General features: G+C 48.9%; 1 protein-coding gene and 1 long non-coding RNA gene across 4 annotated transcripts; both read left to right on the top strand.

Moving 5' to 3' along the window:
* Positions 1 to 37,094: 37,094 nt before the first annotated feature.
* EPHB3 (EPH receptor B3) lies at positions 37,095 to 122,205 on the top strand. 3 transcript variants are annotated; one of them, XM_081190081.1, is made up of 16 exons: positions 37,095 to 38,030; positions 73,911 to 73,975; positions 78,511 to 79,183; positions 107,134 to 107,289; positions 108,165 to 108,500; positions 110,805 to 110,929; positions 112,214 to 112,382; positions 112,501 to 112,606; positions 114,111 to 114,163; positions 114,858 to 114,980; positions 115,108 to 115,355; positions 116,713 to 116,928; positions 117,395 to 117,544; positions 117,640 to 117,833; positions 118,162 to 118,317; positions 120,859 to 122,205. In XM_081190081.1, the coding sequence occupies exons 1-16, from the start codon at positions 37,943 to 37,945 to the stop codon at positions 120,965 to 120,967; spliced, it is 2,967 nt and encodes a 988-aa protein (XP_081046207.1). In that variant the 5' UTR covers positions 37,095 to 37,942; the 3' UTR covers positions 120,968 to 122,205. The 3 variants fall into 3 exon arrangements, with proteins under 3 accessions (XP_081046207.1, XP_081046206.1, XP_081046208.1); XM_081190080.1 differs by having other exon boundaries at positions 117,380 to 117,544; XM_081190082.1 differs by lacking the exon at positions 37,095 to 38,030 and adding an exon at positions 38,850 to 38,880 and having other exon boundaries at positions 117,380 to 117,544.
* Positions 122,206 to 122,908: 703 nt separating this feature from the next.
* On the top strand, positions 122,909 to 127,858 carry LOC308584575. The gene is made up of 2 exons (XR_014006932.1): positions 122,909 to 126,593; positions 127,333 to 127,858. It is a non-coding gene; the product is annotated as an uncharacterized lncRNA (long non-coding RNA).
* Positions 127,859 to 134,438: the final 6,580 nt, after the last annotated feature.

Raw genomic sequence — 134,438 nt, 5'->3', positions numbered from 1 at the left:
CGTCTCCACCATGAATTTGTTTAATCCTCTTTTAAAGCCATCTAGGTTGGTGGCCTTGGTTGCCTCCTGTGGCAGTGAGTTCCATAGTTCAACTATGCACTGCATGAAGGATAGATAGATAGATAGATAGATAGATAGATGATAGATAGATATGTTGCTTAGTCGTTTAGTCGTGTCCGACTCTTTGTGACCCATGGACCAGAGCACGCCAGGCACTCCTGTCCTCCACCGCCTCCCGCAATCTGGTCAAACCCATGCTGGTAGCCTCGAGAACACCATCCAACCATCTGGTCCTCTGTCGTCCCATTCTCCTTGCGCCCTCCATCTTTCCCAACATCAGGGTCTTTTCCAGGGAGTCTTCTCTTCTCATGAGGTGGCCAAAGTATTGGAGTCTCAGCTTCAGGATCTGTCCTTCCAGTGAGCACTCAGGCTGATTTCCTTCAGAATGAATACGTTTGATCTTCTTGCAGTCCATGGGACTCTCAAGAGTCTCCTCCAGCACCATAATTCAAAAGCATCAATTCTTTGGCGATCAGACTTCCTTACGGTCCAGCTCTCACTTCGAAACATCACTACTGGGAAAACCATAGCTTTAACTATACAGGCCTTTGTTGGCAAAGTGATGTTTCTGCTTTTTAAGATGCTGTCTAGCTTTGTCATTGCTTTTCTCCCAAGAAGCAGGCGTCTTTTAATTTTGTGACTTTCATGATTTATATATATATATAAATTTTTAACGTATCATTTTTAGCAGTCACTTAACACAATTTCATATCTTATACAATTTTTTTACTTCCATCAATCACATCTGAAAATTTTCCAATCTTTTTCACTTAATTTACATTTCTTAATTTCACTATTACTTTTAATTATCTTAACTAAGAACTCTCTTCATAATCTTCCTTGCAATATTTCATATATTCCTCCTTACAAAAATTATTGTAATCCTACTAGCGTAATCTGTTGATTACAATTGCTTTTCAAATAGTTCACATATTTATTCCAGTCCTCTGAGAATCTCTGGTCCCGCAGGTTTCAAATCCTTCCTGTCATCTTATCTAATTCTGCATAGTCCATTAATTTCATCTGCCATTCTTCTTTCATCAGTAATTCTTCTTGTTTCCATTTCTGTGCCAATAATACTCTTGCTGCTGTTATTGCATTTAAGAACAGTTTGTTATCCTATTAATATCCTCTCTTACAATACCGAGTAAAAATGCTTCTGGTTTTTTTAAAAAAAATGTATATTTCAACTTCTTTTTCATCTCGTTATATATCATTTCCCAGAAGTTTTTCACTTTCTTACATTCCCACCACATATGATAAAAAGTGCATGAAAGACTTCCTTTTATGTGCCCTGAATCTTCCAACATTCAGCCCCATGTGCTTTCAGATGCTGGGACAAGTTGGTGAAAGTGCTCAGCCCCTGTTTTCATTGAGCACAGCTGCTGGATGCATAATATGCAACGACTTCTTTTACTAACTGTTGATATACAGTATTGCTCTAGTTCCATATTAGCTGAATCAGTGTCCCTGGCAGTGGCGTAGCGTGGGTTGTCAGCACCCGGGGGCAAGGCAAGTAATTTGCGCCCCCTAACCCGTGGATTTGCGCCCCCTAACCCTAACCCCCAGATGTTGCGCCTGGTGCGGCCGGCCCCCCCTGCACCCCCCACGCTACGCCACTGGTCCCTGGCTCACATCACGCACTCGATCTATGTCGCTAAGGTTGCCATGTTTTAAACAGTGTAAATCCACTGGCAGAAAAAGTTGTTGAGGTGTTTGTTTCCCCAAAAAGCTGTTTTTGAGCTATTTTTTAAAAGAAAATCAATACTTCCAACATGAGTTGCCCGGATTTTCCCAGACTGTTTTTTTTGTGATTTCTGCCCAAATGCAGTATTTTGGATATGTACCGGAAATTCCGGACGTAAGACAACCTTATATGTAAGCTTTCCAAACCAGCTGATAAAAGAAAACAAACCGATAAAATTATCAGTAAAAATAAATCAATTACAACCTTAATTTTAAACGCACAGAAAGTTAAAAGCATAATAGAATGGACCTAAATAAAAGCCATTAAACTTTCTCAACCTAGGCTTCTCTAAATAAGAACATCCTTTGCAGGCACCAAATCGAATACAGCAAAGGCACTTGGCTAATATCAATAGGCAGGGAGTTCCGAAGAGTCCTGGCTGCCACATTAAGCCAGTGTTTCCCAACCACTGTTCAGCGGCACACTAGTGTGCCGCGAGATGTTGCCTGGTGTGCCGCGAGATGTTGCCTGGAGGGAGGCGGGCGAGTCGGGTGGCGAGAGGCGGGGCGGCGGCGGCAAGGAGAGGCCGCCCAGCGCGGGGCTCTCGCCGTCTGCCTGCCTGGCTGCCTGCGAGCTCGGCGGGCAGCGCCTCCGTCCGCAGCGCCCGCCTCGCGGCTCTCATTCCCTGCCCCTGCCAAAGCTCACCCAGCCAAGCCGCACTCTCCTTCCTGCCTTGCTTTGCTGCCTCCTCCCCCCCCACCCCCAAAGCTTGGAGGTTCCCCGGCAAGGGGGAGGGGGAAAAATTGAAACTTACACTTTCGTGTGTCCCTCCCGGTGTGACGCTGCGCGCTGACGTCACGGGGCTGTAATGGTGGTGTGCCTCGAGATTTTTTTCATCAAACAAGTGTGCCTTTGCCCAAAAAAGGTTGGGAAACACTGCATTAAGCCATCAAGCTCTCACAGATGAAGAACAGGTTATTATGTGGCCCCTGTAAAAGTGCCAGTTCTGCTGATTGAATTGCGTGCATCTGTGTTATTGCGACTTGAGTTCTTTCCAGCGGCATAATAATAACAGTAATGCTAATTTTATTATTTGTACCCCGCCCATCTAACTGCGTTTCCCCAGCCACTCTGGACAGCAATAAAGTATGGATGCTTTATTGTTGTCAACTGCCTTTCGGGACTCTTTGTGGCACAGAAATGTTTTATAACTTCTTTGGGGGGAAAAGAATCTCAGAACAAACCCAACCCCACCTTGCCTTGATCCTAAAGGGTGGAGCAAAAACCTCCCTCCAACTGAAAAAACAAACAAACTTGCGTCAGCTGAGTTACTGGTCTTCCATTGATACTTCAGAATTGTTAGTTTAATTGCCTTTATTGTTTCATTATTGTTCTTGGCTTCCATTCTGGGAGCGGAAGGGCGGGGTAGATTTTCTTCAGTTAAAAAAAATGTAAACGGGCAACACCGCAATCCTAAGGGAAGGGCAGTGACTCAGTGGCAGACCAACTGCTTGGCATGCGGAAGGTGGCAGGATCAATCCCCAGCATCTCCAGGCAAGTGTCCAAACCTGGTCCAAACCTGGAGAGATTCTGCCAGTCAGTGCAGACAACACTGAGATAGATGTGTTATGTGCTGAAGTTCTCACCCTGGGCCAGCAGGGGATACTGTAGATAGTTCAGGTCCACATATGCAAATAAGGGATCGAAAGTGACGTTCAGTGATTGGATAGTTACAGAAAATGGTTACTGTTGCGTTCTAGTGGAGCTCTATATAAGCAGGCTGGCTGAACCCTTCAGTTCAGTTCTGTTCTGGCCTGTGAATAAACAAGAGCTGTTTGAAGAATCGCTGTGTTGTCTGATAAGTTCACCCACTACTTAACAAGTTGGGTCAACGGTCTGGTGTAAGGCCCTTTGCATGGTGTCTGTCTCTCTGTGTTTTTGTACCAAATCTACCAAAGAATAAAATAAAATCAACCAAAGCATAAAATAAAACAAGATTGGGATTAAGTGGGTTTTTTCAGGACGGTGGAGGACGTGTGTGTTGTGTCCAGTTGGTATACTAGTGGAGGTCTTCTAGTAGGAAATGCTCTGCGGGGGGAGGGAGAAAAAAATGGGGAGGGGTCGATAAGGGTCAGCTGGATTGGGGAGTAGGAAATGTACCTATTTTTCTAATAATAATAATAATAAATTTTATTTATACCCCACCCTCCCCGGCCAGAGCCAGGCTCAGGGTGGCTAACAACAGTAAAAAATACAGTAAAAACACAATGGGGGGACAGTTTAAAATACAAGTTAAAATGTGATTTAAAATGGAGCCTCATTTTAAAAGTAGCCCATAGATCAAAACCATAAGGGGAGGGAAACATAAGGGTCAGACTGAGTCCAAACCAAAGGCCAGGCGGAACAGCTCCATCTTGCAGGCCCTGCGGAAAGATGTCAAGTCCCGCAGGGCCCTAGTCTCTTGTGACAGAGCATTCCACCAAGTCAGGGCCAGTACTGAAAAGGCCCTGGCCCTAGTTGAGACCAATCTAACCACCTTGCAACTTGGGACCTCCAAAATGTTCTCATTTGTGGACCTTAAGGTCCTCCGCGGGGCATACCAGGAGAGGCAGTCCTGTAGGTACGTGGGTCCTAGGCCACGTATGAGGGATGTTGGAGGGTATGGATTAGCCGCCTCTGCTAACAAGAAAAACTTGTGGGTGTTAATTAAGTTGAAGCTTTCTCTGGAAAGGTGGGTCGTATATGGAAGGCTTTTCCCATCTAAGAAAGAAAGAAAGAAAGAAAGAAAGAAAGAAAGAAAGAAAGAAAGAAAGAAAGAAAGAAGCCGAAGGCATTTTCACCTGCTGAAATTCCCATTACTCAGCTCCTGAAAGAGCAGCAGGTAGCTTTGTTCTGGGGGGGGGGGGGAATACACTTGCACAAGGGGGGGGGGGAGGAAAGACACAACTGGGGATAATTCTGAAAGGAAATTTTCTGGCCAGCCATGTTTGGTGAAACATCAGAAGTCGGCAGGGCTGGGGCGGGAATTTGCCTGCAAACAGAAAGGCTCCTTCTCCAATTGTCAAAACGTGTAGCAAGTAACCCGCCTGCAGCAGCAGCAGCAGCGATAAAATCACTGCTCATAATTCCTGAAAGTAACAGATTTCAAGCTTGGGCAGTCAGCGAAGTGCCTCCTCTAATCCTCTCGTGCACCACAAAACGCAACACGCCAGGCCGCACCACAACAAGGCCGGTGATATATTTCGCTATACACACAAGGCTGGTAACCAGATCCCTTCAGATTAGCTGGATGGGAAAATGTCATGAAGATGTTAAACCACCTCGGAGGAAAGGAGAACCGGGAAGGAGGGGGAGGGTGGCACACGCAGCGTTTGCGCAAAGTGTTGACTGGAATGGACTCCGAGGCCGGGACGGGAGGGTCTTGCGTTCCCTTGCTGAGCGATAATGAAAATCTCTTTTCCTTCAAGTGATATTTTTCCACCGGGGCTCAAAGTGAGGACCATAAGCGACACTAGATGTGGGATAGGCAGGTTGAGGATGGAGAGAAGGTGTCAGGGCTGGCTGTTTCTGTTGAACCTGCAGAAAACAAGATTACTGTCCAGTCCTGTTCTCTGGGATTTCTTTGGTCATCTTTGGACTCCCACATGCACCCAGAGGGCACTGAACGAACATGCATGGACCCTTTCCCTGGAAAGAGGCCCCTTCTATCTCAGGATAGTGAGATGGATTACCTCTGTGCTGGTCCCGTGGGTTACCCGAGAGGCGAGGTCCAAGTCCGGTCCATGGTCAAAGGTGCAACATGGAGGCAGTCCGTAGTAGCTGGAGCTGGGTGCAGGGCAGGGAGTCACGTGAAGTCAGGAACAGGCATGCAAGCAGGGAGCCAGGTCAGGTCAGGAACTAGCAACCAACAATGTTGCTCCCGCAACTTGGGACGGGGGCTGGCCGGCTTTTATCTGCCCCGAGGCATAGGGCAGCCCCGATCCTCTAGTGACTCGCCTCTCCTGGCCTGGAGGCGAGCACTCCTCCTGCGGGAACTTAGTTCCCTCCGCCTCTCTGCCCTGAGCCTCTGCAGCTCAGGAGTGCTGGAGGGTTATCGGACCCAGAGGCAACCTCAGCTTCCTCTGACGGGGCTGGGAGAGGAGCACCTGCAGGCAATGGGTCATCCATCACCTCAGGAGCCAGAGCACAGGTGAGGACCCTTCAGGCTCATGCCCCAGCCCCGGCTCAGCTGGTCCTGGGGGCAGGGAATCCTGTGCAGGCTGGGATCCCTCAGGTTCAGCATCCGAGTCCAAATCCCAGGCCATCACAACCTCCAGGAACGGACGCAGCAAGTCTCTGACCACCAGCCACAGGGGAACAAAAGCAAGAGAAAGCTGTTACCCTCAAGTGTCATGGACTGGCTGGGTGCAGAGGAGTGGTGGGGAATCCCCACAGGGAAACCCCAGAGGAAGAAGACTCAGAGCCAGGGGGTTGGTGGTGGGATGATGGTGCACGGTCGGAGGGAGGAAAGGGAGGGAGCAGACTGGTTGCTGGAGGTGTCGGAAGCTGAAGAGGTGACAGGGTTTAGTGAGCAAGAGGAGGCTGTGGCAGAGGGCAGTTGAGACTCAGTGGCAGGAGAGGAGGAAAGAGAAGAATCCAGGGAGTCTCCCCCTCCTGCTGCCACCGGCTCCCCTCTCCCCTGGTCTCCCAGAACACGCAGAGAAATGAAGAGGGCAGAGGAAGGAGAGATGAGACAACATAGTCTTAGACTGCCGGTGAAGGAAATCAGGGAGGAACCTTAGAGAGCGGTGGGAAGGCAGGGAGCTTCAGTCCTCGCAACTGCTTCATTCGGACCAGAACTGCTGGGAAGGGTTGCTGTGACCACTAGAACTGAGCTGAAGAAGAAGAAGAAGAGGAGGAGGAGGAGGAGGAGGAGGAGGAGTTTGGATTTGATATCCCGCTTTATCACTACCCTAAGGAGTCTCAAGAGGGACGCGGATGGCGCTGTGGGTTAAACCACAGATCAGAAGGTCGGCGGTTTGAATCCCTGCGATGGGGTTAGCTCCCGTTGCTTGGTCCCTGCTCCTGCCAACCTAGCAGTTCGAAAGCACGTCAAAGTGCAAGTAGATAAATAGGTACCGTTTCCGTGTAAAGTAAACGGCGTTTCCGTGTGCTGCTCTAGTTCACCAGAAGCATCTTAGTCATGCTGGCCACATGACCCGGAAGCTGTACGCCGGCTCCTTCGGCCAATAAAGCGACATGAGAGCTGCACCCCCAGAGTTGGTCACAACTGGACCTAATGGTCAGGGATCCCTTTACCTTTACCTTTAAGGAGTCTCAAAGCAGCTAACAATCTCCTTTTCCCTTCCTCCCCCACAACAAACACTCTGTAAGGCGAGTGGGGCTGAGAGACTTCAGAGAAGTGTGACTGGCCCAAGGTCACCCAGCAGCTGCATGTGGAGGAGCAGAGACGCGAACCTGGTTCACCAGATTACGAGTCCACCGCTCTTAACCACTACACCACACTGGCTCTGAGTTAACTGACATCAGGTGCTCTGTTGTTTTTCTGCTGACTCCGGCTCCCGACATCAAGTCCTGCTTGTATACTTTCCAGGGGCATCCACTGTGGGAACAGGATGCTGGGTGAGAGACACACAGGGCTTTGGCTCTCCTTACATTCTTATGGAATTCTGCTGCCACAAGCTACTGAGACAGTCATCAAACTGGATGGCTCTAAAGGGGGAGCGGACATGTTTGTGGAGCACAAGGCTATCTCTGGCTTGGCTATGACCCATGGGTCTAGCTGCTACCTCCACTGTCAAGAGGCAACATGCCTCTATATACTATTTCCTGGGAATCACAGGTGTGGGGAGTGTTGTCATGCTCAGATCCTGCTTGCAAGCTTCCCATCTACCTGGCTACAACGAGAGCAGGATACTCGACCAGACGGGCCCTCTAGCCTGTTCCAGCAGCCAGACCCATCTCCTCTTCTTATGAATGGCCCCTCTGCATGGGAAGCTGTAGGTCAGGAAAGCTCTGAGCTATGTTTCCTATCGGGAGGAAGTGCCCGTCCTGTCTTTCGTCTGCCCCACAAGCAACTGGCACTTCCTAAGTCTGATTTATTGCTTTGCTTGCCTCCCCCACCCCTTGCAAATGGGCCGTTTTGCTTTCCATTGCCAGCAGAGCATCGCTGAGGCCTCCAGTGCTGAGAGACGCAGATGCCTTTCAGCTTTGCAGCAGAGTTCATCAAAGGCCCCGAGACTCCGTTTCCACAAGCAGTAAAAGTGTCAGGGAGACAGGCGTGTGAGGAAGCCCCAGTGACAGCAAAGCCCTTAATTAGCGCTAATGCAGAGTTTAGGAGCCAGTGCCTTCCTTCCCCTCCCCAAACCCGCTTTCTGGGAATAGTGCAAAGCACACAGAGAGGCTGGCTCTTCTGTACTGTGACCCCTGACACCCTCTGGCTACGGCTTAGCTTTGGGGTGGAGCTGCAGTTGGGGCAGAAGCACTCCCGGGGGGTTGACGTCATGTGGGGCTGGAGACAATGGTTGAAGAGCACCGAAAGTTGTGCAAAAGTGTCATTCCACCACTGCCTGCCCCCCTTCTCCATTGTGCGTGTGTGCGCACACCTCTCTTTGTGGTCTCGCTGTCAGACAGGTTTGGGAGGTTCTGGAAACAATGCAAAGGGCTGCCAATGAACCTGTTTGTCACAGGGGAAAGTGAGATGGGGTGCGGGGGACACTCTTTCATGCAGTGCTCCCAACGCTTGGGGGGTGGGCAAGGAATACACACACGATGGTCTGTGAGCAGTTCCCCCAGGGCAGTTTCTTGTGGGATGCAAGGCTGCAAACGCACAGCTCCCACCAAAGAATCATGGAAATTGCACTTTGCCGTTCATAGAGCTACAATTCCTAGCAGTCTTAACAAATGGCTGTTCCCGTGATGATGATGCTCATGATGATGATGATGATTAAAACAACCTTTTGTAGAATAGCTAAAGAACTATTATAATTGCATGAAAACACAAGCGGGATTGGAAATACGAGCAACCAGTAGAAAGACAGACGAATAATTATAAGGCTAATCATGTAGGATGTGCATATAGAGTATTATAAGTTACAAAATGCAGCATTAAAGGATAAACGTGGGGGTGGGGAATCAATGGATAAATTAAAGGTATTGTTAATTGTAAAGTATGTAAACTTTTGAAAACTGAATTTTACACACACACACACACACACACACACACACACACATATATATATATATATATATATATATATATATATATATATATATATATATATAATTATCATTATTATTATTATTATTATTTATTGAATTTATATACAGTGGTACCTCTGGTTGCAAACAGGATCCATTCCTGAGGCCCATTTGCAACATGAAAAGCCCGCCGTATCTGTGCAGGTGCGCAGTGCGATTTGGCGTCTGTGCACATGCGCGAAGCACGATTTAGCACTTCTGCACATGTGCGAGCGGCGAAACCCGGAAGTAACCCTTTCCGGTACTTCCAGGTCGCCATGGGACACAACCTGAAAAAACGTAACATGAAGCAAACGTAACATGAGGTATGACTGTCCTGCCCCCCATTCCCCCCATCCCAGCTATTTCTCCCTTCTCCTGCATCAGACCCTGCCAACCCAATCCTGCCAACCCAAGCACTGTAAGGCTCACGGCATTAGGTCCTTTAAATGTATGGTGTGTACACTGCCCAGGTTCTGCACAGAATAATGCCACCCACATCGAAATGCCGTCCCATATCCCCCCCCCCCCCATTTAATCTGGACTTTAGGTGGAAAACCTGAAAAGGAAAACAAGGCATGGGAAGAGTAAGTCTGTGGTAAATGGGGTGGGGGCAAAAGGGGATGGCATTTGGCAGAGGACAAGATCCCGTGGCTGCACCATGTCTACACTAAATTGCCCCCTCTATCTGCAGCCACAGGGACTCGGGTGGCGCTGTGGGTTAAACCACAGAGCCTAGGGCTTGCCGATCAGAAGGTTGGCAGTTCGAATCCCCACGAAGGAGTGAGCTCCCATTGCTCGGTCCCTGCTCCTGCCAACCTAGCAGTTCGAAAGCACGATAAAGGGCAAGTAGATAAATAGGTACTGCTCCGGCGGAAAGGTAAACGGCGTTTCCGTGCGCTATTCTGGTTCGCCAGAAGCGGCTTAGTCATGCTGGCCACATGACCTGGAAGCTGTACACCGGCTCCCTCGGCCAATAAAGGGAGATGGGCGCCGCAACCCCAGAGTCGGCCATGACCGGACCTAATGTTCAGGGGTCCCTTTACCGTTTATCTGCAGCCATGCAAATACTTACAAGAGCCAGAAGTAATTAGAAAGGCACTTTGGTTCTTGTAATGTACGCAGCTTAGCTCTGTGGCGAATTTGTGTGCTTGGGGAGGGAGTTAACATTGTTCTTGTTTGGAATATGCTTTAATGCATTTCTCTGTTGTTGCAGGTGGATGCCCCCCAGCCCCACCCAGCCCCACACTTTGTGCATCTGGGGCACACCCGGTGTCTACACCTTCGTGCTTTAATATTAACCTTTGCTGTAAGTGTTCGCTGGCGGAATGGATATAATATTTGTGAGTCTGCCTTTGCGTCGATGGTATGTTTACAGCTTTGAGAATGAAATCATGTACGCGTTCCTTTCTTGTGTGCTCACACGTCCTTCACATTTAAGGGGGAAATACCACATTTGGAATTCAAGTCTGAATTTGTTTCTCGCATTCGGGATCTACACTGTTTGCCGCACGAGTCCTGAGAAGTTGAACTGTTTGTGAACATTCCAGGCCACTGCAGCATCTCAGCCAAGGGCCTGGAGAAAGCTCAATGAGGTGTGTGTGTGTGTGTGTGTGTGTGTGTGTGTGTTTTGTGTGCTTGTGCGTTTCACCAGATTGGGTAGAGGGTTCATCTTAAAGCCTTCCTCTGAAAATGAGCCAAGAATGGGAACGCAACATATTTTCTGGCACAACATTCCTCCTCCTCAGACCTGCAAGAGAACAACTGACCAAGGGGAATGCCTTTTAATTTAGGTTGGGCTTGAGCCTAGGAAATTTATTTGCATCCAGGGAATGCCCAGGGGGTTCCTGTTTGGGCTGCAGAAATTGCCCTTTCTCCCAGTTGTTCTAGGAAGAGGGGCGGTGGCTGATGCTGAACCAGAGGTTCTCCCCACCTGGCTCCCTTTCTGTGCTTTGCCTCTGCTCGTCTCAGGTTTCCTGCTTGCTCACGCTGCTCCCCCCGCCCCACCACCACCACCCTCCCCACCTCAGCTCCAGCTCTGCCGGGCCTTTCCAGCTCGAACCAGGAAACTATAAAACTTTACAGAGTGCGGCTGGAGAGAAACAGCCATCGCTGGCGCAGATGCCAGAGTGGGGCCAAGGCTCGGCTCACAAGATTTTTCCAGGGTTGGGGCTCACCAAGAAGGGATTTATCCATCTAGGAGGAGCTGTAAAAACTAAAATTAAATTCTTCATCTCGGAATAATAATAATAATATTTCTTTTTTTTATAAAAAAAAACCTGTCTGCACCGAGCCAGGTCCCAGGACACTTTGGGAGAGACCCGATATAAATGCACCTGCTCAGGCATCAGTTTGATGGTCAAAGCTGCTCTTGTTTGCTGTATCCTATATGAAGGCAGGTCATTGGTCCATTTAACTCACTACTGCCTACACTGGCTGGCAGCAGCTCTCCGTTTTTTCAGACCAATCAAGCTGATTTACTTAACTTAAGGCTCTTCCACTCCTTCCTTGAAGTACCAGACCTTCCAAGTGTCCTTATTTTTCAGGGAAAGCCCCGGTCTCTGATTTGAGCCCAGAATTTTCCACTTATCCTTGGGATGTCCCTAGTTTCATCAGAGAAATGTTGGAGGGTATGGAGTTTTGTGACCGCTCAGCCAGGGAGATAAATAGCTATACAAACGTCAGATAATAATGGAATAGGACATCCCTATATTCATCGGAGAAATGTTGGAGGGTATGCAATAAGTCAAGCAGATCCAGAACTCCTTGTTTCAGCCCTGCTTGGTTCAAACCTGGCAGTAGCCTGTGGCATCCCTGGGCAACTGCCAGGGCCCCAATGCCCTGGTACCCAGCATGCCTCTTCCATGCCACCCCGATCGTGTAGCCTGGACACTGGGGTCTGGCTCTGCAGGCCTTCTGGTGGTTCCCTCACTGAGAGTAGTAAAGTTACAAGGAACCAGGCACAGGGCCTTCTTGGTAGTGGGGCCCACCCTTTAGAACTTCCTCCCAACCACTTCCAATCCAACGGGTCTGGAAAAACTAAAATGCTGACTCAGAATTGATACGAATTCCAAAGTCAGCCTGGTGCTGTAACTTGGCCATCGGCAGCCCCTCAAAAGATTCCATCTACGGTGTCCCCGAAAAAATGTAACATATCACTTGGGAAGACAGGCAAACTAATACCAGTGTAACTAAAAGAAGCAAAGATCCCCAGTGTTGAAGCAATGATCTTCAACATCCACTTCGTTTGACGTAGTGTCTTGTGGCAAAGCATTCCACCAAGTCGGGGCCAGTACTGAAAAGGCCCTGGCCCTAGTTGAGACCAATCTAACCACCTTGTGACCTGGGACCTCCAAAGTGTTGTAATTTGTGGACCTTCAGGTCTTCCGTGGGGTATACCAGGGGCATACCATCCCTTGCCTTTTATTAACCACTAGTCGTGGATGATGTGCCTCTCCCAGAACAACATTTGCATATATCCACCCCTGCCTCCTCCCTTTTTCTTCCCTTGCTCCCTTTTCTGAAATTTAGATTGGAAGCTCCTTGGGGCAGAGACCTGCCCCTTTTGCTTATGTCACTTTTCCAAAGTGCCGGCTGCATGGATGGCGCTTTGTCAATGAGTTTCAACTGACCTGTGCCAGTGCTAAGCATGAAAGGCCTCCCTGCCCCCCCCCAACTGTGCAAAAATTCCTGCCACGGTCATGATACTCAGCCGCTAATGGATTTGAGCTTGTATTTCACCAAGCAGGACGGGAATAAATTAGCCTTTGGCATCTTCGCCTTCCGAATGGTGTGGATGGGATGTGTTTATGGCGAGCCCTTCCTGCAGAGCAAGGTCGTGACCCGGTTTGGCCGGGGCTAGTCTGGGAATTAACCCTTTCCGTGACACTTCCTGGCTTTGTTTCTCTTCCCACCATCTAATTCATTGGGATTCTGCTTTTTCCCGGCTGATTCATCTCTCAGTTCTCTTATTGATTTTATTTCTCTGTGTTTGTGTGTGCATGTTGCCAATGGTTATTCTAGAAGCGGCACGATGGTGCGGATGGGAAATGATGTCAGCCAAACAACTGCAGCACTGAAGCTGGATATTGTTAAGAAATGCCAGTGTTTCACTTGGAAAGGTTGGAAGATGTTCGAAAGCAGGGTTGCCATGTGTCCTCTTTTTCCAGGACACGTCCTCTTTTCCAGAGGTAAAATTTCTGTCCGGGTGGATTTTTTAAATTTGCCAAAATGCCTCTGACTATATGAAATATACTCGGAGTTGAGAGTGGATTTCATGCTCTTTATTCAGCTCATAGTGGGAGGAGGAATGAAAGTTCCCCCAAAGTATCTGCTTTATATACATTATTTACACAATGGGCCCCACGTGATTGGCTAATTCGGGAATTCTCCTGTAGGCCAATCAGATTGTGGATTCACTTCCATCTGGAGCTGGATTGGGTGGCTCCTGCAGACCAATCATACTGCTGCATTGTTCTAGGACCAATCAGACTGCTGCATTCTGAATCCTATTGTTCTAGGACCAATCAGACTGCTGCATTTTGGATCCTATTCAACTCAGTACATAACTCTATACTTTCTGGATGAGACATAGATATAACTGGTGGTTGGAGATTTGCTTTCCTCTTCTCTTCTCCTGCCCCCTCATCATTATATCACAGCTTCTGTAGCCTGCATATAGTAGGGGTATTTAAAACAAGAGTCGTCATAGCCTCCTCTTTTTTGCTTTTCAAAATATGGGAGCCCTAACCCCACTGGGGTTCAGTGTTGCCGGCTTCCTCTGAGTCAGGGAGAGGAGACAGTGTAGTGTAGTGGTTAGAGCATCAGACTAAGAGATGGGAGACTGGGGTTCAAATCCCTCATGTGGCCATGAAACTCACTGGGTGACCCTGGGCCAGTTCCTGCCTCTCAGCCTAACCTACCTCACAGGGCTGTTGTGAGGATAAAATAGGGAGGGAGGAGAACCATGTACGCTGCCTTATGCTCCTTGGAGAAAAGGTTGGGATAAAAATGTTGGGTTGGACTAGATGACCCTTGGGGGTCCCTTCCAACTCTACAATTCTATGAAATGCAGAAAATAAATATCTAGATATGCCAACTCACAACAAGGACACATCCAAGATGGCACTGAGGCAGGGCTGAGGGACATCCTTGGCCTTCCAGATGCAGTTTGTTTATTTGGCTGGTTGGTTCCAAGTCCCTTTGGGCTGCCTTGGGCAAGATAAAGTGACTAACAGATTTAATAAGTACCCTATTTTTTGCTCTATAAGACACACTTTTTCCCCCTCCTAAAAAGTAAGGGGAAATGCGTGTGCGTTTTATGAAGCGAATGCAGGCTGCGCAGCTATCCCAGAAGCCAGAACAGCAAGAGGGATCGCTGTGCAGCGAAAGCAGCGATCCCTCTTGCTGTTCTGGCTTCTGGGACAGCAACGCAAAGCCTCTTCAGGGCAGCAGGAAGAATGCTCCTCCTGCCCTGAAGAGGCTTCGTGCGGCTATCCCAGAAACCAGAACAGCAAGCGGGATCGCTGTGCAGCGATCCCTCTTGCTGTTCTGGCTTCTGGGATTCAGAATATTTTTTTTTCTTGTTTTCCTCCTCCAAAAACTAGGTGCGTCTTATGGACTGGTGCGTCTTATAGAGCGAAAAATATGGCGAATTGATTATTTTCATCAGCCCCAAGCCAGCATGACTAATGTCCAGAGCTGGAGCTGTAGTCCAGAACTGCTTCTGAATAAATATGGTGAGGATTGTACTGTAAATGTGAAGTATCCAGAGGATTTGTTATAGGATGGCATTGTAAACCAAGTATTTTGAGGTGAGTGTTGTTCCCCCCAACACCATTGCCTCATTACCTTGATTTGACAGACTCCGCCAACTAACAGAAACCAAATTCATTCGTCGATATCCTTTCTAATAAAAAATAAAAAAATCAAGAGTATCCACTGGCATCATTTTATTTGAATTATTAAATAAGAAGCTGGAGAATAGATCACTAACTCCTAAATGCAAACCCCTTATTATCCTGCACAACCCTGCATTTTTCCAAGGGGAGGCCGTGAGTCATGTTTATTTGAGCAGACAAGACAATGTGCGCAGTGCTATTAGAGTAATGATGGGAAGAGCATTCGTATTATGGCGAGAGCTCTTGAAATATGAGCAATCCATAAAAATTATGAATGCCTGTAAGCAGCGGTACTACAATCTCCTTCCTTCCAGCCTTTGCCCCAGGCCTTCCTTGCAGGAACGTTGTCTGGTTTGTGGAGTTATTTCAGCCATTCCTAAGCCCTGTGCTGCAAGAGAAATTTGGTCCCTCCAGACCGATGTGTGTGTGCTTGTTTTGCAGGTGTGTTTTTGCGACACGTTGTTGATACAGTAATAGCACATCAGTGGTGGATTTATTTTGTGCCGTCCACACATCGTTCCTCTTTATGGGTTGTTCTCTGATGCTTCCCCCAACCTTGTGACATTATTGCTGTCTTGAGGGGCTCTCTTACGCTATAGAGCAATAAAAGCAGGACTGCAAAATAAACCAAACATCTGTGGTGTAAAAGGTTGCTCAATTTCAGCACGTGGGTTGTCCAGCAGGGTTTTAGCAGGGTTTTCCCCCTGTCCCTTGCTTTCTAGGTAAAAGAGCAAAAGGATCATGACGACCAAAAACTTAACAGAGAGTGGGACAAATATAGACAATACCTAAAAGATCACTGTAAACACCTGGAATCTTTGGCAGGCCTTGAATGACACCTGTAATGTGACATAACTTATGGAAATAATGAGCAGAAACATTTTTACTGGGCAGGAGGACATTAACAGACAGGACTGTAAATTGGTTTTATATGCAACAATGGCAGCAAGAAAACTACTGCCACAAAAATGGAAGCAAGAAGAATTACCGACGAAAAAAGAGTGGCAAATGGAATTAATGGACTATGCAGAATTAGACAAATTAACAGGAAGGATTCGAAACCTGCAGGACCAGAGCTTCTTAGAGGACTGGAGTAAATATTTGAATTCTTTAAAAAGCAACTGTAATAAACAGATTACGCTAGTAGGACTGCAAGAAGTTCTGTAAGGAGGATTATGTGAAATATTGCAAGGAAGACTATGAAAAGAACTATTCGTTAATGATAATTAAAAGTAATAGAGAAATTAAGAAATGCAGAATAAGTGATAAAGAACGGAAAATCTTCAGAGGTTGTTGATGGACGTCTAAAATATTGTATAAGATAAGAATTTATGGTAAATGATTGTTGGAAATGAGATGTTAAAAAACCAATAAAAATGTATTTTAAAAAAGGAAATAATGGATAAATATCAACTAGATACTATTTAATATGCAGTTAACTTAGAAAAGTAGAGGACCCATGTTGGGGTTGAGGGAAGTCTCAGTACTTCATGATATATCTTTACTTTAGTTCCAACATTTCGGTATATTCTCTTGTTTTTGATGGAGAAGGTTAACTGTGATGTATTCCAAAAACCAATAAAGATTAAAACGCAAAAAAGAGAGAGAGCAAAAGAGTCCAGATGGCTGCTTGGCTAGCCCTTTTGTAGGGTCTGCTAGGGTCACGCCCATCTACCTGGTCACACACAGGGGGAGGAGGCTCCAGAGCAGGTATGACAGGAAGTCCTCCTTGTCTAGAGCAACATTCCCCTGTGTGTCCACTCTAGGCAACAGGAAATGTTGTGTTTGACGGCTTCAGGGATGAAACATCCCACACTTCTGTGGTTTCCCTCTTGGGTTTCCCTCTTGCTTTATGGCAGGGATAGGCGATGCGGTGACTTCCAGATGCTGTGGGCATCATCTCTCACCCTTGGTCATGGCGGCTGAGGCTGATGGGAGTTGTAGTTCACAACACAAGGAGGGAGCCACATTGGCTACTGCTGCTTTACGGAATGAGGAGCCATCTCCCTCTCCTTCCACTCACGGCCTGCTGGTTCTTGCGCTCTCTGTGGCATCGTCCCCTCTGCGAGCGCAACCGAGCCAAGATGCCACAGCTATCTCTTCAGGCCGGCACACAATATAGGAAATGGCAGGTGCTAACAGAGACGGGCTGGAAATGGGACAATCACATCTGACAGACGGAAGCTTGACATCTTGGCTCTGAAATGTGTCTGGAGCTTTTTCTCCCAGATATCCGAGTTGCCTCTAAACAGCATGAAAGAGATGCCCGTGAGGCCTTATTACAACTCAGCAGGAGAGCGGTGCTTTGCATCTCCGCGAGGTTCCAGGTTCAATCCTGGCATCTCCTGCTAATAGGGTCTTGGGGTCAAACTGAATATGATGTAAGTAAGGACGGTGGGGAGATTTGATTTGATTCGCATTTAAAGGCGAACGTACCCGATTCCCAGGAACATAACGTGATCTTGCATCTCTGTGCAGGAGGACGGAGGAGGGAAATGATGGAAGGGGGTGGTACCCACAGAACGCAGGGATAAATCCAGATGTGCCCGTAGGCCTAAAAGATTGGCAAGCCCTGTGAAATTCTCCCTTTATCCCCCCAATGCATGGATTAAAAACCTGTGCGGCTTGTCAGGACAACAAAGTATCGCTGAACTGAGCTGAATTTGCTGGCTTGACAGCTCCCAAGTGTGTTCTCCCCTCACCCCCCCCCACCCCCCGCACTCCCTTCGGGCTTTTGATTTCCCTCTTTGGAAATCGACACGGCAAAAGGAAAAAATATGTCACAACAACGGGGCCAGAGAGAAGGTTGGGGAGGTTGTGACAAGAGAGAAATGCACACAAAGAAAATTGGCTGGCATTTGATCCGCGTGTATTGACATCCCTTGAAATCAAACAGCATCGCCTTGGATCGCAAGCACACCCTCACTGGCAGGGCACTCTGCAACCTTTGGAAAGCAGACTGCGCCTTGGGAGGGGGAGGTCAAAGGAATGGCTTTGAAAAAGTACATTTTTTATTTTAAAAATTCAAGGAAAAAGTAGCACTAAGCAATTGGTTTTCTCCCTTTAATTTTGAATATTTTGTCGGTCATAAAAAATCATATGGACTAGAGGTATGAAACTCGGATTGCTATTATTATTATTATTTATATGAGGACGAGGAAGATTGCTTAAGAATAAGGATGCTTGCCATTCCCCACCCCGCAGCACTCTCTAATCCTGGCATCATTAATCTTCACAAAATCACAGTATGGTAGATAAAACAGGGTACTGCTGTTGGACCCATTTCACAGATGGAAAAGTAGGAGTCAAGCTATCCCAGCAGTTCTGGATGTGCAAAGAACAACCCAGCTCTACGGGAAAGAAGCAGTGCTTCACACTAGGCTCCTACTTCTACTGTAAATGCAGTGCTATTTATCACCTTTTCTCTAGAACCATGGCCCTTTCGGAAAAGGGAAAAGGAATATGAAATCATGGCAAGCTGGGGAGTGGGCTGGAACTGCATGATCCGACACAGACTGTACTTTGTTGTGGCAGGACTGTGCCTCCGCTAGGTAGAAATTCAACATATGAAGTAATTGTTCTCACTATGTCTCCCTGCCTGAAAAGCGCAACCTGCTTATCTACCCCATTCTGCCTTTTTTAATATAGTGCTATGAGTTTGTGGGTGCTGGGCACCCTAAATTTCTGGATTCTGTAAGTGTTAGAATTCAGTTGCTGCTTGGAATGCTGAAACTGGGTGTCAGACACTGGGTTTAACACAAATTAAAATATAAGCCAGTCCAGCTTTCCATGACAGGAAATCGTCTTGGAGATGAGCCATTAAAAAAGATAACGGGAGGGTAATGAGCCATTGGGAAAGCCAAAGAGAGGGGATTCTGTGCCAGACAGCAAATGGGAGGGAAGGCCGCTCCCTCAACTCAGAGTTTAGTTTGGAAGACAAAGCAGAGTTTAAAAGTAGAGTTTCAGAGTTGGCTGTGAGGTGACCTGGAGGAGAAAGGTTGCAGTCTGTAAAAGTCAGCAGAGAGTCAGAACCATGGCTGGGTTCTGTTTGAATCCAAGGCTGTAGCAATGGGAGGAGCCCCTCAATCGTAGGCTAAGGCTGTATACAGGTGAAAATAAACCATATGCCATAAAGACACCACAGACTCCGCTGTGTCTCATGCCCAAAAGGAAACACGAACCCTGTGTAAATGCCTGAAAACCCTGGAATCTCGCACTGCTCATAGATTGGGGTGGCATGCAACAATATGCAGCAACTGTGCCTGCTCTGAAGTATCATATACATGCGAAATGTTGTTATATCTTTGCCAAACATTTGCCCATTTCAGGGTGGAAGTAGGGGGCGCCCTGAAATCAATGAGAATGGGGGATACACCACTGTTTTGCTCATTGGCTGCTGATTCAGTGCCTGCCACCTATAATAAGGAATTCTGTCCCCTTCACAACATGAATAGTCCCAACTAATCAGGGATCCCAGAATAATGTTGTCACAGGGCTGGATGGACAATCAGCGATAGCCAAGAAAGGTCACTGAGCCAATGTGCCCACTGTGTATTCAAAGCACACTCCTCGCTCCAAAGACCACTGGGAACTGTAGTTTTCCCGCACGCAGAGCTACAGTTCCCAGCACCCTGAACAAACAACAGTTGCCAGGGTTATTTGTGGGATGCCGTGTGCTTTAAATGTGTGGTGAGGGAGATGGCAGCAACGATGCCAGTTCCGCCTCGTCCCGCCACAATCCCAAATAATCAGTGGCGCTGTCACAGCTCTGAGTATCCAATCACTGAAGGCAAACAAAGACGACAGAGAGAGCTGGCAATGCTCTGCGAACGGATGGCTGGAAGCACCGGCACGCATGGGTTCACCAATCGCCCTTACTCTTGAGTGAACAGACAGACATTCGTAGTCCCCTAACAATTGCTGAAAATAGAGGTGCTTTTCAGAGCTGCTGAAAACATTTTCGGAAGCACTTTCCGCTGAGTCCTTATGTACTCCCTAGACCTCGGCTGCCTTTGCCAGGCTCCACCTGCTTGCTGAGGGGTGGAGAACGCCAGGCTTCGGGTCAGAGAACTACCCATTCATCAGTCCACTGTTTCTCTCTAGGGCAGTGTTTCCCAAACGTTTTTGGGCAACGGCACACCTGTTTACCGGAAAAAAATCTCGCGGCACACCACCATTAAAGCCCCGCCCCGTGACGTCAGCGCGCAGCGTCACGCTGGGAGGGACGCACAAAAGTGAAAGTTTTTTCCCTCCCCCTTGCCGGGGTGGGAGGAGGCAGCAGAGCGAGGGACTGAGGGACGGCGGCAGCTGAGGCGGCGGCGGCTGTTGTGGTGGTGGCGGCGATAGCGGGCGGAGGAGGGGGCGGCGGCGGGAGTTGCTGCTGCTGCTGTTGCTGCTGCTGCCCGGACATGCCGGCCTCCTCCTCCTCCGCTGTCTTGCGCTCCTCCCTTTTGCGCGCGCTGCCCCGCCGCTCGGCACCACCACCGCGGAGCCGCCCCCGGCTCGACGCGGATCCTCGCCGCCGCCGCCTCTCGCCGCCCGACTCACCCGCCTCCCTCCCACGGCACACCAGCCGATGTCTCACGGCACAGTAGTGTGCCGCGGAACACCGGTTGGGAAACACTGCTCTAGGGATGTGTCCTGCCTTGGCAAGTGGAGCCTGAGGCCATGGGTGAGGATGCTGCCCCCTTGGGGGAGTCTGGGAGGGTTGCAGCCTTTGGGGATCTCACCCTGGAGTGTAGGGTTCTCTGTCTCCGTGGGCTTCTGGTGGCTGGGATTGGGCGCGGGATCACCGCCTATGTCACTGGCTCTTCCTTGCACCAGGACTAGACTACTGAAATGAGATCTGCATGGAGCTGCCTTTTATGATGACCTGGAAGCCTCAGGTGGGATGGTGTGGAGCTGCTTGTGTGCTCAGGATGCTGAGAACACATTGACACCAGTTGCATGGGTTACTGGCGCATTTTGGGGCACAAACTGAAGCAGGGGCCCAACTTGAATAAAATACAGAGGGGGCAGGTAAGCCCTGTGCCACCTACAGTTGCAACCTCCTAAGGGCCACATGCGAATGAAGTGTTATCTGAGTTTGAGGACACATGCCAGCCAGGCAAAAGCACCTGAAGGTGTGAGGAGGTGTGGCTTGAGAAAAGAGGGTGTGGCCTGGGAGGGGGCGTGGTCTGGGGAGAGTCCCACAGGACAGATAGAGATGCCTGAGCTTCCCCACCCCTAGACCCAGTGGACAAACAGGCAGATTCATATATCCAATCTATTGGGCACCCAAATAGCTCTGGGCCAGATCCAAACATCCCAATGTAGGGTGCACACACGGATTCCTGTGGATGTTAGGGGCACTGTTTCCCAGAGTACGCAAAGCAAAGCAGCCAGACTCCCAAATCCCAGGATGGCTCCCTGCTCTTCTCAAACCTACCTGTCCTTTCCCATGACTTGGCCAAGTCAATTTAACCTATTTAGCTCCGCTGCTGGCGTGATTGTAATAAGCAGGCGAAATTCAATAGAGGCAGCTCAATCAAAGGGCAAACAAACCCTTAAGAAATAGAGGGAGGGGGAGTGGGGCTTGTTAGCTTTATAAATGCACTTCATACACAAGGCGCTGTGCAGAGCAAACCGACACGGAATAAGACTGGAGTTGAGTCATGCAGGCAGGAAAGTTCTTTGCAGATCAGGGCCGAGAAGTAACCCAACATTTGGACTGGAGTCTGGCTGACCCCAGTTCCCTCCCGCTGTTGTGAATTGCAGTGGTTTCAAATGCTGATCACCAGGCTTCCCTCTGTGTTCGTGCATCGAGTGGGCTAGAAGGTAAAGGGACCCCTGACCATTAGGTCCAGTCGCAGACGACTCTGGGGTTGTGGCGCTCATCTCGCTTTATTGGCCGAGGGAGCCGGTGTACAGCTTCCGGGTCATGTGGCCAGCATGACTAAGCCGCTTCTGGTGAACCAGAGCAGCGCACGGAAACGCTGTTTACCTACCCGCCGGAGTGGTGCCTATTTCTCTACTTGCACTTTGATGTGCCTTCGAACTACTAGGTTGGCAGGAGCTGGGACCGAACAACAGGGACTCACTCCGTCGCAGGGATTCAAACCGCCGACCTTCTGATCGGCAAGCTCTAGGCTCTCTGGTTTAACCCACAGCGCCTGCTCCTTAACCGTTGAATGCACTCGTGGATGTTTATCTATTGAACTCTTCATTTGCCACCTTGCTGTTTATTTGATTTAAAAAGCCCTAATGATTAAAATTTCCTCACACAACTTGCTCTGGAAGAGAAGGGGGAAGGCGGGTTGGCAATTTCACAGGCACCAGCCAATCAGAGCTGTGCATGGAAGCTCTGCGGAACAAGTTGCCCCTGGAGGGGAAAGGGCTTGTTTGAACAGAATGTGCTTCCAGAGTGGCTCTGCTGCTTGGATCATGTTTTGTTTGTACTCAGCCTAGAATTCATTTTGCACCAACTTTTCCCGCTGGGCTATGTCCCAGGAAAAGCTAGTCCAGCCCTGGTGGAGTTAGCGCTTCTCTTGCAGATCTGTTGGAGAGGAAGTGAGCTGCTCTTCCAAGAGGGAAAGATCATCACTTTCTTGCAATGTTCCCACTACTGTCATTTTGAACAGACACCAGATCAGATCTCCTTGTTTTGGGAAGGCCCTTTCCAGCTGACAGATCTCTTGCATGCAATTGCATCTTTGGACTGGGAAGGACTCGATTTCAAGTGGGAGGTTATGGAGTCTTATCTGCTAAAGGATCTACTCATGAGAAAGAAGCAAAGGAGGCCACTTGGTGCTTCTCCTCCTCCTCCTGGAGGCAAATTGTCTGGTGCACACAAGTATGTGAGCACACACACACCCTCAGCCCCACACCCAAACGCAATATTGTCATCAAACTTCACATTTCTTTCTTTGTTTACGAAATTAGATTCATGCGACAATTTAATTGAAGCAACCCATTAAAAAGAATTGAGACAGCATAAATAAGAAGACCGTACATTTTAAAAGCTCTTCAAATTAAATGTAACAAATCACTGGGGAGAAAAAACAACAACCTCTGCTTAGGTCTGTTCTGTTGTTCGGGGCAGGTTGCCAGAAGCAGTTCTTTTCAGACACCCTAGCCCATGGGTGGGCAACCTAAGGCCCGGGGGCCGGATTCAGCCCAATCACCTTCTAAATCCGGCCCATGGATGGTCCGGGAATCAGCATGTTTTTACATGAGTAGAATGTGTCCTTTTCTTTAAAATGCATCTCTGGGTTATTTGTGGGGCATAGGAATTTGTTCATCTCCCCCCCCAAAAAAAATAGTCTGGCCCCCCACAAGGATTGAGGGACAGCGGACCGGCCCCCTGCTGAAAAAGTTTACTGACCCCTGCTATAACCTCTCGGAATGCGACAGTTTCTGGGGAGAGGTTTGCAGGGCTTAAGGGGACTTCACTGGGGTGCCCCTGTGCCTTCCCACGGCATTTTGGCAGGTTTGGCTCATGACCCCATAGAGCTGCACGGGTGAGAACATCTGCAGCAGCTGGAAAGTTGCCTTCAACAGAGGATGTAACATGCCTTTGAATGCCCTTTGCAGAGAAGGCAGGGAGAGTGTTGCTGTGCTCAGGTCCTGTTTACAGTAGGGCTGGGCGATATCTGGTTTGTGATATATCACCAGCTAAACACCCCGATATACTGATATATCACGATATCTGAAATAAGGATGGAGCTATGTGGAGGCATTGGCTGGCTTCACGGTTTTCCCCACATCATGATTTCTGCATGGCGTGCAGACACAAACATATCATGATTCCTGATATATTGCCAGGTCAAAAATTAAGAAACCGATATTACGATATGGACTTCATACCGGTTTTGGACCATATATCTATGTATCACCCAGCCCTATTTTGCAGACAACCAAGGGGATTGGGTTGGCCATGGAAGCTCTGTATGGAAGCACCCTGAATTTTCTCAGTATGTGATAGAAGTTCATCTGCAAAACAGTCACTATCTGGAAGTGCTCTACAGGGTGCTGCTGGCTTCAGGCACTGAGCCTATTGGTAGACCAGCCCCGTGTTACAAAGATGTCTTCAAACGTGACATGAAGGCTGGCAACTGTCAACATGCAGAGGGCCGGGAGGCCAGCTGGCAAGCCCCAGCTCGGATGTCTGCTTCCATTGGCCTGTGTCCCAAGGTAAATCAGTGACCCAGGCTTCAAAGCCAGGGCACGCTATCAGCAGAGAGAACTGCGGACACAGAATAGGCGTGAGGCTTGTGGAAGCATACTATAACTACAGATTTATTAATCATAAATCAGGACAAAGAAACATGTCGCCTCTCTCTCTCATGTCGTCTCAGAGAGAAAACAGGGAAAAGCAAAAGCTATACACAACGGAAGTTCCCAGCATACTGTGCTGGAATGTAAACAGACATCTCAACAGCAACACCAACCCCGTTGTGTGGAAAACCCTTGCAGATGACTGCAGTGCCTGGAGACATTCAGTCAAGTTGTGTATCCACAATGGTGATCAGAGGAGAAATAACCGCTGGGAGGAATGCAGACAGAAGAAACGCCCTGGTGCATCTGCAGCAGCACAGGTGGACGCCTCCATCTGCCCCAGCTGCAACAAAACATGTCTCTCCTATATCGGTCTCTACAGACACAGCAGGCACTGTAACTCTGCGACGGTTTCACTTTACTCCCAAAGGCGCACTCTTCCATTCATTGTCTCCCCAGACAGACAGATGCCGACAACAACTGGAAGTAAGTGTCATTAGTGGCTGTTAGTTGCTGCAGTGGAAGTTTAATGTAGGCACTTGGTTGGATCCTGACAATGGGCCGAGACACCAAGAGATTCTCTGATCCAAGAGCCCCCTTTCCCAAAGAGTCTCTTGCACATGGAGACATACGTGGTGTGTCTCCCCCCCCATCAGAAGAAAAAAAATCCTTCTCCAGCAGCAATTATTCCTTATAATACGTTAAAGGTCACTTCCAGGAAGGCATTTATGCAGAAAGGAGCATCACCCAGCAGTCCAGTTGCAAAACCTTCAAGGGCCACATCCTGGAAGACTTCAATAACTTTTTTTTTTCCTGGCAGCACGGCCAAATGCTTTTCTCTTTATTTCCCATCCTTTTTTTAAATTAATTAAAGGGAGAATTGTATGAACCACAGGAATTTATTTTTGCTATAAGGCTTCCTTGATTATTTTGCCACTTCTCAAATTGTATTGGATTTCTCCTGCAGTCAAGAGATTTTTGCATCTGAATAGCCTGGGAGGGGCTCTTTTATCTCTGGCTAATTGCAGATTGCAAGCAAAGCTGTGCCTGTTCAGCATCCTCCTCTTCCTAATGATACCCGGTTTTGTCAGTTTTACATTCTTGCTGCCGTGAGATGGGTTTGCGTCTCACCGAAAATTGCCTTCATTTCTCTGTGGTTTCCCTCCCCCCCAAACTCTTTTTTTCTGTTTGGTGAGATCTAGTGCTTATTGTATTTACATCAGAATACGGGAAACGGCTGCAAATAAGGACATCTATACCTGGCATATTTATGGCACTTTGCAGCATACTGCAATCCAGCCTTTCCCAATCTTGGGTCCCTGGATCCTGCTGGACTACGACTCCCATCATCCATAACTCTTGGCGGCGGATGATGGGAATTGTAGTCCAACAACATTTGGGGCCTCAAGGCTGGGGGCAGGCTGCTTAAGATCCTTGCAGGAGCCCTGGGAAAAGGACCGTAGCTCCATGACAGAGCTGTAAAAAGGCACCAGGCCAGCATCTTTGGAGAAGGCATTCTACCCCTCCGTTTAAAGCAGTTCCCTATGTTTCCAGTGCATCTGCTCTTTATACAGAAAGTACCAGGTTCAAATCCTGGGAATCTACAGGCAGGACTAGGAATGTCCAGTCTGAAACCCTTGAGCATGGGTAGGCAAACTAAGACCCGGGGGCCAGATCCAGCCCAATTGCCTTCTAAATCCGACCCGCAGACGGTCTGGGAATCAGCGTGTTTTTACATGAGTAGAATGTGTCCTTTTATTTAAAATGCATCTCTGGATTATTTGTGGGGCATAGGAATTCATTCATTTTTTTCCTTCAAAATATAGTCCGGCCCCCCACAAAGTCTGAGGGACAGTGGACTGGCCCCCTGCTGAAAAAGTTTGCTGACCCCTGCCCTAGAAAACAGATTGAGCTACGTGTATCAGTGATCTCAGGAATGCAAGATTTTAATTAAAAGAATGAGATATAGAGAACTAATCTCTATATACTTTGGCCACCTCATGAGAAGAGAAGACTCCCTGGAAAAGACCCTGATGTTGGGAAAGATGGAGGGCACGAGGAGAAGGGGACGAGATGGTTGGACAGTGTTCTCAAAGCTACCAGCATGAGTCTGACCAAACTGTGGGAGGCAGTGGAAGACAGGAGTGCCTGGCATGCTCTGGTCCAGGGGGTCACGAAGAGTCGGACACGACTAAACGACTAAACAACAACAATCTAAATTTAAAAAGAGCTGCAAGAAATACAAATAGAATAAGTAGAATACAGAGTCCTCTCTTAAAGGTAGGTCTTAACTCTTACTGCCCAAAGAAAGCAGTAGCCCCTCCCAGCTCTCACCTGGGATCTTCAACAACAACAACAACTTAATTATACCTCGCCCATCTGGCTAGGTTTCTGCAGCCACTCTGAGTGGCTCCCAACAGAATACAGTGGTACCTCGGGTTAAGAACTTACCGTATTTTTTGCCCTATAGGACGCACTTTCCCCCCTCCAAAAATGAAGGGGAAATGTGTGTGCGTCCTATGGGGCGAATGCAGGCTTCACGCACCTCTCCGCAAGCAGCGGGAGCACAGCGCTGGGCTCCTGCTGCTTGCGGAGAGTTGCCTGCATGCTGAAGCCTGCGCGCGCTGAGCTCAGCGCGTCCAGGCTTCGCGGACCTCTCAGCAAGCAGCGGGAGCGCTCCCACGGCTTGCAGAGAGCTGCCTATTTGGGGGCTGGGGTCGGGGGAAGCTCGGGCTTCTCCCGCCCCAGCCCCGCACCTGGGGGGGAAATAATTTTTTCCCCTTTATTTCCCCCCAAAAAACTAGGTGCGCCTTATGGGACAGTGTGTCCTATAGGGAGAAAAATATGGTAATTCGTTCCGGAGGTCTGTTCTTAACCTGAAACTGTTCTTAACTTGAGGTACCACTTTAGCTAATGGGGCCTCCTGCTGCTGCTGCGCCGCCAGAGCACGATTTCTGTTCTCATCCTGAAGCAAAGTTCTTAACCCAAGGTACTATTTCTGGGTTAGCAGAGTCTGTAACCTGAAGCGTCTGTAACCTGAAGCGTAAGTAACCCGAGGTAAAAAGATAAAGGGACCCCTGACCATTAGGTCCAGTCGTGACCGACTCTAGGGTTGCGCACTCATCTATAGGCCAAGGGAGCCGGCGTTTGTCCGCAGACAGCTTCCGGGTCATGTGGCCAGCATGACTAAGCCGCTTCTGGCGAACCAGAGCAGCGCACGGAAACACCATTTACCTTCCCGCCAGAGCGGTACCTATTTATCTACTTTGACATGCTTTCGAACTGCTAGGTGGGCAGGAGCAGGGACTGAGCAACAGGAGCTAACCCAATCGCAGGGATTCAAACCGCCGACCTTCTGATCGGCAAGTCCTAGGCTCTGTGGTTTAACCCACAGCGCCACCCGCGTCCCTGTAACCTGAGGTACCACTGTATTAAAAACATTCCTCCCACCCTCTCACCCTGGGAGACCACCATTTCCCTGTCTCTCACCCAAGATCCTCCATCAAGCATCTACCACCGCCATGGGCATATAATCCCTGGACCTTACTAAAGGCCCAGAGCAGAGGAAGCCAAAGAAATAATAGGAGAAAATGAAGGAGACCAGAAAGAGACCAGAAAGAGACCAGAAAGAGAGAAAGAAAGAAAGAAAGAAAGAAAGAAAGAAAGAAAGAAAGAAAGAAAGAAAGAAAGACATTTTTCACCTGCTGGTTACATAAAAAAAGAGAAAGAAATCAAGACATTCAGTCCACAATAACATATATCTTTTCCACTTTCTGTTAAGCAATATTTCTTTTAAGTCAGGTAGGTGTGCCAGTGGTCTGACTCAGTCCAAGACAGTTTCCTACGTTCCCCTCGTAACCACCTGGGGCTTTTCCAATCCCAGGAAGGCATCCTTACAACCACACCACCCTGGCTGTCAAAATACCAGTGTTTGGCCATGCATATGAGGCCAGTCCAATAATAATAATAATAATAATAATAATAATAATAATTTATTTATACCCCTCCCATGTGGCTGGGCTTCCCCAGACACTCTGGGTGGCTTTCGACAAACAAAATGTTAAAATACAGTAAGGCATCAAACATTAAAAGCTTCCCTAAACAGTCCAAGTGCTGCCTGTAGAGAAAAGCTGCCATCTAAGGAGCCTGCAAGCCTCTCTCTCTCCCCCTCCTGCCTGCTCAGGAACACAAAACCTTCAGCCGGGCCTCTCCCCTTTGGAACGTGCTTGACACCTGTGGGCTGGAGGGGAAGGAAGTGTCAATAACTTCCTTCTCCCTGGGCTCCAAGAGCGGCAAGCCTCGTCTTGGGCACTTGGCAGACGGATGATGAGGGAGCGGCAGCAGGTCAGGTTTCCTTCTGCCCTCAAATACAGAAAGCCTTCCGGCCTCACTCTCCAGATTCACGGGCTGGAGCCTGCAAAGGGCAAGCTTTCCAGGAACATCAGCGGCCTGGGGGTCACTTCTCTTCAGCCCGAGGTCACGGCCAGAACACTCTCCTACTCTTCCGTCAGTCTGGGACAGGGGTCTGCAACCTTTAAGACAAAAAGAGCCACTTGGACCCATTTCCGAAGGAAAAAAAACTGGGAGCCGCAAAACCCGTCATTATAAAAATAACTTTTTTGTCACTTTTTTATTATTTCTTTGTTTGACCCCTCAGAATTACTCCTCCTCATAGAAATAAACGTTAAATTAACAAGTTACCTTTTGTTTGTGTGTGTTCTTCACTCCCCTTCAAAACAGTGACCAGCGTACATGCCCCTTACAATGTAGCGGGCGGGCGGGAAGGTGACGTCGGGACGGTGCGTGACTAACGCACGCACCGCCCCCATGCGGCGTCACAGCCAGTACAGCGCCCGCCACAGTGGGGAATGTCGGGGCGCACAATGCGCCTCCTCCCCTCGCTAGTATCTGCCCCGGAGCCACGGTAAAGGTGTAAAAGAGCCACATGCGGCTCCAGAGCCGCGGGTTGCAGACCCCTGGTCTGGGAGAAGCCAGAAGGGCCTCCTCACCACGAGTAAGCAGCTAAGCAGATTGCCGCGAGGGATCCGTGCACAATTCCCCAGAGTAGAAATGCACCACGATTTGACATTTGCCAGGGAAAAGCAGCCAGACCCGTCGTACCTTCAGGAAGGACTTTAGACCGGTTTCACCCATGCAGAACAAGGGGAGAAGGACTGTCACGAAGGCAAAACCCTGTAAATGGAACACACTACAAATAGCACAAACTTCACCAGCCTTAGCAAAGCCTCAGAAGGATTGTAGAATCACTGAGTTTGGAGGACATCGGAAGGCATGTAGCTCAACCCGTGTGCTTAAGGTGGCCTCTGCAATGGACAATTCAACTACAGTGGTACCTCTGGTTACGTACTTAATTCGTTCCAGAGGTCCGTTCTTAACCTGAAACTGTTCTTAACCTGAAACAGCACTTTAGCTAATGGGGCCTCCTGCTGCCGCTGCGCTGCTGCCACACGATTTCTGTTCTCATCCTGAAACAAAGTTCTTAACCCGAGGTACTATTTCTGAGTTAGCGGCGTCTGTAACCTGAAGCGTCTGTAACCTGAGGTACCACTGTACTGCAGCACCCCTGACAGTGTGACCATTCTGTTGAAATACCTCCAGCGAAGGAGAGACCGCCGCTTCCTGAGGCAGAGAGTTCCACAGTCAAACAACTCTTGCCACTAGGAAGCGTCTCCTAACGTTCGGCCAAAATCCACTTCCCTGCAATTTCCACCCCTTTGGTTCCAAGTCCTGCCCTCTGAAGCAACAGAGAGCAAGTCTCCTCTGTCTTCTGCACAACAGCTCTTCAGATATTTTGAAGGCCGCTATCTTGGTTACATTACAGACAACTACATGAGATGTACAAGGAAGACAACAAGAAAGGGTTTAGTTATACAACTTCTAGATTTCAAAAGGAAGTTATAGAAGAAAAAGTAAAGCTGTTGAAGAAAGCATATAGTATTTTGCTAGAATGGGAAACAAAAGATGAGGAGGTCAAATTGGTTATGATTAAATGGGCACAAGATACAGTATAGGACATAATATACAATTTGAGGATTGGGGAAAATTGTGGAAAGTAAATTTGAAATGTACAGATTGTTTTCTTTTGAAAGAAAATTATATGAAAATGATGTATATGGTATATTACACCAGTACAGATAGCAGAAATGTACAAAACTGAGTCAAACACATGTTGGAAATGTAAAGAAAAAGAAGGAACTTTTTATCATATATGGTGGGAATGTAGAGAAGTGAAAAAAATTGGGAAATGATATACAATGAACTGAAAAAAAAATGTTTAAAATGACATTTGTAAAAAAAATCCAGAAGCATTTCTATTAGGGATTCTAGGACAAGACCGGCCAAGAAAAATAAATAACTTATTTATGTATGCTACAACAGCAGCAAGAGTTTTGGTAGCACAAGGATGGAAGAATGAGGAAATCCCAACGAAATAATAGTGGCAAGAAAAATTGATGAGTTATGCAGAACTGGCTAAATTGACATACAAACTGTGGGACAAGGGTAACTGTGACTTTAAGGAAGAATGGGAGCTTTTTACAAATTATCTAAAAAGACAACACAATGAACTGGACTCCTTGGCAGGTTTTGAATAAACATACACAAATTTCTTGGTTGACAACATGATAGATAGATAAGGATATGTATAATTTTATAACATGCAGAGAACAATATGTGCTGAGAAATCAGAGAGAGGAGCTGAGGAAAGTCTCAGTGGGGGGGAGGGAGGGTTTGAAGGGGTGGGCAAAAAGGGGAAAATAATAATGAATATGATATGTTTTGACAGTTTGTATGTTGAAATTGTTAATAAAAATATTAAAGAAAAGATAAGAAGAAGGCCGCTATCCATTTTGCCCTGACCATCTCTTCTTTGGGCTACAAAACCCCACAGAGCTTTCGTAGGACTCGGCGTCTGGACTCCCCACCATGCTGGGTGTGACTGGAAGTTGGCTCATTTCATTTAGAGCGATGGCAGAGCATGTCCTCTGACAGCTGGCAATAGGCTGCATCAGGGATGGTTTGTGGACCAGATGATTCTCTAGGTCCCTTCCAACGCTACAACTCTATGTTGCAAAAGATCCACTGCTGCTATCCCTACCTGGCCAGTGAAGCAATAGGCAAATGCAGGTTCCTTGCAATGTTATTGTTGTTATTATTAAGGAGTTTCTGGAGGTAGAGTCATCAGCAGTGATTCGCTCAGGACCTACAGACACCTTTGGTGTCTGGGATCAGAAGAGAGCGAGATCTTATCCACCTGATCATCAGCTGTCAGGCTGCCCTGGCTGAATCAGAGAAACAGCCCTGTTTATCTTGCTGATGCACATGGCAAAATCCAACACTCAGATCATGCCAGCTCACACCGGTAGGGCGAGTCCGGCAGGTGTTGCCAAAGAAGGAAGAGAGGAGTGGATCCTGCCAGTATCTGCCGAGCTGGCAGGTGGAGCTGGGCCAGAAGAGAAGCAGATCACATCTTCAGATGGAGTTTCGTTTCCTCCACCCGCAGCCTCCTTATCACCCTGCCTGAGCGGCAACTTGCAACCCGGGTGTTTCCTGGGCTTGCTTTGAAACCTGCACCTCCGCTTGGTTGCGCTGAAAGAGCATCGTCAGCTGTGGGTGAGGAAACGACCAGTGCCTCTGAGCATGCCCAGCCTGCTTTCCTCCCACTATTGCAGAACTGCAGCCCACCTGAACTCAGAATTAAGCCAATGGGCCTCTCTGTCCCTAGTTGAGGACAAAAATGAACCCTCCTAAAGCCTGCCCCCCCACGTCCTGTTTATTGTGCATTCATGACTATTTGTGGTTGTGGTGGTATTGGGGCAGTTATATGTGATCCCACTTTCGAAGCTAGTTGCACCTGCAAAGGTTTGGGAGCAGAAACAACAGCAACAACAACTTCTTTTTTATTTAGAGAGCCAGTGTGGTGTCGTGGTTAAGAGCGGTAGACTCGTAATCTGGTGAACCGGGTTCGCGTCTCCGCTCCTCCACATGCAGCTGCTGGGTGACCTTGGGCCAGTCACACTTCTCTGAAGTCTCTCAGCCCCACTCACCTCACAGAGTGTTTCTTGTGGGGGAGGAAGGGAAAGGTGAATGTTAGCCGCTGTGAGACTCCTGAAGGGGAGTGAAAGGCGGGATATCAAATCCAAACTCCTCTTCTTCTTCTTCTTTATTTATACTCGGCCTATCTGGCTGGGTTTCTCCCCAGTGGCTTCTAGTACATATAAAAATTTAATAAAACGTGAAACATTACAACCTTCCCAATACAAGGCTGCCTTCAAATGTCTTCCAAAAGTTGTGTATTACCTGGTGGCATCTCCTGAAAACGCTTGGTAACCTTCTTACATCAGCCTAACATTTCCCTCTCATGGACCTCTCTGAATTCAGGTGATGGAGGGACATCGATGGAGATGACGCGACATCATGTACCAGCTTCTGTGAGGCTAGGGGTGGGGAAACCTTTTCAGGGCCAGGTTCCCTCACAGGCAACATTTGGGGGCCGCAAGCCTGCAGTGGGCAGGGCCAGAGGCAAGAAGTAGCTGGGTCAAAGTTGGATGTGCAGATGATGATGATGATGATGATGATGATGATGATATACCCCACCCATCTGGCTGGGTTTCCAGACGTTACCCGTATCTGTGTATATTTCAGGCACACACAAGCCAGGCTTTGTACACACCCTTTATTCAGGCAAGTGAGAGGCATCTTTACGGCTCAAGGGGAATCCTTTCTAGCTAGGGGAAAGCCCTTGAGAAGCAGGATCAAAGAGGGAGAATGTCCTGGGGTTGAGTGTCGTCTCATGAGAGTCCCAGGGGCCAGATGGAAAGGATTTGAGGGTCGCTCCTGCTCTGGCTTTCCCGACCACTGGATTAGGCATTCTGGATGAGATTTGTATGGTGAGTAGTTCTGCACAGAGTAACCACAGAGAAGTCCCATTCATGGTGGCATAGGGAGAAGGCCAAATTAAGCAGATGCAGCTTTCACCATTGGTGACTCCTCCCGCCGCAAGTGCAGGTTGAGCTTGAGGTCTTGAGGAAGCAGCTCCCATGTACTTCCTCATATTTGGAACACTGATACATGATGCCCCTCCTTCCCCCTCTCCGTACCACACTGCCGGTGACTTTCTCAGCTGTTTCAGTATCTTATTTGTCATGGTGATTGCTCAACGACTCCTCTGAGATGTACACAAATCCAGAGCATTGCTTTGTGGTCACTAGCTTGGAATCTGGGTAGGCTCGGGTGTGCTTGAAGAGGCTCACCTTTAGAAACCTGTGCATTCTGATTTAGTGAGGTCAGGGGGAAAGCACAGGCTCAGCAGCCCAGTTTCGTGCGGAATTGTGAGTCTCCCCGCACCCTGTGTGAAAATGGGGGTGTTTTGTCACCTTCTTCCCTTCACCTTGGTAGATCCTTGACTAACAGAGGAGCCCTGGATCTCAAATTCTCCATCCAGCTATTGTTAGAGCACCTGCATTTTGGGGGGTGTGGGGTGTTAGGGGAGGGGCAATACCTCTGGTGGGGACATGTCGTGTGCCTTCTGGACCTTTGGACCCCACCCTGCACTCACTCTCACCTGGGACTCCTAGAAGCTGCCAGAATGAGACAATGGCCACACCCTAGGAAACGGCTTCGACTGGCCAGCTAAACCATGTGAGAGTAGCCAATGGGTTTCAAACCCTCGGGGAGTTAGAGAGTTCCCCTGCATGTGAAGAAAGCCTTAGGTGGATTGAGCAGACCAGACCAATAGGGGGTCCAACGGTGAAGAAGGCAGTTTCTGCACTGTAGAGGAAAGGTGAAGGGCAGATAAGGCTCAGGGGCGTTCCGAGGCGGGGGCAGGGGGGCAGACTGCCCTGGGTGCCATTCCAAAGGGGGTTCAAAATACCAACTCCCGATCAGCAGCACCTCCCGGGGCGCGCGCTGCTCGTCGTTTTCCTCCCCCCGCCTCCCATGTCATCCCCGTCGTGCCATGCCCCTGGGATGTGCACCACGCCCTCGGGACGCATGCCACGCCCCCAAGGGTGGTGCGTCATGGCCCGCTCAGTTGCGTCCACATAGGAAGGGAGCCCATCTAGGGGCTGGTCCTAAACTTCCACTGCCTTGTGGGATGTCTTTAGGAGAAGAAATGGCTATGGAGTAGCCAAATCTGGAGTGGAGTTCCTAAGATGGTTCAGTGGCACCTTGTGAACCTCCTTCTGGCAACTCCTCCAACCCAGCTGGCTCCTGTGGACCCCATCAGTAATATAATAATAATATATTATTATATAATATATAATAATAATATAATAATAATATATCTGAAGAAGTGTGCATGCACACGAAAGCTCATACCAAGAACTAACTTAGTTGGTCTTTAAGGTGCTACTGGAAGGAATTTTTTTATAATAATAATAATAATAATAATAATAATAATAATAATAATAATAATAATTTATACCTTGCCCATCTGGCTGGGTTTTCCCAGCCACTCTGGGCGGCTTCCAACAGAATATTAATAATAATAATAATAATAATAAATTTTATTTATATCCCGCCCTCCCCAGCTGAGCCGGGCTCAGGGTGGCTAACAACAATCAAATAAACAATCAAATAATGACACATTCTAAAAAAATTTCATTATAAAAATTAGTTAAAATCACATTGGTGGCAACCGATTAAACAAAATTCTGTGCAGGTTGCCAGAGGAGGGGGTCAGGCTGCGCCCTGACTAAAGGCCTGGCGGAACAACTCTGTCTTGCAGGCCCTGCGGAAAGATGTCAAGTCCCGCAGGGCCCTGGTCTCTTGTGTCAGAGCATTCCACCAGGTTGGAGCTGCAGCCGAGAAGGCCCTGGCTCTAGTTGAGGCCAGCCTAACCTCTCTGAGGCCTGGGACCTTGAGGGTGTTATTATTTGTAGACCGTAGGTTTCTCTGTGGGGCATACCAGGAGAGGCGGTCCCGTAGGTACGAGGGTCCTAGGCCGTATAGGGCTTTAAAGGTTAAAACCAGCACCTTAAACCTGATCCTGTACTCCACCGGGAGCCAGTGCAGCTGGTATAGCACCGGATGAATGTGATCCCGCAGCGAAGACCCCGTAAGGAGTCTCGCTGCGGCATTCTGCACCCGCTGGAGTTTCTGGGTCAGTCTCAAGGGCAGCCCCACGTAGAGCGAGTTACAATAATCCAGTCTGGAGGTGACCGTCGCATGGATCACAGTGGCTAGGTCAGGGCGAGAGAGATAAGGGGCCAACTGCTTAGCTTGGCGGAGATGGAAAAATGCCGCCTTTGTTATAGCTGTAATCTGCGCCTCCATAGAGAGGGAGGTATCGAAGATTACACCCAAACTCTTAACAGACGGTGCTGGCACTAATTGCACCCCCGCAAGAGATGGGAGTTGCCCCCCCTATTAAAATACAATACAGTGGTACCTCGGGTTACATACGCTTCAGGTTACAGATGCTTCAGGTTACAGACTCCGCTAACCCAGAAATATTACCTCAGGTTAAGAACTTTGCTTCAGGATGAGAACAGAAATCGTGCTCCGGCGGTGCAGCGGCAGCAGCAGGCCCCATTAGCTAAAGTGATGCTTCAGGTTAAGAACAGTTTCAGGTTAAGAACGGACCTCCGGAACGAATTAAGTACTTAACCCGAGGTACCACTGTAATCTGTTAAACATTAAAAGCTTCCCTAAACGGGGCTGCCTTCAGATGTCTTCTAAAAGTCCGGTAGTTGTTTTTCTCTTTGACATCTGGTGGGAGGGCGTTCCACAGGGCGGGTGCCACTACTGAGAAGGCCCTCTGCCTGGTTCCCTGTAACTTGGCTTCTCTCAGGGGGGGAACTGCCAGAAGGCCCTCGGCACTGGACCTCAGTGTCCAGGCAGAATGAGGGGGGTGGAGATGCTCCTTCAGGTATCCATCAGTGAGGCTGAGAGGAGGGTCTTGTCGTCTGGGCAGCCCAGGAGCTCCATACATTGCCCAGGCTTGCAACCCGGGGAGATTACTCTGGTGCTGCTAAAGCAGCAGTTTGACTTCACCCCCGGAGGCGCACTCCATTGTCTCTCAAGACAGACGGAGGCCAACAACAAGGATGCCATGTGCCCATGAGTTGGTTATAAGTGCCAAGCACACTGCCTCCTTTTCAATTGGTGCAGGATCCATAACGTCCTGCTGAAAAACCGTAACTTTTTAAACCGCAAACGGACATCGTTGCTGTTGTCGCATGTTAAGAGCTGTAGCTCAAGAGTGTCTCTCCAGATGGCAATATTGTGGTGACATTGGGAGAAGCGTCACAGAACAACTAATGAAGTGAAATGTTGTGTGGGCAACACAGTGTGCTTCCCCCACTAAGGCAGTTCTAGTATCTCACTGGCTTGTTGCAGGACACATTTTGCAACATTATAAGTATAGGGTCTATACTTAGCAGAAGACTTTATGTCAGCACATGGCTCCTGTACCTCCTCGCATGAGTATCTGGGGAAATCCTGACCATGCCATATCTGCGAAATCTGCCGCTATCTCCATGCTGCTGCGGCTGCGGAGTTCTTTATTCCTATCTTTTGTTAACTCTCAGGCTTCCCCTCCCCCCGCCTCCCATGTCATCCTGCCCATTCATGAATGGGAGCCCCCCACCTCCCACCGCAGCACTTTAATAGCTGGCAATTCCCCACTCGGCCACTAGGTGGAGCACCCTCCTCGCCGTGCCTCCCGCCCGGCCAGTGAGCCTTGAGAGCTGGTCTCGGAGTGCCCGCCCTTTCCAATTCATCTTTCCCTCGGAGCCCCGCCTCCCCGCAACCCAGAGGACGCCGGCCGCCCAATCAGCGCGAGGCTTGGCGTTGCTAGGGGCGTTCCCGCCGCGCCTGGCCCGCGCTGAGAGGGTGCCTGGTTGCCGGGGGCGCGGCCCTCGGCGCGATTGGCAGCCGGGCTCCTCCCCCTGGGTCTGAGCCGCGGCGGCTTTGCAGGAGCGCCCAGAGCGAGAGCGTGAGCGGCCGAGAGAGGATCCCCCAGCGAGGGGCGGCGCTGGCTGCGTGCGGAGCTCGCGAGTCGCTTGCAGCCTGCCGCGCAACGAGCCTCCCGGGTCTCTCCAGCCGGGGAGGAGGACCCTCTGCGGATCCCCGACGCCGGGGAATCCCCAGCCCAGCGCGGACCCAAGAGAAAACCGAGAGTGGGGCGGGAGAGATCCTGGCACTCCAGCCCTGCCGCGCTTCAGCACCGGACCGTCCGCAAGGGCCTGGACGAGCCCGCTTGGGTTCCGACCCAGCAGCAGCGCAAGAGAAAGCGGAGCTTAGCAAGCCGAGCGGGGATCCGCTGTCCGCATCGCGGACCGGAGCGGTCGTCTGAAGAAGCCCCGGCCGGTTCTGACCCGCTCCAAGTCCCCCGGACCCGAGCAAGGGAGACCCCCTGTGCTGCCGGGGAGAGCGGCGTCCTTGGAGAGGCGCGCGGAACTCTGGTGCCGTCGGAAGACCCGCTCCGGCGAGAGGTTCCGGAGGGCGCCCGTCCAAAGCCACCTCCGCCCGGGCTGCGGGGTCGGGCGAGGAAGCGAGGGTAGGACTGTTGTCTCTCTTTGGCGGAGTACGAGGCGCCTTGGGCGGACAGCGCCTTTCAGGACCGCCCGGGACTACCGGATCGACCCGCTGGAGCCTGGAGGAGTTTAATTTCGGGAGGTTTTTTGGGTGCAAAGATCAGCCCGCCGGACGCCGAACCGACGCCGGGAGCGGACCGTGGGCTCCCTGCCGAGGAGCAGCGACAGCGACGCGCCGGAGGTCCGCGCCCGCCCCGGGGGCTCGGGATTGTGTAGCCGCCCCGCCGGGCTCCGGCCCCGCGATGGCCGCGGCCCGCCCGGGGGCGCCCCAGCCGCTGCTCCCGGTGGTGCTGCTGCTTCTGCTGCCGGGCGGCTGCCGCGCATTGGAAGGTGAGGCCCCGCGGATCCCTTGGGGGGCAGTAGGGGGGGATTTCCCGCGGGGATCGGCCTCTCCGTCGGGGGATCCCCATTCCGAGGGAGCGAAATGATGAAAACCTCAGCTTGGCACTCACCTTTGCATGTGCACATTGAATTCTGCGGATGCACACACTAAATATTTGCGTTTTGGGGGTACCGGGGGTGCTTAAGAACCCCACCCTTTTCCAGAGTCACGAACCCTTTCAACCTTTATCAATATATCGGACATCAGATGGAGAGGCAGCCTCCAGAGGTGTCTGCTGTCCTGAGTCCACATACACGCCCCAGAACGCCCGTCCATTGCCTTGGATGGGTGTCTGGAGAGAAGCCATTGTCCCTGTCTGTTTGGGATGGGCAATTGTTCCACCTCCGCCCTACCCCCCCCCATTCAAACACTTGGCCCCTTCTTCTGCCCTCCAGCCTCTGTTTCACAAATCTGTGGCAGCCTCCATGAAAATAATCAAGTCCGAAGCATGCCCACTTGGCTTGAGATCCAGTCTCTGGTCTTTCCAGGGTCTTCTAACTTAGATCCTCTGCCCCCCACTTTCTGAACCGTGGCGTTAGATAGGGCCACCACCATTGCTTAATGTTGAGGTCCTGTGTTATGACACCAGCAGCTTCAAAATTGGGGGGCAAGCGAAGGAAGCTGGTGGCCAACTGGCCTGCCTTGGCCTTGCTGCCCGTTGTGTGGCTTGCTGAGAGTTTGCTCAGCTAGATTTTGGAGGGCGATTGTGTTGTAAGTGGCAGAAGAGAGAGAAGAGATCCTCAGAGCTGTCAAGTGCTATCCATAAAGTTGCTAAGTTCGCCATGCTTTTGACTGCGGGTGAGTTTTAGACCATTGCAGCTCGGAATTTGGGTTTGCATTCTTTTCTCAGTTCTTTGGACTGCTTTCTTCTGGCTGTGGGAGCAGGATGTTGTTTTCTTCAGACTGGGAACCGGGGAGGCAGAGAGGGTACTTCTGTCACTTGGCCTGCATTAAACAGAAAAGCAAAGCTGTGAAATGAAGCAGTTCGTGGTAGACTTTAAAAATAAAAAAGCCAAGTTCAGAGTTTGTTTTAAAATTAGTTCCCTCTGTAAGAGAGCCTCACATGTAAGAGCAGTGGCTTACTTAGTTGTTGCATTTCACAGCATAGATGTCTCACTGAAAAGTTCCGATTCTGCAGAAATTGTTGGAGCCACCTGAAGATAGCCTGAGTATCCTATTCCTGCTTTAAGCCCAAATGATACTTCTGTTTAGTATAAAGCACAATTTTAGCAGAAAAGGAGAGGTTTGTATTCTAGTGGAATCTCCCCCCATATACTTCCCATCTTCAGCAAAAGAACAGTTGACATTAATGTTCCTTTTGGGTGTAGGCAGATTTCAAGTTTGCTTTTCCACAACCCCTCAGTCCTGAAGGCCAGAAATGGTGCTCTTTAGCCTCACCGAAAGGTTGAGCGTTCAAGAACCAGGACGAAAGGCTTGCAACTCAGTTGAATTGCGAGACCAGAGGAGAGAAAACTGGTTGTTTTCCAGTTCTGGTAGAAGTTTTAACTTTAGTCATTTTGCCAAATGCGTGGGAATCACAAGCTTTTGTCGCATCAGAGAAAAGGTGTTGGGCCTTTGAGCAAGCTCGGGGAAAAAATTGGTTCATCTTGCCCTTTGTGTTCTGAATCTTGTCAAAATGAGAGTGGGGGGGGGACATGTTTTCAGCATGCACAAGAAGAACATCACAGAAGCTGGAATGCAGACATATGTGACACATTCTCAAAAATCAGTGCTGGGGAATTTTCTTAATAGGCAGCCTCATTTCTCCAGCTACCTCCCAGCCTCCCTTCCACACAAATATGGAAGTTGTGTCTTTAAAAGTAGCTCCTGTGAATTTCCCCAAATACATCAGATCTTAAAACCCGCCAGCTTCAGCATCGCTTCCCTTGGATACATTCAAAAACATGCTTTTGACTTCCTTTCTTCTCCCCTGTTTGACGCTGGCTTCAAGTTTTCCTTCACAGGCACATTCTTTTGCTGGGATGGTAAAGGCGCTGGGTTTGTGGTGAAATGAGAGTGAGAGAGAAAGAGAAGGGTGGGAGGGTGTGTGTGTGTGTGTGTGTGTGTGTAAGGAACCCTTTTTGGCTCCTTCTGAGATTTTCAAGAAACATGCCTCCTTCCAAATTACCTTGGCTCCTTTTGTGCAGAACAAGGTTGGAGCTTTTACGCCTTTTTGGGAACTGCCTCAGCTGGAAGGTGAGGCATCAACACAGGCAGGCAGCCACTTCGTGGAATATCTCCCTTTCTCCAAGATAATTTAACTCCTGGAGAACAAGGGCCTTTTACACTGAATTGAAATTCCTGCAGAGGGATAGGATTTTTTCCTGTTCCATATATGCAGCTCCATTTGTCCAGATGGGGACAGCCCAGGCATGTCACCAAATTGTATCAGAAACCAGGGCAAACCCACAAAGATCTCGTGAAGGGGACACATCACAAGGCTTAAAACCAGTGTTGTGCGTTCTGCAAGTCTGCCTGCCTTCTCTTTGTCGTCTTGGTGTTCTGATTTCCCTGACCTGGCGTGCTTTATGGGTACAGTGTCTGCCACGCTTCACACTTCAGGTGTTTCCCTTAAGTTTCTTCCGTTCTCTGCCGCTGTGACTGCCAGGCCCGTGTAGATCAATGCGTCTTTGTCCTGTCCTGCTTTGAGAAAATGGGGTGGCAGCTTGTCATCGAGATCAGGTCCCCGCTAACCTCCTAAACGAAGAGCAAATCGGAGGCTATACAAAGGCTTGCTCAGGAATGGCAACCCTTTTTTCCTTTTCCTTTTTCAACTGTTTCCCTTATGTGTGTGTATTTAAAAAGAGCACCACCTTGCAGACGGAGGAGTTCGCGTCTCAGCTTCATGCCAGGCTCTCTCCGCGAGGCGCTCGCTTGGGGTCTGCGGGGCGTGTTCTTGGGTGGGTTCGAGAGTTGGCTTCTCAACCTGCACTTTTCCTGCTCTGCCTTTTGTTCCAGCTGGGCTGCGTGTAAACCGAGCAGTGGCGTGTGCGGCATATGTTGTGACTTAACTCTGCGAATCAGGGTCGCTTGACCCTTAAGATCACCAGGAATGCGCTCTTACATTCCCTTTTTGTGGGGCGGGGGGCTCTCACTTAAAAATAAAAATAATACGCGCATTGTGTTGTGGGTCCGCCCCCGCGCTGTTTAAAAAAGCTGCTTCCTGATCCAGACTGTGCCGTTTTTGAGCAGTTACTGTAAATCTAGTGTATGCATTACTTTAGTGCTAATAATAAATCCATAGCAGCAATAAATCCATATGCGCACACTCTATATAAACCGCAGCTGCTAGTAACCGGGGATTCTGCCACCTCGCGCTGCCCTGTCAGGTTTCGGTGCCAGAAATGTGTAACTCCCAGCTAGTTTTGTTACCTCTGCGTCCTGACCCGTGAGAGTTGGGATTTTGCGGTCGGCTGGGGTGTGAGCGTGCACATTTTTAGACTTGTGTCTGGGCTTTTTTTTAAAAAAAATGCAACACGACTCTGTTCAATTGTGCTCCTTCTCCCCTCTCCTCCCCGCTGCTCCTCTTGGCTTGACCTATCGGGAGCCTGGTGGAGAGTCCCGTTTCTTTGCAAGGGAGCGCAGAAGGGGAGACGTCGAGGGGCCGAGGAGGAGAGCGGTGGAAGGGTGTATGTGTGTGTGTGTGTGTGTGTGGAGAAGCCTGCTTTTCAGCAGCGAGTCACAGAGGGCTTTGTAAGGGCTGGGAAGAAAATGGTTCCTTCCCCCAGATTTCTGTGCAAGCGTGCTGGGTCTGTTTGAAGTTACAGTGTGTTTTTCTTCTCTGGTTCAGCAGCGCCTCAGCCTGCCGGAGCAGGAATGCTCTGGCCCAGAAGCAACGGCGGCGGCTTTCTCTGGCAAAGGCACTTGAACGCGATGAGAGGCGAGCTGGGCTGGGGAGCCGAGGCCCCACGGGAATAGGTTTCCCTTGCTCGGCCGAAGAGCGCAGGAGGGGAAGGAGGAGCGCTTTTGGAAAATGCAAGCTTTCTCTTCTTTCCCTTTTGCTCAGTTTTTGCTGCTTCCCTTGCTTGGGACCAATCCACCCCTGCTCTGCTGGAAAGAGAGAGAAAAACGATACGCCGTTAATTTAAACTGCATTAAATCACATTTTCTATACCTCTTAGTGCTTCTGATGCCCTGTGCTTCTTCCCCCCCAGGGTTGGGCGCAAGGGAAGGAATTAATAATACTGGTTTGGGAATAATGGCAAAGGACAGATTCTTTTTCTTCTTCCTGCCTGCTCACCTGCGCACAAAGAGGCACAAACTCTGTAGGGGCAAGACGGACAAGAGAAGCTCCTGTCTCTGCAAAACCTCGAGGGTTTCCTTTTCCTTTGTCCTGGCTAGCTTACACCCTGACACTGCACCGAGGGATTCGGGGCACAATTAACCTCTCCACTTTTGCAAAGGGCTCCTCTGCCCCCTGTATTCCCATGACTGGGTAAATGAATAACTCTTTGCTGAGACATTGGGAGGAGGAGGATATTGGGGACAAATGGAAAGCAGAGGGGACGCATTTCTGTTTACGCTCAACTCCCTGTGCTGCAGAGCAGCTACATAAGATCACTAAATGCCCAGAAGTTATCTCATAAGACCCTCTAACCGCTACCCTAGCGACTAAAGGTGCGGTTTAAAAAGTGGATTTTCCCACCATCACCACCTCTTTGTGGGTGAAGCCCATGCAGGTGAATGTAAATACAGAACTGGGTAGTGGGAGAGATTGTTTCACATTAGCTTAATGTGGAGCGCGGGGGTGCTTGTGGCATTAAATGGGTCAGGAGGGAAGCTTGTTCATCCTTTCCCAAGTTTTGCTTGAGTTGAGCGAAGATGGAGGCTTGTTTGGGAGGCGCATTTTAGCTCTATAAAGCCTGGCTGAATTCTATAGTGCATTTGTTTCTGTGGCAGTGGGCTCCCAGTCTAGTGTAGCACAATGCACGTATTTAGGCACATGTTTTGACGTAGCGCGATGTGCGTGGTGCGTCTGCGTGCAACGTCGCGTTTTCTCCCCTCCCGATTCTATAGATGCGCTGCCAGGTATTTCCCTGACGGAGCGAGATTTGCTTTCTTTTAATTACAGTTCACTGAACTGCCTCCTCTCTCGGCGGGGACACTCGGCCTGCTGTTTTGTTGATGCTTTAGGATAAGGCTGAGGGGAATCTGGTCACAGAACTCGGGAAGCTCTGGCCGAGCTCATTAAATCTCCCATTCCTTGCAAGCTGGCTCATCCGTCTGGGGGGAGAGAGAGGCTGTTCCTTTGTGCCCAGAAGAGCAGCCGGCTAATTGGCGACGAGGGCAAGCTTACAAGACGAGCTGCGTGGACTTCTGAGAGTCCCCCCTCCCGGGACGGTGTTCTCTGTACTTTCTATACTTTCCTTGCTCTCATCTTCTTATTTTCTCGGCGCCTAACTGAGCTTCACCTCAAGCTACACGGGCAAGTGCTAGGCTGATCATGATGCTGACTCTCTTGGGTTAAAATGATCTCTGTTCCCTCCATTTCCCTTAATGGTGGGGAATCCCTAGTACCGGACGATTCGCACCCAAGCACCCTTTGTGGTGGCATTTGGGGCTTTTCCCTCCTCCTCCTCCTTTTCAAAGTTCTTGTCAAGGCTGGCATCGTGCATGAAATATTCGGTTGCGTTTCCCCCCTTTCTTCCCGCAGGCTGGTTTTGGCAGTTGCTGGCGACTGGGTACTCGGCAGGTTTTAATTAAACATCCCAAGGAACCTGAATCACGGGCTCACGTGTTGTTTTCTGTGTTGTGTTTTTCTTCCAGGCCCGCTTTTACTTACCTGCGGTGCCGACTCAAACTGGTTTTTCCAGGTTCAGCTTTTCCTTGTGGTGCCAAGCATGAGGGAAGGGGGCAGGCAGGCATCAGCGCGCATGTGCAGGGAACCATGTTCTCTCCAGCTGGGAGCATGGAGTAGAGGGTTCTGGAGCCACAGCACATAGGCGCTTGTGTTGCTTTGCCCACCCCGGACCCCCATTTTGGGATTCTTCCCTCTTTGCCAAATAGACTGGCTGGTCAGATGTCCAGTTTTTTCCACTTAAGACCAAGCTGTCCCATCGGACAGGGTTTCCAGAACTTGAGGGATTCCCACCCGTAAAACCGGAATCCCCAAACCATATTGCCCCGTGTTACGGCGCATCATCTCGTGGGGGCATTTTCGTTTGTGTGTTTACATGCGTCTCTGCTTGCAAATATGGCGGCCCTCCCTCGCTTAAGCTTTCTTGTTTCCACAAAGCCACTATGTGGAGATGCAGCCTTAATGAGGGAGCAGGTTGTTGTGACTCCACAAAGATCGCATCCGGGGAACAAAAGATAGTGTAACGATTGGGCCTCTCATTAGAGGCTATTGGCAGGTGGAGGAGTCAAAATGGCGGCTAGATTGACTGCCATAATTAATACTGCACAGCGTGTGGCTGGAAAGCAGAATCTGTTCACCGTCCTCAAGGTCCTGCTCTCCTGCATCCTCTGGGGTGGGGCATGTCTTGCAACAGAAGGGGGCCTGCTGCACGGTTGTGGAACAGAGACAGACAGCAACTTTGGGTGAAAGGAGTAGTTTCTTGTAGCCTTGTGCCTGGCTGCCTTCTGAGGGAAGTTGCATGTCTCTGGCGGGTTTGAGAAGAAGTGTTGGCCATGGCAGCTGCATGTGCACATTTCAGATGGAATCTGGGTCTGTTCTTTTGTGGGCAGCACATTGGCACCATGGAAGAACGCTAGAGCTTCCTTCCTCAGCCTGCCACCCTCCCATCACCTGTGCCATGATGGCAGGGGATGATGGGAATTGTAGTCCAGAACATCTGGAGGGGGCACCAAGTTTGAGAAGGTGGAGCTAGTTCCATAGCTCCACAGCTTCTGTGAACTATCCTCCATTTCAGCATGTGAGATCTGCCAGCCATGGAGCTTGGCCTATGTAGATCCTTCTCAAACCCCTCTGCTAAATTCAGCTGGAATTTGTGTGTGCGTATTTGATGCCATGGCTTTGTTTGGGTGGTGCGTAAGATGAAAATGGGTCTTAAATCTGGGCCTGGCTGAGCAAGGCCCCTTTGAGCAATGTTTTTGGAGTGATATGAGCTCCCTGCACAGACATGCCGCTGAAATTTTGTAACTCGAGGGATTGTGTTGGATACGTCTTAGCAGCGAGCGCTGCCGTCTAGTAGGGTTTATCCTCTCCTTTGTTAAAAAAAGAGCTGCATTTCAGGCATGCAGTGGAGATACAAGAAAGAATGAGCAAATAATAATAATAATAATAATAATAATAATAATAATAATAATAATTTAAACATGTATGCTATCCTTCATTAAAAGATCCCAGAACGGTTCACAACAGAAAAATGTAAATGGCTATCGAAGACTGCTCACTTTTGCAAGGGAAAGAAAAGATGGAAAGGTTTGCAAGGAACTGGAAGTGTGATTCCGTGCAAGGGAAATAGCAGCAACAGCACAATATTTGGACCCTTTCCCCATTGCTGTGAAAGTCAGCCCAGGCCCCATGGCTCCCTTAAGGCCATTGTGTCGCCCGTTTCCCCAGCACATAGGAACCCTCTTGTTGCTCTGGTGTGTGTGATGGACTTCTTGTTTTTGTTTGTGTGTGTTTTTCCTCCTCTTGTGTCTCTAGGAGCCTGCAGCTTTCCCTTGCACCTGTTCCCCCCCACAAGCCCCCACCTTGGAATGTGAAATGTAGGAAACATGTAGGAACTTCGGCCGGGTTTATAATCGCCAGCATGCATGCCAGCTCTGGGGTTTTGGTGGTTTTTTGCGTGTGTTTGAGTGTGGGAAGGCTGCATTTAACACTGAAGTTGCATGGATTCGCCCGAGGACTCAGTGGGCTATCTTTATGATCCTGAGCAGCTTTTTCTGTCCTTCGCCCTTTCAAAAAGGGCTGGACAGAGGCCCTCCGGTCGCTGCTGAAGTCCCATCCCAAAGCCGCCTCTTTCTACAGCATTTGCTCTGGCTGAGACTTCTGGGGGAAGCCCTTGCCTCCTCTGGCAAGAGGGGAAGGGGCTTCGTTGCCTCTCAGACCCCCGGAGAACCAGAGAAAGGAAGAGACTCTGGTTCTGGAGTTGCTTGGCAGCGCAGGCAGAGGAGGTGTCGAAGGGGTGGCAGTGCCGTGCGTCTTCCGCACGCACCAACGGTGAGGAACCCGAGGCCCCCTCTTTACTTATTAACGAGAAAAACGTGTCGGCTTTGACCAATTGCCAGGGACAGATTTATCCTAGTCCCGCAGAAATTAAACTGAAAATGAAAAGTGGGGGAGAGAGGGAGAGAGAAAGCGCCATCGAGCCAGGCCCTGGCACTTTTCTCTCGTTGCCCCTTCTCCCTCTGCCTCTCTCTCTCTGCTTGTTTTAACTTCGGAGGAATCTAGAGTTTGGACTGGGGAGTTTATTGGGGGGGGGTGAGGATATTTAGGTTTAAACAGTTCCAGATGGGTTTAGCGTTCGCACGTTGGGAGGAAGTGAGTGGAGGGCCGTTCAGAGATTCGGGTAACTGCCCCAGGCGCAGGACTGGGAGGGAAATTTTGGCAAAGGGCCGTTTGGGGGGGGGGGCATGTGCTTGCCAGCTAAATTTGTTGACTTTCAGAGCTGCTCCGTCTGTGGGGCTAAGTCTTTCCGATAAAAGTCGTCTTCTTCTACCGGCACATCTCTCTCGCTTGCTCCCCCCCCCCCCGCTTGTTTTCTTCCTCCTCTCCCAGGAGAAGAACCTGCAAAAGGAACGGGAAAAGGTGGTTCTCCCGCCCGCAACTTCGGGCGCTGCTGCGAGGTTGGCAGGGCGGGAGAGAACTCCATTTTGCCCGGCTGTTTTGTGTGAACGCAGCCTAAATTAGTTCGTGAAGATGCTGGCAATTTTGGTGTTCATCAGGACCCTGGGTGCGTGTACATTTGAAGCACATCCTCGCTGCCCCCTGCCCCACAAAAATAACTGTGGGAACTGTAGTTTCCCATCATAGAGCTACAGCTCCCAGCACTCCTGGAAAATTACAGTTCCTGAGCTTCTTTGGGGGAAGCCAGGAGTTTTGAATGTGGCTTTGTAAGGAGTGACGTGTCTTTTAAAAATGTAGTTCTACTCGCTCAAAATTCATCTTATGAAGATCTTTATGCATTATAAATTCAGGTTTGGTGAAGAAGGAAAGTATTGCATGTTTCAACTTTACTTCAAATTTTCTGGTTTTCCTCCTTGGAAAGGCTAGGGGAAAGCGCTTCAAAATTTCCAGAATTTCCCCATCTCTTTTTGAGACTCCTCCTGCTATTAGGCCCCTAATCCCCTCATAGAACTGCGATTCCCAGAGTGGTTTCACAGTCAATTCCTCTTCACAGGGAACTGTGCAAACTGTAGCTCACTGAAGGGAATAGGGGTGGTCTAGCAACTCTCAGCACCCGTAGCAAACTACAGCTCCCAGAATTCTTTGGCAGGAGGGGGGCAGCCATGATGGCTTAAAGTGGCATAAAAGTGCTTTAAATGTTTGGTGTGAATGAGGACTATGTGCGAATGATTTGAGTGATGCCACTCGCAAAGAGCTCCGCTGGGTCAAGCCAAAGGTCCACTTAGTTTGGGATCCTGATTCCAACACTGACTGACCAGACATCACTGGGAATGCTACAAAAAGTCAATGCATTCTCCATACATGCTTGCCAGTATTTAGAAATATTCTCACTTTGCATCTGAAGATTCCACGTTAGCTACCATGGCCAAATAAACCTCCGATAGACGTATTTGTGAACGTGGGGCAGCGCTTTGCAAGACTTGCTTATGCATTTAAAATCTGTGCGCCTCACTCTTAACATAGCTCGGCCTTCTTAAAGCTGGTGTTCTCCATATGTTTTGGGCTGGGGCTGATGGGAATTGTAGCCCAAAACATCTGGAAGATACCAGGTTGAGGAAGACTGGTGAGGCTTACGGACTGTGCCAGCTCTCGGTTATTTTGCAGAGTTTCCTTCTTCCCGTCCTGGTTGCACTGGCAGATGTTATCTTTGGACAAAGTCTCCTTGAGGTGGAGGGTGATATGAGAGGGCATTTCTTTCTTCTCGTATTCTCTGCATCACCCTTTCAAATGTGCTGTGGAGGCGGGAGTTATTGGTTTTTTTCTGTTTTTATTATGGCAATGTGTTTTGTGGGTTTTTTATATTGTTATTTAAATATTGTGACCCGCCCTGAGATTTACAGATATAGGGGGGCATACAAATTTAATCAATCAGTCAATCAATAACTTTTTATGGTCCTCTGCCATGACTTCCCCCCCAACCTCCTTAGCTTAGGAGAGGAAAATCCCCACAAATCCTCTGTCTTTAGGTCACTTGGTTGCCATTATCTAGCTCCTTCTTGGGTAATGCTCATAGATCAGTGGTGACGAATCTTCAGCCTGGGCTCCCTCCCTCCTAAAACACAAACCCTCCTATAGGAATTTTTTTTTTTCATATCCTTCCACCCCCGCCAAATTGGGTTCTCAAGGTAACTCAAAAGAAAGCAGAAGAAATAAATATTTTACAAGAATTGGGAACAAAGGTAACAAAAACAAATCTAGACTTAACAATGAAAACCATTAATGAGGATAACTACTCCGTACAAAGACACGACTGCCGGCAAAGATTATAAAAAGCTAAAAATAGCTATAAATACTGCAAGCAGCTCACTTAAATGCCTTCCGATATTCTTTTCCGAAGCTTTGAAAAGAGGAGGCCACACATTTCTTCTAAAATGAGAGAGAGCAAGAAATCCCAGTCCAATGACCTGTGTGTTGCCACCAAATCAGAATGAGGCCCTTCTCCCCATTCCTTGCTGAGCTCTTGTCACTGTTTTGCAGAGGGAAGAAAAACGTGTTTGTTGTATGGGAAGAACAGGGGTGGTTTCTCATTGCCTCTGGAACAACCTTCCCCAATTGGCTGCCTTTCAGGGGTTTGGTTCCCAACAGATTCAGCCCTCTGGGCGATGGTTGAAGATGACGAGAGTTGTCTGGGAGACATCAGCTTCCCCCTTCTCTTGAGAAACAGACACAGGCTCTTGAACCCCCTCTCCAAAGCCATTGGCTGAACTGCTGTGGCGTCACAGCATGTTTGCTACCCTTGCCATTCAGAGAGTGGTGGAATGCAGGCTGCTGGTGCCGTCGCTGTGATTGAAACTGAAAGTTTGGTTTGGCTGGGACAAAATCCATGCGCCAGCCCAAAGGCAGCAGAGAGCCGAGAGTTGTTGGCAAGAACAGTGTGGGAGTTTGGGTCCAGGATCCACGCGGCAGGCGGGGAGGCCAAGAAACTGAGGGTGGGCCGCAAAATACCCTGCGCCGATTAAAATTGGCGAGGAAGACCCGTGGCTTGGAGTTGCCGAGCGCTGTGTTTTTGTTTGCTTTGCCGCAGACATTTTGCCAGACAGTTTCAGCAGATGGGGCAGGAGAGGAGGTGGCAGGGCTGGACGGATATTCCTGACATGAGGAGAACTGCAAGCCGCTCTGTTCCCTCGGCTTGCCTGCTGGAGCCCGGGAGGCCCTCCGCTGCTTGGCAAGGAGGGGAAACACCGGGAACCGAGGCAAATGTACATCTCCCCTCCCTCCTTCCCCGCTGAGCGGAGGGAAGTCTGTGATTGATGAGCCGGAGGTGGTGGGGAGGTCAAGCAGGGAGAGCCACGGGTCAGTAAGAAGGGAATGGCAGGGGAGACAGCGTCCCCTGGAACCCGACTCTCTCAAGTGTGCAGGCCCTGGCAGGCGAGCGAGAACTGGGCTTCATGTTTCCCTCAGCACTGAGGAGGATCTTGTGGGGAAGCGAGTGGCCACGAGGCAGGTGTGCCAGCGCCTGGACATTTTGTGCATGCAGAAAACATTCTTCATAAGGCTTTCTCGGTGTAGATTCTGGGGTCCATGCACGGCTAAGCCACCTGAAAGTTATTTGCCTTCAGGAAGCCGCCACAGAGCCGTGCATTTTGGGTCCTCTCGCTTTCTTCGAATTCTTGCCGGAGCTGTCGAAGGAGCCCAAAATGGCGGCTGCGGCGCTCCTTGAGCAAAATGGATAATGGCAGGCAGAGAGTGCCGCACCATGTCTGCGCAGGCGTGGCTCGCTGCTGTGGGGAGAGGAGTTGGACGGCTTCGAGTTGACGCATGCTGGGGTCTTGGATGTGCCGAGAACCAAATACTGTACCCAGCATCCTGCTAATTTGTGGTTTCCAAGGTACCAATTGGGGCCCTCCAAACAGACGTTGATTTTCCGGGAGCCTGCTGTGCTTGAAGCTTTCTGGCATTATTAACGCACAGTTTTCTGCTAGAAGTTATTTTTCACCCCAACCCCAAGAAAATCCTGACATGAGAAAGTGAGTTGGACCCCCTTTCTCTTTACTGGTTCTGCCATTGGCACAGCATCCAACCTGGGTCACTTCCCAGGAGGGCGGCACAATATTTTGGGCTTCAAAGCCCTGCAAGACCTTCTGGTTTCACGCTGGCTTTCTGGAGCTGGGAGTGTTCCCATGTTGGATTTCTTCTCAGGGTCATTTTTATCAGAAAACTACCCTAAAAGTCACATCATGACAGGCCTGTTCCCAGGGAGCAAGTTGGCTAAACAAATAAATGTTCCTTTCCCTCCTCTGTCCTAAGATAAGACCTATGTGGAACTTTCTTCATTGGTATTTCTTTCAAGTACCCACACCCCCCTGACATCTGCAGCGATCTACTCTTCCCTCAAATCCCTGCTGCTATCACTTTGCCTACTTTATATCCCCCATCTCTGAGCTGTGATGCCCCTCACATTTCATTGCCCTAGACCCCTTGTCGCTTGGGTTGCGCTCTGCTTTTCCCACCTTCTGGATACCAGCAATGTGTGCACACTCTGTTGCCATGCCCTATGTACGAGTCTCCCCACATCCGCCCACTATTTTTGCAGCATTTTTGAACAGCCCTTCCCACTCCGAAGTTAGACTGTTTGTGGATGTTCCATGACACGACACAGTTGGAGCTGATGGGAGCCGTGTTGGGGCCAGCTTTTAGCTGATACAAAACATATGAACCGTGCCCCTCTCAAACTTTCAAGGTGATGCACACTAGAGACCCTGTGCTTATGTGGCAGAAATTGCTTCTTTACAGCAGCAATTGTTTTTACCTTGACACTGACAGCAACAATAAAACTTCCTATGATACTACAATTTTCTCCCATAGCCCTTTCCCTTGCACCTCTCTTGTACCTGTGTTTTCCTGCAGAAAGCATCCCATTTCGTTAAAAAATGCAATGTCACAAAATTCATTAGTAGCACAAAGAATGGGGTTGCATCCAGTCGATTTGAGCCATGTCAATGTTGTGGTGTTGTATCCGCTAGTGGCTTTGTGCTTGTGAAAGTGCTTAGGTCTACGGAAGGTGGCTCATTTATTTGCCCTCCTACTATACTGCAGTCTTTTGTGGCACATTCTAAACTTTTCTAAATAGGTACTGGCTTTCAGAGGGTGTAGTGGGTTGCAAGTGGGTAAGGGGTACTGATGAACAAGGAAATACTGCTTTGCATAGGGCACTGTTAGATCCTGGAATTCCCTGTCACAAGACGTGAAGAAGGCCACCAATGTAGGTGACTTTAAAAGAGAGTTAAGCAAAATTATGGAGGCTAAAGCTATCAGTGATGTCACTGGCTGGACACAGAGGGATGGTGGGAGGAACCAGCTGGGGGAATCCCCAAGGGAAGACGGCTCAGAGCCTGGGAAGTGGTGGGATGATGATGAGTGGTCAGAGGAGGAAGTATTGGAAGCTGAAGAGGTAACAGGGTTTAGTGAGCGGGGGGACACTGTTGCAGACAGCAGTCCAGAAGCAGAATGGGAAGGAGGTCAAGAGACAGAGATGAGTCAGGCTGGTGAAGAACCCAGGGCGTCTCCTCATCTCCTGCAACCAGCTCCCCTTCCCCCTGGTCTCCCAGGACCAGGAGAGACATTAACGGGAGGAGCAAAGGCAGGCACACCAACGCAGTCTCAGATTGCTTGGGAAAGACCCGGGAGAGGAGGAGACTTTGGCAACTGTGGGTATGACCTACCGAAGAAGAAGAGTTGCTGGCTTCATTAGGCCCTTCCAAGCAGACCTTGTTCCTTCCAATACAGAGTTAACTTCATGTACTTTGTGTGATTTATTGCTGGCTCACTTCCGACAGGCAGCGGCTACTAGTCCCACGATGGCTGTACTCTTACCTTCAGGATCCAAAGGCTGCATGCCTCTGGAAACCAGCTGCTGGGGAGCAAATGAGGGAGACTGCTGTTGTGCTCAGGTCCTGCTTTCAAGCTTCTGCAGGGCACCATCAGCTCAGCCCTTGTAGAAAGCAGATGCTGGACTGTTCGGGCCTTCGGTAGGATGTGGCAAGGCTCTTATGTATGTGTGCTTGGTTTTATCTCGGAAATCAATACAGCAACCCTGAAAGGCAACCCACAATTATCCCTGTGTTACTGACAGGCAAGCAGCTCCTCTCTCTCTCTCTCTCTCTCCCTCCCTTCCCATGAGCGAGTGAATTTGGATCAGGATGTGTCCCGACTCATAGCTCATTCATTCTACCTAACAGCCGTGCTGCACCCTACAACCAGAGTAAAGGGCGAAGTTACATGTTATGCTGGAGTTTTGTGATAGGAACTTCTGATGTAATTTTCTTCTCCCAAAAGCAGCTGCAATCCTGAGTGTGGGTGAACTGGAGCAAGGCTTCCTTGCAAAGGAGAGGGAGGCAACCATTTCTTCTTCAAGCAAATGTACCTCTCCCATCCTGATGCCATTATATATTTCTGCCCATATATTTGGGTGGTCAGTTTGGGGAAGTCAGCAGGTAGGGCAGCTTTGGGAAACCTGTGGATCTCCAGGCATTGCTGGAACTACAGCTCCTATCATTATTGGCCTTGGAGCAACAAGCGGTGCAGCAATAAATCTGCCGGCACATTTGCAAAGCAAAGCAGTGTCCAGTATGGTTTCAGTTTGGATGGGGGGCTGCTTGTTGAGATTCCTGCAGTGCAGGCAGGGGTTGGACTAGATGTCCCTTGGGGTGCCTTCCAACTCTACAATTCTATGACTGATTTGAGTTTTAGTTCAGCAATGGCTGGGAGCCAAAGGTTGCCCCATACCTGATGTTGGTAAAGTGTTAAACTCCAGACTGGTGCTATAGCATGCATCCAAATTGAGTTGTTCTACTGGCTGCTTTTTGAAGAAAGGAGTGTTATATTGTGGGTGCCAGTCACATGATCCCAGGCGTAACGTATCATTTTGCCCTCTGTTTTATTTATTTATGTGATGGAATTTGTCGGATCATAAAAGCAGTTTACGTGAAATGAAAATATGCATTAGAATTCTCGGTAAAAGAGTCGAAATACAAGCTAGTGCAAATATATGTGCATGAGATATTGAACAGCAGGTAGACTTTACTTGACTGTGTATGCCTGTCTAAGCAAAAGGTGTATTGGTTGGTTGAACTTAAGCATAAATTAAGAACTGACCAACCTTCTCCAACCTGTTGCCTTCCAGATATTGGACCACAGTTCCCACCAAATGTTGGCTGGGGGATGATGAGCGTTGTAGTCTAAAACATCTGGGAAATGCCTGGGGAAGTGTGTGTGTGTGTCTGGCTGAAAAAGCCTCTGGTCCTGATGCTGAGGATCCAAGCGAAGAGGTGGTTCACTTGTTCATCTTTTTATTATGCTTGCTCTAGCAGCCAGCTCTTCCCATTTTGCTCCTAGCATGGCCTGGGACAAGTAACATAGTTCCTTTTTTTTTTTGGTCCCTCTCACAAAGCAGCTACTAATCCACCTTCCCTTTCTTCCCTCTGCCTATTGTCCTGTAATTAAAAGAGTTGGATGCAAGGACCAGCGCTCATTGTCTGCCTATAATGGGGCTCTGCCTGAGCTGGGGCCTTTAGGCGCTGCTGTAATATGAGAAGCAATGATGAGAGAGAGAGAGAGAGAGAGAGAGAGGCTGCTTTGAAACGCTGGCTTTGTTTGGGACTCTAAATGAAGCCGCAATCTTCCCATGCTGCAGGTGGAGCATTTGAGTCAGATGCGGGTCAGCAAAAATCTGAAAATGGGACAAGGATGCAACTTGCGTCAGGGACACGTGCCTGCTCTGCTTAGGTCAGGGGGCAGCTGATCTGTGGTGCTCCAGGTGTTGCTGGATTCTCAAGTCCCATCAGCCTTGCTTGAGTAATGGCCCTGCTGGCTGGAGCTGATGGGACATACAGTCGTACCTTGGAAGTCGAACGGAATCTGTTCCGGAAGTCGGTTCGACTTCCAGAATGTTTGGAAACCAAAGTATGGCTTTTGATTGGCTGCAGGAAGCTCCTGCAGCCAATCAAAAGCCGCGGAAGCCCCGTCAGACGTTCGGCTTACAAAAGAACGTTCGAAAACCGGAACACTCACTTCCGGGTTTCGATCATCTGGGAGCCAATTTGTTTGGGAGCCAAGGCGTTCAACCTCCAAGGTACGACTACATGGTATCCTAGATGGTAGAGTTGGAAGGGACCGTGAGGGTCATCTAGTCCAACCCCTGCAATCTTTTGCCCAATGTGGAGCTGGAACCCACAACCCTAAGATTAAGAGTCTCACGCTCTACCGACTGAGCTGCCTCGTCTCTGTTGGAAGCTGCCTTGAGCTGAATCAGACCATTGGCACAGCTAGCTGACTGCAGTGGCTGTTCAGGATTTCAGACAAGGGACATTCCCTATTTTACCTGAAGATGCTGTGGAAACGTCTAGTTCAGCAACACCTGAAGAGCTGAAGGTTCCTCACCCCTGACTTGCTTGCAGGTACGGCACCAGCCCTGCACAGATGTTGGAGTCTTCGTGCCATCCATGCCATCTGGGCACACATGTTGCTTTGAGAATGCACATGCATTTGTATCTGAAGTATGCGCACATGGGAGAACCTGAGTAAATCTGGGCTTGAGAAGGCACATCTGCTTGAGACTGAGAGGAGATCTGACAGCCATCTTCAAATATCTTGAGGGCTGCCACATGGAAGATGGAACAGGCTTGCTTTCTCTTGCTCTGGAGGGCTTTAGCTGAGATTCCTGCATTGCAAGGAGTTGAACTAGATTACGCTTCCAACTCTAAAATTCTAGGATTCTTTGTATGCATAGGGTTGTGCGAACAGTTGAGACTTGCTTACCCGTGTGCGAAATCATCCGGGTCAGAGGTATTGAAGCAACACAGAGTTGTGCCATTTGCCTACTCAGCAAATGTTGATCCATTTGCATTTTGCAGTGTGCGCTGACTGAATGCCTTCTGCCTGCCTCATCTCCGCTGTGGTACATGATTAGGAGGAACATGCACATGTCTCCAGCCAGGTGGGACATGCAAGCGAAACGATGGTTTGTGCACTGCGTCCCTGAGAATCCACCAGTTCCGTGCAGACAAATAGCACAGTGTGTGTAACTGAACATAAACGCCTGGGCAGCAATGCTGCTGGGAGCTAGCAAGGGCTTAATTTTAAGGATTTCATCTAATCTGTGGCTCCCATCATCCCAGAGCTAGCTGTGCTGGAAGAGAGTTGTGGCCTTTCCAGATTCCCCATCCTTGTCCTAGAGCGTTGGAACCACCAACCAGAGAAACTTGGGTTCTGATCTGCATTCAGATGTGTTGCGTACTGGGTGGCCTTGGGACAGTTGCTCACACTTGACCCAGCCTGCCCCACAGAGTAGCTGCATGGATAGAACAGGGACAACCCCACATAGACTGCCCCGAGCTCTCTGGTGGAAGAGCAGGATGGGCATGCGACGAACGGGGTGTGTGTGTGTTCTGGTTTGAAAACGAGATGGTGCAAATAAACGAGGAATGTTGTGCAGGCTCGGCTTGTTTTCTGCATGCACCTACTCTGCAAAGTTTGGGTTTCTGCAGAATCCTGATTTTGAGAAAAAATGCAGACAGGAACAAAGGACAGGGAGGAGACTAAAGGATAAGTGTTTACCAATGTGGGGCCCTTAAAAACACAAGGGTAGGAGGAGAAGGTACAACTGGTTCCCCTACAAATCAGTGCAGGCTTACATGGAGGCCTCTTGCTGGTTCTCAAGACCTGCCTTACTACTGGGGACTAGCAGCTTGTCCTTTTTAAGAAGCTTGGGCAGGTGGGGAGATAATCCATTGTGAAACCCCAATGAAGAAGATGACAGACACCCCTACTCTGGAGCTTTCTACGTCTCTTTTGTTTCCTGCAGTCGTCGCTCGGGCTAGCTGGTCACATTCTGGGGTTGGCAATAGGTTAGTCTGCCAGTTCTGACTGGCAGTATCACTTCAGGCCCCAGGTTTCAGAGAGGGGTCTTCCCTAGCCCTGCTGGAGGAGCCATGCTTATGAATCTCTGCCACTCCTTCTCTAAGAAATGCGGGAGGAGGTATTTTCTCTAGGCTCTCCCAACCAGCCCTGGCTCAGGTTGTCTGCCACAGTTAACAAGGTTTGCAAGCGAATGCTCTGAGAGAGGTGTCCTTCCTGCGCCTCCTCCCTCTCTAAGGAGTGGCTCAGGACTCCCAAGCAGCATGGATTCTCTCCCCCCCCCCCACTCCGGTTGTTTTTGCAAAAGTTGCTCTGCCGTATAACAAGTACCTGTCTGATGGTATGTGTTGTCGAGAAGGGAGGGAGGCCTCACGCCTTCCTTGCTGAGTGATGCTGCTCTGCAGTCTGGATAAACACCACCTACCCATGCGCTGAGGCTGTGAGTGCAAGTTGGGGCCTATTTTGCATGTGCTTGGCTCGGGACGTGAGCCAAGTTGGTGGTGAGGATGCAGCCTGGGACTTCCGCTTTCCCCTGGCGGTCCTGCATGGAGGGATACCCGAAATGCGGAGGGAGGAAGGAACTCACTCAGCAATGAAGCTGTGATAGGGATCGCTCAGAGTTTTATTTTGGAAACTGTGCTTTATATTACCAGAAGAGGAGAATATGGAGAGAGTGGACAATATCTTAAGGACCACCTCTCTCCATATGAACCAACCTCGACCCAGGGGTCATCCTCTGAGGTCCTTCTTTGTGTGCCTCCTCCACAAGAGGAACAGGCCTTTTCTGCAGTGGCCCCTCCTTTGTGGAGCGTTCAACTGGCGGTTTCATTACATACCTTTAGGCGCCAGGCAAAAACGTTCTTCTTCCACCAGGCCGTTGGCTGATTGCAGACCCTCCAAGTGTCCCTATTTTCCAGGGACGTCCCTGATTTAGGGAAGCCGTCCCGGTTTCTGATTTAATCCCAGAATGTTCCACTTTTCCTTAGGATGTCCCTATGTTCATTGGAGAAATGTTGGAGGGTATGGAGTTATCCGACCCCCAAGCCACCTGAAGGCAATCTTATATAGGGAATATTTTTAAAAAATCTTTTTATATATGTTGGAAGCTGCCCAGAGTGGCTGGGCAACCCAGTAAGATGTGTGGGGTATAAATAGTAAAATTATCATTATGGAATAGGATGCCGCTATTTTTATCGGATAAATGTTGGAGAGTACAGTATGTGATTGACATCCAATACCCTTTTGAAATGTGTTGTGGATTATTGTTTCTGTTCTTAATTTTATCATGCATTTTGTGTTTTTTGGATTGTAATTTTATGTTGTTTTATGTTGTGAACCGCCCTGACATCTACATAATAGTAAAAGAATAAAAGAATAACAAATAACTTAGGGGAGGCCAGCTGTCAAGAACATTTGGGGCCATAACTCAGCAGAGCTTGTGTTCTGCATATAAAAGGTCCCTTGTCTCCTGTCTGCAATTTTTTACCCCAGATTCTTCCTTATGGGTCAAATCTGTGCCCTACCTGGGCTCTGTGCATCCTCTAGCATTCTATGTTGGGGATAAGCAGACAGGAGACTAGCTCAGACTTGGTGTGGATGGGTTTAATTCTCAAGAGAGAAAAAGCCTGTTTTAACTGCTTGTTCCTTTTCCCACTTGTGCTTCCTACACAGTGGGGCAGAGTAATTGGTTAATCTGACCAGAAGAGAGCATGTTATGTCAAAACTTAATAGAGCATTTTGTTCCATGTAGGAGAGCATTGCTCTGTATAATTTTGTGTATAGAATCTGGAAGTTGTTGTTGTTGTTTTTTACCAACTTTTAGGATGCATCCAAAACACAGTACTTATTTATTGGATAACTGCTCACCCTTTTAAGCTGCTGAGCCTTATAAGGATGCTAACTGGAAGTGACTCCACACACACAATGCAGCACATCACCCTTTATTGATCAACCCAAACCTTTCACAATGTTATTTCTGGGTGGCTGTGTGCTGGGTTGTTTCTCACGTATTACATAACTCTCTGTGGCTCTCTCCACCCCAGCCACACAAATCGGCTAAGAGTCCAAAGGTTTCCCTTATTCTCATCCACTGGTCTTCAGCTGGTGGGCTGGGGCTGCCCCAAAGGTGGGTTGCAGCACAGGAGCAAATGCAGGCTCCGAGATTAAGCAATGGGTCCCCCCAACGCAGAGAAACTGGGTTCCTGGGTCTAAAAAGGTTGAAGATTACTATCTGTGCTTTTAGAGGCAATTCAAAAGGCCTAAAACCTTCCAGAAGGGATGGTACTAGGGATACAGGTGGAAAAAAAGAAAAGGAAAAGAAATGATCTTGTGTTTATATATTATTATTATTAGCTAATTAAATCTGTATACCATCCTTCATCTGCAGTTCTTAGGGAGGTTGGGAATTGTAGTCCAAAATGTCTGGAGGGCACCAGGTTGGGGAAGACTTCTGAACTCTGTAGGAGTGCAATACCATGCATGTCTGCTTGCAAAAGAAAGAAAGAAAGCTCACTTGGTAGAGCATGAAACTCTCGGTTTCAGGGTTGTGGGTCCAAGCCCCATTTTTGGCAAAAATGTATGTGGATAGATGACAGGATGCATGCAATATCAATATGGTGAAGGGCCTTATGGGTACATTTTCCTTTTCTCTCTCTTACTTTATACAGTGGTGCCTCGCAAGACGAAATTAATTCGTTCCGCAAGTTTTTTCTTCTTGCGAGTTTTTCTTCTTGCGAAGCACCGTTTCCCATAGGAATGCATTGAAAATCAATTAATGCGTTCCTATAGAAACCGCTTGCCAGGCTGGCGGTGCGGAGAAGGGCTTTTCTCCCCACCGCAAGCCTTCAGGACAGGTACAGGAACAGAGGGGAAGGGGCGCAGCGCTTCTCCTCTGTTCCCGGGGCTTGCGGTGGGAGGAGGGTTTTTCCTCCCCACCGCCAACATTCAGAACAGCATTCTGAATGTTGGCGGTGGGAAGGAAAACCCTCCTCCCACCGCAAGTCTTCAGGACAGCCATCCGAAGGCTGGCGGCGGGAGGAGGTCTCTCTGCCCCACTGCCAGCCTTCGGAGGAGGTCCGAGGACAGTGGGGAAGATGCGCTGCGCTTCCCCGCTGTCCCGGAGATTTCCCTATGGGCTTTCGTCTTGCGAAGGAAGCCCATAGGGAAATTCGTTTTGCGAAGCGCCTCCAAAACGGAAAACCCTTTCGTCTAGCGGATTTTCCGTCTTGCGAGGCGTTCCTCTTGCGGGGCACCACTGTATATTTTGGTCCTTTTAAATATTCCTGTATTGTAGACTACTTTGATCCTGATTGTATTTTATGTTGAAAGATTTCAGTAATTGTTGTTTTTTAAAAAAAAAGGAAAAGAAAGAACGAAAGTTCGGTTGGTAGAGCATGAAGCTCTCAGTTCCAGGGCTGTGGGTTTGAGCCCCCCATAGGGCAAAAAAAAAAAGGTTCCTGCATTGCAGGACATTGGTTGAGATTTCTACGATTCTTTGACTCGGTCCCAGCTGAGCGCATACAAATTAAGGAGGAGATAATTGCAGAGCTCAAGCAGAGAGGATGCAAACCTGAATATACAGGACCACCCAGGTGTGGCCTAGTGCAGTGTTTCCCAAACTTTTTTGGGCAACGGCACACCTGTTTACTGAAAAAAAATCTCGCGGCACACCACCATTAAAGCCCCGCCCCGTGACGTCAGCGCGCAGCGTCACGCCGGGAGGGACGCACGAAAGTGAAAGTTTTTTCCCTCCCCCCTCAGTCCCTCGCTCGGAATTCAGCTCGTTTGGGGCATCGCTCCGGCTGCTCCCTCTCCCGCCGCGCAGGAGCGATGCCTCTCTCTGGCTCTCCCTCCGCGCAGGCTGAGGGAGGGAGGGAGGTGCACGTGTGACCCGTCTCTGCTGGGAGACCAAACCCAGCGAGGCAGAGTCGCGCGGAGGCGCCCAGGCAGCGCTGCCGGCTGCGAGGAGGAGCGCCAGGCAGCAGCAGGAGGCGCGGCCTCTCCTCGCCGCCGCCGCCCCGCCTCTCGCCGCCCGACTCGCCCGCCTCCCTCCAGGCATCTCGCGGCACACCAGCCGATGTCTCACGGCACACTCGTGTGCCGCGGAACACCGGTTGGGAAACACTGGCCTAGTGGACATCCTTTTCCTCCTCATCTCCTGAAGGCAGCAGCTGGCTCCTACTCCCTGGCTTCCAGTGCCTGTGATGACTTGTCTGTCCTTAGCCCAAAATCTCCAGCCCATCATAATAATACAGCCACCTGCTTATTGTGTCACAGAGGCTTATGTGTCATAGCGCATAAGCAAGAGTTGTTGTGTTTCTGTATTTTATTTTCGTTCACGGCGGCGATGATCATTCAGCGCTGTACAAATCTAAGTGGCTGGTCTCAAAAAAGATGATTTTCCAGATCCTCCCTCCCCCCCAACCCCCCCCCCCAGTTTCTTATTTACATTAAAAGAGTTCCGTTGCAATGTTTTTGATAGAAAGTAATTAGTCCAGTGTTAAGAGATTGTGTAGCCTTAACAGGGCATTCAGATTTAATATTAACCAAAATGTGTTGTTGGTTGTTGTTTTTTTTTAAAAGTGAGAAATTACAATGGTGTGTGTGGGGGAATCAAAATTTTATCAGCTGCTTTAGCTAGGAATAGCCAAGCCCTCTTTTTAAAGTCTGGCTTGGGAGAAGGGTGTGTGTTAGCTCCACACCGCAATATTAAGTGAGGCGTATTAGCAGACAGGTTTTCTGTATTGACAAACGCATTGCTTTGACAAGCTACCTGTCTCCCTCCGACAGCTCACTTACGACCTTCAGCGCTGTTTCTTTCTGCAGAAGTATATTTTATACTGCAAAGAAACCAATAATCTTCTTTCTTTTCTCTTTCTTTTTTAAGGTGTGTTAACGGGAGGGTATGAGATGCTAGCTGCTGCTGTTTTTTTTTTAAAAGAAAATTATCCTGAGTGAGTTATGAAATTGAAGGCCAATTCCTTTTTTTGGGGGGGGGGGAGTGGGGAGAGAAGGGAGGAAGCCAAAAAAAAGAAGCATGGAACGAAACTGCCCACTTTGCAGCCTGACTTGCAGCCGCCTCTGATCTCCTGCAGGGGGAGCTGGCACATAGCTTCTGCCGGCGCATTAAAAGTGGCAAGCGCACGGGTTTCCCAGGACCCCTCTTTTCCGAAACGTTGCAGAGAGGCGGCGTTCATGGGTCACGGCCTTTCGTGGGCCTGGAATAGCTTTGCCCTGACAGCTCAGGTCCTCTGGGGAGTGCCAGGCGGGAGCGCATGAAGTGTGCACATCCTGAGCTCTCCGCGCTTTCTCTTGTCCCCTTCTTTTTCCACCCCGACATGCAGGGCTTTGCTTGCATCTTGCAACGGGTCCGATGGCTTGGTGCTCAGACCTCCTCTTTCGCTGCCTTTCTCTCTCCCCCCCACACCTCCTCTCAGACCTGTCATGGCCGCTTCCGCAGCGCACAGCCCTTCTGAATCTTTCATGAGATGTGCTTTGTCAGAGGCGAGGGGTTCTCCTATTAAGCTGAGAGGCGCAGGGGCTCATTCCTCTTGCCAGCGGTTGAGGTGGGGCAGGTGGCCAGCTGGAGGTGAGGGGGTGGGAGAGATGAAAAGTCCCATTTTCTCTGCTGCTTCGTTTCAAAGCTGCTTTTTGAGGCCATTATCAAGCAAGCGTGTTTGGGCTTTGAAGTGCACAAAGGTGGGGTTGACCTGGCCGTGAGTTTTCCTTTTGGCAGAACTGAAATGGTGATAATGAAGTATACACTCCCAAACTTTGGTCTCTGTCTGTCTCTCTCTCTCTTTTTAATTAGGGAGACTCTGTGATGTTTGTTTGGCGGCCTTGTAGATTTAAGGCACCAACTCGCCTCAGCCAGGTGAGGGGGAGACACACACCTGAGCTGTGTTTGCAGCCAAAAGCTGGTTGCACCCATCAGCGCAAACGCCATCTTTGTTCAGCTTTTCTTTTTCTTTTACAAAAGTAGGAAAACGGAGGGAGAACGGCTGGTTTCAAAGGCAGCGGGGGCCGTGTCCAGGCAGTCTTGGCCAAAATTTTGCTCTCCAGCTCTTCTGGATTGTATCTCCCATCAGTGGAGGATGTGGAAATTGTAATCCAAATCGGCTGTAATGCACCAGGTTGGCAGAGGCTGTGCCAGCCTCTGTGTAACTTCGTGAGAGGGTAAATGTCCCTTCCTTTTTCTTAAAAATAAAGTGGAGCTAGATGAGCACTCCAGCTCTGGAGAATGATCTTTTCTCTCTCTTACTCTTTTCAAAACCTTCTTAAAAGAGCTATTAGAACATAACTGGTGAAGGCTGGTTGGAGGAGACTTAGCGTATTTTTCGCTCTATAAGACGCACCAGACCATAAGACACATCTAGTTTTTGGAGGAGGAAAACAAGGAAAAAAATATTCTGAATCTCAGAAGCCAGAACAGCAAGAGGGATCACTGCGCAGCGAAAGCAGAAATCCCTCTTGCTGTTCTGGCTTCTGGGATAGCTGCACAGCCTGCATTCACTCCATAAGACGCACCACACATTTCCCCTTACTTTTTAGGAGGGAAAAAGTGAGTCTTATACAGCAAAAAATACGGTAATACTGGTGCTGTCATGGGCACTGTCCAATTGGTTCCTGCGACGCTTACACAACAAGTTTTTCTGCATAGCGCTGTCAGTAACTAGCAGTGACCGAGGAATCTCATTTTCACGACGACATTTTTGTGGTTCCGACTGCAGAGGCAAATGACACTCCTGGCCCCTGCTCTGCAACAGGAGAGTTATCTCAGGATAAATTGTCTAGATCCCCTGCAAAAAAGCGCAACAGATTGCAGTTTTGTGCATGAAACATCCTGGCAGTGTAGGGATCGGTGACGGGCCCTTCGTCAACAAACAGCGATAGCTTCTTACCAGGAAAGCTGCTTTCCCTGCCCCAGAGTGTGCAACTTTTTTGGAGACTGGGAACGATGAAGGTTCTTTCCAAAAGGCAAGAAGATTGGTGAGAATTTGGAAGTTTTGCAGGGCAGGGAAGCACACAGGGGCTGACCCCCCAAGTATGCTGTCACTCTGTGTGGCTGATGCTTTTGCATTTGCAAAAAAACCCCGCATGTCAGCGGGAAAAGTGCAACCTCATGTTCTCTGCCACAGGCGGTTTTTTGTCCCGGACAAAGGCGCTCTCTCCAGAGGCCTTTGTGATGCTGTTCAGAATGTCGCTGGGATTAATTGCGCCAATAGGTGCCTGAATGCAGGGAGCACAAGGTTGCTTGCTGTGGCCACAATTACCTCCTGAGCTGGACAGGGAGTCAAAGCTTGGGCAGGGGAGGTTCGCCCTCTCTGGGGTCAGCACTACCAGTTGGATTGCCGGCCTTGGGGCTCCCGCTGCTTGGGTGATGAAACGACTCTTAGGCTTACTTTCTTGTATGTGGGTAGAAGCACGACACAGTTTCAGGGGTCATGACTGCTGTTTGGATCACCTTTATAGCAGGAGGCATGGGTACAGAAATTCACAACCATACCTTGTGAAATGATGCTACAATGCTAGCATTATAGAGTTGGAAGGAATCCCGAGGGCCATCTACTCCAACCCCGGGCAATGCGGGAACAGTGGTCAAAATTAGCCAGATGTGTTTTGCAACTGGAGCAGGACCGATTGTGGCCAAATGGAGATCTCCATCTGTCTGGCCGCTCCATCTCTCTCCAGCAGCTAAGCAGAATAGCTTATTTATTGCAATTTATATCCCACCATTTTCTCCACGGAGTCCATGCTTCACCCACTTCCTCAGTTAATCTCTACAACGACCCTGTGAGGTAGCTTAGGGGGCTGTGATTCCAAGGTCACCCAGTGAGCTTCAGGACTGAGTGAGGATTTGAACCCCGATCTCCCAGGTCCCAGTCCGACACTGGCTTCCTACAGTACTTCTTCTCTATGGGGCAGCTATATAAATTGACTAGGTAAATATTGGGGAGAGCAAACTGTCACTGGGAGAAGGATCTGAAAAAATTCCTTGAAGCCTGAATTTGTTTTCTTCTGGATTGTTTTATTTGATGTTTTAATGTCTTGCAAGCTGCTTTGAGATTCCCCCCCCCTTTAATAATTATAATTTTAATAATAAACCACATGGGGGGGGGGGAGAAGGTGCCATTTGGCCAATAGCTTATATATCTATGAGTTTCTAATAATGGTCCTGCCCACATCTATCCCTGGCTGGGCTCGAACCACCAACCTTCTGGTTAACAGCCACGCGCATTAACCCATTGTGCCACCATTGAGTCGTTTTATGTGACAACTTAATACACTGCTGCTTGTCCCGGGAAGCCCCACGTAGGAAAGAGATGTGAGGAAAACGTCTCTGCGAGAGAACAAGCAAATAATTCCTTCCCTGTCCTGGTACTTGCTTCTGCCATTGAGTTCCTGTAGCCTCCGCGCCATTGCTCTTGAATATGCTTGCCAGTCTACTTCGGTCCTAGTCGCTGGCTGAAATCTATCCTCGCAATCGGATAGTTTCTTGGAAGGAGGAGTGCCGACCTGCTGGCAGAGGTGGCAGGCTGGAGCTTCTCTCCCCCCCCCGCCCCCCATAAAAGGCATTTCCCTGCGGGTACCATGCCCCAGCCTGCTCTTTCAGCAGCCAAGAACGTTGCAACGGCCTGTGATGTCGGTCCAAACAGTTAGTATCTCTTAATGAGGTTCTGACTTGCCCGCAGTAAAACTTGGAACCAGGAGTCTCAATGAGGAGCAGAGCACCTGAAACAAGCTGCAGATTGCATTTTGCCCCTTATTACTCGGCACGTATCCCGGGAGAATTGGTTGGCTCAGCCGCACCCTTTGTTCTATGATATCATCTGCCTCCCCCCTCCCGCTTTCTACTTTCTCCCTTTGCTGTGGTTAATCTTTCATTCCTCGGTACTCCTTTTCTGCCTGTCTTAAGGATATTCTGCAGCTGGCAAAGGATGCTTCCAGACATCCCTGACCTGGAGCTTTGGGCATGCCGGTTCAGAGCTTCCAAGCTTTGTGGTTCAGATGGGGATGATAGGAACCTTGGAAGCTCCATTGGCCCATCCAACTCACTATTGTGAATCTCCAGGACTGCAGGCAGGTTCCAGCCCCACCTTGAGATGTTCAGGATTGAACCTGGACCTTCTGCATGGAAAGCAAATCCTCTACCACTGACCTATGACCCTTCCCCATGGTGTCTTCAGTAGAGCTGGGCGTTATAGCGATATATATCATCCAAAACCATTTGGACGTGGTATCAGTTTCGTCATTGTTGACCTGGCAATATATAGCAAATGATAATGATGTGCTATGCAGAAATCACAAGGCGGGGAAAAACCATGAAGCCAGCCAATGCCCCAAATAGCTCCGTCCTTGTTTCAGACATTGTGATATATCAAAATCTTTCATTTATATCCTGTCTTCCTTCTGTCCAACATGGTTCCACTCAGGCATTGATTGACCAGACCCAGAGCTGCTTAGTTGCAGCGAGATGGTGGCCTCATGTCCTCGTATTGTGTTGTTAGACAGGCTAGAGATGGCAGAGTTTATGATACAGATAAAGTTGTTGTATCGTTTCTATAATATTGTTCTGACTGGAAGGCCAAAAACCCCTCTTAATGTTGAGGGTACAGTCTGTTTTGTCTGTATCGTGTTGCTTTTCCTTGGTGTCGAGGGAGGGGGTGTCTTCAAGCACTGCCCGTTTTCCTCCTGTGAAACCGGTATTTTGTTCTGGGGAGGGATCAGATAACGTCATTTGACGTTTGGATCTCAGACGCAACCTCTCCCTTGCACTCATTTTCTTTGGGAAGCCAGGCTTCTTGCAGCCGCCGTTTTATGACTTGCCACCTCTTGCCACGGCAGACATTTTGTGGTATAGCCATGGCAGCTTCTCAAATTCTGAAATGTGCCCACAGGCTCAAAAAGTCTAGGAATTCCTGCATCCATTCCCCCCCCCCCCAATATATTGGTCCAAATGCATGTGTGTACACACACCCACACACACCGACGTCTGCTTCCTTTGTGCATGTGTGTTTTCTCCACTGTTTTTTGAGACCATTGCGAAGGATGCGTTTTGCTAATTGCTTTGTAAAATGCAACTGCCTTCCAATTAAAAAATGCTTCACGTGGCGCACAAAAGATGCAACGGGAACGTGAAACTTGAAAAATTCATCAGTGTCTGCCTAAAACTTAGCCGGAGTCTGCTAGGAGGTGCAAATTACGTAGGCTTCCTATCTGAGGTGTGTGTGTATACAAAGTAAACTGTCTAATGTAATAATTAGTCACAGCAAAACAGACACTTGTGCCATCGTTCACATATAACAAGCATATACTGCTCTGCAAAGCAGTTAAATCACTGTTGGGAGAAGCAAGTTGTACTCTGCCCTCAGGGCTCGGCAGTATATTAGTTTCAGTAGGCCTAAGCTGACAGTGAATCAGAGGAGGATTTGGGAAATGAAGTTGCCCTCCCCCCCCCCCAAAAAAGCACCCCTCCTTTCCACACTGTTTTGGGGTGGGCGCTGAGAACAGGGTCAAAAGTCTTTGCCTCTGCAAGGTGTAACGGGGGTGATATTGTTGCTGCTTTGAATGGAGTTCTGTTTACTGCAGAGTGGCACCTTTGTACAATTTTGGGCAGGAAACCAAATGTCCTGAATTGGGGGGGGGCGCGCGTTCCATGTGTCTGCACCTCCTTCGAAGTAAAAGTAGGCACCTTTAAGCAAGATTCATTAAAACTGTAAGTAGCACCTTGTTTAGCTCAGGTATCTCTGCATTAGGAAAAGTCTGTATCCGTTGAATTTTAGCCTGCAGTGTCATAAACAGAGGAATTCTGGGAAGGGGCAAAGGGGCAGCCTCATGTCCATTTGCCTTGATGTCTCTCACAGCCCCATCCCTTTTCTTCCAGCTGCTGAAAAGATGCTTTCTGGCTTTTCCTTCTTTGTCTTCTTGAGCTCCCCACCCCCCTCTTCCCCGCTTTTTTGTGGTTGACTGCTTACCGAGATTTCTAATTACTGCAGGGATAGTTCTTTTTAAATTATTTTTAGCCTCTTCTTGTGCCTCCTTGTTCGGCGCCCGTCTTTCAGGTGAGCTCGTGGATCCTGACAAAATCAGGATGCAAATGGCACGTCTCCTGTCAGAACGCAGCATCTGTCATGGATCAGCACATTCTGGCAGAACATACCTCCAAGAAGGGCATTTCGTGAGGGTGTGTGTGTGTGTGTTGGCTTTACCTTTTGGACATGCGCTGAACAGGGAGGCAAGGATGATAGCAGGTCTAGAACTTTCCGCTGCTTTCTTCCGGCTCTTTCTTGGGCTGTCCCAGCGCAAGACACTCCTTGCTCCGGTCCCCCGAGAGCAGATGAAGCAAATAACCCCCCAAACTGCAGCCACAAATCTAGCCGTAGTCGCTTAACACTTCTGGCAGGATGAAGATGGGCAGGCACAGGCCTGCAAATACCACTGTTTGCGGTGGTGCGCGCATTACTTCAGCTTTGCAAATAAGTTCACCAGCGTTATTAGCCCAGGAAAACTTTTGCTAGCCTTCCCTGCCTCTGCGCTAGCGGTTTCTGGCACTGCAAGGGGGGGGGGATATTTCCCACTTAATAGAAGCTACCCTGCGTGGTTGCCTGGAAACGGTTCTGATTCGCCATAGGAGACCAGATGATTAGCTATTTACAAGCCTCCATTACAAATGTCCAGCTTTTTGTTTGCCTTGGCTAAATTGGTTCCCCAGGGGTTCTCCCAATTCTTTTGTCCTCCATGGGTTGCTGCTGCTGCTGCTGAGCTTTTTCAAAGGGGAAGGAGCGCCCCCAGCATCGGTCTCAGCACCATTTTGGGGGTGCTGGCTTCAGGAACACACCAGGCGCTGATATGCTTCTAACACACCTGTAATTTAAGCCTTACAGTTTGAACCAAGGTGTAAAATCATCCTTGTTTAAATTGATTTTTAAAATACACGTGCAAGTTCCTCCATAGCAAAGGGTGTTACATGGATTTCTGTGTGCCCAGGGTTCTTTGCATAAATACAGAATTGGGAGCCTGGTCATTTTGTGACACTCCTTCTTTAACACAGGGAAGCCAGTCCTTTAAAAGCCCACCATTTACCATGTCGCATGTGTAGTTTGTCATTGGTGCTTGGGCGCTTTGTGAGGGCCTGAATTGACTCTGAATCGTAGACTGTGCAAACAGCTGATTTGCAAAACTGTTCTTGGACTGTGTCGTTTCTGAGCATTGTGTGTTCGAATGCTTCCCTGCAAAAATAATACCTGCCGAAAGACAAGCTAGTCTAAGCTAGAAGCCACTTTGTTCCTGACATTTGGTTTTCTTGGGGGATTTCCCCCCTCATCTGGGGGAACATTTAGCCTTGCAGTCCCCCACTTTGCAGTCTGAACTGATATAGTCCAGGAACAGTTTTACGGCAAGATCTGCTTTCCGCACAAAACAGGTCTGAGTGGTGCCTTGGCATGAGATGGAAACCATCCATCTTCCAGTGCGATCCTTGAGCTTTGATCAGGCTCCAGTCTGCTTCCCCCCCCCCTTTTGGAGCAGCTGTTCCATCACAACCCCATCTCTGTTCCAGGGGGGTAGTACTTGGATTCCTAAAATCCCGGGATGCGGCGTAACCTCCTTGCAAGACCAAACTGGAAAACTAATTGCTATCTCACCGAGAGGGTGCTGAAGGGCAATAGGGTGGGAGTGGGAGATGGCAAAAAGGCAGCCCATATAGCATTGCCACTTGCGTTGGCGGCACATGGTTTTTTATTTTCTTTTTTGTTGCTCCAAAATTCCACTTCTACTTTGGTATCCTTACTTAGATTTGATAGTTCCATATTGCCACGGACCTGTACAAAAACAGTTTCAGCTAATCCAGTATTCTCATTTTGTTTATGCAGCACCATCAGTGTGCACAGGACTTTTTAGTTTAGAGAATGCCCATAAAAGGTAAAGGGACCCCTGACCATAAGGACCAGTCGTGACCGACTCTGGGGTTGCGGCGCTCATCTCGCTTTATTGACCGAGGGAGCCGGCGTACAGCTTCCGGGTCATGTGGCCAACATGACTAAGCTGCTTCTGGCGAACCAGAGCAGCGCACGGAAACGCCGTTTACCTTCCCGGCGGAGTGGTACCTATTTATCTATTTGCACTTTGATGTGCTTTCGAACTGCTAGGTGGGCAGGAGCAGGGACCGAGCAACAGGAGCTCACCCCGTCGTGGGGATTTGAACTGTCAACCTTCTGATCGGCAAGTCCTAGGCTCTGTGGTTTAACCCACAGCGCCACCCGCGTCCTAGAGAATGCCCATAGAACCAAAGAATTGTAGAGTCATTTAGTCCAACCCCCTGCAATGCAGAAATCTCAGCTAAAGCATCCCTGACAGAACCCAGATATGATACCTCTGATATAGTCAACAAGTCCTGCTTTCCATTTCTTTTATGTCACCTTCTATATCTTCACAAGGCAGGTCAGGCTGAGAAGTGAGTAAAAACAACGAGAAGTGAGTTTAAAATGTGAAACTGCACATAACCAGCTCCTTTCCTTTTTGTTCATTCAGGTTCCCAAAATGTTTTCTCTTTGGTTTTTCATAGAATCATAGAATACAATTCTATGGGACCCCAAGGGTCATCTAGTCCAACCCCCTGCAATGCAGGAATCTCAGCTAGAGCATCCATGACAGATGGCCACCCAACCTCTGCTTAAAAACCTCCAAGGAAGGAGAGTCTACAACCTCCTGAGGGAGTCTTTCCCACTGTCAAACAGCTCTTACTGTCAGAAAGTTCTTCCTGACGTTGAGTCAGAATCTCCTTTCTTGAATTCATTGATTCAGATCCGAGCCTCTGGAAGAGGTTTATGGTTTACTTGGAATCATGGTCAATAATCACCAGCTAAAAACAAAGAAAGAAAAGCCTGCAAACAAAACTTTTGCCCAAGAACAGGCAATGGAGGAAAGGAAGGACAATATAGAATCATAGTTGGAAGGGACCCCAAGAATCATCTAGTCTACGACCCTGTACGATGCAGAAATATTCCCTTATGTGGATCGAACCTACAACTTTGGCGTTATAATCAGAATACTCTAACCAGCTGAGCTATCCAGATGATGGCATAAATAAGCCCTGCTGGATCAGGCCAGTGGTCAATCTGGTACAGCATCCTGTTCTCACATTGGCCAACCAGATGATTGTGGGGAGCGTGCAAGGAGGACCTTGGGGGCACAACAGCCCTCTCCCCTCCTGCCGTTTCCAGCAAGAGGTATTTAGCGCAAGCGCACTGCCTCCCAGCAGCGGACAGTGACGTGTGGCTAAGACACTCGAATGTAATCCAAAGTGTGCCGTAGTTTGGGGCGAGGGGTTGGGATGGAGGCTAAAACCAAGACCGTGGAAGAGGTGGGCTTTGAGGAGGACTCTGAAGAAAGTTGACATCCCTTAAGAGTGTGTGTGTGTGTGTGTGTGTGTGTGTGTGTGTGTGTGTAACCTCTGTCTTTGCAGACTGCAACTCCCATTGTCCCTGACCATGTTTGCTGGTGCTGTTGGGTGTCCAAGAACTTTTAGTTTCCCACTCCTGGCTTAGGTGATCTGGCTGGGACTCCCAGGCAAGAGAGAGAGAGGGAGAGACGGGAACCATTTCTAGATTCAAGACAAGATTCAGCATTCTGGCGCACTGTGAGGAGTGTTTTGGACGTCCATGTGCTGCATTCCGCGGCACTTGTTTTCAGGGCAAAGCATGGGTGGTATGCAAACCACTTCCAGCACGCGCAAGTTTCCTTTCAATAAACGCGGAAGCCCATCAATCATGCCTTTTGATGGGAGATAGATCACTCGGTTGACAGGCCATAAATTCCTCACTTTTGAGAGCGGCGTGACGGTTTCCTGGCACGGCGCATATCTGGCCTCCCCTCCACAAGGCAGAGATGGTATCTCAGTGGCAGAGCGCATGTGCGAGGTGCTTTTTGGGGTTTGCTCCCGCCCACTCTTCATTGGGACTGCACGTGTCCAACCTGTTCTGTAAGGACCAGGAACAAAACACCCGCCACCATGTCCTCCTTTGTTTATCGTGGCTTGTTTGTTTTGTAAGGCAGGAGTTACTTTAAATCTCGACAAGTGAAAAATTTGTGCAAGCCTTTGCTTGTAGCAAGGGCGGGAAACCGGCAATTCTCCAGATGTTGTTGGACTACAATTCCCATCATCTGCAGCTAGCCACAGGGGTCAGAGATGATGGGAGATGTGATTCTGTGTTTTGGGTGTGATTCAGAAAAAAACTGGGCTGGTAGTACAATGAGTATTCCCAAAAACTACCACCAGTTAGATGGTGTTTTCTGACTGTATCTCTTTCTCTCTCTCTCTCTTTCTCAAATGTGCAAAAGTAATAAAATGATGCTAACTGCTACTCTGTGGGCCTTGGAGACAAGGTAATTAGGACAGGAGCTGCATAAAGTCACAATGTCTAGCTTTGACTCTTACATTGTGAGCAGGAAGGTCCCAGCCACTTTGGGTGACTGCGATGGAGAAGTTTTGTTCCACAGAAGGGTGCCAAAGGTGCAGCGACGACAAACAAATTTGTCCATTTCACTTCCCATCCAGTTCTCATTATTCCCAGCCTCAGGTTTGCCCCGTTTCTGCATCAGGTTACGATTTCATTTTTTAAGCGAAAAGTCCTCGAGAAAACTCAACGGTAGTTTAGCACACTTTACTGCTCATCTACTCATTTCCAAGGCAGTTTTGCCTCGTACACACATTTTTTTTTTGCAAGCAATTTCCCCTACTATAACACTTTTCTGTACATTGACAAAAAACAACAACAACCATGTGCGCTTTTATACGTGCATGTTCCCCTAATGCGTGTACGCATTTTGTATACGTTTTCAGGGCTGCAGAACTGCCTTGCAAAATTCAGAGAAATGGCAGGTTTTGAAGGGCAGCTGTGTCTCAGTTTGCACATTGTTTCAGGAAGTCCAAACTAGGGAGATTTGAGTCAAAATGTGAACCGAACCGAACTAACTGTGCCCTACTGTGGCTGGTTTTCTCGAGTCATTTCCCTGTACTGCCCGGTCTCTCATGAGACCTCTTTATAAGGACAGGTACTCAAAACCTTTTTAATAAAACAAGCAGTCGTGAACTGGGGTCTATTTTTGTGATGTGTGCTTGCTATGCTGCTGGAACTCAGCTGTGTTATAAACTCTTGCGGCCGCACAACTGTTTTTGCCACACATCTGATTTTGCCCTAGATCCTTCTCTTCTCTCTCTCTCTCTCTCTCTCTCTCTCTCTCTCTCTCTCTCAGCTGATGTTATCAACCTGCTAGTGTTTGGTCCTCCATGTCAAATGCCCACCTTTCTCTTGTCGTGGATGCCAGCAAGCTGCAGAACGGCTACTCAGGGTCAACCATCTTTGGTTACGGCCCCGACAAAAATCCCAAATGCGCTGTTGTTCATTCTCTCTCTCTCTGTCTCTCTGTTCACCCCCAAGGCTGAGGCTGGGACTTGGGAGGCTCTTTGGGGAATGCTGACAGGGAGGTTTTGGCTGTTAATCTGCTGCTGGAATGTTGGCCAGACGGTCAAATTCTTCCCCCCCCCCCTATTTTTTGAAACGGCACGAGTGAGCGGCGCATGAGAAGCTGCCTCCCTGCTCTTCTCTTGCTGGATAAACCTGCTTCAGCCTTCGCCGCCCTAGTCACGGGGAAAGCACTCCTTCTACCAGCGCTGTGGTTAATACATGCCAGCACTGCCAAAGTCTGGGAGAAGTGGGGGGGGGGGGAGAGAGAGAGCTTTTCCTGCCTCTACTGCCAGGTCTGCGCAGAAGTGAGGAATGGGAGAGGTCAAAAGGGTGGAGGAAAGGCAGTCATTAGGGTAGACCAAGCATGTAACTCCAGGGAAATCTCCTTCCTGAAGGCAAAAGAGCCCTAAAGTTCAGCCGTAACAAGGACCCTTGTTGTCCTGCAATCTTCCCACATCCCATTCCATCCCAGGGTTAAGTTTTCTCTTTTTTAAAAAATAAGAAATGATCTCTAGGGGCTTGTGTTATGTGTAGGTTTCTGGTGCTCTTGTTTCTTCCTCTCCTCCTTCAAGTGACAGCGCTTAGCTCTGAAACCTGTCAAAGGCAGCAATGTCATGTCCCAGAGCATGCACAAAGTGCTATCCGCTGGGCCAACACAGGCAGCACCCTGGTAACTGGGCTGCAGGTGAAAAGTCATTCTGTGGGAGACCCAGTTCGCTGCAATCTATCTGCTGCCTCGTTTTTCCGTGCCAGGCTAGGGGGTGTGCCAAGCTGAAGGTCCTCTTTGCTGTTTTCCAGAAGTGGAATGGTCTCTTTTGGTGTAATTTGACACACGTGTTGCTGTAACACGTTTTATTTTATTTGTATTTGTATTTTATTTGCCCTGCCTCCATAGATCTCGGGGCTGTTTACTGCATAAAAACACAAAATACATAATAAGTGCAAGAACGGAAAAAAAAACCAATAACCCAATGATGTTAATGAGAGTTTTCGGTCTATTGCTGATCTTAATCTTTTGAATGGTTTTTTTAAACTGTTTTTTGCCCATAATTTAATTGTGTAACTCCTTGGGTAAAACCTGCTTGTGGTTTTTATTTTTTACTTTTACAATCAAGCAGTATAGAAATAAAACTAATAACTTTGTGCAACAGTGACCTTCAAGTTGTGTGTTTCTCTCTCTCTCTCCCACCCTCTAGAAACTCTGATGGATACGAAGTGGGTGACGTCTGAGCTGGCGTGGACGGCTCATCCCGAGACTGGGGTAAGATGTTCCATTCTCCAAAGGGGCTGGGCTGGAACCAGACGTGGGCAAAATTAAGAGCCACACTGCTTTTGTCTGCCTTTGCTTTCCTGTGCGTCTCCGCAACTTAGGTTTAGCTTAATCAATAGAGCGTGAGACTCTTGATCTCATGGTCGTGGGTTCGAATCCCGCACTGGGCAAAATATCCCTGCATTGCAGGGGGTTGGACTAAATGACCCTCGTAGTCCCTTCCTACTCTACAGTTCTGTGATTCGTGGATTCACCTGCTACTCCCAAATATTGCTTCAGCCACCCATGTGAATTCCTAGCAGTTGCAATGAGGGTAGCCCAAGAAGGCCACTTAGACCTATAAAAACCATGGAAATCAATCATTTGCAGAATTTGCCTTTTGAGCATTATGCACCAGGGCAGTGCTCATTCCCATCAAACCATAGTTAAACAATAACTATGGCTTAACTTGACATGTGAGCGCATACTTTTTTAAAAAAAACACACCATAAAATGTCATAAGAACTTCTGCTTCAGTCTTACTATAACTCAGATGATTTTTTAAAGCAAAGTTATAAAAAAAAAATTCCTAGAATCATATAATTTTAGAGTTGGAAGGGACCCCGGGGGGTCATCTAGTCCAACCCCCTGCAATGCCAGAATTTGCAGGCAGAGGTTTGTGTAGCAGCGACTGGTAAAGGAGGAAGTGGGATAAGTAAGGGGGAGTAGGTTGTGTGTGGGGATGAGCTGCGTCTAGAGCCTGTGAAGGGAAAAGACAGAGGTCACCATAGCAGGGAACCAAAAGATTGATTCTTTGGGGAACTGTAGTCATGTGTAGAATAATCATAGGTGATTTCTTAAAGTTTGTGCTCCCGCGTCATGTTAAAAACCATAGTTATTGTTTAACAATGGTGTAACGTGAATGAGCTGTGCCGTAGTGCATTCTGCTTAAAAAAAGCTCTGCTTTGATCTTCCCCTGCTTGCTTCTGGAACAGCAAACCACAACAAACCACAGGTCTTCGCTCGTTGTGTCGTCTGAACCTGAGCTCATGGTTTGCTTTCCCCAAAGATGCCACAAGCAACAAGCCGAAGAACAAACCTTGGCTATAGCTCATGGTTTGTTTGGAAAGAAACAAACCATTAGCCCAGGTTCAAACCAGCATAGCTAGTCGAGTCGTGAGGCTTTTTGTTCCTGATGCAGCCAGGAGTGTGGTAAGAGTGAACCGGGGACATTTGAGTAGCGTTCTCCGGCATGCTGTTGGTTCAGATTAAACTATAGTTACATTAAACCAAGCAGTAAAAAAAAAAAAAAAAAAGCCCTCTAATGATTCGATTTTTAAAGGGAGTCGGTTTTGTGCCAGAAGCCTTGGGGGAGTTTCAGAGACTGATATATGTCAGCTGTCATCATTCTGTCAAACTCTAGCGTGACCAAAGAGCAGGACCCAGAATAGGAATGTTTATAAGGAGCAGACTTAATGACTGGGGTCACCAGAGCCAAAGAGAGAGTTTAGCCACCTCGGTACACTCTTTTATTTTATCCTATATACAGTGGTACCTCGGTTTACGAACTTAATCCATTCCTGAAGTCCGTTCTGATACCAAATCCATTCTTAAACTGAGGCGCGCTTTCCCTAATGAGGCCTCCCGCTGCCAGTGCCCTTCCACCATTCGGCTTCTGTTCATAGACCGAGGTAAAGTTCACAAACCGGAACACTACTTCCGGATTTGCGGAGTTCATAAACCGAATAGTTTGTTAACAGGACTGTTCGTAAACCGATGTATCACTGTGGTTGGATGGTCTCTCCATTCAGTTCTATGGGGCAAATTAAACTGCAGCCTCCCCCCGTTGCACAGGCTGGCCTAGTCCCCTCTTCCGTGTATTTGCACATAAGTGTGTACACGCATGCCTGTGTGCAATGCAGTATATGCAGAGATGCACTGCGCCACCATCAGAGTATATACATCTGTAGTAGATGCAGATACGAGCACACACAGAACACTTGCCATAACCGGAAATTTGCTAGCAAATAATAGAACGGCAACAAAAATGGGCGATCTTGGTTTGCTCCTTTCCTCATAACATCCAAACGTGTCCTGGGGCCTATGACCTCCTGTTTGTTCACCAACCAATATTGCTGAATGGTGCTGCTCATTAATAGCATCATTGACTTCATGACCACAACAAAAGCCTGTTGCAAGTTGTTGCAGGCAGACGTTGCGTGACTTCATCTCTTCCCACGGCTTTCCCTTTTGTTTCTGCGCTTTCGTGGGGTTTTCGCTACGACCCATGAGAACTAGAAACTTGATCCCTCCCCCCAATATATCATCCCCCCCCCCACTCCCCCAAGCAATGAAAGCTGTGCATTCGGGGGTGAGAGGGTGAGGAATGTTCTTCTCTCCAGGCAAGTTTTCAGCAAATCTTCCTCACCCTCCAGCTTCCCCGCCAATTGCATTATGGGGCCGGGGTTTGGGAGCCAGGGATGAGAGCTCTGTTCCAGGCCAAGGTTTGCATTTCCTCCTGGAACATTTTCCGTGGGCTGCATGTCAGTGTTGGGTGTGGCCAGAGGCAAAACTGGGTGAATCAGTGAATTGGGACTCTCTACGGTCAGCTACATTCCAGCCGTGCAAAACCAGATTTTTATATTCTAGTACGAAAACGGCACAGATCAACTGCCTAGACTTAACTGCCTTCACATAACTTCCAGTGTGAGAGCCAGTGTGGTGTAGTGGTTAAGAGCAGTAGTCTCGTAATCTGGTGAACCGGGTTCGCGTCTCTGCTCCTCCACATGCAGCTGCTGGGTGACCTTGGGCCAGTCACACTTCTCTGAAATCTCTCAGCCCCACTCACCTCACCCTTGTTGTGGGGGAGGAAGGGAAAGGAGAATGTTAGCCACTTTGAGACTCCTTCGGGTAGTGATAAAGCGGGATATCAAATCCAAACTCTTCTTCTTCTTCCAGTTCAGGCTTTGAGATGGAGCCAAGATTGCTAACGGATGATGCGCATGCAGATTTGTTTTTTTAATTTCACCCTGCCTTCTCTCCAAGGCTTGTGTGCTCCTGCCTCTGCAGCTAATCCCACGTGCAAAGGGTATTAGTGCCGATTTAACAGGCGAGAGGGGCCTTAGCTCTGCAGTGGGGAGCAGAATTTTGCAAGTAGCGCATCCCAGGTTCACTCCTGGCATCTGCGCTCTGAGGATGTTGCACTTGACGGGCTGGGAAAAGGCTTAAGCTTGGGAGACCTTGGGGTTTCTCTCTGCCAAATAATTCAACCCAGGCCTGAAACCAGCTGTTGATGGGGGCAAAGGGCTCTGTGCCGTGATGTCAAGTGGGCTTGTGGGCTTCCCAGAGGCAACTGGTTGGCCACAGTGGGATTTAGGAACACGGGGGGGGGGCTGCCTTTCACTGAGTCAGATCATTGGTCTAGCTCAGTCTATTCTGATCAGCAGTGGCTCTCCAGGGATTTTGGGTGGAGGTCTTTCCTTGCCATACCTGGAGATGCCAGGGACTGAGCATGGGACCTCCCACATTAAAATCAAATACCCTACCACTGAGCTACAGTCCTTCCCCATGATTTATGGCAGCAGCCTTTATGTCCTTGCATCCAAACTTTTCAGTAGCAAACAGCTTACGTTTGGAAGAGTCTCAGTGATATGCCTGGGTGTCCTGGTTTGCTTTGCCCTTCTTAGAGTGGCTTGAATTTTTCGATTTTTATTTTCAAAAATGAGGGGTACTAAAAAGTTGAAGCATGACTCAGGAAATCAAATAGCGTTTTTGGCTAAATTATTATGATTTCGCTTTGCTTGATAGTTAGAATGTGTGTGAAATTGCACAGAAGTTGTTAAAACTGCCAATACTTGCAGTTATATATTACTATTATTAGTATTTATAATTACTACTATTTAGCATTACCTGACAGTTTCATAAGGTCAAATTAAAATGCTCTGGTTTTAAGCTATGGGACAAGGATAACTGTGACTTTAAGGATGAATGGGAACCTTTCACAAAGTATTTGAAGACGCAACAAAGCAAACTGGACTCCTTGGCAGGTTTTGAATAAACATCCACATTAATTTTTTTTTTACTGATAGTAATTAGCTAAACAGTTGGAGGATTTATACAACTCTGTAACATGCAGAAAATAGCATTACTGGAGAAACCAAAGACTGGAACTGAGGGAAGTCGGGGGGTGGGGTGGGGGGATGGGTTTTGTGGGGGGAGGGGGGAGGAAAAATGGGGGGGGGATAAGGATATGTTTTTGGAAAATATGTTTTGTTATAACTTTGAATAAAAAAAAATTAAAAAAATGCTCTGGTTTTCCAAAAGCGGTTAAGCTTCTTAATCAGATGTAGACTTGCCAAGCCAAAAGTTATCCAATCACAAAAATAACAGCAGATTTGAATTCCTCACATCCAAAAAACACTTTTCCTAGGAGAAAAAATTTGCAAATTCTCCTCCCCCCCCAAACGACACGCCCTACTTAGCCATGCCTCCCCTTTCTGTCATTAAAAATAAATAATAATGGACTGGTGTCATTTAATTTTGTGCAGTGGGAAGAAGTCAGCGGCTACGACGAGGCCATGAACCCCATCCGGACGTATCAGGTGTGCAACGTGCAAGAAATGAACCAGAACAACTGGCTGCGCACCCAGTTCATCGAGCGCCACGACGTCCAGCGCGTCTACGTGGAGCTGAAATTCACGGTGCGCGACTGCAACAGCATCCCCAACATCCCCGGCTCTTGCAAAGAGACCTTCAACCTTTTCTACTACGAGTCGGACACGGACTCTGCCTCTGCCTCCAGCCCCTTCTGGATGGAAAACCCTTACGTCAAAGTGGATACAATTGCCCCCGATGAGAGTTTCTCGAAGCTGGAATCCGGCCGGATGAACACCAAAGTCCGCAGCTTCGGGCCCCTTTCCAAAAATGGCTTCTACCTGGCTTTCCAGGACCTGGGAGCTTGCATGTCGCTCATCTCCGTCCGTGCCTTCTACAAAAAGTGCTCCAGCACCATTGCTGGCTTTGCCGTTTTCCCCGAGACCTTGACTGGAGCGGAGCCGACCTCCTTGGTCATTGCTCCGGGCACCTGCATCCCCAATGCGGTGGAAGTGTCTGTGCCCTTGAAACTCTACTGTAATGGCGACGGGGAGTGGATGGTACCCGTGGGAGCTTGCACCTGTGCTGCTGGGTATGAACCGGCTATGAAGGAGACTCAGTGCCAAGGTAAGTGGTGGCCTCCCTCCGGGCGTTCCTTGGTTGCGTGTGTTGAGACTGTTGCTTTAGTTCCTGGCCGGTTTGCCCAATGTGTGCTGCTGGTGTAGACATTTTGGCACGCGAAGGAGAAAATCTTAACTCTCTCTTTCCCGCCGCCTCCATCCCCAAGGGTCAAAAAATTAATTAGATTATGATTTCCGCCAGCTAAACCAGATGTCTCACCTGACTCATGGTAGGGCCGGCTCATTGATAATGGTGTACACCATCAAGTCAGTCTTCGTATACAACACTGTGCAAGGAACTTGAGGCTGCAGAAGTGGCAGCCGCCAACAGTGGTCAAGAGTGGGGCAAAGGCAGACTGGTTGGAAGGCAGCAGAGGCAAGAGCCTTTTAAGGTCTCTAGAGTCCGTACTGTTTTTCAGGGCTTTATATGATCAAAAGCAGCACCTTGTCCTCCGCTCTGGAACGATGCCACCATCCCAGGTTCCTGCTCTCTCTTTATGCAACTGACAGCTCACAAATGCCAGAAGTGTGCACACACACCATTCTCCTTTGAGCCTGACCTCCTGACATCTTAGCTTTAAAATTAAAAGGTCTCTGTTTCTGGGTCAGAGCCTGGGCACATTAAAGCCTCTGAGGTTTATACTGGCCTCGTCTCGCTAATACCATCTGCCATGGCGAATGCCTGGTGGGTGTTTGAAAGTCTAGCAGGTAGCCAGAGATGCTATAGGAAGCAGCTTATCTCTCCTTTCTTCCTTAGCACTCTTTCCCCCAATTCCTCTGGTCATAGAGTGCTTATTTCAGTGTCTGGAGGTTATCTCCCGAAGTGTAAATCCAATTGACTCTGAATCAAACAAAGCCTTGTGGTATTGTCACTGCGAGGCGGTGCTGGGATATTGAGGAGCAGCCGTCCGTGGCTTGGAGGGGTAGCCAGAGAAGCAAAAGAGTGAGCAATGCCTGCTCCCAGCTTCGAGGCTGCGAACCTGGAATCGTAGAACCGTAGAGTTTGAAAAGGGACCCCAGGGGTCATCTAGTCCAGCCCGCTGCATTGAAGGAGTCGCAGCTAAAGAATCCCTGACAGATGGCCACCCGACCTCTGTTTAGAAACCTCCAAGGAAGGAGAGCCCACCAGTTTCTCAGGTAGTCTCTCTCTCAGGAAGTTCTTCCTCGCGTTTAGTCGGAATCTCCTTTCTTGTAAAACCTGTTCTTTTGAAAAACATGTCTCTCTGTAAAACATGGCACCTGCACTAGGACCTTGACTCATGCTCTGGAGTGTGTGAGTGTGTGTGTGTTTTAGTGATTTTGTAGGGAATGCAAAGTATATCATCACGTTAACACTTAATCACAGCTGCAAAAGATCTGGGTACTTGGAGGGCAGGGAAAATGGGGGAAAGGGGGAGAGAGAGAGAGAGAGGTCTCTCCTATTGTGCTTCTCCTTGGCTCAGGCTGCCAGAGTGTGAATTCTGCCTGCTCCAGAGCCCAGCCAACAATGCAAGACACCTTTCTTTGGGAAGTCCTTGAGTGCGTCTGATTGTTTGCCTCACATTGCTCTGAATTCTTGAACAAGGAGAAGCCGCCTGAGCTGTATGTACCTGTTCTAGAGCTCAGAGCGGTACAAGCGACCACCGCAAAAGGGAAGATCGGTAGGAATCTGCCTTATACTGGCTAGCTCCTGACTGCGGACACTGACTGGCAGCAGCTGTTCAGGATTTCAGGCATATGACTTTCCCAGCAGGTACCCAGAGATGCTGGGAAGTGATCCTGGGACCTCCTGCGGACAAACCAAGAACTCCTTGACCTACAGCCCTTCTCAAAGGGAGGGAAAGGGCTGTCATGCCCAGGAAAGGTCAGCTAAGGGCCAGGAGCAATTGCCCCTGGATTTGTAGAGCATAGCCTGCCCTTTGGCAGTATCAAAGTCTCTTTCTGATTCTTTTGGTGGTTGGGAAGGAGAACTAATTCTCCTGTGCACTGTGTTTTGTTTCAGTCCATTAACTCTCCACTCCCACTTAATCATCTTTAGGGTAATTTTTGGAACGGTAGATGATTACTATTTTGTTTCTGCGAATGGGAAACAGTGGCTGGTTCTGTGTAGTGTCCAAGGCAGCCAAGGGGACTTGTTGTTGACGTGACAATTAGGCTTAAGCCACTCACAACCTCAGAGGGCTGTTGTTGGGGATCAAATGAGGAGTGAGCAGGGAGAACCGTGTCTGCTGCCTTGAGCTATTCGGAGAAAAAGGTGGGATAAAAAAATGCAATGAATGAAGAAATTGATCCTGAAAGGCCCCTGAAAGAGCAGTAGAGTTTAGGCCGCGATCCCACACTCACGTGCCAGGGAGTAAGCCCCACTCAAGTCAATTGGACTTTCTTCTGAGTAGACAGGCATCAGATTGCGCTCTTCATTGTTCTCCTTCCCCCCTGCAAAAACAAAACAAAACAAGAAAACCCAACCAGGTATTTTATGTCTGTTCTCAACTTGCTCTGACTTCTCCAAGCCTTCAGGAGTGAGCGAACTGGGACTCCTAAATCAATCAGTCAAGAGAACCTGCGTAGGCAAGGGGAGGAGAATCGGGGTGCCTGCAGGGGAGACTGCAGCGACAACAAGAACTGTTGAATATTTGGCACTGGTGGCTGCCAAGATATACCTCTGGAAGCTTATTCTCAGGGAGAGAGCTTCTGCAAAACCTGAGCTTAGTGGGGTGTGATCCCGCCGGGTCATGTCATGTGTAGAGGAGGAGGGGAACCTCAAGCTCAGGGGCCAGATGTGGCCCTCTAGACCTCTCTCTTAGCCCCTTGGAACTCTGCTTAGGCCACACACCCGCCCCAGCCACATCCTCTTTCTCCAGGCTACTCTCCTTACCAGCCTTTGCTCCGTAGCTTAATCTCAGGGTTGTGGGTTCGAGCCACGTGTTGGCTGAAAGAGACCCGCATTTCAGGGGGTTGGACTAGATGATCCTTGCCGTCCCTTCCAACTCTACAATTCTTTGATTCTAAGATTCACAACCTCCTTGGGTGTTCTTCTTGCCTGGCTGGAATGTGTCTTTGGACTCTAATAGTGACTCATTTGCCTGATGTTGGGCGTGTGATTTGTGTGTGTGGAAACCAGCCCACTTGAAGGTAATGGCTTTCTTTTCTGTTTGCCCTCCAGAATCTGGTATACATAGGTTTGCTGCATCTGTGTATGGAGGTTCAGTTTAGCTGTCATGGCTGATAGACGAATTCCCCATGCAGATGTTGTTGTTTGTTCTCCCTCTTTTGGGAATGAATTCCATAAGCGGACCATGTGTTCATTCTCCTAAGTGATTCCACCCCCACCCCCCGTTAGATTTGATACTGTTCGTACAAAACACAGATGGGCAATCTGTGGCCCATAATGTCATGCAGGTGCCAAGTAAGGTGGGAAATGGGGTGCGAGGCAAGGAGATGGTGGGGTGAGGGTATCCTCACCCACTTCAAACTCCATCCCTGCTTGCTGCTGGTATGAGACCCCTAAGATATATTATTAATCCAAAGGCAACGTGGACCTTTGGCAGGGAAAGGTTTACCCACTGTTGGTGTAAAATGTGTGAATATTTGAAACTACAAAGCAAGTGGTTGGTCATGAGATGGGTAAAAGCACCATAATACTAGTTGCTGTGATGTTATTTTTTACTGGTGAGTAAAAATCTGGCTGGTTTGGTGGCACCACCCACAGCTCTGTGCCTGGGTCTTATCATTTTTGTCTGATTGATCAAAATAGGCCAAGCTATCTTCCCTACGGTTTGTCTGACCTTTCCTCCTGTTTTCTACCTCCCTGTATCTTAGGGCTCTCCTGGCCCTGCCCCAGGCAGATATTACCAACCATACCAGTATTTGTAAGTTCGGGTCCATGCATTCTGCCATCTTGCCTTGCTGTGTTCAGCCATTTTGTCAGACAAGGCAAGAAACGATTCCGCAGCAGGCTCTCAGCCCCTTTTGGACGCCTGCTAAAGTTTTGACAGGTGTAGACTTTGCTACGATATCCAGTTCATCATCTAGGCAGGTTCTTGGCGCAGATCCAGTACAAATCTTCATTTGCTACTTTGTGCGCTGGGTAATTTAACAGAAAAAGAAAAAGAAAAAGAGATGCGTGTACATGTGTGTGTCTTCTTGTGCCTTTAAAGCTGGAGATCTTCCATATGAAGGTTTCATGTCCGTAAATGGAAACAGATTTTAGAGATTTGCAGCACCTTGAAGTTTGCCAGATTTCCTGTAAGTTGTGATGGGACTTTGAAAATGTTCACATATTCCTTGGGCAAATCTGAAATAGACCTGACTCTCCGCTCACGCTTCCTTCCCACTCTCTTTTAAGAGAGGGATTCGGGAATCATCTGCTTATATGCAGTCCCGAAAAATCCTCCCATAAAAGGCTTGCGTGTGAAATCATAATTTGCAAGCCTAATGTTCATTCCTGGGGGAGAGGATACCAGTGGTCTTCTTAGCCGCACACCGTAAAATATCAGTGGTTTTTAATTCAGCCTTGCAAAGAATAAATCGCACAGCCCTACCGGAGGTGGGGGGGGGGAGTACTACCCCAGATAGTTAACTTTGCCATTCATTATTATAAAAGATATTCCTCCAACAGGATCAGATCACTGTACATTGCAATCCCGTCCCCTTTACAACAGCCCTGTAAGGTAGGCTGAAGGAAAGTATTGTCCAGTGCAGTACCCTTAACTCCAAATGGACCGTCCCTGTGGTCCTCCAGGTGGTGGACTTGCAACTTCCATTAGCCCTGACCATTGCAGGCTGGCTGGGGATGGTGTGAGTTGGAGGTCAGTAGCATGGGGGGGACTACCAACCCCACCCCTTCGCTTGCCACTGCAAGTACGCAGGGAGAGCAAACTACTGCGGACGCTCGGCTTGCGAACGTGATCTGTGCGGGATGCACATTTGCAACCCACAGCGTTCACAACCTGCGTCTGCGCACGTGGTGGTTGTGAATTGGCGCTTGTGCGCAAAGCGCGATTTAGCACTTCTGCACATACTCGACCGCCAAAACCCGGAAATAACCCATTCCGGTACTTCCGGGTTTCGGCAGTCCATAACCCAAAAAAATGCAACCTGAAGCAGCTGTAACCCGAGGTATGACTGTATTCCTGTGTGCAAAATCTGTTTTGTCTGGCAATCGGGAGGCAGTTCTCTCTAGCCAGATGCAGCCAGGTAGTTGGCCGCTGACAAGCCTCTCCTTAAATAGCACTGAAGTCAGGGGACAGGAGAAGATGCAGAAGTGTTGTGTGGTTAAGAATGAAATACCCCAGGCTATGATACTGTGGAGTCGCAGGTTTCAGTTGCCACATCTGAGCAAACGGTGTGTGCATAGCATGCTTCCTGGAGTCAGCAGCTTTGGGTTTTCTCTGCCCACAGAAAAGCTATCAGCGATAGAACATTAATAAACACCGCAGCTTCTGTCAAGTAAGTTAAAACGCCAGCTTGGCTTGGAAAGCCTTCCGACTGGTTCTCGGAAAAGAGGGGTTGTTGCGCTGTTAGCAGAAAGCGGGGTGGGCAGGGAAGCACATTGGAAGCGGAAGGGGGCCTGAGGGGCAAGGCACCCAGAAGCCGAGGGGCTGAAGGGAGAATGGCAGGCTGTCTTTAAAACCAGGTGCTGAGCCTGGGAGACAGAGAGGCTCAGGAAGCAGAAAGTGGGTGAAATGGGAGTTGGAGTGTCCTGCCCATTTGTTCCCATTCTCTGCTTCCGGTTCTTCAGACAGTTGTTGACCCTGAGTCCCATGAGCTTCCTGGGGAGTCTCTGGGGGAGTAATGTGTGTGCTTAGCACCCGGAACTGTCGAGTCCCGGGTTCAAACCCTTTTGGGTGGCTTCGAAAGAGGATCAGACAAATTCTCATGGGACAGATCAGGCGATCGGTGGCTACGATCCATAGTGTCTATATCCCGCCACTGCTGTTGGAGGCAGAATGCTTATGAGTACCAGTTAAAATCATAGATTGCAGAGTTGGAAGGAATCAGAAGCGCCATCTAGTCCAACCCCCTTTCCTCCCCAACCATGGAACGCCTCTCTGGCCTTGTTCAGAAAGCTATCAAGAAAGGTACTGTTCCCCACAATGTTCTGCATGGAAGAGACATGATCCTGGCTGCTTCCCACAGAGAATTTTGACAACTTTTACTTTGTTTATAGTTAATCTGTGGCAGTTAAGCTGGCTGTGAGGGTTTGATCTGCTGCAGCTTCCAAGGTGTGAGACTTGGGAAACCCATGGCCTTCTGAATGTTGCTGATGCACAGCTTACATCATCCCAAGCAAACGTGGCCAGGGCAGAGAGGAGTTGCAATTCAGGAAATTTGGATGGCCAGAGGTTCCCTATGCCTCATACACATACTAGTTTCAAACTTTTGTTTCTGCGTTAAAATGAATTGCCTGTTATTATTTTACACGTTACACAGACACTCAAAAACCCAGGTTTGCCACCAAGTGCACGCTCCACAGCGAACAGCAACCAATCGGCTGTATCAGGGACTTTTATGCTTGGACCGGTAACTTTAGGCTGAGGCTGCGGCCTAGCCAGGTGTGCTGTGGAAGATGCTGAAGAAGATGGCATTTGCATCCTAGACCCCTGTGATTTGCAGGGATTATGAAGGCTATGGACTGGCCCAGGCTTTGTTCTCAGTTCTTGAGGGGAGGTTTATGGTTTTGGCCATTCTCTCTTCTCCCCTCCTCTCTCTCAGCCGGCAGTTCTGAGAGGAGTTGCTCCTGCCTCACAGTAAATAACAATAAAACTGAATTGCAGCTCAGATGGATTTACAGCAAGGTCTTCTCCACTCCTTTCTAAACTTCCTGGTCTTTTGAAGATCTCCCGCATCTCTTTCATCTTCCCTGTTCCCGCATTTCGAGCTGTTAACAATATGTAACTGGAAATCCCACTCCCAAGAGGACGGAGGATTTTGCTCCCTGGTGCCCAATGGAGCCACCTGGGCATGGAGAGCTGGTGCTGACTGCCATTCAAGCCTCGTTTGCATTTATTTAATTAGCACACAGCTTTCCCTCTGGGACCTGGCTTCGTTCTTCAGGTGGGGGAACTGGAGAGACAGACCCTCAGATGGGAGATGGAGGCGGCTGTCAGCGCCTGCAGATAACTGTGGTCTGACGGGTCCTGCAGGGCTGGGGAACCCTTTTGAGACCAGGGGCTGCATTCCTTTCTGGACAGGTTTCAAGGGCCACATGCCAGAAATGTGTGGAATCTGAGGCATAAATGAGTGCAGCAACATGAATTTTACCTAGGCTAGTTTCTGTGCACACTTCCATGGTCCATGGGTGGACCATGGGTGTAGAGTCCCGAGGGCCAATTAGAAAGGCTTGGAGGGCCACACTCAGTCTCTCAGCCTGAAGTTCCCTAGCCTTCCTTGAATCCATCAATCCATAAAACCTGGCGCCCTCTCAGATATCTGTTAGATTATACAATTTCCCTCACCCCCAGCCCATGTTAGGAACTCAGGTATGTAAGCTAATCGCTAAATGGCCTATGTGTGCATTTACAGAAGTTTTCCACCCTTCCTCAACCCTCTTTTGCCTTTGTTCCACGTGAGCGTGGTACAAGACAGAGCTGTTTAAACTGGATGTGCACTTCCAGAGAGCTTTCCTGGCCTCTGTGCCTTCTGAAATCATTGCCGTCTCATTACCACCGCGATAAGGCTTCAGTGTTGATGTTTCCATAGTGTGTGGGCCTGTGTTGTGTGCATGCCTTGATGCCATATAAATGTTAAATAAATCATACTGGTGCCAAGGAAGATAATGCACCGAATGTGCACGGTTTATGTTTGTGCTTCCTGCCCGTGGCCGTCAATGGGGCTTTTATCGAGGTAGAAAGCAATCAGAAGTGGTTTCTCCAGGCTCCCCTTCACCTCCACATAAGGCTCTCTCCACTGGGTTCATTTGTGCAAACCTTTTTAATCACCGAGCGAACACAGTATCATGACAGATGATGGCTGAAGATGTATAATTCTCCCCCCCCCCTTTTTTTAGTGGTGTGGGCAACTATGGGACGATTGGGGAAGCGGGGTTGTCAGGTAGCAGGGCAAGTACCTGCAGTAGCCAGATTCCAAAACGTCTGCTCGTTGCATTACCATTTACTCCTGCGAGCGAAAGGATTTGCTTCTAAAGTCCACTGAAATGTGTTCCTTGGAGGAATTAATCGTTCTGTGTTTCTGTACGAGTCTTTTTGCCTGATTGAAAAGAAGCAGGCCTGCAGCGTGCAGAAAGACCACAAGTAGCCTCTTCCTTGAGCAGGTAATTCTGTGTTTGCTCCAAACTCACCAGGTGCAGAAATGGGGCAAAATTACCTACTGGATAGATCAGATGCATCAAACACGCCAGAAGCAGAGATGGGCCAGAATTACCCTCCTCCTGGTGGGTAATTGAGAAGGAACTAAAGCTGAAGAATTGACCCATGCAGAGACACATTAGGCTCCTTCTTCTTTGCGGCTGGCTGGGTGAGCGTGCTTGCGCTCACTGAAGCATTTATTTTTTTTTAGAAAAATTGTCACCGACTGCAAGCAGTTCTCCTTTGTGGCCTGTTGGTGTGGTTTGGCTCACAGCTTGGAAATTACTAAGCTAAGTGCTCTCAAAGTTTTATTTAGTTGACAGGTTGACGCGCATTGCATGCTGTGTATCAAACGTGACTAATTCATGTAAATATGACTTTGGAATGCAAAAGTAAAATACGCCTAATGAGGCATGTGCTTGATATTAGGTGTGGTGGGGGAGCAGCGCCTAAAATAATGCAACCTTGCAAGTAAGCATTCAGAACTCGCTAGCGCTGAAAATTTTGGTTTACTACCATGCTTTCCGAAACGGGTCTGAGATTACTGTTTGTCTTAGCAGACAGAAATTGGTTATATACAATTTGGTTAATTTATAAGAACTTGCTCGCTTGGGAGATAATTCTGGCTCACCACAGGTGATCAGAACAAAGGGCAGGTTGCAGCCCTCTGACAGCGCACCTTAAAGGTGTAGGAGTTGTACAATAGGCAGGAGACAATGGCTAGGCAGGAGATAATGGCTGCTCCCCATTTGCCGGCCTGCCATCTAAAAATCTAAGTTTAATGAATGCAAAACTACAGAACTCAGAGTGGAGGATTTAAAAGTTTTGATGGTTTTTGTTTTGTCCTTAAGAACTAGAAGAGACGAAGGAGCCAGGAGGGATTAGGATAGAAGGAAAATACTAATCAGTGTTCAAGTATGCATGCAAAAATTAACTGGTGAGAGCAGGACCGAGAACATATATTTTAAGATGCTATTAAAAATAAAAATAAAACCGGGGGGAGTACAAGCAAAGATGGCAGAGCTGCAAAAGAATCTGTAATCAAAACTAGCCATTTGAGACTTAGGCTGTCAGCCTGGGATGCTGGCCTGGGTTGGGAGGAATGATGTGGGACACCTGGAGCAAGGTGGAGGACGATTCAGAGGCGGGTGGATCTTCACTCCCGACATTCGCCAAGGTTCTGCGTTGCAGCCTCTGCTGTGCCCCGAGAAAGAGATGAGATGTGGGTGGAGGAAAAGAGCAGCAGGTATCAATGTTTCCAGCTAGGGAAAAAATCCTGGGGCAAGCAAAACTTGGCACTGCAGCTGTCTGTAACCGAGAGGAGGCATTTTGGTGAGATTTTGCTCTGGCTGTAATCCGCAGGTTCCCATGTGCAGCCTTTTAATAATCGTAATTATTGGCAGCTCAGTGGCTGACTGTGTGCCAGTCTCTGTATTTTGGACCTGACCTCTATGAGAGTTCTTGTGAGAGCAACATAGGGGAGCTCTCCACATACAAATGGTGCCTGGCCCAGACTTCGGTGTTCTCTACTAGGCCTGGGAAAGAAGTGCTGGCGGGGGAAAGTGGGGCAGCTTATTAATGGGGGCAGGTGGGGGCAGTGGGTAGGGCAGACTACGCAAATGGTTTAATCACACCCACCCAAAAAAGCCTCAAAACATTTACTGAAAGCCAAGAGGACCAACCCAAATCCGAAATAATGCAAAATAATCAAAATCGGGTGAAAACTGGGGGAGCGGTGCAACTCAGATCAAATTAGCTGCTAAAGGCAGTGGTAAAGAGGTAGCTCTACAACGCCAGTTTAACACCCACAAGTGATGGGGCTTGGCCAAAGCCCCATGGATTTGAATTGGGGTCTCTCTCTCTTCTTTCTTTCTTTCTTTCTTTCTTTCTCTCTCTCTCTCTCTCTCTCTCTCTCTCCCCCCCCCCACCTAACCTACCTCACAGCCTTTTCAGGAGGATAAAAGGTGGGGGAGGAATAGGCCAATTGCCCCCCCCCCCAGCTCCTTGGAGGAATGTTGGAGTAAAAATGTTATTTCAGAAAACAAAGGCCATATTGACTGGACGCAGGTCAAGGTGCAAAGACCCCGTAACCAATTGTATTCCTTGCATGCATGTGTGAGAGAAAGATTGATGGTCTTTTGGACTGCCTTATCTACACTCATCCATCTGAATTCTGCTTTGTTGACTTTTTCGGAAACTGTGCAAAACCTTTTAAGCTGACCTCTGCCGGGATGAAGGGGTTTGATCTCCGGTGACTCCGCTCCCTACCTACCCACCCCCATATACCCCTGTTATTCTCCTCATCCTTGCTCCAGATAATTATTTATTATCTGTGGCTTTCTCGTGTTTATTACACACCCATGGGTCTTTGGCATTCAGGGCTGTGCTCTTGGAGATCTGTGGATCTTGGAGGAACAGCCCTACCCTAAACAAAACACCAGCAAGGGCCTCCTGGGATTTCACAAGGTTTGGAAATTACATGCTCAGAAGATGTGCTGTTGTCAGTTCTGCCTCAGCCTGGGCTGAGCCTCCTGGCCTTGAACCCAGGCTCTGGGGCTGGGCCCCGACGAAAGCTCGTTTCTAATTAAGCCCTTTGCAATGTATTTGGGTTTCTGAGGCAGCGAGAGGCAAATAACCATCTGCAGTGAAAACCCCGTGTGGGGCTTAAAATGAAGGCAATTTGGACCTGGCTTGATTTAAAAAATTGAGATCTATACATACACCCGTACAACTAAGATTTGGGCCACCATAAAAAATTGACCCTGAGGCACCCCAAAGGGCAACTTCAGCATTTCCCTAGTAAGCTATTTTATTCTAGAGGATGATCTGTGCCTACAAATCTGGGCGCAGAATCTGGCTACCAGCCAGGTCGTCTTATGATCTTTGCCTAAGAGGAGAGAATTAAGTTTGGGCCTGGCTTGTCTGTTAAGTGAATTTTTTGAGAGGGGTTCCTTTGGATTTGGTTCTGGCAAAACGACGGTGTCAATTGACTGCCTTCTCGACCTCAATTCAGTTCTCCAGTTCCTCCAAACACTCAGCTCCGCTCCTCAAGTCCTTCCTAGCTCTCTCGCTCTCTCGCTTTCCTCGAGGGGAAAAAACGGGGTGGGGTGGAATCCACTATGGAACTGAATTAGACTCTTCAACCTACGGGATAATGCCTCCACAAATCAAAAGCACCTTGGAAGAGGGGGGGAAACCCAGAACAGCAGCTTAGAATGAGAGGTACCACCTCAGCCACACATCTCCACACCATCTGCAAGCACTTAAGGGGAGAAGGATTGGAGGGTTCATAAAGCACAGCTTTTTGCCAGTCGAACCTGATTGCTGCCTTTAACGAAATTGCATGGTTTCTGGACAAAGGGATGTGATGGCTTCAATTTATCTCCAGGACTCGCTCTCTCTCTCCCCTCCGTGCTGGGAGAGAAGTCCTGGAGGATTTGGAAAAGGCACTGCTGAGGCATACAAAACGATGGTGCCTAGGCTGGAAAGCTGGCCAGGCCCATAAAACGGGATGGCATCCCAGATATTATTCTTGTCTTATTGGTAACTGGAACCAAAAAAAATTAAAACAGGGGTGGGTTTCTTCTTCTTCTTCTTCAGGATGGGGGTGCAGGGGAGAGGTTTGAGCTGGCTGGGGCAAAGAGCTTTGCTAATGATGTGGCAGATGAAACAGCCTGAACTCTTGGGGGATGCTCCTCCCAGCTGGAAGGAGGGGACCCCGACATTTTGGCCGAGCTTGCACTTCAGGGATTGCTCAGGGCTTTGGATAACTCCTGCCTCTCCCTGCCAAGTGTTCTGTGCGGTAACGACGAGCCATATGTGAGTCACTTTTGTGTGCGATTTCAGGGTGGTTGTGTGTGTGTTTTTAAAGAAGCCAAGCTCCCACCCTTGGCCCTTAGTCACATGGGCGAGGTCTAGATTTTGCAAGAGAGGCTTCTTCCCCAAGCCAGACCACCATGCGCTGTGGGTCCCGTCAGGTTGCCTGAGCAAGTTGGGTTGGGTCAACACTAGGCATGCAACATGGGGATCAAGGAAAGCTCAGTTCACCGCAAGATGTGGCAATTTCTTTTGTTTTCAGTCCTCCTTTTCTGAGATGACACTCGAAGAATAACCATTTCCGTGGGCTTTCACGCGGTAGGTGCTCTGATTCAGAGGCGTTAAAGCGGCTATCTCTTGGCCTGCTGCGACCTCGTTAAATAGACTGGAATGATCTGGATTCAGGGGCTCCTTTGGGAGCAAGGGCAAGATAGAAATCCAATAAATAAAAAACCAAACCTGTGTTGCTTTCTGATAGTTGAGGGGCCCGCTTCACTCTTCTAGCTGACTTCTAGAACGTGTGCAAGAGTACGAGTTGATTGCTGCTTTCTGCATGAGATGGTGTTCAGAGCAAGTAAGGCTAATGTATTCTGCAATGGGTTGTGCAGAGGAGCTGTGGCACTTGCATCTGCCGGTGGGTGTTCTGGACTCAATAGGAGCCTTGTTCCTGAGGTTCTTGCAGTTGTACACAGTTGTTTTTTCATTTCTGGTTAATAATAATGATGGTGATAATTAATAATAAAAAAATAGCAGCAACAACAAGAAGAAGAACTCTGGACAGCTTCCAGCAAAATATAAAAACATAATAAAATATCAAGCATTATAAACTTCCTGATGCAGCCTTCAGATGTCTTTTAAAAGTTGTGTAGTTCTTTATCTCCTTGCACATAGTATGTTACAGAACTCTTGCACAATGCAAAAAGGTCAGAGAACAAATATTTGCCTTTAATCAAGGGACCCGCAATTTGCAGACAACTAGAGATGGAGGAAGTGCTTTTTTCTCAAGTTGTTCCCTTCCACTTTCTTTGAAATCTCAGCATACTGGATCCCAGTACAATTACGATGGCAGAGGATGGGTGTCTCAAGGGCTGTAGCTCAGTGGTAGAACAGCTGCTATGCATTCAGAATGCCCCAGCTTCAGTCCAAGCAGAGCTGAGAGAGACTCTTGGAGAGCTTCTGCCACTCAGTGTGGGCAATGCTGAGCTAGAAGAGGACTGCCGATGAGTACTAGCCATCAGGGCTATGGTCTGCCTCCACAGCTGGAGACAGTAGACCTTCTGAAGACCCGTTTCTGGAAGTCACAGGAGAGAAGTGTGTTTTTCTGCTCAAATCCTGATTGCAGGTTTTCCACGGGCATCGAGTTGGCACCTGCGAGAGCAGGAGGCCGGACAAGATAGGTCACAGGCCTGATCCAGCAGGATTCTCTTGTGTTCTTATGTCAAAGTTAGGCAACATCTAAGGAAGCCTTCTAGGGTTGTACATTGTCAATCATGTCTGAATGGAAACATCCTGAGAAAAGCCAGACACAGACAGGTAGCTGTCGGCCTGCAGGTACGACATTAAGTTGTTGTATTTTTACTTTTGAACACCTGCACCTCGGGGCAGGCCATGCTGCCAGATGTTGCGGGGCCTCCGTCAGCTGCGCACAGCCCAGGTCCACTCCTGCCAATAGGCCTGCCTGGCAACGTTGCATCACTGCGTGGGCAGGTCATCCAGATGGAATTGGGCGCTGCTGAGAACAAACTGGGACAGCCCTGGCTCACCCACACATTCTGTCACAATAAAACAAATGCAGCCGAGTTAGCGGAATCACAGGCAAGCTGGCTGGCACTGTGTTGGTGTTGGCAAGGAGGTCTCTTCCTCTGCTGTTAGAGCCCAGAGTCATTATAACAGCTGGCAACGGGCACTTAACATAGAATCATAGATAATTGTAGAGTTGGAACGGACCATGACAAAATCTTTTGCCTACCGCGGGGCTTGAACCCACAGCCCTGAGATCTACCAGCTGAGCTAAAGATTCTGTAAATCAGGAATGGTGGAACCTGTGGCCCTCCACATGTTACTGGACTACATCTCCCATCATCCCTCACCACTGGCCACATTGGTTGGGGCTGATGGGGAATTCCACTTTGTGTCGACAGGCCCCTTCCACGGTTTCAGCTTTTAAGATGAGCCAGTCATTTTAAGGACCAGTTTTCCATCAGCATATGGTTAGCCACTGTGAGAACAGGATGCTAGACTAGATGGGCAATTGGCCAACAGGCTCGTCTTATGATCATTCCGTAGTATTTTTAGTGGCATTTTATCTCTGTTGTGCACCACCCTGGAATTTCATACGAGGAACAGTCTATAAATCTTGTGCAATAAATATAAACATCTGCAGGATCACAGGTTCCCCACCCACCAATCCTTGGTCCATCTAATTGCCCAGTTTCCCCCCAGGATGAGAACAGCTCTCCTTGTTCCTAACTAGGCCTTCCCTAGCTCTGCTGCAGCTGAGATCCTCTTTCTTAATAGCTGATTGATCCCAGAACATGGAAATCTACAAATGGGTGGTTAGCAGAATCAGGAAACTCACACCTGCATTGTTCACTTGAGAACGTTCCCAGGAGATGACTAGCCAAGTAACAAGGTCTCAAACACCAACTATAAGTAAAATTAAAAAATCACTCACAGCAGAGATCTAGTCACCTTCAACCCAGTGGTCACACTGTGCTGTTCAGTTCATGGGCGAAACATTGGTATGTGCGCTTTTCCAGCCTGAAAACAAACCAGGCTGTTCAGCTTGGAACATTCGTGGCGAAAGGGTGTCTGCTTCTTGGACGGGGCTCAGCCCATAAATATGTATAAGGCTGTTTTGCGGGTTTCGAGGGGAGGCCCCAAAGGTCAGTCTATTTCGGTTCAAAGCGATGCAGGGCAGGTGTCAGACCCCAGCAGGGAAGTCTTGACTGCCAAAAAGTTTTGGAGCCCATTCGAGCCACCAGATGGACGCGCCATGCTCTCCAGCCCGCCTCTCTGGGTGGAGAGCGTTGACACAACTGTTTGGGAAAATACGTGCTGAAGCTGGAGACATTCCTTTCCCCCAGTAGATCCTTGGTTAGTGCCATTTGGGAAGCCCAAGCCGCACTCAGCTGCGTGAGACTTATCTTGTTTTCCTGGCCTCTGCTTCAGGGGCGGGGAGGCTGCCCAAGAAAATAAGGCTGTTTCACATCAGCTTCCAGCTCCCTGGAAGATAGCAATCTTTTCTCTCTGGGTTGAGGCTTTGATTCGACACCCCCCTCCTCCTCTGCAAGGCAGAGCTAGCCCCAAACACTTTGGCACTCGACCCAAATGGTACTTCCCTGTGGATAAATACACAACCCACTAGTAAATTCTCCTGTTCCTACCTCATTGGGGAAATAACAGAAGCTGTACGAGAGAGAAAGTGCAGCTCTTGTTCGTTTCAATGAAGTTTGCGCACCAGAACTTCCCGCTGGAGTTTGTGCCTTAGATCGGACCTCTCTATCTCCAACTCTGCTGCCCCTTATCTCCACCCAACATCACCCCTCCTAAGGTGGCCAGCTCTCCGTGGATCCTAGTAGGGTTGTCCTTGCTGCAAGGCGGATAGGAACCAAAGCCTGCAAGCAAATCCGCAGCAAACATTCTCTGCCTGTTCAGGGAAGTTTTTAATGTGTGACATTTTGATGTATTTTTAAGCCTTGTTGGAAACCGCCCAGAGTGGATGGGGAAACCCAACCAGATGGGCGGGGTACAAATAATAAATTATTATTATTATTATTATTATTATTATTATTATTATTATTATTATTATTATTAATAATAATCTGTTTTGGGATAAAGGGAAGGAACCCAGCTTTTATCAAAGCACCCCTCATTGCCTGGAGAAAGTCTTAACACAGGTGACTAGGTGGGTGTTTGCAACCCTGCAAACTTGCTTTTCCCAAACAGTAGTCATGTCCAAGCTCAGCTCTGCTGGGGGGGCGGGGGGGGGGGACTTTGATGCATAGTAATATTTTCCCTGTTCAGCTGAGCAGCCAGCAGTAGGGCAGATAGAGATTACACGCAGTTGACGGCTCCTCTGCACACAAATCCCCCGCATGCAGAAAACCAATCAGTCAGGGAGAAGAGCGAGAAGGTAAAGCTGCCAGTCGACATCTTTTGGGGGTGGGGTGGGGGGAGGGGGAGCATTCTACCAGGTGAGCCTGAACCTGCTGACTAGAGCCCACACACAGATTTACCACTGTTTGTCAAAACTACACCAACAAGAACCCACGCTTCCATGAATGTACTTGACAGCTGGGCAAGGGTTAATTTATAACCCCAGGAAGGCAAACCCCATCTTTGGGCCTCTGGTAAACAAACAGATTTATCAACAAAAGCTCAGCACGGACTCATGGGAAGAGTCAACTGAGAACACTCCATTAGCAGTTACTACTATTGTGGGTTGCAATGCCACATCTATACACAATATATATATACGTTGGTGCTGTGAACAAGGGATGTGGGAACCTGTAGCTTATCAGTAGGCCTGGGTAATTTACCAATATGTCGTCCTGGACTGGTTTGAGGGCTAGAGTCCTGTGGTGCCTCATGGGACCAGGGCTGTTGCAACTGGTTCCTCCCAGGTTTATGGCAACCCACGTCAGAAGTGTTTTTGGCAAATCCTTGGATGTCAAATTTCCTTTGGCCCAAAAGTTGTTCAAATAAGGCAATCCTACTATATCATAGTGTAGTCGGCGGTTCGAATCCCCGCGACGGGGTGAGCTCCCGTTGCTCGGTCCCTGCTCCTGCCAACCTAGCAATTTGAAAGCACGTCAGAGTGCAAGTAGATAAATAGGTACCGCTCCGGTGGGAAGGTAAACGTCGTTTCCGTGTGCTGCTCTGGTTTCACCAGAAGCGGCTTAGTCATGCCGCTGTACGCCGGCTCCCTTGGCTAATAAAGCGAGATGAGCACCGCAACCCCGGAGTCGGTCACGACTGGACCTAATGGTCAGGGGTCCCTTTACCTTTACTACATTCTGATGTTTGGCTGGTGATACATCATGAGGTTGAAAAGCTGATATCGTGCAGCCCTACTTGTCAGGTGTTGTTGGGACTTCAGTTCCCATCTACCAGCATGGCCAACGGTAGGTTCTCCATCTTCAGCTCTGAGTTGATTGTTGCTTCTTACCCAGGTGCCTTAAGAAGCAAGGAGGAATGGGAGTCCCCAGCACGTTCATTTTCTCCGTTCTGGGATTTGTGTGTGTGTTGCATGTGGATGAGGAGTTATCCATCCTTTTAGCATCTATGGGCTGCCTGAAGCTGCAGGGAGACTTTCCGCCTAAGAGAAAACCAGGCCTGGGCCTCAGAAGCCAACCTCCGAAGGCCCTGCCTCGAGATCAGGCCAGCTCATCCCATCGCTCTTTGATCAAAACGAGCTGAAGGCTGAAGCAATCCAGGGAGTGGCTTTCTCAGGGTAACTGGTTGGGCAAGGCAGCCTTAAGAGAGCTGCCACTGTGCTGAGACAGCCCTAAGAGGATTGCAGCAATGAGTGAAATATCCTGAGCTGTGGGTTTCATCTCCCAGCGCTTGGCTCATGCGCTGCTTAGATGGACCTCTTCCTTTGCAGAGGCCAGGTCCCCTCGGTGCGCAGCTGAGTGCATATCGCCGTTTGGATGCTTCATGTTCCAGATTTCTTACTCAGCAGGGGACTTGGGAGATGGGCGGAAAGGGGTTCGTATCAGCGAGGAACATTTGCTAATAAAATGCTTAGGTCATCTGGTGGGATTTTTCCAGAGAATTGCAGCATGAGCAAAGCATCCTAATGGATTGGCTCCCTCTTTCCTGGCGCGGCTGCTCCGTGCGCAGAATATTGTCTCCGTGTCTGCTGTATCAGGGATGGTGTCCCTCCCAGATGTGCTGGCTGGAGCTGTTGGGAGCCGGCGTCCCAGGAACATCTGCAGGACCACCAGTTCCCTATCTGTGCACTATGTGGATGTCTAAGGCACTCTAATGTGCTTGGTTTGGCCTGGCTTCCTTTGGACAGCGCTCTCCAGGGATGGTGCAGATGCAAGGCTGGCCATGCTTGTTAATATAGCTGACTCTCTCGGCCGGTTACAGACTCTTATTATTATTTATTACATTTATACACCAGCTTTATCTTCCCGGGAGCTCAAGGTGGTGTATATGGTTCCCCTCCTCCCCATTTCATCCTCACAACAACCCTGGGAGGTAGGTTAGGCTAAGGGATGGTGACTGGCCCAAGGTGAGCTTATGCCTGAGTGGCGAGCTTGAATTATTGCTGGCCAGCCTTCCCTCCTCAGGATGGTTGGGGAACCTTCCATCCAGGTAGCAAAGGCAGACCCTCCAGACCTCTCTTTTTTTGCCCCCACCCCCCGGGACTCTTCGCTTTTGCCTTGTTAATTTTAATTTCTGTTAAGAGAAGTTGTTGTATGCTGCTTAATTGTAAATAAAACCTCTAAGCGGTTTACAATTTGATAGATAGATAGATGATAGATAGATAGATAGATAGATAGATAGATAGATGATAGATGATAGATATAGATAGATGACAGATAGAGATAGATAGATAGATAGATAGATAGATAGATAGATAGATGATAGATAGATAGATAGATAGATAGATAGATAGATAGATGATAGATATAGATAGATGACAGATAGAGATAGATAGATGATAGATAGATAGATAGATAGATAGATAGATAGATAGATAACAAAAGTAGAATTTAAAATAAGCTTTTTAGAAAAATCAAAATATTAATAAAATCAACTACTACTGCTGCTAATAATAATAAACTACCAGCCCTGCTTTGCACCCTCCTTGAGTGTTTTTTGTCTGGCTCCTTGGACTCTGATAATGCCTCTTGCTTCCTTGGCTGAAGAATACCTGGGGGGGGGGGAGAGGGAGACATAGAAACTAGCATACTGCACAGAGATGAAACTCACATTCGTTGCTCTGCCTGCTTTTTCCTCTTGCCCCACCCACCATTCCATGTGGCCCCCGAGCTCTATAAGGTCCCCCATTCCTGCTGTAAACATGGCTTGGAAATGATCCCGAGGCAACTTTGGTTGTCATTAGCACTGCTATAAGGCTTACCTGGGGAGCCAAAGCGCTCCCTTGTTCCTGACCTCTTCACTGTGAGCAGGGCTGCAAGATAATATCACACCTAGAATCACAGACTGGTAGAGTTGGATGGGACCCTGAGGGTCATCTAGTCCAACCCCCTGCAATACAGGAATCTTTCGACCAACATGGCGCTCAAACCCACAAACCTGGGACCAAGAGTCTCGTGCTGTACCGATTGAGCCTGGAATCCTTTTTACAAAAAAAAAAAGTGATGGAACCAGCCGTATGCCCCCAAAGCCTGTGATTAATTCATCTACTTTGAATCTTTTTTTTTGGGGGGGGAGATATAGAGCCTTCCCCCCTCCCCATCCCTGCAGCCATGCCTGCAACAAAGGGGTTGATTATGATGTGAATGGAAGTCTGTTTGAGGGTTTGGATCCAGCTACTCACAGCTGTGGCCTCCTGGCATTTATCAACCCCCCAGAAAAGAGGGTCACACAAGACGCCTTGTTCCAACCAACGGAGCAGGCAGCGGCTTTGAGGGGTTGGGGGCTAGGGGGCTGCCCGCACGGGGGGGGGGGCTTGTGCTGGGTGTCGCCCACAGGGCTGACAGGCTGCAGTCAGAAGGGGCGCGTGGTGTCATCTGCCGGTGAGCGAAGCAAGGAGGGATGGCGGGGGGGGGGGTGCCTAGCCTCTCGGGGAATGGGAGGCAAAGGAAGGGGGCTGCTAGTAAGCCATTAGTCTCTTGTAAGGGAGTGGAAATGCTAGCCTACCTTTTAGGAGTGTTGTACTGATAACTGAAACTGAATGTGAAATGCCTCTCTTGCCTTGCATAAATGCGAAAAGTGAACTGAGTGCATGGGGGAAGCCATAGCTCAACAGCTGCAAGAGCACACTTGTGAGTGACAGAATTACAGAACTGTAGAGTTGGATGGGACCACGAGCGTCATCTAGTCCAATCCCCTGCCATGCAGTGAAGCATCTTCCTCAGCGTGGAACTCGAACCCACAACCCTGAGATTAAAGTTCTCATGCTCCGCCAACTGAGCTATGCAGGCGTGATGTTCCACATTCATTTCTAGTTTGTAGGATTTGGGGAGGCCAAGACCCCAGCTGGGGCGAGTCGTGGCCATTTGGAGGAGGAGGCTGCGGGTCCACTAGGTGGGTCTGGCTCAAGATTAAGGCAGCTCCTTATATGAAGAGAACACAGAGGCAGTTTCTGCCAAAACTGCAAGCAGTTTAATAAAATGCATGTGCAAATTGTTTTGCTTAGAGAAGGTACTGAGGAACACACACACACACCCCAAAAGAGAGGGAGAGATTTGTAGCAAAAAGCAACAGCTCAGCAAAACGAATCAGGCAAGACACCTGTAGCCTTGGCTGGTGATAGTGAAGCTGGTTTCTGTCAATGTTCCCCTTCAAAACATATTTATTGAAATTTCTAACATGCAAAAATTGGAAAACACAGGTTCATTTGTAGAGCCTGTCATACAAAATCAGCAGAAACGCTGGTCCGCCCAGAAATGTAATATCGTTTACTTCTCTTGGTTTTATTGTGGAAACAAAAGGGTCTCATCTACCACCACCGTCCCGGGACAGATTGCGCCCCTGCTCTGTTTACAGCAGCCATTGGTTTCGTGGAGCAGTGTCAGCTCCTCATAGATGACTCCTGTGGCACATCTTCTTCTTCTGAATTCCCAGTAAACCCAGCACTGCTTGTCAAAATATTCTGAATTCCAGAGAACCCACCCCCTCACAGGTTCATTAGAAAATGTGCAAACAGTACCGAAATTTTAAGTACTTGGTGATGATTTGGGAACTGAGAGGGCAGAATATAATTATCTGTGGACCTTCTGGGTCCCCACATTGGATCCATTTTACCCGTGGGCAAGTGTTTAGCTGAAACCGGGCCAAAGCCATTAAGCAGATGAACTGGAAATGAGGAACGGGTGTGGTTTGTTAGTTTATGTGCTGTCATCAAGTTATTTTCATTGCCCTTTAGCTTCAGGGTGGCCAGTGTGGTGCCCTGCAGATGTTGTTGTACTACAACTCCCATAATCCTTCATCATTGGCTATGCTGGCTGGAGCCAATGGGAGTTGGATTCCTACAACATCTGGAGAAGATTGTGTTGGGTATTAAGGCTCTGGCAAGGATTTACTTGGTTCGCCAAGTCTTATGGGAAAAAGTGACAAGTGGGGTGCTGCAGGGTTCTGTCCTGGGCCTGTTGTTGTTCAATGACTTGGGCGGAGGAATTGAGGGGGTGTCCATCCAACTTGCAGATGACACCAAACGGGGGGGGGGGGATGGCTAATGCTGCAGAAAGCGGAATCTGGATTCAGAATGACTTCAACAGATTTGAAAACTGGGCCCAAATTAACAAAATGAATTTCAATAGGAAAAAACTACACAGATATACGATGGGGGACTAGCACATGTGAAAATGATCTAGGGGTCTTAATGGACCAAAAGCTGAGCATGAGTCCACAATGTGACGCAGCAGCAGCAAAGAAAGCCAATGCTATTCTAGGCTGCATCAACAGAAGTCTAGTGTCCAGATCAAGGGAAGTAAGAGTAGGATTTTGACGAGCTGGAAGGTGTGGAGAGGAGGGCAACCAAGATGATCAAGGGTCTGGAAACCAAGCCTGATGAGGAACGGTTGAAGGAGCTGGGTATGTTTAGCCTGGAAAAGAGGAGACCGAGAGGAGGTATGATAGCCATCTTCAGATATCTCAAGAGCTGTCACATGGAAGATGGAGGAAGCTTGTTTTCTCCTGCTGTGGAGGGTAAGACTCAAACCAATGGCTTCAAGTTGCAAGAAAGGAGATAATGACTAAGCATCAGGAAATACTGTCTGAAAGTAAGAGCTGTGAAGTCTCCTTTATTGGAGTTTTTTTAAGCAGAGGTTAGATGGCCATCTGTCATGGATGCCTTAGTTGATATTCCTGCATTGCAAGGGATTGGGCTAGATGACCCTCCCAACTCTACAATTCTATTATTCTATTATATACTGTCCTCAGGAACACATCGGCAGCACTCTTTGGCCCAATTCAGTTAGACTTTTAATGCTGAATCACCCTGGCATTAAAAATATAAGCATTGCCTTCCTGCTTCATGTCAAAGACCCGTTGCCTCCCAGTGCGCACAGTCTCCAGTAGTGGTCAGTTGGGACCTGGTGGAGAGAGAGAGCCTTCCCCATCCTCTGGCTTCTGGTCTGGTGATCAAAAGGCCTTTGAGCATCGAAGTTCCATTCCCAGCTAGAAAGTCCTTCTTCACTCAGCGCATAGTTTCAACTATGGATCTCGCTCCTACAGTAAGGTTACCAGATTTTTTTCAATGAATCCGGGGACACTTTTCAACCTCCTACTAAATAGATGGATTTTTTTTCAGGGAACTGATTTGTCAATCCGGGAAACGGGGATGTCTGGTAACCTTATCCTCCAGGAGGCAGGGATCGTCATCCTCTTGGATGACTTCAAAAGAAGATAACATGAAGGGCAAGGCTATGGATGGTTACAAGCCATGATTACTATGTCCTTCCTCCACAGTTGGAAGCAGCAACGGAATACCAGTTGTTGGAAACCACAGGTGGGAGAGCTCTCTTGTGTTCTGAGCCTGCCTACAGGTTTCCCACAAGCCTCCGGTTGGCTACTCCAGTTGGCCATTGGCTCGCAGCTGGCTCTTCCATTGTTGTGACTCATAACGGCCCTCCATCAATTTGCCTAATCCTTTAAATTAAAAAAAAAAAAGCCGGCTGAGCCACCAGGGCCTTGACTGCATCTTGTGGCAATGGATTCCAGAAGTTAATTATTGCTGACAGCCTGGGCTGTAAATAGTCTGGAATGCCAGCAAGGTGGGAAGAAGGAAACACGAATGGCTGGGAACAGAGCCTGAGGGAAGTCAGGCAGACGGTCAGAGGAGACAAGGTCAGCGCTGGTTGTTGCCCAAGCAGATCCCAGAACCTGATCCAGAAGGTCTGGGCCAGCCCTTTTTCAAGGTCAAGAGAAACCAATGGGCTTCCAGGAAGGGGTGTTTGGAAGTCCCCCGGATGCCATGAGGCCATCATATATTCTGGGGACCCTCTCAGCCCACGGCTTCTCGGGGCAGTGGAGCCCAGATCTGGAAGGAAGGCACCTTGACAGCCACGCCATTGTGACGCAGAATTCCCTGTTTCCTCCGGATTGAAAGTTGTCCCACATTTACTGTGCCGTAATTGACTAACCCACTTTGGGAGATGTTGTAGCTGCAATGGGGTAATAACCATGCGGCGAAAAGCCACGTTTGCACATCCAGGGTGAGTCAATGCCATGAATCCTTTTCCTCACATTCAGCAGACATCACGTGCCCAGGAAGCAAGAAGAAATAAACAAACACAAGTTGACACATTAAGACGTTTCCGGGATTTGGGCACAGCCCAGGGTAAATAAGGTGCAACTCTAGAAAGGGATACCTCTCTAGCACAGACTAGCCAAGATGGTGGTTGTTGTCGTTGTTTGTAGATCTCATATCTACAGAATCATGAAATTACAGAATTGTAAAGTTGGAAGGGACCCTGAGGAACATCTAGTCTAACCCCCCACGATGCAGGAATGTGCAGGTGTCCCATTCGGGGATTGAACCTGCAACCTTGGCATTATCAGCGCCTCGCTCTAACCAACTGAGCTATCCAGGCATGAAAATGCAAGATACATGATAGCAGCACAGGCCACTACAGGATGGTGAGGTGCTGCAGGCATAAATTTCTGAAGCGAGGAGGTTGCACATAGAGCCTGGGGTCTTACAATGTTATTCATGAAATAGGATTCATGCACCTCGAAGCTAGAGCAGGGCTGAGGTCTAGGGGAGCCTGGGAAGAGATGATGGATTGCGCTTCTAATCACTTTCCTTCCTTCCTCACCAAACAACTGGAAAGGGAACATGGAAAAGTCAAAAGGCTCTGTTAAATATTTGCCAGAAATCTGGCAGGGTAGGGGGATATGGAAATTATTCATCTGATTTGAGCTTGGCAAGAGGGCAAGGACGGCGTTTGCTGCCTCTGGATTCCACCCACTCCGGTTTCGGTGCAGTCCTGGCAGTTTCCTGTCACACTCCAAATTCCTGTGGCACTTCTCTGTGGTTAGGCAGGATGAAGAGGGCTTTGCCTCGGCAGTCATCGCCGGGGTCGGCGCACTAGGGCTGGGCCCCTGAGCCTGACCACGCGTGGGGAGGATTCCTCCGCTCCTCCTGTTTACTGCTGTGTGCTCATGTCCTGCCCTGGGTGGGTTGGATTTTTTGCTGTGGCCACAGGATGGGAGTCTGGGAAGCCTGCACTTAAAAGCACGACAGGTTTTGAAATCGGAACTTGCAGCGCAGGATCTGCTGCATCTTTGCGGAAGCTTAAATGTTTAGGAAAACAAGGGGAAAGCATCTCGTCCTCAGGGCGGCAGAGAGGGAGAGCCTACAAATAGACTCTAGGGGAGAATGAGCCCATCTTGGGGAGAGGGAAGGCTTAGTCCTTGCCAGTGGCGTAGCGTGGGGGGTGCAGGGGGGCGGGCCGCACCGGGCGCAACATCTGGGGGTTAGGGTTAGGGGGCGCAAATCCACGGGTTAGGGGGCGCAAATTACTTGCCTTGCCCCGGGTGCTGACAACCCATGCTACGCCACTGGTCCTTGCAGCTCTTATCTTCCCACCCTGCACAGCCATCTCTTTCTGTCAACAATAACTTTCCTTTCCCTGTCCCCAGTATTTAATAAAGTACCCAGGTACTTCCCATTTTGATGTGAACCAAACTAGGAGCTGGTGTCCATCAGGGAAGGCATATTTTTGTTACATATTTTGTGTTTTTTATATTGAAATTTTATGTTGCGATCTGCCCTGAGATCTATGGGTAAAGGGCGGTATACTACTAATGCTAATGCTAATACTAATACTAATACTAATACTAATACTAATACTAATACTAATACTATTAAAAAGGCAATACTGAGTGTGTTGGACTGGTGGTCTGGTTCAGTTCAAGGCAGACTCCTGTGTCCACCAGCCTTTGCTACCAAAGGTAAAACAAGGCAGTGAATTCACTCCCATGCACTCAGGAACATTTCCAAAATCCCAATCTCGGCTGTTTTTATCTCAGATCTAGCCAGGTGTGCTAGTTCACTCCATCAATGGAATTGTTTTAGATGTGGCGTCAAATAAAGACTCCAGCCCTCTCCTCTCCCCTTGGATGTGCAGTCCAGGATTCTGGCAACTCGTTTTCTGATCAGCTCTGTGCATTTCAAATCTGGGACACTCTCTCTCTCTCTCTCTCTCTCTCTCTCTCTGTGTGTGTGTGTGTGTGTACATATATCACGGGGATCCTCTTTCTGCAATGACCATTTGTTCTCCAGTCTCAGTCCTGTTGATTCGTTGGGACCAATTTTTTAACCTGCATTCTGCGTTTTTTGTTGAGAACAGAGGAGCCATGTGGATAGCTTGGTTGGGTAGAGCGCGATGCTGATAACACCAAGGTCGCAGGTTCGATTCCTGCATGGGGCAGCTGCATATTCCTGCATTGCAGGGGGTTGGGCTAGATGGTGCTCAGGGTCCCTTCCAACTCTATGGTTCTATGATTCAACAACAACAACAACAACAACAATAATTTATTATTTATACCCCACCCATCTGGGTGGGTTTCCCCAATCAATTTGATTGAGGGGCCCCAGTGCGATTTCCTGATGTCACATGTGACGTTGTGAGAAGCCAGGGGACAGAACTGAAACCATCTGAACATTGAGGGGGCCTGGCTCCATAAAAATATGTATATATATATTTTAAAATGGGGGGGCCTGAAACTGCTTCAGTTGCTAGAAGCTGGTGCGTATGGTTGGGAATCAATCAAAGCTGGCAGCCATGAAGTTATTAGATCAAAAGGTTCGTGTTTTCGGCCTGTCCCTCTCCTTTTTTCCCTGTTCTCTCCCACTCTTGCATATTTTTCTTTCTTCCCTGTATTTATTTGAAGTAGTAATAATAACCATAATCAATAATAAATACCAAATCCAGGAGCAGGAGAGAGGAAAGAAAGGAGCTGTGTGGAAAACGGCTCAGTCAGCCCTCCAGGCGAAGGCGGCCTGGGACGTGGTCGGTTCTTCCAGGCCCCCGGGGATTGGAGGGTGGAAAGGAAAAAATGTCTTGGCTCTCGCAGCCCGACTGCTCAGCAACTGTCAGTCTGGTCCACGGAGGCAGCTCCGAGGTCAGCAGGAATCCCAGAGTGAGATGCTTCTCGCTCTTCTCCCGGGATTCCTGCGGTAGTTTGAGAAGATGTGGGGGGAAACTCAGCAGGCAGGAGCCTCCTGGCAGCACCGCCTCTGGGGCTCTGGGAAGAAAAGATGAGGGAAAATGTTCCCGCACGGCCTGGGGGGAGTTCCAAAGCCCTCAGGACGCAGATTCCATCATAAGCCGCCCACCAAGTCGAAGCTGACCATGGCTGGACGGTGGGGTGTAAATTTATGGGCTTTTAAATTATTATTTTGTGACGTTTTAATGTTTTTACTGTACACTGTTGTGGATTTCTCCCTCCGAGTTGGTGGTTTATATATTTTAAAAAATGCACTACTGTTCAAATCATTGTGGAAGAGAAAGAGCTTGGTTAGGTTGACCTGCTGACAATTTAAATTTGGAAAGTGCTTTGCAATTTCTCCCCTGTTTTGGGTTCACACATGCCTGTGAATACATGGTACATGTATACATACATGTATACATATGTAGAGACATGTATACATGTATATGTATATATATATATATACATACATACATATATATGTATATGTGTGTGTGTGTGTGTATGTATATGTATACATGTACATGTATACATGTGATATATGGCTGTATCCTAGCTCCCATTTAAGGGGCAGGAGACTTGGATGTGAGAGAAAGAGAGAGAGAAGCAAACTTTGCCCAGGGCCACAGCCCTCCCTCATTGAACCTCTCTCGGATCTGGCATCTTCATCCACATCCACGTCAATGCCGTCCTCCCTGCATTCATGGACACTGGAAGTGATTGGAAATAAAAGGAAGAAGGAAGGGGACTCTAGGAGATCTGTGGGTGAGCGGAATGGAGCAGCCTTGAATGTCAGGCTGGAGAGCCTAAATCAGGGATGGGGAAACTGTGGCTCTCTAGATGTCGTTGGACCGCAGCTCCCAATATCGTTCACCATTAGTCCTCCTAGCTGGGGTGATACTGTGGACAGAAAGCACAACCCTCACTCTGATTTGGCTTTATTATGACGCCACGTAGCTAAGCTAGTTCAGAACGAGGGCAAGGTCTTCATGTTCACCACCAAGGCCCTTTTCCAGCCACCATTAGGAACCTGACTTCAGGTGCTGCAGGCAACCCAGAATTTGTGCCACCAGTGTTTGCTCTGTGATGGTTCATTTATCTAGATAAAGATCAGGGTGTGCTTGTCTGTGTCTCACAACACCATATTCTTCTGCATATAAATTGCTTTAACTGATCCCAGCCTTGAGTTTTCATGTTGTTGCAGCCTGTCCTGGGATGACAATAATAATGATTAATAATATGCAAGCCATCGCTCCATGCTGTGGCCAACATGCCACAGTGATTGTTAATTTTAGGATTTGCTTGTTATTGCCCGGCCTGGTGAGGGCATTCGTTTGGGTGAGGTGTTGCAACAAAAAAGTAGGCTGAAATATGAAGCAATTTGGTTTTTTGCGTATGTGTACCAGCTCTGCGTTTGCATGTAATGGGGCTAAACTGGATCTCTTGTTGTGTGCCAGTAACTGAGACCTCCTCTCTCTCCTTCCCTCCCTTCCAGCCTGTGGGCCGGGCACCTTCAAGTCAAAGCAGGGGGAAAGTCGGTGCACCCCTTGCCCTCCCAACAGTCGGACAAGCTCTGGGGCAGCTACTCTCTGCATGTGCCAGAACAACTATTTCCGGTCAGACACCGATCCACCCGACAGTGCCTGCACCAGTAAGTCTGCCCTTCTGCTGCTTGGCGTTTTGGTTTCACTTCAAAATGTGTTTATTTTGGGCTTATTATTCCACTCTAGCTTGAGGGTACCAAGGCCAGTGAGATGATCCTCTGAGGTAGCACATGAATGCATTTATACTTCCACCCATTGCTTTGTTGACGAAACTAACAATTTACAAAAGATTTGCAAAGCTGCTTCAGGAATTGGGAAGATGGGAGAAGAGGTATGCTGGTGACGCCAGACAGAAATGGCTTTTGGGGTGGGGTGGAGCCTCTACGCTAACTTTGGGATGCTGTTGTTTACTGGAAGGAAAGGTAGCCGGGAGGTTGGTGTGGTGTAAACGCACTGGCAGAACCAATCCTGTGCTTCTACCGATGTTTATGCCCCACACCAATTTCCTTCCCCATCTCCCTCCCCGTGAGCAATAGCAACCTTCCTGCCAGGAACCTCTGCTCTACCCAGCCAGTGGTTTCTGATGTCACAGGTACTAGCCAATTGGTGCCCTCTGCAGCCAGCTTTACCCTGGCTCGGACTAGACCAAGCTTCAGACTTGCAGAACCAGTCTTCTTTTTTTCAGAGCTTGGTTCGGGAGAGAAAAGGGTACATTTGCATTGTACCCACTCAAACCGCCACGCCTAAAAGCGTTACCTCTGCTTCCTCCAATACAAGGTGGTTGTAAAGATGACTAGAGAAACTTGTATGCAAAACTCGTCAAAGACTCACATGCCTTTGTGTAAATGCCAATCATCATTTTATTTTATTTTATTTTTGGAGAGGGGGTGGCAAAAGGCTCTGGGGTGGGGAAAGCCCAGCTTTGAGGGTAAGGTTTTGGGGGTTCTTTCGGAGCCTTGAGCCTCTTTTGATCCCACGGCAGGTGTCCCATCGGCCCCGCGCAACGTCATATCCAACGTGAACGAAACATCCCTGGTGTTGGAGTGGAGCGAGCCCCGCGACTCCGGGGGCCGGGACGACCTGCTCTACAACGTCATCTGCAAGAAGTGCAGCGTGGAGCGCCGGCTGTGCATGCGCTGCGACGACAACGTGGAGTTTGTCCCCCGCCAACTCGGCCTGACCGAGAGGCACATTTACATCAGTAACCTCATGGCTCACACGCAGTACACCTTCGAGATCCAGGCCGTCAACGGGGTCTCAAGCAAGAGCCTCCAGAACCCCCAGTTTGCCTCTGTCAACATCACCACCAACCAGGCAGGTGAGTGCTTCATGGGAAAGGGAGGGCAGCTGCCTAGGCTCTCCCTGGCAATCTCTGCCGAGCCAGCGGTGAAGCAGGAAGCTCTGGGATTGAGGCCCTTTCATGCCAAACAGGCCTTGAACTTGGAGTCCTGGAGCTGCCATGGATTCCTGTAAGTGTGTTGTGCGTCTGGTTGGGCATCTAGCCAAGGATTTAAGGTTGCTGTTGTAGAGAACGTAAATGGTGTTGGTGGTTCTTGCTTAAAGAATCGGGAAGGAGCCTTACGGTAACTACGTCCTTTATTTCTAAAATCTTGCCCGAGGTTTGTTTGTTTTTAATGAGTTTGTACGCATTTCCCCTCCTTCGATGAAATGAGCCAGTGTGATGGCCTTCCAGGCTCCCCAGACCTTGGATCCACCTTTCTAGAGCTGAAGGAGGAAGTTTGGAAGAGAGATGTTCTTTCCGACTTCTTCTTCCATCTCTATGCCCTTTTCCAGGCTCAGATCGATTCTCCTGGAGCTGGCTTTTACCCAGATCTCATGGGAGAGCAAAGTATGTGCACACACTCTTTCTCTCCTTTCTCTTGGGACAGGGGGAGAGTGATACGAGGAAGGGGAGCGACCAAATGAGTGGCTCCAACACTCATTCAGAAATACAAATGTGGGGCCACTGACCTCCAAAGATTGGGAGCTCCTGTTGTGGAGTCAGGATGGCCAGGGCCAGCTCATCCATGAGACAAGGTGAAGCAACTGCCGCAGGCAGCAAGATCCACGGGGATGGCAGATCCGGCATCCAAGAACACATTGCTCACTTCTGCTGCCAGACCTGCTGTCTCCTCAGCAACCCTCTCGCCAAATGCTGCCTCCACAGCGGCCTCGTGGTGAATAGGAGGCACTGCTGGTCTCCTCCCACCCTCTGTTACCAGTGTTGATTTTCATTCCCCCCCCCCTTTGCTCATGGCATAGATATTCACTCCCCTCTTCTTCCCTGGCAAGGGGGCGCCATTTTGTGCTTTGCCTCAGGTGCCAAAATGTCTTGAGCCGACCCTGATAGTGGGCATCATTCCATGTTGCCCCAAAGACGGCTGTTCCAATGTGACTGGTGGGAAATTGCTGGTGGAGCTTGGTGAAGGGCTACCAACCTTTCCAGAAGGCTGCTACTGTAGGGATATGCAATAGAGGAAGCGAAAAGGGTTTCCATTCCAGATGATGGACTGGATCTTCCATCTCAGGTCCTGCATTCCAGTGACTTAGCAGAAACGTTGGCGCCTATCATGCCTTTCACAGTGACCTGTTTGACACAGTGAACGGAACGCCAGTTGGCTCTCCAGTGGATTTGAGCCATTTTTAGTGGTCTTGCGAATGTTTCGTTCTGCCTCCACCTTTATTTAAGTCCTGGAAATCTTAGAAAATGGCAGTAGAAATCTGGCTAAGTAACACATTTGGAAAATCTAACATTCATGCTGGAGAAAACAATTCACATAAGAAATACTGGTGATTCTCAGACTTGCAAAACACCGACATTTAAACCCACAAAACAAGCAAAACACAGGCGAAATAGACAGGCAACATTCACCCCCCAAGAAGGCAGTGCAAACACACACAACCTAACAAGAAAATTGCAGGTGAACCCCTGGCTTCCAAAAAAACCCAACTGCCCAAAATACAGGGAAAGCACCCCAAAAGCACCAGGGTGGCCCCCCCCTCAGAAACAATAATGCATCCAAGGAAATGGCTATTCCTCAAACTTACAAAGCACCTGCAGGTTTGCCTTTCCCCCTCTTACTTGAATGTTTTGGATGGGAGCTGGAAGACCAGGCTGCTTTCTTTCCTTTGAGCACCCAAATCAGGCCCAGAAGATCCTAGAGCAGCCTTTCCCAACCTGTGGGTCCCCAGATGTTGTTGAACTACAACTCCCATCACCCCTAGCTAGCAAGGCCAGAGCTCAGGGATGATTGAAGTTGTAGTCCAACAACATCTGGGGACCCACAGGCTGAGAACCGCTGTCCTAGAGAAAGGAAAGGAGCTGGAAGCCTGCACTGCTCTTTCCTTCCAGCCCAGCTGCTGCTGGCTTCTTAAAAAGAGAGAGAGAGAGAGAATAACAATCTTTGTGAAAAGCGTTTTGAAAATCAGGAGTGATGGGGAGCCCTGATGGTGAAATATGGGGTAGGGGCAGAGGCACCAAGGTGTCTTTGCGTGTTGCATTGAGGACCTCAGCGACTCACATGTTCATCCCTCGAGTTGTCTGTCAGGGGAGCCGAATCAGTTGTTATTTCTGCTGATAAGGAGGGAGGCTGACACATCTTCTCTCCCCCCCCCTCCACAGCTCCTTCAGCAGTTCCCACAATGCATCTGCACGGCAGCACGGGAAGCAGCATGACTCTTTCCTGGGAGCCTCCGAAACAGCCCAATGGGATCATCCTGGACTACGAGATAAAGTACTTTGAGAAGGTAAAGCTAATCCTCTGGCAGGGACGTGGCGGGCACACTTCAGCTTGACAAACACTCGGCACACTTCTTTTCCCGCTGGGAGGGGAACTAGGTAGTGTGCTGAATTCTTACTGCGGTAGCCAAGCAGGTGAGCCATCCAAACAGGAAGACCTCCGTTCAAATCTCGCCGTTTGTGCCGCCGCCCTGTCTGCAAGGTGGGGGGCTGGGGTGATGCTGGCATACTTTACAGGGGTGGCTGGGATGATTGCTGCAGAGATGGGGGAATCTTTCAGGCGTTGTGAGACTCTCCACTCTCACCAGCCCCAGCCAATATGGACGGTGGGAGTTGGGGAACATCATCATCTGGAGGGTGCTGGATTCTATTCCATATATAACAAAACACTTTAGCAATGAGAGGTGCTGTACAGAGCAACGGTCAATAACAGCAGCAACAAATAATGACGATTAGCTATGATAAGGAGGAGAGAATGCAGGTTATTTAATGGGGAGAAGTATCTTATCAATGCACAGCCTACCCAGGCTGCCTTTCTTTAGAGAAAACCACTAGAAAGTTGTGCAAAGGAGAATTCTGGGGTGACCTTCCAGTCATGGCCGACTCTGGGGTTGCGGCGCTCATCTTGCTTTATTGGCCGAGGGAGCCGGCGTACAGCTTCCAGGTCATGTGGCCAGCATGACTAAGCTGCTTCTGGTGAACCAGAGCAGCGCACGAAAACACCATTTACCTTCCCGCCTGAGTGGTACCTATTTATCTACTTGCACTTTGACGTGCTTTTGAACTGCTAGGTTGGCAGGAGCAGGGACCGAGCAACGGGAGCTCACCCCGTCGCGGGGATTCGAACCGCCGACCTTCTGATCGGCAAGTCCTAGGCTCTGTGGTTTAACCCACAGCACCACCCGCGTCCCTGTCCCTTCTTGTAGAGACGCCTAAAGCAGGTGTGGGGAACCTTTGGCCCTCTAGGTGTTAGGAACATAAGAAGAACTTGTTGGATCAGGCCAATGACCCATTTAGTCCAGCATCCTGTTCTCACAGTGGCCAACCAGATGCCTGTGGGAAACCAGCAAGCAGGATTTGCGCACAGGAGCAACTCAACCTTCCTGCGGTTTCCAACAACTGGTCTTCATAAGCATTACTGCCTCCAACTCTGGAAGCAGAAGACAGCCATCAGGGCTAGTGGCCTTTGACTGCTGTTTCTCCATGAATTAGTCTACTTCTCTTTTAAAACCATCCAAGTCGGGGAAGGGCTGGATGTGACCCTGCGATGCCCCTTTTCTCTTTCCCTGCAGCAGGAGCAGAGCGACGGCATCGCCAACACCGTCACCAGCCAGAAGAACAACGTGCGCTTGGAAGGGCTGAAGTCCAACTCTGCCTACATGGTGCAGGTCCGGGCTCGCACGGTGGCTGGCTATGGGATGTACAGCCTCCCCATGGAGTTTCGGACACCAGTGGAGGATGGTATGAGCTCTGCACCTTCCCCTCCCTTCCCCACAGGCTTCTGCCGTCCAAGCATCTCCCTTCCTTCTCCACGCCCACCTTCCAACACTCTTCCTCCCTCTTCTTCCTCTCCTAACAGGCTCCAGTAGCAAGAGCTTCCAGGAACTGCCTCTTATCGTGGGCTCGGCTACCGCAGGCCTTGTCTTCGTGATCGCGGTCGTGGTGATAGCCATTGTCTGCTTCAGGTATGGCGGGGACAACGGAGAGCCTGAGCTCCAGGGAGGGGCGTGACTATTCTGTCAAGGATTGGATATGCCTATATTAGCGATAGACAATTTGTGGTGTTGTCCAGATGTTTTGGACTACGGCTCCCATCCCTCCAGATGTTGCTAGACTCTCAACTCCCAGCATGGCCAATGGTCAGGGGTGGTCATCCACAGAGTCCGGAGGGCACCACGTTGGCTATCCCCGGCTTGCATGAGCAAGCAAAAGTCTTGCGGCACCTCCAAGACTGATTGATTATGACTTAAGTCAGGGATGGGGAGACTTCGCCTTTCTAGAAGTTGTTGGACTCCCAATTCTAATCATCCCTGAGCCAGTGCTGGAAATTAGCCAGTCACAAGGCGCATTTTGCAACTGGTGTGAGTCCCATTGCAACCGCATGGAGATCTCTGAATACCAGGTTGGCAACTGGGGAAAGCAAAACGTCACTTAGAGAAGGATTTGAAGTATTTTTCTCAAAGCTTGCATTTGCTTTATTCTGGATTGTTTTATTTGATGCTTTGATGTATTGTAAACCGCTTTGAGATTTGTTCTTTATAATATAAAGTGGTATAGAAATGAAACCAACAACAAGAAAGATCTCACCGGGGGTGGGGGGAGGTGCCTAGACATTCCATTGTGGTGACCTCAACTGTGGCTTAAGGTGCGATTTGGTGATCAGCTTATATATATACAGTGGAACCTCTACTTACGGACATCATCCATTCTGAGGTCCATCCACTGGTCGAAACGGGACGCTAGAAGAGGCGTCTTGTGCACGTGCACGTTTGGTGGTAGTGCGCTTCTGCGCATGCGCAGACGGCGGCAGCCACTTCTGCACACGCGCAGATGGCAGAAGCCGCATGCGCGAATCGTGGCAAACCCAGTGTTTACTTCCGGGTTTGCTGCAAATGCAACTTGTAATGTTCGTGAGATGAGGCGTATGTAAGTCGAGGTTCCACTGTATATGAGTTTCTAACTCATGCTGGTTAGGGTCAATAGTCGTTGCAGTTTGACCGCTTCTAGAAGGACCGCAGGTTCCCCCATCTCACCAGCTTTCATGGGCTTGATTCCACTTCATCAGATGCATGGTGTGCAATTCTCAGTTGTCCATGTATGTATAGATATCTGTATATCCATGGAAGCGAAAGGAATTATAAGCCACGAGGTCAGAGGGAAACGGAATGCAGAAAGTGCAGTCTGTGGCCCTTCAATCAGAGGTGCAATGAATGCAGCTTAAGCACAGAAGCCCTTTATAGCACCCTGGCTTCATGGTATTCCCAGGGCTGATTGAATACTCTCCAGCTATTATTTGTGCATGGATGATAATAACTGCATAGATAACAGACCAAGAGGATGGGTGGAGTAGATTTCGGCTCTCTGTGTGCAATGGTGTTCAGTGTTCCAGTGCTCAGGTTTTGGTGGAAAGATGACCAGGAGGCGGGTAATGTTGCAGCCTGTTTGATGGTTTCCTTTCTCTTTGGGCAGGAAGCAACAAAACAACACCGACTCAGAGTATACGGAGAAGCTGCAGCAATACAGTGAGTATCAAGCCAGTGGTGGCATGAGCACCTGAGACACACAGGCATGTGAACGTTGTTTTTGTGGGTTCTGCTTTCTCAAGCCTGCATTTATTTCCCAGAGATGCCTGCATGCTGCCTGTGTGTGCTCAGCAGCCCCAAAGGAGGCAGTCACCCCTGTTGTAGCTGCTGCAAAAGGCTGCATGTAAACCTCTTCGTCCTCTTTCTCCCATGGAAAGGTGGTACATAGCGGTGAGGATCATGTATCCTCACAACTGTGCTCCCTTATGGCAATTCCTGGCGGCCTTCTTCCAACCCCACGAACCTTTGCATTCCGTTTTGACAAAAGAGATTACAAGTTTCTAGCCCTCATTGTAATAAGGAAAAACTGTCCATAGTATTCAGAACAGAATTTTCCTTTAGGGGTGTCAGTGAATTGAAGGCATGTAAAAACCGCCTTTTTAGTTTAAAAAGAAAAATAATTGCATAATTTGCCACCAGATCCACGTTGTGCAAAAAGAATCCCGCATTGCAGGGGGTTGGACTAGATGACCCTCGCGGTCCCTTCCAACTCCACAATTCTATAATTATATGATTCTAATCTCGGGGATAATCAAGAAGAACCTAGGCGAGTCAAACTTAAATGAGCCCCACATGTGTCTGTCTATTGCGATAAAAGCATGTGTCCTTATCCATCGCCTCTCTGTCCTTGCAGTCACTCCAGGGATGAAGGTTTATATCGACCCTTTCACTTACGAGGACCCCAACGAAGCCGTCCGGGAGTTTGCCAAGGAAATCGACATTTCGTGCGTGAAAATCGAGGAGGTGATTGGAGCAGGCAAGTCACCTGATGGCAGCCCAGCTCCTGCCTTCCACCGAGGGAAGAGGAGGGGGCGGGGTCCGGCTGTGCTCTCGGTGGGTGTGGCCACTCACTTCCGTCATGTGACCGTCTTGCCCTCCCGCAGGTGAATTCGGAGAAGTCTGCCGGGGTCGCCTCAAGCTTCCAGGCAGGAGGGAGATCTTTGTGGCCATCAAAACACTGAAAGTGGGCTACACGGACCGGCAGAGGCGAGACTTCCTGAGCGAGGCCAGCATCATGGGGCAGTTTGACCACCCCAACATCATTCACCTGGAGGGGGTGGTCACCAAGAGCCGGCCCGTCATGATCGTCACGGAGTTCATGGAGAACTGCGCCCTCGACTCCTTCCTGCGGGTGAGCAGGACGCCCCTGGTCTTGCGAAGAGCTTCCTGGGCTCTTTTCAAGCAGATAACAACAACAATTTATTTATACCCCTTCTCCAGCCACTCTGGGCGGCTTTCAACAAAATATTAAAATACAGTAATGCATCAAACATTAAAAGCTTCCCTAAACAGGGCTGCCTTCAGATGTCTTCTTAAGGTTTGGTAGTTGTTTATCTCTTTGACATCTGAAGGGTGTCACTACCGTTCCACAGGGCGGGTGCCACTACCGAGAAGGCCCTCTGCCTGGTTCCCTGTAACTTGGCTTCTCGCAGTGTGGGAACTGCCAGCAGCATACTCCATTATCTTTCTTATCCATTCTTTGGTTGGAGCTTCTTCCTTCCATTTCTGCACATATAGAATCCAAGCTGCTGATGGTACATACATAGACAACTTTAACATTTTGGGGGGGGGGGAGGAGGGGATTTCAACCCCTATCATCCCTAACAGAAACGCTTCGAGCTTTATAAATATACTCATCCTTGTGGTCTCTTCCAATTCTATGATCTGAGCCATATTCAACCCATCAAATGTGGATGGGTTGCTCCAGTGTTTGGCAGGGGTTGCTTGTCATCCTACATATGGCACGAGCCGTGTGTGCCTGTGTGTGTGTACATGCACGCACCATGGCAAGTGTGCTGGGCCCGGGGGTAACCCGTGAAACACGGTCCAGGACCGGACCAGAATCCAAAGATTCTGCTAGGAGTCAGTCCGACAGGGCCAAGGCAGGACACAAGGCAGGATACCAGACAAGGACAGGTGCAGGATCTAGCACACAGCAATGTTGCTCCCGCAACCTGGGGCAGGGTCCAACAGCCTTTTATCTTTGTCGGGGTAGCGACCAGTCCTGATCCCCCAGCAACTCACCTCCCTGTTTTGCCTGAAGGCGAGCACTCCTCCTGCGAGTACTCAGGTCTCTCCTTCTCTCAGACCTCAGTCTCTGCAACTTGGGAGACGTTGGTGGGTTACCAGACCCAGGGGCCACCTCAGCCTCCCCTGACCAAACCGGTAGTGGAGCAGCTGTAAGTGAAGGCCCAGCTGAAGGCATCGAGGTAATCCTCACATCTCGAGCCAAGGCAGGCTCAGGCCCCTGACTCGGCCCAGCTGGTGCTTGTTGCAGGGGAACCTGTGCAGACTGGGACTCTTCAGGATCAGACCCTAGACCTGATTCAGATGATGCCTGAGGCAAAGGATCCAGTGCAGACTGAGTCTCCTCTGGTTCCGAGTCCCAGGCCATCACAGCAAGGATAGGCAGGGAAGCAGCACATGGAGAGCTGATCTTTTCAAACCTGAGCAATTCTTTCTGACCCCTCTTCTTGTTCCACCAACAGCTGAATGACGGGCAGTTCACAGTGATCCAGCTGGTTGGCATGCTTCGCGGCATCGCCGCTGGCATGAAGTACCTGTCCGAGATGAACTACGTGCACCGGGACCTGGCGGCCCGCAACATCTTGGTCAACAGCAACCTGGTGTGCAAAGTGTCCGACTTCGGGCTCTCGCGCTTCTTGGAGGATGACCCCGCGGACCCCACCTACACCAGCTCGCTGGTATGTGACACCCTCGCCGCCATGCCCTGTCCCTCCCCTCTCAGAGGCCTGGCAGAGAAGCTACTGGCAGAGAAGTACTGGTCTCTCCACACAGAGATATCTAGGGCCACTTGCACGCTACAAGGAAACCCTGTGGGGAAAGAAGAGTTACCCCGATGAGACCAGAACTAGAATTAAGAAGAGCACGAAAAAATATGCTGAGGGAAGAACTAGTGGGAGGTCCACATCTTTGGGAAGAGACCATAGCCTAGTGGTTAGAGCCACTGCTTGGCTTCCAGGTTCAATCCCAATGGTGTCTCCAGGTAGAGACCCTTTGTCTGAAAACTTGGGAGAGCCTGATGCATTACAGTTTAAAAATAAATAAATTGGAATGCAACTCTCATTAGCCCAGCATAATCAGGCTGGCCCCATCTCCCTCCTGGAGGGGTTGGCGCTAATTAACGGTATCAAGTGTCTCTTCCCACAGGGCGGCAAGATCCCGATCCGGTGGACGGCCCCGGAAGCCATCGCCTACCGCAAGTTCACGTCTGCCAGCGACGTGTGGAGCTACGGGATCGTCATGTGGGAGGTGATGTCCTACGGCGAAAGACCTTACTGGGATATGTCCAACCAGGATGTAAGTACGGCCTTCTCCCGTGTAAGAGAACAAGAGGTACAGGAGCAAAAGCACCCCTCCGTGACCCCTTGCCTGTTTCTCACGGGTCTCCTTAGGTGATCAACGCTGTGGAGCAAGACTACCGCCTTCCACCGCCCATGGACTGCCCCACGGCACTGCACCAGCTCATGCTGGACTGCTGGGTGCGCGACCGCAACCTCCGGCCCAAGTTCTCGCAGATCGTGAACACGCTCGACAAGCTGATCCGCAACGCGGCCAGCCTGAAGGTCATCGCCAGCGTGCAATCTGGGTCAGTGCCGTTCGCCCCCTCACCCTCTCCAAGCACAGGCAACCTGCTGTGTCTGGACTAACTGTGCCAAGTTTCTAGCCCTCATGGAGGAAAGATAAATAAGCAAACCGCGGATATATCTATCTATGGCCTTGGGGGCTGGAGTCGGGCAGCAACCGGGGCTGGAGCGACGAGCAAAGAGGGTGGACAGGGAAGCGCACAGCCGCCTTTAGCCTCCTCGCGCGCCACAGGACTGCCAGGACTGCCCCCCTGCGGCTCAGCCCCACACGCAGCCCGCTCTCCCCCTCCTGAGCCTTGCCTGACCTCTGGGCTCTCTCATCCTTCGCAGCGTTTCCCAGCCCCTCCTGGACCGCACCGTTCCGGATTACACCACCTTCACCACTGTGGGCGACTGGCTCGACGCCATCAAAATGGGGCGGTACAAGGAGAACTTCGTCAACGCCGGATTTGCCTCCTTTGACCTGGTCGCCCAAATGACAGCCGAGTAAGTATGAAGGGGTGGGGCGGTGGGGCAAAGCACGCAGTGGCCCCAGGAGACCAGGCCGTTTCCGGTTAAGCCAGACTACGTTGCAGGGGAAGGCCGAGATTGGCACTTTACGTCACCTAGGTATGATCTCGAGGGCCAGGTGATGACTGGAGCATCCTCACCAGGGATGCTACAAGCCACAGGGGAACAGAGATGGGCTTATAGTTCCCTGGTCCACTTGTGGTGGGCAACCTAATGCCTGCTTTTGGCTAGGATGCATTCAGAGTGTGCTGGACATGGCATACAGTTGAGACTTTTTGATGCTTTTAAGCATCAAAAAGGGCCTCCCAGCTCCTTGATTCTGTGACCTCTTGAAATCATGCCCATTTTAATATGTCTGTTTATTACGCATTGCTCTTCCAATTCTATGGAATGGTGGAGACAGTGTGGGGCACCGAAGCCCACTCCCTTGCACCCTGAAAATCTGGCTTCCACCATCCCCTTTTGACATTAGACTCCTGGAATTGTCCAATTTATTTTGTACCCTGTGTTTGCAGCTTTTAAGCGTCAGTAACTGCCTGGCCATAGGGACGCGGGTGGCGCTGTGGGTTAAACCACAGAGCCTAGGACTTGCCGATCAGAAGGTCAGTGGTTCGAATCCCCTCAATGGGGTGAGCTCTTGTTGCTCAGTCCCTGCTCCTGCCAACCTAGCAGTTCGGAAGCACATCAAAGTGCAAGTAGATAGATAGGTACCGCTCCGGCGGGAAGGTAAACAGTGTTTCCATGTGCTGCTCTGGTTCACCAGAAGTAGCTTAGTCATGCTGGCCATATTACCCGGAAGCTGTACGCCGGCTCCCTTGGCCTCTAAATTGAGATGACCGACGTCACCTTCCCGCCCGCTGTCAGATCGGAGGGCAGTGGCGCGCATGCAATGGTTTTGCGGCTCCCAGTTGTTTTTTCTTCGGAAACGGGTCCAAGTGGCTCTTTTTGTCTTAAAGGTTGCAGACCCCTGCCCTAAAAGAATTCCAGGAGTTTTTAAAGGGTTCTGAGAACAGTTAGAAAAACCCTGTTCACTTCCCAGAACCACAGTTCCCAAAGTGGTTTATCAGACAATCCTTCTGCACAGGGAACTCTGGGAATTGTAGCCCTGTGAGAGGAACAGGGGCCTCCTAGCAACCCTCAATGACCTTAACAAACTACACTTCCCAGGATTCTTTTGGGGAAGCCACAACTGCTTTAAATGTGAGCGTTTCCCCAAGTGGAGCCTTTGCCTAACCCTACATTTCCCTTCAACATTTTTGGGTTTTGATCATCCACACCTGATCTCCATTATGCTGTCTTCTGTGTCCAGAGAGCTTCTCTTCATTCCTTGCATTTGGACTGTGGAATGAAATTCTCACCAGCCTACCAGGCAGGGGTGGGTGGGGAGATGACAGTCTTTTGTAGGCGATTCATCGTCTGGAGTCACAACTCGCCATCTCCTGGTGCCAGCCACTAGTCGAAAGATCCTTGCTGCTGCCAAATGTGGCGAGCCGGCACTTGAGTATTTGCTGAGACCTTCATGGGACATGCATTCCATCAAGTCAATCCTCTTGTACTGACTTCAGCACTGCCAAAAAAAAGCAAAGAAAGACTTTGAATTGCCCCTTTGTTAGGCCAGGGACTCAGAATCCCCCCCCCCTCCCCATGCCTTCGCTTGAGAACAGTGGTGCTCTGGATTTAAATGTCTTATTGCAGGGGTGGGGGTGGGTTCTGCAGAGGGCCATGTATATTGAATCACTCTCTCCGGAATGTGCCAAGCCAGTCCCGCTGCATTGAGGGCCCTCCTTTCTGTTCTGCTAGGTGGAGGCCTCTGAACGCCTGCCCCAGAGACCTTCTCTCATGGCACTGCTGCTTGAGAATGGTCCTGTCCAGGGCAGGGAGGTGTCTTCCGTGTGTGGACTGTTCACAGAACCTTCCCACCCAGCAAAAAATAAATAAAAAATCCCCAGCTGCTTAAACACGGACTCTGTATTCTTAAGGTCCAGGGACACTAACCCAAGTGTCAAGTGGAGAGGAGGAAGGTCATCTGAAGGAGGCAGGCAGGACTGTGGCTGAAAAAGTCAATTCATTAAATGGAAGTCAGTTCACACCACTAAAAATAGAGTCGTGTCCATCCAACACAGTGCTAAGTTAGTGGTTCCATCAGGACAAAGATTTACGATTGCACAGTGGAACTTCTGCCTTTAAAATTGTATTGCATTTGAGAACTCTGATCGTCTTGTGTGTTAGTGATTCTGACCACCGTGTTTTAATATAGGTCATTATTATTACCCCCCACGTTGCATCTTTTTTGAGGGCACCTAGTGAGTTCATGGCCAGGGAGAGATCTGAACGCAACTCATGGCTCTGAGCAAAAACACACTGCTCTCCACCAGCCCTCCCATTGATGCATCTGGTGGCAGGGAGTTCCATGGGTCAGCTGCAATTACTCCCTTTCCTGCACTTACTGACACCCCCCAAAAGCTGAGTTCCCCTTTCTGTGCGTTGCTAACGCCTTTGCTTCCTGTGTCTTTCCAGGGACTTGCTCAGGATAGGAGTGACGCTAGCAGGACACCAGAAGAAGATTCTGAGCAGCATACAGGACATGAGGTTACAAATGAACCAGACGTTGCCCGTTCAGGTTTGACGGCTGAGGACTCTGGCTTGGAATGGACCCGACGGGGAAACCTCCCTGGGATTCTAGTTTGTGGTGCTGCCCAGCTTCCTGAGTGTGGGGCGGGGAGAGGGGTCATACTCTCTCCACCCCACAACCCTCCACCCCCATATTTTTGCGTGGAGCCTATTGGCTTGTCAACAGACCTCTGGCGGGACGGACTAGGGTGGTCCTAGCTAGATTAATGGCACGCGGGGGGAGAGGCCTGAAGGAAACCCTGCCTTTTTCTTCTTTCCCCCCTTTCCCCCTTTTTTTATTTCGCTGTTGCGTGCTCGCAATGGCGTGCCAGCAACGCGGAGTCTTCATATTGAAGGCGCATTATGGATGGGGCGGGGATGGAGGCACCAGCTCTCCCCTCTCACTGAGGCTCTCCCCCATGCCCTCCAATGGTGCCATCGTTGTCCTTTGGGCATCTCAGCCCTCGCTGCGGCAGATTCCTCCAACTCCACGCTGCCCAAGAGGAAGAGGAATCCCCAGCCAACAAGCAAATGGAAAAAGCACCTGCCAGAGCCGCTCTCCTCCCCAGGAAAGGGGCATCCAGCCGGGCGTTTTCCCCGCATGCCCAGAGACGATTGCGCCAGGGCCAGCTCCGCTCCCCGGGGCCGGCAGGGGGCGTCTGCAGGGAGAGATGGCGGCCGGTCCATTTGGGACCCTGAACGCTGGAACTACAAAGCCGGTGGCGGCAACGGCGAGTTTTCTACTCAATGGAGTTGGGCAACCCGGCTCCGCGTCTTGCAATCGCAGCCTTGGGTGTTTCCAGAGACCCGTCAGCGCGAGTTTGCACAGAGATCACACGGACAGGCGGACGTTGAAAGGCAGCAGGATTCGAGAGAAAAGGGAGGCTGAGCGGAGGAGCCTTGCAATCTCAGACCCCCCCCCCACTCCACACCCCCCGCCACGACTTCCTCCCCACCTCATGTTTTATGCAGGAAGGAGCAGGCCCTGTCAGCCGCACGCCCATCTCTGCGGATCCTTTTCTTGACACACGCTATGATCGCTGCCAAAAAGACTGGAACACTTCCCTCTATTTCCCACCCACCCACCGCCCCCCTGTTTCGTTTTGCTTTCTTCCGAAAGCCTCTGCAGCCCTGAGCCGAGGGGGCAGGAGGCTCCCTGGCGGAGGTGGCGAGCTTGCATGTGTACGAGTGCGTGTACTGGCCGTCTGGACCGTGCAAGAAGGCATGGGCCGAATAAAGGCAATAACAATTTTACTTGAGTTTCCTTCGATCGATTGATCCCTCCCTCTCTCCCCTCTCCCTTTCTCCGCTGCACAGAACCCGCAACACACACAAAATGCCAGGCACCTGCCCTTCCTACCTTCCTCTATTACAGAGTTTTTCTTCCTCCCTTTGCCTCCAGAAGGAAGCGGGCAACGCTTTCCTTCCAGCCGCAAGCTACAAGCAATGAGACGTTGGGAGGACCTTGCGAGTGGGGTGGCAGAGGCAACTGCAGAGTGCGGCCCCACCTCCTCCCGCCCTGCTGGTATCACAGAGTTGCTTTGTGCATGTGTGTCCAGCTAACCACTGTCTCCCTTACCCACAATGCCTCTCTTCTTCCTGCGCAGCTTTGCCCAGCCACGGTGGTCCCTGGTTTTGGACCTGGAGGTAGCGAGGACAGAGGGCAGGCAGGGGAAAGGGGCAACCCTCATCTGCTCGGGACTATAAGGAGTAAACAGAGAGGAGGGCGGTCTGGGTAGGAATGGGAACAGTTGTGGCTGCAAGGCGAGGCCCAAATCTCTCTTGTCACTGCCCCATTCTCCTTTTTTCAGCCCTTGTACAAGGACAACCTTCGGTAGACACTGTGAAAGCTAAAAACAGACCTGAACTCGTTGGAGTGGCCCCCCATGTGTTTTTGGAATCCCACAATTGGCCCCACCAGTGGGGCATCCTCATGAGCGCTCACAGCAAGTGTCTCCACCCCCCCCCCTCTTGCCAAAATGCTTCTTCGCTGCTTCATTTCCTGGCTGTTTGCTGCAAAACCTTAAGATACAGAAAGGACCTTGAGCGCAATGGTTGACAGCACAGCTTAGCTAGCAGAATCTAATATCCTGCCTCCATCAGAGGCCTCTAGTGCAGCAACATCCTTCTTGGCTTGGGGGAAAAAACTGATGGGAGGGTCCCTTTGCAATTCCCCCCTATGGCTTCCTGTGGAGAAGGGGGGCTGACAGTTGAGGAGCAAGGGAGGTTGCCCTTGGAAGCCTTCAGCCCATGCTCCCGATTCCCATACCCCTATGAGCTGGAGGAGGCCATCCCATAGATGCCTTGTCAGGTAAATGCGCACTCACGCCCATACGCAGAGGCACACACTTCACTCTTGCAGTTTCTGAACATTCTCCCACCAAAATGTAGCCTTGAGACGAGACCAGTGGCAGGTGGCTTGCCAATGGCTTTTCCTTCTTCTCCCGTTACTTCATTGCAGGGCATTGGACCAGATGCACTGGCGGAGGAAGAGGAGTGTGGGGGGAGCGCACCGCCCCGGCAGCCCAATTACCAGGGTGCCATCGTGGCTGCCCCCACCACCCACGCTGGGTGCCCCGCCCCCCCCAGGACGTGCACCACACACCTGTGGGTGGTGTGCCACGCCCCCGCCTGCTCTCCGCCCCCCGTGCTGGAGCGTGAAGCTCCGCCACTGACCAGATGTCCCCCAGAATCCCTTCCAACTACATTCTATGAAGAGAGCGACTCCTTTCGGTTTGCTCAGCTAATCCTGTAGGAAGCAGAGATTCACCAGAGCTCGCCCAAAGTGTGCTTCCAGAGCTTGTTTGTTTTGCAAAGGTGATGAGTCTAATTCCTTTCCCCCCCCACTCCACTCTCTCTCCAAAGCTATAACCCAGTGATGGCCAAACTTGGCCCTCTAGCTGTTTTGGGACTACAACTCCCATCATCCCTAGCTAACAGGACCAGTGTTCAAGGATGATGGGGATTGTGGTCCCAAAACAGCTAGAGGGCCAAGTTTGGCCATCACTGCACCATTTTGCTTTGGACAAGGCAGCTTAATTCCCACTCTCTTTTCCTTGGGAAACGGGCACGATTGCAAATTTATAGCAGGGAAATTTGCTCTGCCTCCCCCTCCCCCCCCCCAACAAGTAACTCGGAACAAGGATGGAGCCTTACGTTTGTCTCCAAGTAACTCAGAGCAGGCGATATAACCTTTTTCGTCAGGCCTGCTGGAAAGAGAGCAGGCTCATCAGTCGCCCAGAGCTGTTCTCTGAGTGGCTATTCTCTTTCCTGGAAAAGGCAGCCAGTGTGACTAGGTAGCTCACTACTTGAGCGTGTCAGTGAGAGAGGGCTGAAGTTTACAGCTAGAGCACATCCAGAACAATCCACAGTCTCTGCAGCAGGGATGGTCATTTCAGTTTCACAGCCTTAAGTTCAGATCTCCACAATTCTTCATTGGTTTGCATTCTCTTAAAAATGAAAATCCTCAAGAGAATTCATCAGCAGGATTTCAGTGCAAATTTCTCCCAATTCCCCCCCCCCATGCAATGTTGCCTTAACAGGCACATTTTTGCCAACCATCTTTCCCTAATATGTATTTTTGTCTGCTGTATCCACCAAGATGCATTTTTACCGCACACATTACCTAGGGTTGCCAAAAAAAAAAAAAACCCACCCAGAAGTTATTGAGCTATTTTTTAAGGAAAATCACCCAAAACAGCACTGCCAACATGGCTTGCCATACATCCAGATTTTCCTGGATATTTTAGTGATTTTCAGCCAGAAACTGCTTCCGACTGCAGTTTTCAGGCTGTATCCGGGAAATTCCAGACGTATGGCAACCCTAACATTACCCTAATAATCTGCATATAGTTCACATTACTTGGCTGTGTTTTGGTTCATTCTGATCAACCTGCCTGAAGCTACCCATTAGGCAGAAAGAGACGGTCCTGTAGGGGCTGCTGGACTTTCGACTCAACCCCTCCCCACCCATTTTTTTCACCCTGTGGGGAAGGAAGGCAACCTCCACTTTAAAGCTGGCCATGACCCCACCAAAATCAGAAGGCAGAAGTTTCAGGTTTGCATTTCCCCGCCCTTCGTATGCAAATACCCTTTGCTGTGCTCTGATATAACGATGCAGAGTCCTGCAGGGATAGCAGAAGCACTTAGGTGATTAGGAGGAAGATTCATGGGGTCCAGCTACAGATCATCAAAGTGCCATCTCCTGGTCTCTGAAAGGCTTCCTGCTGGCTTCTGAGCCTTCATCAGCAGACGATGCCCATTTGCAAACACTTTTCTGCAGCCAGGAGGACTAGTGGCCCTTTTGAAAAATGAAAGCTGAGGTGCCTCTGGCACCATGAGTGTGCATACTTGCCGACCTAACCATGCTTCAGTGGAGCTTGAGTATGCTTTGTGTGGTTTCCAGATGCAGCCCTGTTTTTAATTTTCCACTAATTAGCCAATTAAGCCTGCTCATAATCTTGTCTCCTCACTGGAGTCTCTAGGATTCCTTCCATCACCACACAGTTTTCCGGGACCCAGCCCAGCTTTGAAACAATATCTTCCCCCCACCCTTTACAACCTCCTTTCTGGGTATGGCCTCCCTGAAGAACAGGCTTTCCCAGACGGATTTCCAGCTGTTTTTGGACTCTCATCGCTGACCACTGGTCCTGCTAGCTAGGGATGATGGGAGATGTAGTCCAAAAACAGCTGGAGACTTAAGTTTGGGAAACTCGCCGGAAGAAGGATGGTTAAGTGGCTTGAAGATAGCTTGAGGAACATCATGACCCATCCTTAGGAAGCTCAGGGCTACTTAGCAACAGGTCTTCCTTGCCCACAATTTCTTCCACTTTGGGCCTGGTTCCTCAATTCCTTAAATCCAACATGGAGGCAAAACTTCCCTGAGGTTTGTTTAGGAAAAGCTTGTCTTGGTTTTCTCCTGCAATATCTTTGCCACCTTGCCAACGTGGACTCCTTTCTCCCCACCTCAGGCCCAGCCTCTTACTTTGCTAGGGACAGAAGGAAGCAGGCCCCTATTAGTTTGAGACACACACCCCAACTAAATGCTGAGCAGCCATATATTGCAACCAACCTACTAGACCCGCGATAAGGCAAAAAGATGGAAGGCAAGAGTTATCAAATTCCTGGCAACTATATATAGTAGGTAGGCCCTGTTCAGCTTGGTGAGTCATAAGGCCTAGAGAAGGAAGCACTTTGCTGTTGCTAGGCAACCGCAAGACACCGGCCTCCGCCTTCAAGGGTCAGCGTAGACAATGCTGATCTGGTCTATCATGCTTCTTCGTGCCTCTGTGTGGGAACAGCCTGTCCAAATTACTGTACATTATGTCTTACATGCAGGAAGTTAGTCCTATGTACATAGTTCAGAAATGTGTGATCGGTTCTCAGAGCTTATCTGAGAAGCGGTTGCTCCCCTTTGGCACACGCGCATAGGACTTTTCGTGTGTAAATTCAGCCATATTCAGAAGGGTCATGGGTGGCAAGCACGACAAGGAGAAGTGTGGACAAGCCAGTGGCAACTGCCGGGCAAGTCCTGCCATTGCCTAGGCCTGTGACATGGTTTCCCCATCAGTCCCTCCATCTTGCAAAATGGCCCACTGGACAAAGACCTGCTGCCACAACAATGAGTCCCCCTTCAAGGAAAGGTTCAAGAATCGCAAAGATGTTCTCTACCCTATTCTTAACAGTATGGTTTGCTATATAGGGCAGGGACCTTAAAATGAAACTAAGACCTCCACATACAGCCAGGATGGAGAAACCTGTGGTTCTCCAATTGGTGTTGGACTACAACTCCCATCATCCCTGACCATGTGCTGTGCAGGATCGGCTGATCGGAGTTGGAGTCCAACAACATCTGGAGGTCTACACTCTTGGCATGCAGGCATACATAGTTACCAAGAAGAGTGAAACTCGCACACAACTTGCGTACCTGTTTTTCATTGTATGGTTTAGTGAACATGTTTTCTTTATTAAAGATACCTTCTTTCTCTTGCTCTCAGAGAGGGAGAGGGAGCTATAGACCAGACTCTTATTTTCTGCCGTTGCACAAACATTGTAATTTGGAATCGTGTTGAATTCAACAGCCTGGATTTCTGTTTGTTTTGTTTTGCATTTGTTGTTGTTTAGTTTCTAATCCTCAAGGCTGTGGAGGTGGACTTGCTAGCAGAAGGTTTGTGCCATGCAAAAACCTCAGAAGTTGGGCAAGGGCTTCTACTCATCAATTTTTTTAGTGCAGGGCCTTGTCTATGAATGATTAGGAGAAGCATTATCTGTGCTTTAGAATAAAAGCAAATGTGTGCATCAGGTCACAGAAGGGTGCAGGAATGTGGGTTACCTGGTGTAGAATATGAACTTTTTAAACAACTAATGATTTCCTCTTCCCAGAATATGGGACCCTGTCTTCTGCTTGCATGAAAAAGGTGGAGCTCATCTAACACTGAAGCAGAAAGTTCTTGAAATGGTCATGTAGCTGTGCCTTCACTCTCTATTCCATAAAGTGTGCCGATTTTAGGTTATAATGCTGGTTTCTTGTGTGTTAAGATGATGTATGGGGAATGCAACCTGAACCTTTGGCTTGAACTCTGTCACAACAAACAGATTCGTGTGCACCAGCAATTCCACCATTCCATCTCAGGCATCAACACTTCCTGAGCCAGCCCTCCACCCCCGTTTCTGAGGTCAGGAATTTGCAAACTTGACTACCTGAAGCAGACAACTTTCAGCTCTACCTGAGATAGAAGAGGCAGGCGTGTGATACACATTTTACCCCTTCCGTTCTCCCTCATGCCTGCCCATCTTGCAACAACCCATCGACAGCATCTTCCATTAATACAGAAGCTTGCATGCGTCATGTTCCTTCGTGTGTCCCTCGAACAAACCACAGCTCAGGAATAATAACCCCCTAGTCCTTGTGCTTGCAAAGGAAAGTTTGAGAAAGGGCAGAGAAGAAGAGAGTGTGATGGGGAAACACTGAAGTCCCCTGAGAACGTGGCTTTGTCTCAATGCAGGAAGGTGTGGGCTTCGCTTGGGCAGTTCTCCATGGGTATTCTGGTTGCATAAACCAAATATAACTTGCAGGCCCCAGAGTGGGAGTTCAGCAAGCTCTAGGCCAGGGATGGGGAACTCGTAGTCCTTAAAATGTTGTTGGACTCCGGTTCCCATCCACGCCAGCCAGAAGAGCCAATGGTCAGGGATGCTGTGGGTTGTCATTTGGTAATGTCTGGAGGACTACTGGTTCTCCATCCATGTGCTAAGCTGATTTCAATCATAGGGCTTTGAAGGTCCTGGCTAAGGCCAGTGGGAGTTTTCCCCGTGGATATTAAACACCTGAACCTCTGCAGGTTCTTCTGGGCTTCCTGTCCCCACCTCTTTCCTCCACATGGTGCCTTTATTTGGTGCTTTGCCGAGCCGCTGGGCATCTCAGTTTGTGGTGTGCCTCAGCTCCTGGAGCAGGGATGGTCAGCCCTCAGTCTAATTTCTTTTTTTTAAAGATATTTATTAAAGTTTCCAATTTTTTGCAAACAAAAGAAAAAACAAACATAAAAATATTAAAAACACTTAAATTTCACACCTTATTTTCTTGTAACTTATTTCCCCGACCTCCTCGTACCTCCCCTTCTTGTATACCCAGTTTGAATTGTTTGTACAGCAAATCCTTATCTCAACATCTTAGATTATTATAGCTTTAAATTCTTGCTTACAAAAAGAAAATCGTTTTATCATAATTACAGCTTGAAACCACTTAATTTCAATCCAGCATCATTCAACATTCCTTAATTTTACAATATTTTTGTAAATAGTCCTTAAATTTTTTCCAGTCTTCTTCTGCCGACTCTTCTCCCTGGTCCCAGATTCTGCCAGTCATTTCTGCAAGTCCCATACAGTCAATCAGCTTCATCTGCCATTCTTCCAAAGTGGGTAGGTCTTGTGTCTTCCAATACTTTGCAATGAGTATTCTTGCTGCTGTTGTAGCATACATAAAAAAAGTTCTATCCTTCTTTGGCAGCCCTCAGTCTAATTTCATGCGAGCAGCAAGGAAGGCAGAGAAGCGGGTGGCAGAGAGAGAGAAGCTGGCAGGAAATGAAGCAGCAGGGAGGACAGTTCCTGCCTGTTCTGATTCTGCTGTAGGCCACCCACCCCACCCCGACAAAAAAAGGGTTTCCCACTCCAGTGCTGGAGCACAGCCTTGGTTTGGTGTCAGGGTGAGATAGAGCACCAATAACCTCATCTCCTCCCTTAAGGAAGCACTGCTGTCTAAGCCTGCCCATCAATTGCTCCTGAGTCAAAGGGCTGCTCGCGTGAGCCTGCTGGTGCTTCCTTCCACTTTGACTGTGGCGCAGGCTAGATCCCAAATCTTCAGTCCCAGATCTGCTTAGCTGTTCTTATTTTATCTGTAAGCCGCCTTGAGTCCCTGTCGGGGAAAAGGTGGGGTATAAATAATATATAAAAGTGATAATAAACCTCGGAACCTCATCCTGTTTGGCAACTGCTACATGGCAGAGTAAACTGAGTTTCCCCTTTGGCCTTGGGAAAGGGCCTTAGCTCAGAGCTAGAGCAGCTGCCCTGCATGCAGAATGTCCAGGGTTCAAGCCCTGGCAACACCTCTGGATCAGACTGGGAGAGAACCCCTTCCTGAAACCCTGGAGAAAGCTGCTGCCAGCCAGTGTTGACAATACTGAGTTTGATGGACCAGTCGTGACTCAGTATATATGTTCTGGTGTCCCTTCTTCCGCTGCCTCTGAGGCATCCCAAGTTGCCTGCCGGCTTTCCCTCCTCCATCTCCTCTTGCCTGTCTTTCAGACGCCTCTTCCACAGGCAGCTACTCTTGTGCTGGTTCTCCCTTAAGTAGTTCTCTCTGTAAGGGCCTCTGAGAACATCCAAGGCAGGAATCTATGTGGCATGGGTCTCTGGGGGCAGCCTGGCTTTCGTTTTTGGTAACCTGAGACACAGGGGGAAAAGATGGGGAAACTCCACATTGTGACAATCAAGCAACAACGCTGTGAGTCACGGAAAGTGGTTTGGTTGCTTTGCTTTAAAAAGAAGAGAAAAGCAAGTGTCAGACCCTCCTGGACTGCAGAGACATGCAAGGGCTTCATTTTTATTTTGTTGCTAAGCAGCTCAGAAACTTGGGGGGAGGAATGGGAGCAAAAGGAGCTACTTTAATACTTAGCGACCGGGAATCGCGACTTTCCAGCAGTTCCATGCACCTCCCGCAACGTTTTGCCACAATCATTTTATCGTGCCTCGCTTCCATCTTTGGTAGTTCTCCAAGGCCAAGGCCAAATTTCTCCTTTCACTCTCGTGTACGTTATTTCTTAATAGCAAAAAAGACATAGAGGCAATGCAACACAAGGTCTCCATCCATTCTGCAGATTGGTGCTAAAATCAGGTTTTTATTACAGCAGGCAAGGGGTGTGCCTTGTTAACACCTGATCCTTCCATTTGTCTCTCCAGCACCTTTTTCCGCTTCCTGTTACTTCTCAGGATAGGCATCCAACCAGGATACTTGTAGTACCCGTGGATCCCTGACTGATACTATCAGAGGCTTACCTGCAGCCCTCCAAGGTGCAGTGGACAGGGATGGAGGTCAGCAGGTGAGCTGGCCTGTGCCGTCTACTTGTGCCCTGCTCCTGTTGCATTATGAGGGCTCTGACACGCTTTTTGCAGGCCACCTGCTCACTGCCCTCCCCACCTCCCCTCTCCCCACCCCAAGATGGTTCTGCCCTCCCCGCTGCCCCCACCAGCTGCAATAGCTTGGCTTGCACCGAGTTTGGCTTCAGTGACTATTGGAAGTTGTCTGTGCAGAGGTGTCGCACCCTTGCTGGTTCTCGTGTACTGTATCTGCAACTTTTATATATAGGTACATATACATATATATATCTAAGTATATATATTGAGATGTATTTAATGTTGAAGAAGGGGGAAACAAAAGAAAAGGTGCAGCTGCATTTGTAGAAATATTTTTTAAAGAAATGCTTTTTTCAATTAAATTATTTAAGAAATTTGCGGAGCTCTGGAGCAAATGTGTGTTTATTGAAACGGAGGGGTGGGAGAGGACTTGAATCTGATAGATGTACAGGGGAAAGACTTCTCCAGGGAAACTTGGGGTGAACTGCATCCTGGAGGTTTGTGCCTCTGACCTGTCAAAATGTCAGTTGTCCTGGCAGTTGGCTGATTGGAGCATGGGTGCTTGGTGGCTAAGGAAATTCACTTTGCACATAGAATCGTAGAATTACAGAGATGGAAGAGACCCTGCGGGTCATTTAGTCTAACCCCCTGCAGTCCTTTCTACTGTCAAACATCTCTGACTGTCACAAAGTTCTTCCCAATGAATCTCCTTTCTTGAGTCCTACTCTCCAGAGCAGGAGAAAACAATCTTGCTCCCTCTTCCACATGACAGCCCTTGAAATATTTGAAGATGGTCAGATATTGAAGATGGTCATCATACTTCCTCTCAGCCTCCTCTTTTCCAGGCTAAATATACCCAGCTCCTTCAACCATTCCTCATAAGGCTTGGTTTCCTTTTTTTTTTTTAATGCATTTTTATTGAAGTTATACACAAAAAACAGATATATATGAAAATACAGAGAAAAAATTACAAAGAAAAAAAAGAGGAAAAAAAACCACACATCCGAAAAAAGAAAGACACACAATCTGAACTTCCCTCCATCCTTTTGATAAGTATCAAATATCTCCTTCCATTACGTATTTGATTTTCAATCTATAGTCTTAAATTCACTTGCTGGTCGTATTGTTCTAACCCCGTCAATTCACTTTAAGCATTTATTCCAATATATTTCCAAAATTTACTCCAATTTTTCAGAAATTTCTGTTCATCCTGATCTCTTATTTTACCTGTTAGTTTGTCAAGCTCAGCATAGTTTACCATTCTAATCTGCCAGTCCTTTATGTTGGGGATGGTTTCCACTTTCCAATATTGTGCCAACATAATTCTCGCTGCTGTGGTGGCGTAGAGGAATATCGTCCTATCTTCCTTTTTAATTTCTTTATCCATCATTCCCAACAGGAAGGCTTCAGGCCTCTTGGGAAAGGTATACTTAAATATTTTTTTAAGTTCATTATAAATTAATTCCCAAAAGCCTTTCACCTTTTTACATGTCCACCATAAATGATATAGGTCACCCTCCACCTCGCCACATTTCCAGCATCTCTTATCCTTTAATCTATACATTTTGGCCAATTTCACAGGGGTGTGGTACCATCTATATAGCATCTTCCAGATATTTTCTCTCAATGCCATACATGCTGTGAACTTTATGTTACAATTCCAAACTTCTATCCACCTTTCAAAATCAATGTTATAACCAAAGTCAATTGCCCATTTAATCATTGCCTCCTTCACCTCCTCATCTTTTGTGTACCACTCTAGTAATATATCATAAATTCTGGACAGGGTTTTATTTTTGCCTTCTATTACTTCTATACTAAAGATGGTCAGATATTGAAGATGGTCATCATACTTCCTCTCAGCCTCCTCTTTTCCAGGCTAAATATACCCAGCTCCTTCAACCATTCCTCATAAGGCTTGGTTTCCTGACCCTTGATCATCTTGGTTGCCCTCCTCTGTGCACCTTCCAGCTTGTCAATATCCTTCTTTAAACAATGGTGCCCAGAATGGGACACAGTATTCCAGGTGTGGTCTGGCCAAGGCAGAAGAGAGCGGTACCATGACTTCCCTTGACCTGGACACTAGACTTCTGTTGATGCAGCCTAGAACAGCGTTGACTTTTTTTTGCTGCTGCCTCACACTGTTGACTCATGTTAAGCTTGTGGTCTACTAAGACCCCTAAATCCTTTTCACGTGATCAGAAGCACTTGTTTCTGTATTATTACTTCTGCTCCATAGCTAAGCACAGGAACTGACAGTAGTAGCCTGGGTTCAGCAAAAGTTATGTGTGTGTGTGCAGCACAGAACTGTGTTTGGAAACGCAACCCTTCTGAGGAATGGTTAAGAGAGTTGGGTATGTTTAACCTGGAGAAGAGGAGACAGAGAGGTGATGTGAGAGAAGAGATTGCGATGTAGAATCATAGAATCATAGAATCATAGAGTTGGAATAGACCACAAGGGCCATCGAGTCCAACCCCCTGCCAAGCAGGAAACACCATCAGAGCACTCCTGACATATGGTTGCCAAGCCTCTGCTTAAAGACCTCCAAAGAAGGAGACTCCACCACACTCCTTGGCAGCAAATTCCACTGTCGAACAGCTCTTACTGTCAGGAAGTTCTTCCTAATGTTTAGGTGGAATCTTCTTTCTTGTAGTTTGGATCCATTGCTCCGTGTCCGCTTCTCTGGAGCAGCAGAAAACAACCTTTCTCCCTCCTCTATGTGACATCCTTTTATATATTTGAACATGGCTATCATATCACCCCTTAACCTCCTCTGTTTGTTTCCCTCTAGGCCCCGTCTCCAAGGGATCCATGTTCACTCACTTTCTCTGCTTGCTCTCCCCTTTTCTTCACCCCCCAGCAAAGGAGTTATTAGTGCTGCTGGTTTCCCCCTTAATCTCCTGTTTAGGGCTTAAGGAGGGGAAAACAAAGGATGGGATTGTTTGAGTTTCTGCAAAGCTCTCGGGAGCTGCTGGAAACAGAAAGAGAGACTCTCAAAAGAAACCCCAAAGGTGGGGCTCCAAATATATTGATAGCCCCTGTCCCTCCTCGCAGCACAGAGTCTTTCAAAAACAGTTATGGGAACTATGCACAGGCCAGGAGATAGAAAGTTGGACCTCTAAAAGGCCACAGATACTTAAACGCCAAAGGCCTGGTTATAGAGAAATGTTTTCGCCTGGCGCCTGAAGGTATGTAATGATGGTGCCAAGCAAACCTCCCTGGGGAGAGCATGCCACATGTTTCTGCCCTCTAGACCTCTGGCAGAGGAGGCACACGAAGAAGGGCCGTCTGGATACAGTCCGAGGTGGTCCTTAAGGTATTGTGGTCCTGAAATATTTAAGGTTTTCTAGGTCAAAACCTGAGTTATGTGGAGTTGGCAAAGTTAACACATAAATTGCGTGAGTGAGAAGGACAACCGTGACTTTAAGGAAGAATGGGAATTATTTACAAACTATTTAAAAAGTCAAGAAAAGGATTTGGACTCCTTAGCAGGTTTTGAATAAACACCCACAAATTTATTGGTAAAACATATGACAGATAAGGCAGTGATATGTACAACTTTACAACATGCGGAGAATAATATGTATAAACAAATCAGAGAGGGGAGCTGAAGGAAGTCTTTGGAGGGTGGCAGAGGGAGGGAAGGAGGGGTGATGTAATTGGTTATATTGATTTATAATTTGATTTGTTAAATTTGCTCAATAAAAATGTTTTTTAAAGAAAGGTTTTATAGGTCAAGACCAGCACTGGCTCTTCTTATGTTCTTAACATAGGAATCTGCCTTCTCCTTAGTCAGACCATTGGTCTGTCTAACTCCATGTTCTCTTCAGTTACTAGCAGTGACTCTCCAGAGTTTGAGAGC

The sequence above is a fragment of the Podarcis bocagei genome (genome assembly GCF_964188305.1).
Source record: "Podarcis bocagei genome assembly, chromosome: 4".
Taxonomy (NCBI): domain Eukaryota; kingdom Metazoa; phylum Chordata; class Lepidosauria; order Squamata; family Lacertidae; genus Podarcis; species Podarcis bocagei.
The sequence above is the reverse complement of the archived record's forward strand: the minus strand, read 5'-3'. Positions and strand labels throughout refer to the sequence as shown.

What these genes read in the sequence shown, in the direction of transcription:
- EPHB3 (XM_081190080.1), top strand. Translation starts at nt 37,943, where the DNA reads ATGGCCGCGGCCCGCCCGGGGGCGCCCCAGCCGCTGCTCCCGGTGGTG. An exon ending in CATCACCACCAACCAGGCAG is followed by an intron (nt 108,501 to 110,804) that starts GTGAGTGCTTCA and finishes CCCCCTCCACAG; the next exon opens with CTCCTTCAGCAGTTCCCACA. An exon ending in CCCTCGACTCCTTCCTGCGG is followed by an intron (nt 115,356 to 116,712) that starts GTGAGCAGGACG and finishes TTCCACCAACAG; the next exon opens with CTGAATGACGGGCAGTTCAC.